The following is a 144179-nucleotide window of genomic DNA, read 5'->3' on the forward strand; positions in this document are numbered from 1 at the left end:
ATTGTCTTTTCACATTTATAATCATTGTCTCTTCATTATTAATCAGTTACTTCCTGTCATGCTCAAATAAAATACATCACCTGTATTGCTGTTTTTAATCAACTTTAACACCCCTGCCATTACTTCCATCCAGCTTTTCTGTTTACAAACTGTATAGTGCAGCATATTTCCGCTTCAGCTTCCCTGCTTGCTCCGACAATCACTAACACAGATATGTATGTGTACATTTGGATGTTTATTAGACTCTGCTGTAGCAAATACCACACACTCAATTGACCCATTAAGTCTCCCTTCTTGATCAATGTCCTGCCTGAGAGTCACATGAATGCCTGATGTTCTTACACAATCACATCCTAGAGTAAATGCAAATAAGATGTATTTGTCCACAATAAACCGTCAGCTGCATGGTGCCAACTCTGACATAAATCTGCATATCCAGGCTCTGTTAATTGGCACCAGCTGCATCACAAATTCTTTCCTGAAATGTGTTTTTGTCTTTTTTTTCTTACATGTTAGCAGGCAGTTTGTGCCTCAGTCCCTCTGAGTCTTTTCTGGTGAGTGACAGCTGGGGGTCCTTGTTCCCACCTTTAGGGGATGTGGAGTTGGCAGGGGTGGCTGCATGTGCTGTCTGATTGGGTGTAGTGGCAGGTGCCTGAGAGATCTGGACAGGGACGGAGGGTGTGTTGAGTTTCTGGGAGCTTGTGGGGGCAGTTGTTGAGGTTTGTTTTGGGGAGGGAACAGCAGAAGACTGAACAGTAGGAGAAGGGGTGGTAGTGACTGAGGAGGAGACAGGAACAGATGAAGGGCTTGTGGAGCCCTGGTTTGAGCATAGAGTAGTTGAGGATGAGGATGCTGATGGGTTTTGTTTTATTTGGCTCAAGCCTGATGTGGGACTTTGAGTAAAGACAACAGAGGTTTGCTTCACAGGATGAACAGAGAAAGTTACTTTAGTTGGAGAGCTGGTGCTAACAGGTGTTGGAGTAGGGACAGAGGTCTGAACTGCGGCAAGAGGTGTGACTTGTTTTGGGACCTGGCTTGAGATGGGGCCTCTGGCTGAAGTGTAGACAGAAGATTGGAGACAAGGTGTTTGACTCTGGGATTTACTTGGGGAGACTCCAGATGTGGTCAGGACAGATGTAGGAATAATTGTCTGGGTGGCAGTTACAGTTGTGATGGTTTGAGTCGGAGTTTGGGAAGGTGTAGAAGGTCGGGTTCGACTTGTCTGAGTGGGAGTTGGAAGAGGTGAAGGGGTTGGGGTCAATGCAGAACTGGAGCCAGACAACAAAGAAGCAGATGAAAGTGTGATGGATGCCTTGGATCTGGGGCTCTGGGGATGGGGTGGGGAAGAGGTAAGGAAAGAGGATGGGGGAGAAGAGGATGTAAGTGATGACTTGGGACAATGAGGCTGAGGTAAAGGAATTGGGGTAGAAACAGAGGATGGGGGTGGTGTGGAGGATGGAGAGGGAGAGGAGGAGCGCGGAGGAGGTGTAAGAATTGGTTTGGGACGAGGAGTTGATAGTGGGCTTGCTCCTGCTGAAGGTGGGGTGGAACAGGGAGGTGGGGAGGAGGAGCGAGATGGCGTTGTTGGAATTGGCTTTGGGCGAGGTGTCTGGGTGAACATAGCCGTAGGAGAGGAAGGAGTTGGGGCTGGTGATGGGGTGGCAGAGGAGAGTGGGGTCTGCTTTGGAGGAGAGGAAGTCGTCATGGAAGCCGTTGGGGGCACATGTGCAGATGTGGGTACAGAGGCAACATGAACTGTAGATTGTGTGTATTGGGCTGTGTGTGCAGAGACAGCCTGTGTTATTGTGGGCTGAATGGGAATGGTGGCTTGTGCATGAGCAGTAAATGGTATACCTGTCACCAGCTGTAATGGAGGATTGGAGGTGAGCATTCCTGCACTGCCTCCCCTAGCTAACTGCCCTGCCAGGAAAGGAGCTGCCAGCAAATTACCACCAGATGCCTTCCGATGGAGTGGAGGATGAGGCTGCACACCAGCCCAGGAACGGTGGGGCAGTGTAGGTTGTGAGGCTGACAGCAGTCTGGCCTCCTGGGTGAGTCTGCCTAATGCTGGCAGACCCTGACAGCTGTTACCGCCATGACGTAACAAAGCCTCTTTTGCACCCTGTGGGCCAGTGTTGCCATCAGATGGGCAACTGGAAGAAGCGGCTGGGTTGGTTGTTGGTACTTTGTGGAGTGATGAAGCTGGCCCTCCCCCCGTTGGGGTTCCAGGTGCTCCAGGAATCACTGAGGGATGGTCAGCTTGAAAGCGTGGAGTGTAATGGAGAGTTCTTCCTTGTATGGAAGTTGGGACAGTTGAAGCTGGAGTGGATGGTGTTTTAGCAATTGGAGGTGATGTCACACCACCTGGGGGGCCAATGGTAGAGGGGGAGACAGGAAATCCTCCTCTTGGTGACAAACCACTCATTCCTCCCATTGCCATCATCCCAATGAGTGAGCTCACAGAGGGGCGGAGAGGCTGTAGAATAGGAGCACGAGGAGGAGAAAGAGGAAAGGAAGAGGATGGAGATGGGGAGATCAGAGGGGAAGGCAGGAAGAAAGCCCCACTGAGAGCGTGCTGCTGCTGCAGCTGCTGGAGTTGCTGTTGTTGCTGCTGCTGCTGATGCATGAGGGCAATGGCTACATTACTGGTGGCAGCTGCAGTCTGCAGGGGAGCGTGGACCAGTGGTGCCCAGATGACAGGGCGTGGCCTTGGGGACACTGTGCCACTCCCACCTATCACTCCACTTCTTCCTGCAGCAGCAGCTGCGATGGCATCCTGCATGGCTGGCATACTATCATGTTTAACAATCTGCTGCACCAACATACTGTCACAGGAGCCCAGACTGCCCGCTGTAAGTCCACCTCCAGCACCTGGACCCCCTCCACCCCGGCCTCCTCCACGACCCATACTGCCCCCCAGAGAACCCCCCTGGGAAGATTTCCGTAGGAGCATCGAATTCTTTCTGCCTGTAAAGGAGAAAAATCACACATCATATGACCACAAAAAAAACAAAAAAACAACAACAATACTTTCTCAAGTTTAGGTGTGATTACAACTTTCAAAGATGATTAGAAATTAATGAAGCTGAAAATCAGCACAAATAAGATGGGAGGACAAACAAAGCAATAAGAAACTTGTGTTACCAATACGGTCCAAACGGTCAACAGCAACAGTTTCAAAGGCACGCCGCATCATTGGATGTTCCTCCAGAACCTCATTAAAACTGTCCACACTGAGAGAGTACAAACGGCAATATGTGTCTGCACGGACGCTGGCTGTCCTCCGTCCACGTGTCAACAAACAGATTTCTGATAACATGAGGAGAGATGATGGCAGTAGCAGAAAAGAAAAAAAAAGAATCGATATGTCAAATTATCACCACATTTTACCCTTATAAAAAACAGCTATGAAGAACTGCTTCCACTGTTTACTTCAGAGATGGGAAAATTAATGTCCAATAACTTTTAACCCCCTCAAACAATTAGATGTCCTCACCCCCAAAGTAAGATCCATCACTCAGCTTGGTTTCCTTGTTGCCACGGGTCAGCACACTAACTCTTCCATGCTGGATAAAATACATTTTGCGTCCAACGGTGCCCTCACGAATGATGAAGTCAGCTGGCTGAAAGACCTCAAAGCGGAGCTTAGTCAGCACAGCAGTGACAAAGTTGGGGTCGGCATTGGCGAAGAGCGGCATGTTAGCCACTAGGCTCCGACAGTTAAAGCTGACTATCTCCTAAATGAGAAGGTACAAAAGGAAAATCGAGAAGGAAATGGAACAAAGCGATTTACCAGAGGCAGGAGAACAGTGGGTGTTTGGGAATATATTACCTCTTTCAGAGGCTCACTAAGTTCTCCCAGGATGTTCTCCTCATCAAACATCTTTCCTTGGAAGCGATGTTCATAATACTCATGGATCTTCTGCCGCATATCTGCAGGAAGCTTATGGAAGGACATATACTGTTCCACCTGCTTGTACTGCAATAACAAAAACACAACAGCAACACAGTTACTTTCAGAAGAAACAACATCTACTACAGTTCCTTTGAGTCACACTTTGAAAATTTACTTTTGTAATTAGTTTATTGAATAATCTGTTTAGTTCACTGATTCCCAACTCTTCACCTCTAAGAACAGCAATTTCTCTTTGAGACACTTTAATATATTTTGTGATTATAGCTTATATTGCTCTTTAATCTGTTTTTACTTACTCCCATTTATCAGAGAAAGTCAATAGTTTACACGGAGAAACAGATATTATTAGTAGGGCTGTGAAGATATGCTTTTGTCCCGATTCGATTTGATTCCGATTTTTTGGGTGCCGATTCGATTTAAAGTGTGATTCTCACAATTCTTTGATATTGCTAATTTTTGTAGATTAAAAGCAAATAATAATGTATAAAACTTTTTTTTTGCCCGTCATTTTTCTTGATTTCAATTAGGAAAAACAACACAGTAGTCAGACCATCATTCTGCTGCTATAATACCCAAGATGACAAGTAAAAAGGTCAATAAAAATAATAAAAATGACCAAAATTTTGTAATGGTTTGTATTTATTTATTTGAAAAAAAAAAAAATCAATTTTTAAACAAAAAATCGATTTTAAAATTGTGAAACAAAAAAATCCAGATTTTCGATTTGATTTTCCCACCCCTAATTATTAGACACGAAATTATCATCTACACTGTGGGGTGTGTTGTTAAAATGCAATTTTCACATCCATAACTGTGCCTCTCTTAATTGAATGTAAGCAGAAATGTGCGCACACATACACACCATGAATGCTATTTTCAAAACAATACTGAGGAGGCATTTAAAGGCACTAGACAATTCCACAAAAATCTGTACACTGAATTATTATACACGTTATCAAGAATATATTGTTATTAGGAGTGATTTTGATTCAACTCTGCAGTGAACAACAAATTTAAAGATTTTTTTCCTCAACATTTCTTTCCTAAAGGTTTTTGCTGCACCTGTAGGTGGCAATGTAAAAAGTGCTTTTGCAGTTATCTGATAAACATCTTGGTTTAGAGTCTAACTTTATTCATCATCTAACCGCTAAATCCATCGGTATGTTTTCTCAGTTGAACTTCGGTTTCAGAAATGTCAGATTTTTATCTCCATTTCTCAAAAAACCTCATTCCAACACCTTGTCAAAACCCCGCTAGGTCAAAGTTCCTATGAAGAAAGAGGAGAAACCATTACAGAAGGCTAAACCCCTGCATGGCATGTATCACTGACAGACTGAAAAGGTAGACGATATCGATAAAGTCTTATCAGTTTATAGAAAAGGTATTTTCTTAAGAAGACGGCACAAAGACAGACAAGAGTAGGAGAGACCAGGGTCTACTGCACCATTCAGGACCCCTGTTGCGAGCTATGCAAAGAAGTCCAACAAACATTACAGTACATAGCAGCAGGGTCAAGTTGCAGGTAGGCATAGCATATACGAAGCACCAGAGCGAGGTGGCTAGAATAGTTTAGTGGAACGTTGATATTGAATTTGAGTTGGAAAAACCAAATTCCAAATAAAAAATGCTTTCAAAGATAGTGAAAAAGGACAAGAACTACATCTGCATAATATATTGGGAGAGATCCTATTTCAAAATTTACTTTTCACATATTGGAAATAAAAAAGCAATTCTTTAATAAAAGTTTATTCATAAATCAAGGCTATTTTCAGAGAGATACAAAAAAAAAAAAAAAAAAAAGTTTAAAAAAGTAGGCTTTTCAGGTGGAATTTATAATATGATTAGGAGTGGATCAGATATGTTTTTTTTTATCCTAATGATAATCTAAGCAGATTTCACCTCCAGGCTGGGAAAACTGCAGTAATAATTTCACAGAATGTGAATGCACAATGTTCAGATTGTTAAAAAGATATTTAGATAAATAAAAAGAAAACCAAAGATTAATTTGTTTTAGCCTATGTAATCTGTCAACAATACAACTCTCCCGATGCCTAGCTTTAAAGGTTTTGAGCGATTGTATTCAAGTTCTTTGAACTTAGTCAAATTGTAAAAGTTGACAGGTTAATAAATGAAAAACAACTTAAATAAGCTTAAATAATGGTTAGTGGCAGAACCAGATGGATCATGTCTTTGTGAGTGTAAATAAACAGTGAGAGATGCATATAGCAACAGATAGATGAGAGTCCTGTTTCACCTTCTCCTGATACTGACGACGTGAGGAGTCCAGTGACTGTATGAGAGCGGTGGCGTGGCCGATGAACATGGCGTAGCAGGTGGCACCTACGATCATACTAAGCATGGTGAGCCAAACATCAGTCATTCCCTCTGGAGCCTGGGCACCATACCCAATACACAACATGTGGCTCATGGCTTTGAACAGCGCATAGGAGTACTGCACGCCCCATGTGTCGTTCTGTGAGTGGGACACAGACAGAAACATGTTCAAAGTGGTAATTACTAAGGCACGTGGTTATTCAATGGGTCTTAATTTAGTCGGGTTACAGGAGATTTCTCCCCTCAGAGCTGAGACATAACACCTCAGGAAAGACAGCTGAGATAAAAACAAATAGCAGCAGAGCAATTTAAAAGTCAAAGCTTACTCTGATTTTTTTAAAAAGCAAAAAAAAGCTGCAGAGCTCACAACTCAGGCAATGAAAATGTACTAAATATACCAAGATCTACATCACCAGCCCCCTATTGTTTAACATCTGAGGCCAATTATCCCAAGATACTAATGGTGCAGTGGATAAGGGGGCTTCCTCTGGGGAAAATCCCAGCATCAGTCTGCTTAGCAACAATCACTCATAGCAACCAGTGAGACATGAGTCAGCTGTTAATGCAAGTGTACCTCTGCATCCATGGAATAAGCTTTCCACTGTTTGCATGCACTCAAATCTCCACCTGATCTCTGTTGAGGTTTTTAATTAAAGCATCCTTTTTATCTTTATAATGACGCCAGTCAGTCTTTTTCCAGACATGTTGCTGCATGAGCCAATTAACTCAGATAAGGAATAAAAATGTCATATCTGATAAACATCCACACTTTACACACAGCCAAAACCAGTGCCTTCATCTGAAATAAATATTCTGCACACTGCTCAAACAGGCCCAGACGGTGCTTTCTGTGGTTCATTCAACTCAGTCTGAATGTCCTGTATTGTTCAGCTAACAATGAAGTATTCTACATTAATACTCTTAGAATAAGATTCTTGAATTAAAACTTACCACCATCAGGTTCTTTGAAACCCAGCAATCATGAGGGAAGTCCTGCAACATGGGGACCAGAAACTGGAGACAGCCATCCCAGTGGCACAGAAGCAGCATCATACCTATCAGGTTAACAATCCTTACCATGGCACTGGCAAGGTCATAGGTCATATGGAAGATCTGAGAGGAAGTATTGCAAAGAAGAGTGAAGAGGAAGGTCTAATAAAAGTGCCAGTGTAACCTTATTTGTTAAAAACATTTGTCTATGTCCGGATATGTAATTTTCGATGAGTCATGCCTCAAACAGTCTTTGTTTGTGCCTCTCACCTCCTCCCATTGGTGGATGTATCGAATGAGCCTGGACAGGCGGAGCAGCCGAAGCAAGCTTAGGATTTTGGTAAAACGGACTATGCGCAGCGCCCTTGCAGTCCTGTAGACCTCCGAGTCCAGACTGTCCACCATCAGGAAGATGTAATCCACTGGGATAGATGACACAAAGTCCACAAGGAACCAACTCTTCAGGTAGTTCTGGCGAATCGCCCTGAGTTGAGGAAGATGAGAGAATAGTGACATGCTTCATTTGGCAGCGTAGCTTTGTGGAAGGGAGTCCAACATTTGCCTGGCATGAGACATCCCTCATCAATATTCATCAGCTACACATCAGAGTGTGAACAAACCTGCATTACGTCACTTTTCTGCATCTCACATGGTTTGAACAGACATCCAACAGATGGCCAGAAGAGCAAATTTAAATTTATGGCAACAGGTTTGCTGTGTTAATATTTTAGACCGCACAGAAACGTAGTACTACGGCATAACAACACACACATAAATGCTCCTACTGACCTGGGATCAAGCAATATCTCTGTGCTGTCTTCCTTGACAATGCCAGTTCGGAAGTTGAGAACCAAGTCAACCATAAAGAGAGTGTCAGAGACCACATTGAAGATGATCCATGAAGCGGTGTTCTCGTCTCGAAAAAACGTGATGCCCACTGGCAGGATGATTAAGTTGCCCATCATCAACAGCAACATCAACAGGTCCCAGTAAAATCTAGAAAAATAATGATGGAAAGTTACTCACCCTTTGTGCTTTTTAAAATATAAACAAACTAAGAGTCAAAAATATGTTCTTTAGATTTGTTTGATTTGAATTTTCTTATGTTATTATCATGTGTTTTTCTTTATTTTTTACTATTTTTCTAGAGTTTCAGAAAATACATTGTGATCATCCTGGCAGGTCAAGCATTAAGCACTACATTTGCATCTTCCAGTAGACTTCCAGGAATGAATTAGTCTCTCCAGGTAATCTTATTAATTGTAATTTTCAATCTCATGTCAGTTGCCGCATGGTGACATTAGCAGGGCTTGTTATTGGGCCGTAGCACCCGTTCTGAAAGAGTGGGGAAGATGACCTGTCATCTTGGTTTCTCTTTGCTGTAATATCTTTGGTGCATCTCATAGACTTGTAGCTGTAGTAGCAAAACTTTAGTCATTAAAAGTTGGAAATGGCATCTGCTCCAGTATCAAATTCTGCACTGCAGCCTGAAAATGTGTGCTTTTAGCTTTTCTGTGCTGAATGAATCCTGAAGAAGTCTTTTGCCATTCAGAATGAAGTTCAATAAAGCTTAAGAGCAAAAATCAGAGCAAGAGCTCTAAAGGATTAAACAGCTAGAGAGATGGAAAAGAAAAGACTGGATTCTATAATCCACCTGAAGAGTGCTATGATTACTTTCATTGTTCGAAACCTACAATTTTTGTTAAACAGGTAGCAACATCGTAAGGATTTAAATGCTCCACATAAACTTCATGTGAGTGTATTTTTCTTGACATGTGTGTCATTGTTATTTTCCCTCAAGATAACCTTCATGCTAACTGTTAAAGCTGGAATATGAGCAGGGAAGTCACGTAGTGGTGGAAATGAATAGATCCACCAGGACTCTTTCATCCTTGGAAAATCCACTGTCATCACAAAACACATCAAAATGCATAATTTCACATAAAACTTAAACAAAGCTTAACTAAACTGGTAAAAAGGTCAAGCAGCGTGTAGCAGAGGGAGGCAAGTCATTAGTAACCTTGGGAATGTCATCAGTTTGTATTTCATGCTGGAAGACATCACTCTGTGAGGCAGCACATTCCCAGCAAAAAGCTGGAAATCGCTCATATCATTTTGATGCTGAAAGTGATAAAAGTATTACGGAGGCGCTGATCCAATCATCTCAAAAGGATTAGTGTTATTTGTTTTTCTCTCTTTTAATCTCCTAATCCATCACTATTACTTGCTTGTCCTCCTCTCTCCTATCTATACATTAACTATATCTTTTTCTCTATGAAACTACACCCAAGTCATATCGTCGATAGCAATGAGCACTAATTTAGTAACACAATCGCATGGTGTGATGCTACCACCAGACTGATGAAGATTAAGCGTGCATGAGTCATCACTCTGCCATGCACACTCTCTGCTCTCAGACTTTGTCACTTATGCTGACGGATGCACCACTTCATAAGCACTGGCATTAAATACAGGGATTATTTACTGCGACACCCAAACAAACAGCAGTTGCTGTAACAGAGATTTATTCCTGACCTCTAGAACAGCCTTGCTGATTCTTATCATAGGGAACAAATCAGTAAATCGCCACATACATCACTTATTTATGTTTGCCAGTTCTTTTAATGTCTGTCGAAAATAACATTGAATTACATATGTTGGGTTTCAGAGTATTGCTCTTTGCTCGGGCAGAGTCTTGAGAATTTTTCCCCCTCGATATAGATTTTCAGCTAATTAGTTTATTGTGTGAATTCATAGAGAAAATTAATGGCAAATTAATGGATAATAATGAAAATTATCAATTGTTTCAGACCCCCTCCAGACCAGTAAAAACAAGGCAGGATTTGAATGAAAAAAATATTTCAACTATAGCTCAAAACTGTTTTTACAGCGTAGATGACTTGCTTCCATTTTCACTCGAGAGGTTTACTCCCATAACCCCCAAAGCTGTTTAGTTTTAACTAACAGTTTAAAGCTTAGACACATTTTCATTTTGTGCAAGACAAAGAAAAAAATCCTAATAAATCTTGCTGTGGTTCCACCCCCATCAGTTATAATAGTAAAATGCATCAGTCGAGGAGGGGTGTAACAAGCCTTAGAGTACAAAATCCCATCTAAGGACTAAGATTTGTAATCCAGGATGTTTTAAAAAGCCTATCTATCTTGATCTGCTGAGAAAAGACGGCGCCTTCAGCTTGCTCTCCATGTGAGTGGCAGTGCTGCTGAGACCATGACCAAATTCTAAAGTCCAAAGCAGACAATGTCAGCGCAAGGGCTGACACTAGCAGAGACCATCTCCATCTAAGATAGCAAGACCATCTCCTCTGGCCTGGTGATTTCTTGGAGCAAGCAAATCCAGTGATGCCACAGTGATTTGGAACCAAACATGGTGAAACTTGAAATCCTCCAAGCAGATTCTGTCAACACTTCACTGTTCCTTGCTACACCCACCAGGCCAGTTAAAAGAAGAGGTAAAAGTATTTTGATCTGGTGGGATGTAAAGTATTTGTATTGTAGGTTATCCTACGGAAGTGAAACTTTCTTCAGGGTGTTCATAAATAGAGACAGGAGAACCAAGGGTTTGCTTACGGGGTTTCCTGCTCATGGATGCCTCATTAACTTTACAAAATGTTTGTCATTTATTTTAAGCCATTTAACTTTTAACAACACACGTTGTATCCTTCAGTTCTGGCACTTTTATGTAAGTGTTTACTGTCTTTTCACTCCCACAGCAAATTATAAAAGGTTTCAGAAATGACTAATTCTGTAGCAAAGAGTTGTTTTGAGAGGTCTAGAGAATTTACAAAGGTTTAAGTGAAAATCTAATCTCACCGGTTTCTGAAATATTTGGATTTGCTGAATAACATAATACATGACTGTGCTTTGATCAGCTTCTCTGAACCTTGATGTTTTCTCTGATATTGGCAGCTGATTCTAGCAGGGAATGAGAGAAATAAAACCAAAAATGTCAGATCAAAAATGAAGAAAAAGAAAAAAAAATCAGTCATTTTTTTAGGAACAGTACCTAAAAAAAAAAACCACATTTCTGTTTTCTCAACTTAAACGTGGATTGTGGATGTGATGCACACAGACAGGTAGATGCGTGTGCGCTCCTGCATGTCGTGTGCACACACGCATAAGAATTGCAAATGCAATCAAAGCTGCTCTCTGTGGCCTCATCAGTATTCCACTTTGAATATGAACAGGTGCTGGAGGATAACTGACCTGCATCTACCTGCTCAGCTGTTGTCAAACTACTAATTTTACTGTAATTGAGGCCAAGTGTCTCCTTAGTGGTCTGTGATAGGCTCCCTGTTTGCAGTTGGCCAGATGTCAGTTCCTTGTGAGTTTACGCTCATCATCCTGCCAGACAAGCAGACAAATGAGCACAACAGCAACTGGCTACTGGATGTTGCTATATGCGTAAACACTGCGTATAAATGTCTTGTTATTTCCCCTCTTCTGCTTCTTGTTTTGTATTCCAATGCGTGCAGCAGCAACATGTCGTTTTGTAATGAGGTGCAGAAAGTGGAAGCTTATCAGCAGACTCAGTAAAGACTCAAAACACACACTCACAGAAACATGCATATTTCTACACATACACTAATACGTCCTTGTCCTCAAGGTTGATGTCAGGAAAATACACATTAAGGGGCTTTTGAGCTCATCTGTCTTCTCACATAAAGCCATCTTCAAGTGTTGCTCCACACTACAGGTGCTTAAATAAAAAGTTAGAGGAGTAAATTATGCATCAAAAATACTTAACTTGCATAATTTAGAGCACCTATCATTTAGGGAAAAGAATCAGTTGTCATCCTGAAACAGCATCATCAGGATTATTAACATCTCTACGTGTCTTCCATAAAGATCAATACATGCAGGAAGATCGGAGATTTAAAGGGTTCATAAATCCATACACACCCATTCATCTGTCCTTCCCTCCTTTCCTGACTGACCTCATTAATCATTTCACCTGTAAGCAGTCCCTCAAGCAGCACTTGAGAGTAATCCTCGCATTGACAGACAATATAAAATGACAGTCTATGAGTGCCTGTGTGTGGCTGATGAGATATAAGTGGGCCAGGAGCCTTGGGGATCAAGTCATCCATTGTTGCTGCAGTCTGTCTGGAGATTATGAATGCTGTCACTCCCTTTGCTGTCCACCTGCACATGTTGAGAGTGTGCAGAACGTATGGTCTCTTGATGATCAAGTGGTCTTGTCTGTTATTACGTAACTTATCAGTGACTGATAAGAAGTGGATGTTTATGAAATTCTTTCAGACTTGCATCCATACAAATAAAATGTGAGGTCAGAGTTCTAAATATAAGTCTCTCTCTAACATGTAACCAAAAATGACGATCTGTAATAGTATAGTTTTACCCATTAGGAACTATGTTCTTGGGTGTGTGTTCTCAGGAGAAATAGGAATCCATGTGCGGCGTTACCAGCAGGGAGTGCTGGGTCCATCCTCTGCTCGCATGAAATCATACATAACATTTAGCTTAATTGACGTGGATGGCATTTTAATCCTCTGGGCTAAATTTGGCCTCCTAATTTGCATCACCTCGCCTCTTTTTCCTTTTAATCATGAAACTGAATTTTCAGGAAAATAAAAAGCTGTAAGTGTCCACATTTGAACTTTTATTGCCATCCTCCCACATTTGATTGTGTCTTTGTTCCTTGTCACTTTTCCACTATTTCAATTACCTCCTCATCTTCTGCCTCTATTTTCTAAAAAAAAAACAAAAAAAAACTTTAATATTCATTCATCAGCTCTTGTTTGCACCAGACACTCTCATCCCACCTTTGCATCACTTCCTTTACACTACTTAGCTCTAAGTAAAAGGCCTGTATATTTAGCATAATCTGTTTTCCTTCTTTCTCCTATCTCTTTTTAAGCATCTATCATTATCTTTCAAGTGCCCTATTTAAAATGAACAGTTTCCAGGTGTTTGAACCATTTTCCTGCCACAAAGTACTACCAGTCTTTCAAGCTACAAGTGGCACTCACTCATTTCACAAACCAACATATGAGTAACAGGTTGCATGCTGTGCAGAGGGTGCATACCTGAAGTCACTGTAAGGGTGTATGATCCAGGCTCCTGCTGACTTCAGTCTTTCCTGTTCCAGAGCCACAGCTTTGTGAGACCCGAACATGCGCAGACTGAACTTGTTGACCCCGGGCTGAAGCATGGCTCCAAACTGTCTCTGGATGAAAGTGCTCTGATTTGAGTTGCTGTAGTCCTCCCCGTCCAGCCCCATGCCAAACCCACCCAAACCAGAAGGACCCACCATCTCAGGAGTCCCCGCTCCAATGGTGTTGCAAGCCGTGGTGGTGGTTGTTTCTGCGCCTGTGGCGACCACCATCACTCCAGTCCCGGTGGAGGAGGAGGTGGAGGCCAGGGTGGCGCGGGCAAAGCCAACAGAGCGCGGAGGAGGGTGGGCTGTGGCAGAGGAGGAAGACGGCGGCGGGAGCGGCAGGGGCACTGGGGTGGTCGGGGTACCAGCCCCACGAAAGGGAAGTCCATCTCTGGTGGATGAACTCATGATGGAGGGGCGGCGGCCGCGACCACCCGAGGAGGTGCTGTCTGCCCCGAAGGAGCTCTTCTCTCCTTCTAGTGAGGCCTGGGACAGCCTGTAGCCCGGGGAGGGCAAGCTGCCCTTACTGCGCCGCTTCGACTCCCCTCCATTACGTCTGGGCAGGCTGTCACCTCCAGAACCCCCCGCGTTTCCAGGGGTACCCACTCCTCCTACCACCCCATCCATCCCAACTCAGGGAAGGATGGGAATATAACCTGTAAGCTGATTCCCGCCCTGTCAGGAATGCAGCTATTTAAAATGGTTTAAATTGTACATAGGTCAGAATGTCACTGTCAGTGTTACTAGCAGTAAGAAGAAGAGGAGGAAAAGTATCCTGTCTCCATTCATTCTCCTGTGGCTGACAGCTCACACCTCTGCCGCCTCTCCGGCAGTGTGGCCATCCTTACCTTAGTGCCCTTGGAAATGGCCCCATGCAGACATAGAACCATCCACCCTGACGCCAGCAGCCTCACTTTTCCCCTCTTCTTAAAGAGTCTCGACTGTCCTTACAGATGTTTTTGCATCATTCCTCCTTCCTCGTCCTTGAAACGTTGCGCTCCGCCGGAGGCCCTCCCTCTCCTCTCCACAGCCGCCCTCAACGCTCCGACGCCGGTCATACTGGCACCAGTTTCCCGGTCTGTTGTAGATAACAGCGCTCGACGCTTATTGGCCGTCGCTGTCCTGCTGTTATGTCCAGACTCCTCACCCAATTTTTTTTTTTTTTTTTTTTTTTTTTTTTTTAACATATAATAAGATATGTTTGGGGTGGTATGTTGGTAGAATATAGAATCATCATCCGAGGATGAATGACAAGGACGTTTGATCCTGTATCAGAATGGGAGCGTTGTCAATGGACATCAGGAAACGCACATTATGGGCACACACGGCGCTCACACTCCGAGGCGCACTGATTCGTTCTGACAGAGGATCCAGAAACGCGCACACAGAAAACGGACCGTCAGGGACAAACGCAGCGGCAGAGAGAACTCAAATTTACCTCAAATTTAGCCCATGCTGTCACGGAGTCCACGCCACGCTTTCGTTTTTCAGTATCCGAGAGGAAAATCTGCGTTTATGATGATGGAAGACGCGCCGAAATACTGTCTTCTCCCCCCTGACTGAAGCGCTCAGACAGACACAGGCTGGAACATCGCTGTTTCACTCAACTAATGCCAGAATCAGCTGTTCATGCAACGTTTTAAACATTTTGTTCTCTCAGCCGCCGCTGTCATTCCCACTTCTGTCGACTTTCAATGACATTGTGTCCAGATTTCAGCCAGTGTCCTTTCCCCCTTTGCGACAGGGAGGGAAGATGAAAGCCTCTACGTGTAGAATTGAGGAAGAAAGAAAACAAAAGCTGCTCCAAGGCAAATCGATGCGCTCAAACGGATGTTAAAAGTCTCATCATGCAGAAAGGAATAAAACAACTTGTTGAGCATTTAAGATCCTTCACGGTCTGTTCAGAGTGGAGGAAGTTGGCGCTGAATCCACTTCTCTTCCAACTCCCCTCAGAGGTCGAGCAGGCTCACACCGCATGCAAATGAAATATTAAATAAATAAATGTGCATATAAAGGTCTGGATCTAATCGGGCTGTTGCCATGGCACCGCATCATCATCATCCGTCCCCCAAGGCCGCAAGCCCGGGCGGCACAACACGCACGCATCTCACAGGTACGGTCGCGCGTCATTCTTTCTCACCAATGTGGAGTGAAGGAGCGCGTGATGCAGTGAGCGATGATGAAACTTCATTTACATTTGGGGAAAAGGGAGGAGAGCCTTGTCAATAAAGATGAGGAGAAAAAGAAAACGATAAAGAGCAATAATGAAATACAGTTCCCAAATAAATAGCGCTTAACTGTAAAATACTGCAAATACTGATACATTACATAAGCTTTCATTTCTGTAATAGTTAATATTCACTTTAGATTCAAATAGTACAAACAGATTGGTATTTAGCAGTGGTATTAAAATGAGGAAGAATAAAAAGAAACCCTCCAGCAGAAAGGCAAGGATATCACATGGGGGGATCATCATATGACATGAGTAAGTCCCACACAGGAGCACATTTAATTACGTTCTGCAAACAATATGCAGAGATGGCATCTGGGTCATCTCACTGAATGAAGGAGGTGCAGCCCAGCCCAATGCAGTCATCATTGCATTTCCCACTGCTGTTCATAGTTGCTAAAAAAAAAAAAAAAAAAAAAAAGTGCAACGTGGAGATAAGCTCAGGACTGTGGATGGGAATGAAGGCCTTATCTCCAAATTCTAAAGAATACCATAATGCAACAAAAACAACCACAGAGACAATATTTACCTTCACTGTCAGATAGGAAAAAAAGAGAGTTGACAGCTCAATTAGTGAAGCGTCAATCCCAATAAGAACAGGAGGAGCGCCAAAGTTAAGGATTCAAGTTTTATTTGGAGGGAGTCATCACATTTAATAAACACAGATTCCAAATTCATGAGATCAGCTCCAGCAGCATGTTTTTAACTCAACTTTTAACTTTAAACTTATAAGTTCAAATGAAGGAGAAGATGGTAAAAACCAAGCTGATGTTGCCGGCTGATTCTCAGGCTCTCATCACATTCATCCACTGTAAGATCTAGAAGAGAAGGGCAGCTTGTCAGTCAGATTCAGCCTGGTAAGGTCAAGCTGTTATGGGACATTCACTGCTCTCATGATGTTGGTGTGACCAGACCCAGGAATCCAGCCTGTCACCACAATCACCATGTCGCCCGACTTGAAAAATCCTCTTGCTTTCCCTGTGATATGTAGAGAAGAGAATGTGAGTAATATGGTTTATTTTTAGGGTAAAGGATGTGAACCATCAGAAGCACAGCACACACACTGACCTATATCCATGCCAAAGTTGACCCTGTTGTCAACATCATCAGCCCAGACTGGAGCAGGCAGAGGGTGGAAAAGTGCAGGAAACACACCTCTTAGCAGCTGGGACTGACGGGCCACCTGAAGAAGGAAACCCATGTTTGTTTCAATACAGGAGAACAACTGATTTATCTTATTTTTCATAGTTGAGCCAAAAATAAACGTTTGTCAGTCAAAACTTTAACTGCAATTACATTTATGTGACACTGGAGCTTCTTTAAAAGTGGTTTTATAAAATAAAATGGGATAAAATGCAATACAGTTGTCCATTGTCACAATTTTGCTTTCTTGCTATAGCATTATAATATATTGTTCAAACACAAAACATTTAATGTTATAATTTGACAAGTTTTTATAAAGATGTGACAATAACATATTCATCTCATATCTTTGAATAAAGAAATGATGTGGGGACAGTAAATCAGAGAGATGACTAATTTATAGGACTTGACAAAGTTCTACTCCTTGGTCTGAGACATGATTAAGTTCTGCTGTAATTACAGATTTTTTTCATTCAGTCTGGTGCATTTCTGACAAGAGAATAAACATTTGCACAGCAGTTAATAGGTTTCTCAAAACAATTAGTACAAACTGCAGAACCCAGTGGACGACTTGCAAAAGTGTGTCACTTGCTAAAAATAGAAAGTTCATTCCTCAATAGCAAGTATTTATGTCAACGAAACTGTCAGAGCCATCAAAAAGAAAAGTCCTGTCGTCATAACAAGATACTCAAATGGCTTATTTATGTTTTCACTGTAAAAGTCTAACCTGTTGGTGTTTTGAATACAAAAAAGTCAAACCTTGGAGACATCTAACATGTGTGTTTTCCACAAAAGGAATGCATAATATAATATAATATTATTGTGAACGTCTCCAAGTGGCAGCAACACTCTATAGAATATAAATGTCATCAGGTTTACCCCTACTAAACTTTGTCATGCAGGTTGTTGCACCTTGGAGTCACCAAAACCAGCCTAATGTTGAATCTTGCATCCTGTCTCTCCTCTGAGCGTACTTTAGCCAGTAAAAGTTGTTTCGATGTTGACTCTTGTTTTATTGTCTTATCCCTTGCTCTGTCACCTTTTTTCTGCCTTTTCCTCATTTCCTTTAATAATGTCCTCTATGTTTCTTTGCTGAATAAGCTTGTGTGCACATTGTGTGTTGCTATCTGGCTGCTGGTGTTACACTGCGCGGTAACATACCAGGCTGGGGAAAAAAAAAGCTCGCTGTGAGGTAGTGATGATTCCAGGAATATGCCAATGAATGTCAGTGTGCCAATAAAACATGAAGCAGACTTTAACTGTTGGAAAGTTATCTAGTAGTCCTTTAAAATATGTCCAAGCTTTAGATGTTTAACATATAGATAACAACGTAATGTGTATGCCATAAATGGGATATAAATATGGAAAAAGTGGTAAGTTTGGAGCTTTTGCTTTTAAATGCAACTGCAGTATTATGCTGTAAGCTGTTAAAACTATGATACTATCTGTCATGAGATCACGCCAGAAACATCTTTGTAACACATTTCTCCTCTTACTTCTGTGCTACCAGAGTTTCAATTCTGGTAGCACATTGAGTAGATTTTGGTAGTTGATAACTTTGATTTAAGTGTATCAAACTGTCTCATGCAATGAAATATTTCAGGGTGCCTTCCCTTAGTTATGCTGGGGGACGTCCCATGATACACTGAGTGCTTTCTTTTAGTCTTTATGCTCAAATCTACCCTATTTAAACATATGACAGTATTGGCATCATTAGCGTATGTCTGCACGTCTTCCTGGCTAAAGGTTGCTGTGTCTGTTGGTCTCTCTTTCCTGTCCTCTCCATACCAACCACTCAAAGCAGATGGCTGCCTTCCCTTAGCCGGGTTCTGCCAGAGACTTTTCCTTCCTGTTAAATGGTAGTTTTTTTCCTTTCCACTGTCACCTTGTGCATGCTCAGAACAGAGGATTGGACAGAAGTCAAGATTTGATGCAATCAGTTGGTTTTCCTTCACTGGGCTTTTCATTTGATGTCTAGAAAGTGCCCTGGGACAAGGTTGTTGTGAAGTGGTGTGATACAAATAAAGTTTAATTGAATTAAAGATTTCCCTCTCTTGCTGTTTGATTTTAGGGTCTTGTAGATGCCTGATTCCTTAACAGACTGGAGGTCACTACCAGTTCCACAGTGAGGTGAATACATCCTTTGCTGACACTTTACTCAAAAAGTTCATGTAACAAACTCCTTTAACTTTAAAGGAAATTTACAAATGAATGTATGTGATGGAAAACTTTCCCTCAGCTTCGTCTGACTGATAGGACAAAGAGTGAATCTGCTGTTAGGAGTGAGCATCAGTCTTAAAGGGTTACAGCTAACAAACAAATAAATATTATATCAAGACAAGATATTTGTGGCCCTCGTAGAAATTTCCATGAGCTTTTCTTTGAAACTGAAATGTGGTTAAAAAATATCTGCAGAAAAAAGACAAAACCTCTTGAGCTTTCTCTAATTTTACCAACAATAACAGAATATTGTATTAAGTATTGCTTAAGAATTGCTAATCAGATGTTAATGATGCTTATGCTAAACATCTGGAGAGGGATCATTTGCTAGGATTATTTGAGTTAAGGCTTGTGTTCAGGCAACTGATATTATTTTGGTGTTGCTTTGTTCATTCTGTAACCCTCAGTCTCCAAAGACATCATGAATAATTCATGAGGCTTCGCACAGAGATAATGAGGAACCTTTGACCTGATACAATGTAAGAGTTGGGAGACAGAAGTGAAACATCCAGATGTGCTTCTTTGAATGTGAGTCTGACCTCTGACCTTAATGTGGACTTACATTGACAGACCTACTTTGAATTAACGTTTCATTTTTTAAAAGTTTTCTATGCTCAGAACTTTCTTCATGAATATGACACAGAAAAGTCTTAAAAGTAAGGTCCCTGTACAGAGATTCTTCATTGAAGTAGTTTTCTTGCATCCATTATGATAAATGTTTCGATGCAGAAATACACTGAAGTGTGAAGGGTTTCTGACTTTTTCGCTGTCAGTCATCATAACGTGTCTAAAACGAGTTTATAGGTTTGCAATACATTTTACCTCAGAGGAAATTCCCCTCAGAACTTCACAAGACATAAAATCCTCTTACTCAGTTCTGATCAGCATTGTAAGTACTTACAACTGACAGCACAACACAAAGTTCATTTTTAAAGCAAGACAAACGCTTCATTCACCACAAATAGCTATGCTCTCTAGGATAGTGGAGCAGGTTGTACCTGAGGGCTTCTGGTAACTCCAATGATTGGACAGCGTGGACGGTATCTGGACAGGAGATGTGCGGACCTGGGGAGGAGGATGGATGAAGAGGGGATGTAAATTATCACTGATGAAAACCATTTCCATTGATGGATGACAAAATGAGGGGAAAGCTGTTCATTTAAACTGTACTCTACCTGTAAAAGTACAGAAATAGCAACTGAAGCTATTGCTATTCATTCTTGATTAAGAAAACATCTTTTAACATATAATTCATTCCTTTGAAATGGTGTTTTTATGTTTCTTTTGTTTATAACAAGTAGCAATTTGAGACTTTGCTTAAAATGTAGAGGTCGTTATAATTAAAAATGATTATTATTATTAAAATCAAATTCACAATTCTGATCAGGGAAGAACATTTACTGGCATTATTTAAGTATACAACCACAATTCTGCTGAATGGAGCACAAGATGTGTAGATCAGATTCACAGTACTCCTGCCAGGTGTCCTATCTACCTTCTGGCCCCTCTGGCTGTTGCACACGTGGCCCCCTCCTTGACAATATCAGTGTTTCTAGGACTTGTGGTAGTGATGGCAGGGGTGAGAGGGGAGTTAACAGAAGATGATGTCCTAGTGATTGCTTTTACATGCCTCACTCTCATCTCTACCTTTGATATAACCCCACAATAACCCCCCCCCCAGTAACAGCAGACACCTGCTTCACAGGAGCATCTTCATTTGACACGTTCTTCACTCACTGGGAAAAGATCTAAATTAAAGTAAATTTATGTCTGGGGTGTCCAGCTCCTGTCCTCGAGGGCCACAGTCCTGATCCACATTAAATACATCCAACAGCGTATGGAAGTCTTCATCATGACTCATACATTTGAGTCAGGTGTCTTTGAGCAGGGAAACACTGGAAACTTGCAGGTCAGCAGCCGTCGAGGAACAACTTTGGACACCCCTGGTTTACGTGGATAACTCTGAGTGTTTACATTTTCTATGTTTGTGTGCATGGGAGCCTGGCAGTCTTTTTAGTGCTGGGTGGGGATTTTATCTTACTGCAAGACTTAAACAAAAACAATACAAAAACAGAATAAAGTAGTAGAGCAACACAAAGCTTTACCCCAGAGAATATACAAGCAGGTACAGCATATCATGCAATATCCAGTATGATTGCAATAAACACTAACGTCTGGGGGAGCAGCCTTATAAAGAGGCTGCACTGTGTTTGCAAAGAAGAAAAAGAGAATCAGTTTACTGAGGACTTGCACATGTTTACACATATACAACTACATATGCAACGGATATTTGCTTCTTATCATTTTCAGTATTTATAAAATGTTTACCTTCATGATGCGTTCCCCAAACTAAGCAGCTGTTAAATGGCAACGTAACACTGACATGAACGCCAAAGAGAGGATTATGGAAAATTTGTCTGTCTACCTGACATGCAACAAGATGTGATGGTTTTAACTGGTTTCTGAAACCTTTTGGTTATTGCCATCATTGGGTTTCAGAAATTTGTAGCTTTTTTTCTGCGGGATGTGTTTTGTTCTCCATCATGCAGCAGCCATCTTAGTATGACGAACCTGAAAACCTCCAAAACACTTGTCGTGTTGAAGAATCTCTGACCCTGTTTCTTAACTTTTGAAGTCACCAACATCTCTTTTCTGCCATCTTTCCTGCCTCTTACACATCAGTTTTAAGAGCTAGCCCACACAGTGCTGAAGAACCCCAACAAGTACAAGAAGATAAGTGTTCTTTTCCACACATGTTAAACGTTGTGGATGGTTGGAGTAGTCTACTTTTAATATGTGACAGCAATAAGACAGCAAATAAGTGTCAAATTGGAGATTTGTCACTTTGTTGTCCAACACGCATGCTCTGGTCTGGGTCCTGGGTTGGTATAAGAACCTGCCGCTGGTGGTGAGGACTATGATGGCCCCAGCACAGCATTTGAAGGATGATTCAACAGCTCCAATGGCAGTGACTTCTGTGGGGTCAGAGGACAGAGGAGTGAGGCGACGCAGCTCCTCAAACAGCTGCTGGTGGAAAATGGCTGCCTCAGCCTCCCTGCAAATCTGACAGAAAGCAACAGAGACAGAAAGCGAGTGTGAGCAGCACACAGAGGAACGGAGGGTTATCAGAGGGCACTAAGTCAGACGGAACAAAATGGAGGGATTCTGTGCACCGAAACACACACCGAGTGCATCATTGCAACTGCCTCCAAAGGAAACAATCCCTTGGCGGTTTCTCCAGATAACATGACGCAGTCGGCTCCATCCAGCACTGCATTGGCCACGTCACTGCTCTCTGCTCTGGTCGGCCGAGGGTGGGACACCATGCTCTCCAGCATCTGAAAACATACAAACCCATGTTAAGAATAACACAAAATATTCCACTAGAAATATCAGCCAAAAATTAAACCCTTCTGTCTCTTTATGTGTCCAAAGTGCCAAAAGGGAGGCAAGACATACAGAATCTAGACAGAAGATGGATGAACAGTACTGAAAGATAAATGGGAGATCATTAAGAGTAAGGCAGGTGATTATCTGCTTCCTAGATCATTACTGGTGTGCAGGACACAAAGTAATATGAGTCAATAAGGAGGGCAGACTGCTGAAAACTGAGATATGTGGCTGTGTTGCCTCAGAGTCTATAGTTAGGAAGCTTCAGATAATGCTGATTAGTGTTTGTGTGTGGGTGTTGTTTGTGAACAAATGCTGTCACTGGCAGTCAGGAGCGGTAGCATAAACAAGATACAGCGCTGTGACTTAACATGGCTGTAGGACTGCGTGTGCATGTTTCTGTGTTTCTGTGTGTGATGGTGTGAAAGGGTGACCCTGTGTGAGTACAATATGCAGAAGTGTAAGGTTAATGCAAGCCTGATAGCTCTTAATGTAAGCTATGGTGAACCCAGTTGATTGCGTGAAACTACAGTTCAGAGTTCACATTTGCATTTTTCATCACTTTTGTGTCTCTTTATGTGACTGCACTCGTGTGTAGGTGTGTTTGTGTGTGTGTGCTCTGACCTGTGTGGCACAGATGACTGGCTTCCCAGCAGAGTTGCAGCGCCCAATCATCATCTTCTGAGCAATGAAGACTTTCTCAGCAGGAATCTCAATCCCCAGGTCACCCCTGGCAACCATCACTCCATCACTCTCAGCTAGGATCTCCTCAAAACTGCCACACAGATTGGAGTGAGGAGGGGAAAGGTTGAGCATTTGAAGGTAAAAAGGAAAGAGTAGAAGAAAGGCTCAAATACAAGAATAAGGACAAAAATCAGCGTTATTTGTTTTTTGTGCGTCATCCAAAAGTAGGTCTGTACAAACTGCATCTGTAGGTTGAAAAATATTCAAAATAACATTGAATCATCGTCTAAATCATAAATTAGGGATGCCATCCAGGGCGCAGAACGCTGATTCAGATTTAAGAAAGCATGCAGCCGTATAATATGTAGCCGTATGTAAACAGGACTTGTCACGGCAAATGTTCACATTTACAGCATTATCATTATTTCAAACTTAATCTTTATGATCAAAGCTGAAGAAAAATCTTCTAAATTAAAACAGCAGTTAAATGCTGTCAGCAGCCAGCGAGCAGGAAAAACACGAGATAGGTAATGAAGGTATGACATTGGTGATATAAACTCTGTCACATATTTCGATGGCAGTAATAACTTACACAGTCAACCACAGAGATTGCTTATCAGACATATGTCAAATCCAGAGCTGACAAATGTCATAGCTTCACTCACAGCCGGCTATCTGCAGGAGGTGCAGACCACCATCAGTGGTAGATTTATAGCTCTTGTCAAAGCCTCATTATGAGCCCTGCTGCCTGCAGCTTCCTTATGACTTAGAATGACACCGCCTAAATGCTTTTAATTGAGAGGTATTTTCCTCTACTTACTTCTGAACTCCTTGCCGGCTTTCCACCTTGCTGATCACTTTGATGTCTCGTCCGTGTGGACCCAAAGCGCGACGCACATCTTTCACATCCTGGGCCGAGCGGATGAAGCTGGCGAATACCATATCTACACCATGAGCCACCCCGAACCTAAGATCCAACTCATCCTGCTCGCTGACAGCCTGCAGGCCGATGAGGTCCCGGCCAGGGAGGTTAACGCCTTTACGGCTGCAGAGCATCCCGCCCGCTTCCACCATCGCATCCACCCAGTCAGAGCCTGCAGACACCAGATAAGAAAAACGACAGGGAGATGGATTCTGTTGAAAAACTCCAATGGCCTTTACAACTAGATTATTATAAGGCAAAAGAGATTCTTGACAAAGTATAACGGCAACAAAACAAAGCAAGTAGCTTAAGCACCACAAAAATAATAGAAACCATGAATATAAAGATCATTTTAGTTAGAGTGTCCTGTGGAACACAGAATTAAAGGCATGGTATCGTTAAATCACAAGCATTTGATGTAAAATGACTAAATTATTTCTATCTGTAAAATTTTATGTGTAAAAAATTAAAGTAAAGGAGGGCGGTTTAATATTTTGTGTCCCTAAAATGATTTGAAGGCGTTGAAGGTTAAATAAATAGTGGAGATCAAGCTAATGCCTGAAGGGCCAAGAACATGTCACATAGAGCTGCTTGTGAGACTGCTAGGATGATAAGTAACAACCCTGCAGGCTGGACCTTCAGGAAGGTTTAGCACAGTGTGGATCAGCGGTGCACAGTTGTACTGTGCTGCAACACCTAAACAAACATCCCCTTGATGAAAGAGAACATAACTGAGCCTCTAAGGTTTGTAAATCAGTATCAACCTAATGCAGTTTGCAAGTAAGTCCTAACATCTCCATCTGCTGAACATGGAGGTGGATTGATTGTGTTTGGGGCAAATGATGCAGCCATTAGCTCAGGTGCATCTTACGAATGAAAACTATACACCTTCTGTTTTATTACTACAAACACCAGAGCTCATTCCTTATAAAGCAAACTCCATCACAGATTTGTTTTTATTAAAATATCTACTTCCCTGAATCTGTGAAATAACCATAACTTTTAACCACTTTCTAAACTCATCATTACACACATTTACAATGCCTGCAAGCCTCCTGTTGGCTGCATACATCCTGTGTCATAGTTACAACAGAGACTACACTGTTATAACAAAAGATATCAGTGAATAATTAAAGCTTAATTCACTGAAATGATGTACTTGTGCCAAAAATGTTTTAACCACCAGTGATAATATGATTTCAGAAAAAAACTTTCATGAAAAATAGCATAATCTCTCAAATGAAGAAAATGATTAATGAAATTGATATTTTTAATTTAAGGTTATGAATTTTATTAAATTCATAACCTGTTTAAAAAAATGGGTGAAAAGAGTTCTTAAACAGGAACTAACATAAACCCAGAACTAGTCTGAAAACCGTATGCTTACTGGAGGTGTATTGTATATATATCTAGACAGATCCATCCCCACATCCATTCGTTTTTATACTTTTCCTTCCAATTCAGGGCAGTCAAAACCATAAAGACTGAAAAAGAATGACATACAAATTGTGGTTTGTTAAGAGCAACATGATCAATCTTACCTATTTCTAATACTTTGAGTGCAATTAGGCCATCATCAATGTAGATCCTTGCTCCCTTCTCAAGAACCTTTGGCAGGTTGGGATAGTCTACCCAGATATTTTCTCCATCTGTCTTATCTTTGTCACTCTTGGCTGTAATGACTCGCACACGGTTGCCCTTTACCAGTTCCACCTCTTCTTCAACTTTCTATGTAAAAACACAGAAATAATAATCAGAAACTGTCAGGGAGTGGGGGGAGAAACACAGTGGAAACACATTTTCAGAGACAAGCAGCACTTTTCTGTTGACACAGTTGTACTTATAAACCCCATGGATGACATGAGCATGTTTATGCCATCATCAAGCACTAAAAAATATGAAATTATCCAAACAGAGAAGAGAGTTGGTGGCATAGTTTTATCTTCCAGTGAAACTATTGAGCTGATTTTAAGAGCAGACACACGAGGGAACGTTCAGTTTGTCATGCAGAGCAATTTGTAAGCTAATCAAAGCATGAAGAGGGTGCCAACAGCTCGGAGGTATTTACTCAACAAAACAGACGGCAGGCAGCAGCATCACAGTGAATGAGACAATAAAATGATAATGAAAAATCAAAGCCGCACGCGCCCACAGCTGTTGTTTTTCCTGGAGAAGCAACAACCTGTTACAAATCACGCAGCACACAAGGAGTCAACATAATTTCTACACCTCCTACACCTGACTGCATGTGTCTGCTTGATTAGACTGTTTGATAGATAATGAATAAATAATTCACCCCTTTCACTAAGCCGGTGCGGATCTCCGGACCCTTCGTATCCAAAGCAATGGCCACTGGTCGATAATACAAGGGGTCAGAGGTTATAGTCTCCACTGCTTCTCTGATGTTTTTGATGGTTTCACTGTGGTACTGTGTTAAAGGAACAAACATAGTCAGTAGGTATTTAAGTGGAAAACCGAAGCGTGTTGGTTTGTGAGAGAGAGAGACACACATACAGTATGTTGTACATACCTCATGAGAGCCATGAGAGAAATTAAGACGAGCAATATTCATCCCAGCCTTGACCATCTCCTGGAGTTTGGGAACAGATCGAGATGCAGGACCTGAAAGAGAAAAATAGGAACAAAGAGAAAACCCTTTTTTAAATATAATTTGAGAATCATGTGAAGGAAGCATGTTGTTACAGATTAAATGAAAGAATCTATAGATTAATTACATATTGAATGTTCATCAATGTTTTCTCTAGTCGCAACCTCAATATGTTTAGATTTTTGATGTTTGATAAACCAAACATTTACACAAGAAAAAGCCCCCAAAAAAACTCAATATAAGTCTGTTTGGCTGCTGTGCAAAATATGTAATGATTATCACATTATTTAACCCCAATTTATGATTGGAAATAGCACAAAAACCACATATAAGTTTGGGAAAAATTGTATGAATTATTAGCTAATTCTAAATATGTTACCAGCATCGTGTTTCTGAAAGTTAGGACAGGAGAATGTTTACCACTGGGTTGCATCACCTCCTCTTAACAACAATCAGGAAGGGTTAGGAAACTGAGAAGGCCAGCTGCTTGATTTTAAAGAAAGGATATTTTCCTGTTCAGACACCATGGTGATGCAGTGGCCCCCTCACAGTAAGAACTGCGCCTGGTTCTGACCTCAGCTTTGTGTGTAAAGTTTCCATGTTTCTCTTGTCCCCATGTGGGTTGTATGTGGATGTTGTGCTCCTTCCACAGTTCGAAGACATGTATTTTGGACATTTCAGCTGGACGTAACTAGGCTTCAAGTTCTCTGCCAGAGGGAAATTAAAAGGAATTGATGCTTGATCTCAAGGTCTGTGCACAGAACATTTAATAATCATCCCAAATAAAAGAGTGTGCACTGGGTCCTTTTGCAGCTCAGCTTAACTCAACTTAACTTTATTTATAAAGCACTTTAATACAACGCCAACTGCAACAAAGTGCTGAACATAGAAGCAAAACATTTAGATAAAGTGCAGAGTGAAATCTGAATAATAGCAGTAAAATAATTTTAAAAAAAAGAAGCTGATTGTTAACATCCTAAATATTTGGAAACACACAGTGTGTGAATACCTACATTAATGTCCATATAGAAAACAGCGCAGCAGACAAATAAGATGAAGAGTAGAACAAAAGAGATGCTTGTTTTGCAGAGACTCTTTACAGGGCAATCCACATAATCCACACCTCTGCAATATACTGTAGTATAATTAGGAAATCCACACACTGGAAACAATGGCACTTCACACACAAAGCTGAGGTTGGAACCAGGAGCGGGAACCCAGAAGGTAGTAATTGTAGGACTGTGTCCACATCTGCAGAGTCCTAATGGGCTTATGGACGCAGTTCACCACTTTCTTATTGTCAAGGACAATGGCTGTAATGACAGTAGATGATTTGTCCAAAAAAAGAGGATGTTGAACCAAAATGTTGTATTTTTTTTTAAGGATTCAAATGCATAATCCTTAAAATGCCGAGAAATTACTTCGATGTTCAAACAGTAGTTTTAAGAGACACGTTTCAACTAAGCATGTTAACTCTGCTGTAAACTTGTCAGGAAAGTGATAAAGTCTTGAAATCTTTCATGTGATGCCTTAAAAAGCTCACAAATCATAAACAGGAGTTTGCTACATGGTGCCTGGCAAGCCTGCGAAACAACATGATCAACTACTGACTGATTAGGGATATTTCTAAAAGACTAGACCACTAGTATCAGCTGATATTACACTTCATAACCTGAACTATGCCCTGCGATGGACTGGCGAGCAGTCCAGGGTGTACCCTGCCTTTCGCCCAAAAACTGCTAGAATAGGCTCCAGCTTCCCCACGACCCTTCATCGGATTAAGTGGTTAGGATAATGAATGAATGAATGAATGAATGAACTTGAACTACTTCAACATGATCTTTTGGGGAGAAAAAGCATTCTCAAATCCTACTTTAAAAGATAAATTGGTTTTTGAAAATGTGGCTATCTTAGCCTTGCTTGATGATTTTAGCTGTTAAGCAGTTTGGTCTTCTGTAGCCTGTAAGATTATGGATGTTGCTTTTTTATTGTGTGTTAAGGATAAAAAAGCTATATAATGAAAGGAATTTTTAGTCCTTATTTGTCAAACCCCAGCACAGTTTTCCACTTCAGGTTGTTATATTTCTAAACCTTGATGATTTGGGATTTCTTTATTTCTTTTCTTTTATAATATTATATGAAGTCTCAGAATCAAGTCGTTTTCATTTTTCCTGTTCGGAGGGGTTTTTCTTAAAATGTTGACATTTTTGACCCACAATTATTTACATATCCTTTCATATCTTCATATCTATTTTTTTCCCCTCTTTTTTGAACTATTTCTCCACGTGTCAGTTATTTGATTTAAAAAAAAAAAATCTATTAAATTCTCTTATTAAAGAGATTAAATAATCAGTTGCAGCCTGGTTTTAAAACAAAGGATATTTGTATGTTTGTCTACCTGTTATCTTGATCACAAGCCACTCCACGGAGCTCCAGATGACTGAGATGCTTAATTTTCTGTATTTCCTTCTAATTAGTTTTTCTTACTCTGAGCAATCGTAACAGCAAGAACTCACTTTTACTGCTGACAGTAAAACCCTGGCAACACAGGACCTGGCTGTCTTACAGGAAGCTCATGATGACATGTCACAGTTGCCAGAAAACAAACTTGAAACTGAGACTCGCTGTCTGCTGTTGGTTGCAACACTCACCAATGGTGCAGATTATGCTGGTGTTTCTAGCTGTGATTGGCTCCTGGTCGATGTCCAGTAGACAGAGATGCTCCAGGAAGGTGTCAGCCATGCTGGCATCCAGCTGCTGGCGCTGAATAAAAGAGTCTGGCATTGTCATCACCTCCGAGTAGCGCCTGATGCGAGCTGCAGTGACAGAAATGCTGTCAGTAGGGTGAAGTTGTTAGTGAAACTTTACTGGCGAGCCTGCCTGCAAAAGCGCACAAAGCTTTTAAACAGATATATGATAAATGCAGGAGTCACACAAAATTACATGACATTCACTGTTTTGTGAATTATTAAGGTATATGAATTCCAAAGATCCCTGCTCTGCAGATATTCTCTATCTTTTCGAAGACATTTAAAAACACACGAAGGCTAATAATATGGAGCGAATTTAATGGTTTTTAAGCTGACATATGAAAAAAATGGAAAGAGAACATGTCCACAAGGCAACTGTGTAATTTAAGGCAGGCTATTTATTAAGCCATTGAAAAAAAAGATTAGATGTCTTTTAGTATCAAGCTTTTTTTTTTTTTTTACTCCATGTATACTGGAGCAGGAAGTAGGGCAAAAAATTAGACATGTTGCTTTTTCTGTTGCTTTCCACATATGGTGGTTGCATTTCTGCTGTTGTCAGCTTAGGAGCTGAAAGTCTTTCTCCATAATAAAGAACAGGATGAAAGCAAATCTTCTAGAAGGAATAAAAAAAAGGAACACAGGAGAGAGCAGAATAGGAAAACTAACACCCCAAAAGTGTTATAAAAAATACAGTAAGCAAAGCACATGTACATTGAAAGCTATGAAACCATTAGACCATGAAGACTGTGATGACTCAACAGTTAAGGCTCTCCGTTACTGATAGTAAGGTCAGAGTTTAAGTCTCTGAAGACTCCATGATGAGGCCTTGAGCAAAGTCTTTACACTGATCCAACATAACATTATGACTACTGACAGTGAGACATACAGCTCATCGGTTATAATGCAAGATTCTGTGGGGAAAACCTTAATCTTGGCATCCATGTGGATGTAACTCTCACACTTTCTACCTACCGCAACATATTTGCAGACCAGTCACACTCCAAATGGTTATCACACTACCTCAAAGTGGTAACCCCCCAGAGGGACAGCAGTGGACCCTGCCAAAACTATTTAATGCTCACAGAACATAAAAGAATATGATGGGTTCACCACCAGATAACAATCTGATGGGATCTGCCTGGTATATATTAATTACATAATGTGAACGCTTTAGTTTCAGGCATCAGTGATTGTAGCTCTTACATAACATTAAGAACTATAGTTATGGCTGTTAATGGTCTTACAATGAAAAAAAACCTGCAACCAACAGCTGTAAAAAAAAACTCAACATGGGAGGCCATGTTGCAACATGTTTGCCAAACAGCCAATAGGAAAGCAGTATGGCATGACACACAAATAAATCTAACACATTTTAAGAAAATGGAGAACATTCTTAAATGACAATAACTAGAGGTAAATTGCCCAAACTGAAATGTTGGGGATTCCACTGAAGCAATGTTGGCTGAGATGTGTGAGCAGATGTGTATGGTGTGTCCTGCAGCTGTCATCATGACTCCATCATGGAGATCATAGCACTGAAAAAGCTGTGGAGAACATTCATAAATTATACATACCTGCTTTTATTGGAGCCATGCTGCAAAGTGTGGCTTGTGATGAATTTATTACTAAAATCTCACTTATAAACAATTGTCCCCTTAACATTCTCTTCTGGGACACCATATAATGTTGTGACCTCATCTTCCTAACAAATGTGAATATGTGGAAAAATCATTGGCTTTTTCGGTAATGCATATGACAGATAAAGGCTTCTTCTTTGTTCCGGTAAAACTGTCATTAAGCATCCAGCAGATACAGAACAACATTAGCATTCATGTACTGTTATGCCTCTGGTCCCCTGACAAGAACAAGTCCAAAATGTGTTTCTCTGTTAGCTCTATTTTTCCTTTCTACCAACCTAAAGACAAAATATCTGGCAGTCGGATGATTAGAGCTTCTTCTGAGAAAACAGCTTCCGGCTGTTGCTGGAAATGAGTCTATGAAAGTTGTGTGAGTGAACCAAAACATCCTAGTTGTAGGCCTTAGCAACAAAATATTGAGCAGTGAAAGGTTGAACTGCTTCATAGATCAGAGGAAACTTGCAGAAGCTGGGGCAAAAAGCTATTGTTCTCTGCACACTATTGACTTTCTTGATTAGCTTTAAAAGAAATCTGCTCTTTGCTCACTGCAAAGTCAAGCAAATTCAATCCAAATAAAGAACTTATATCATCCAACTTTTTATCATAGACCGTATATGAAAGATGGATGGAGCCTCCGGTGGTTAAAAGTGAACTCATGCGGAAGTGCATAAAACTGCAATTCCCCCTTCATCCACTAGGGGCTGGCTGCAAAACAGAGCAAATCCCCATGTTAAAAAGGCCAACTTCATGGCAGAAATAAGCATGTTTACAGTCTGGTTCAAAAATCCATTTTTGGTTTATAGGTCAGGTTTACCTTAATGACAACTGTGGGGGGGAGTGAACTTTTTTCTAACTCGCCTGTTTAAAAGTAATTTAATCTCAAAGTTCGGCATATTTAGGGGCGTGTCCTTTTGATTGACAGGTACCCAAACTCACGCTTCAAGTTCAGAAGAACGTAGAACAACCGCGGTTTTTAGCTGGTTAACAATGTGAGTTAGCTTTAGCCCGCTTACCTCCGTTACCTGGTTAGCTCCTGTTATCTCCAGGTTAGCTCAGTTAGCTCTTAGCTACAGAAAGCTCTGAGTTCGCTCAATGTCAATCATCTACCATGACAGCCCCCCTTACAGCTCCACCTCTTTGCCCATATTTGTATTTTCCGGGCAGGACGACACGAATGACGCTGCCAACATGGCGATGGTAGGAACCGCCCACCGAGCTTCAGTTCAGCTCTTCAGAAACCTATGGGTGACGTCACGGAGGCTACGTCCATCTCTTTATATACAGTCGAAGCTTTTTATTAAGCGGATTGGTACTACACCAGCAATGGTTTTCCTATAACAGTGACTCAACCACCACTAGTCAGTATGAACCAGGAAATGGAGACCACATCTTTCATGCAGAGCAACGTGGAGCTTGGCAGCGGGGTTTGATTCTGAACAATGGAATCCATTTTGAAGGATGTCGCAGGCAGTCAGCCTGCAAATTCTGTCACCACAGGGGGAACAAGGAAAAGGTGGTGAGGATGAGTGGACAGTCTGACGGACAAGGCCAGTGCCAGGAGCAAAAACAGTGAGCAAAAGGGTGAGGATGAAGAGCGGTGTCATCCAAGAGATGTCAGATGAAAAGTGTTTGCTTTGCTTTTTTAAATGATCACCTAACAAAGTTGTGTAGTGTAACCGTTTTTAGTTTTGGGACTCCTCTGGGGTGAACAGACGTGGGGTCATATACAGCAATAGGACAGAGCCTGACAGACAGCCCAATGTCAGCGGTGACTGGAGGTTTTGCAGAATCATTTCTGTATCTGTCAGGTTTTTCCTCTTTCAATTTGTGTCTTTTCCCCCCTCTCTGTGTGCCTCCTTGTGACCCAGTTCTGCTGCACTGCTGCACACATCATTGCAGGTCCCACTGAGATCCTCCTTTGACACATCCCTCTGTGTGTACACATGGAAACATGCACACACTAGCAAACACACACCGATACCTGTTCCTGAAAGACTGACTATAAATAAATCAGGCTTTAGGTCAAAGACACTAAAGTTGCAAAATATCAGTGCATGCAGAGAAGTCATGACTGATGGTCAGAGAGGAGAATCTGCCGATGGGTGTGGCCACAATATATAAAGTTTGTAATTAATTACATTCTCAAACGAATGCAAGTTATAGTATCTGTTTGTGCACAACAAAATAGTGAACTTGAAGTAGTGGGACAGATTTTCTCTGCCTTTCTACTCGGCAATGAAACCCCCTGGCATTCCTGCAATCTCGCAGGAACATCCAAAGCATCCTATCTCTGACCCACTGGAAAACCAAACTGTTAAAAAGCATCTGACAAAAACACAGTGGGACTGCTGAGGAATATAATACATTACAATGACTTCAGTTAAACTATTTGGAAATAATCACTTTTAAGTCTCTGTATGAAAAATAACCATAAAAGCATTTAGAACTTCCATTAATCATGTAAACATTCACTAAATGGTCATTTCTAATTCAAGTAAAGTTGCTTGGCGAGGTGCAAAACTAAGCTGCATTAACAGCACAAAAGAAAGTGGTCCTCTTACCCATGTTGAGTGTTCCTTCCATTAAACAGGTCAGTTCGTCTCACTATTGTCTGCTAACTGTAACTGGATTTCTTTTTCTGTCTTTGTGCTTTTCCAGTGCTGTCAACTGGTCTGTTACTAAGTCACATGCCACCTGAACACTTTTCAATCCTTTGTAGCTTCTGACCCCTCTGCTGCCCCCCCATCTCTCCTCCTACTTTCATTACTTGGAAATGGGTGTCATGACCTTACTGGACCAACCTAATGGTAAAAATAGAAAAACCTTTTTTGTCAATGGAACTGTGTTGAAACAATCAGGTACTTCTGAAAAAGGCTAGGGTTACATAAAGCTAACTTTGAAAGTGTTTCATTGCCAACTTGCTAAGTAGGTAGGTAGGTGGGTAGGTACATTATTTTCAGTCAAAACCACAGTTTTCCAAACTGTCCAAACACAAACACTTTTCCTATATGTTGGAGTCAATAAAACATGAGCGTAAAGACAGGAAGTGGCTCCTTTGAGGAATTGTTGAACGTCCTATGGTATTACAAACATGACACTTTGTAACCAGCTGTCTTCATAAATGAACACAAATTGCTAGGTTTTGCTTAGTTCACTGTTGAAAAATGTCTTATCTGTTGATGTATTATAAAATACCATCAGACCTGTTAACAGGCCAAAAGCAAATGTATGATGGTCAAATTACTTAAAAGAGTAGTTAGTTGCTGACTATGGGTTGCATAACATAGGGACATGATTAAAAATACAGTAATCACAGTAATCCAAACTGAATACTTTTAAATAGCTTGAAAATCCCATATCGAACATTTTGCACATTATAATAAAGAATAAACACAGCCCCAACATTTGAGTTTTAAATATAGTAGCCTGCTTTTAAAAGAAACAGTTGTATCATCAATATGTTATAAAAGTAAGCAAACATAGCGAGGTATTCCCTTTTGGTAGAATCACGTCAATTTCTTCAATGCACCGACTGAGACAGTGGCTTTGTGACAGTAGATCATGTAGCCTTATATCAAATGTAATTATTAGTTTATTAACATTTTGTAAAATATATCTAGACTTTTTTCAATGTATTATGTCGTCAATAACTTTTATTTTCAAATGGAAGAGAACATACAAATAAAAATGCATAAACTGCCATTATAAAACAAAAATATAATTTATTTAAAGAAATGCTTGCTTGTGTTGTTTACACAAGAATTTCAAGAAATAAAGACCTGATTTTAAACACGTAGTAAATGGTGTCAAGGTTGCGATAAGATTTCTATAAGATTCTTAAAGAAATTATTTGCTATGTAAAAATCTAATTGCACCTTTTCAAATATAGCTTATAATAACTTTTTTTTTTATTTAGGTAGGCCCACATACATGTGTCTGATAAAATGTGGCTCATTACTACGACACTGATAAGTAATAACTAACTATGTATAAGTCATTACTTAAACATGGTCAGCAACACTTGATCTTTTTTTAAGCCCAAAACGCGTCTTTTGCGCACCAGTGGCTCATAATATCAGTGACTGTTTCATTAGGCTAGAAAAAAATAATTTACTTATCATTAATATTTCGGCCAGTTTTTTTTTTTTTTTTAATTAACTCGCAGCAACCTGCTGCTTCTTGAAAGGAAAACTCCATAAGACGTACAAAAATGTGTGTGATGATGTCTGACGTAAAATGTGTGTGCGCGAGACAAACCAGGCGGCATATGGAGGTGATGACTAGTTTGAGCGAGGTTTTGGAAGCAGCTTGGAGCTGCACTTTGCAGAGCTGTTTCCATGCAGAGTCACGCACAAACTGTGACTGACACAAGGCGTAAATCTTTAGCTAAGGGTGCAAACAGACCTTTGGTCCGGAGCTGAGAGCTGAGACTCAAACCAGCTCCCTGCTCAGTGAAGCACACACCTGGCATGAGACAGCAACGCCACACGGCAATTAGCGAACAGATTAAAGGTCATATTTACACACAGAGACCAAAGTGCACTATTATTATATCTCATTTAAATTTACACTATAAATAGAAAATAAGTCGCTTTTTTGTGAAATTACAATAGGACTTTCTCCCGTTTAATTATTTAATCAAGTTCTTTTCCCCCTGTTTTTAGGGGTAGAAACAAAACTATTAAATCTTAAAGCAAAAAAAAAAAAAAAAGCAAAAAAAAAAAGGAAAATGTAAAACGTAAACGTAGAGTGATCGATACATGGAGGAGCGATAGGACGGAACGCATGCACTAAGTAAACACTGTTCTTACACAACAGCAGGATACAACAAGAAGCAAAGACATATTGGATTATAGGATTATAAAGAAGGCACTGTAAAGTTTAGGTAGCAAAGCTGAGAGCTTTAGGAAAGGAAACATCACCAACCTGTTGATCACGGAGCAGGTCAAGACTGAAAGTTGAGCACTGAGCAGGAACAAGTGCGATTCAAGTAAAGTAAGATGTTTGTGTGCGTTTTAGCGCCATCTAATGGACAGAAGCGGTAATGCTGCTTTTGCAAGCTCGGTTACGATGAAGACAACAGACAAAGGGAAAATAGCCATTTATTTTACTCCATTATAACTGAATGCAAAGTATAAGGTGCATAAAATGCTCATTGTTCTAACTAGGCGTGGAAAAATTAAACTGAGCTTAAATTGTGTGAGTCAACACCTCAGCAGTAACAGCTCTATTCTCTTTGTTGTGTCAGAGCTTTGTGAAGGTGATCTTTGGTTGAGTCTCAGGCTGGAGGATGAGGGTAAGGGTGGTTTTGAGATCCTCTGAAGAAGGTACACTGAGATGGAAACTCAGTAGAATCTAAACACAGAGAAAGGAGGGGTGGGAGGTGGAGGAAGGGGTGGGGGGGGGGGGGGGGTGAGAAAAGAAAAGGAGAGCACCTTTTAGAAGCATAAAAGTCACGTTCTCTTTTGTAACTTAGTTGAATATTTGTTTCATGCTGCCTCATTTCTTTACTCCTCTAATTCAAAGCAAAATGTTATTTTCTTCTGCTTCTATTTAAGTTTTTCTCCTATACCCCACCTCGAAGAAAAGAAAATTGCACATTGATTTGCCTTTAGTGTTAAATACATACAACATTGATCAACAATAAGCTTGAACTCTCATGTCATTTACAATTATTTGTGCACTGATTATCCTACAGGGCACAAGCTCAGGGTCCGCAAGGTGTCAGCCCTCGTTGGCGTAATTTCAGAATCATCCACAACATAGACACAATAATAATACAAAGAAAAAAAACTAAATGAAGAGACACAAAAAGACCACAGACACAGAAAACAATTTCTTAAAAAAGAAGTACATGAACTCCCATTAGCCTAAGGGACACTGGAGAAATCCCAGGAAATACAAAATTTACCCAGAGACACTGAATAACTGCAAATAAATGGAAAATGTAGAAAAAAAAAAGCACAAAATTTCCCAATGTGATAAAAGTTTTTAAACACAAACAGATAATGGGTTGATAGAGATGGAAATTGACATTATGAGACACTAAACAATAATGATTGAAAGAAACACAAAAACAGGGACAGAAAGCCTCCTAAATTTGAGATGTCATCTAAAGAGCAAGACTAAACTAAGGTATAAAAAACCATAAAGGATTGCAGGATTGGACCACTGAGTGGCACAACGTTACATAAAACATCTGTAAGTTATGTATTTGAATGCACACAACAACCAACTTGTGGTTGGTTTGTGTAATTTTCAGGGTTGGTGCTATGCTCTCAGGTGGGGTCAACAGAAGGACTTTATCACATGTAAGCAGTGGCCTATTTTTCTCAGCTATATTTCCATAGGTCATGGTGCTGCCAAGCTTTGTTGAAACTTGTTAAAACCAGCTTCATCAGCTCTGCTAGACAACAAACACCCACAGGGCTTTTGGTGCTTCAGAATCTGAGTGCTGCTTAGCAGACACAAGTTAAGCTTGCAAAAGCTTCTGTCTTTTCAGTCTCAGTCGGAGATCATCAGGTCTTTTTTTCATCTCGTTTCATAAGCCTTCTTTCTAATCTCTCAGTCATCCTTCCTCTTTTTTTCTTACTTTCTTCCTTTTTCATGTCTGCTGTCACTCACATGCATGAGCAAAAGTTGCATCTCGTTCTCAGCAATCCTCCTCCCAACACACTGCCTTGCCCCAAACCCGAATGCCAGCGAGCGAAACCCTGCTCCTTCTCCTCTCGGGCTGTCCTCTCTGCTCCACCGGCTGGGTTCAAAGCGCAGTGGATCCTCAAACACCTGGGCACTCCTTCCCATTGGGTAAAGACAGGCCTGGACCATAGTCTAAGGGGAGTATTGATGGACAAAATATGTAAAAGTCAGGTGTTGCTGTCATGTACCAGAACACATACAAAAAGACATCCACAGTGTGGACACTCACCCCTGCAGGTATGTGGTAATTCTGAAGAACAATATCTCTGACTGGATACCGCTGCACCGTAATTCCCACTGGGTATAATCTGACAGAAACAAATACACACTTAGAGCCTTGTTTTATAGATGCTGACTTTTCACTCAATTCCCAACTCAAACTCAAGATGAACAAATTCCTTAGGAAATCTCTCAAGAAGCTGTTCTAAAGCTCAGAGTGCAGATCTTTTTCATGGGGTAAAACAAAACATTATTACTCCATCCCTGCAGGATATCTCCATTTTGAAGTCAAATGTGCTGTTTTTGCTTTAGGTTACATACCAAAACTTACTTTTTTTTTAACTGTAAATCATATGAAAGCATGATTTTGCTGAGTAGTACAGTTTGGGTAGGTTAGGACTAAGTCTGCAAGTCCATAATAGTCTACTTAATGTGGCAAATGGTTAACTCATCAAATGCTTATAAAGGCTAACTATGTGACAGCAGTTGTGGAAATATGTTTAGCTACAATTCTGTTAACTGAGGTGCGAAACTGAAGATTTAGAATCATTGTTACATCCAGATAACCTCATGCTTCCAGTGTTATGAGATTTTCCAAGTTTCAACCACAAAACTTTCCTCTATGTGCTTTTTAGTTGATCTTTTTTTTTTCTCTTGTCACTTAAACTTTATTATTTGAGTATTAAAATTTGTGCCAAACATGGTATGGTATTTTTCCTCCACATTTTCCACAGAGGAATAATTACAAATTTGCCAAAGCTGTTTCTGGGAAAGTGTTTGTATCAATGCATCATTGGGGATGTATATTAAGTCTTGAAAACTTAATATAGTCCAAAACCATACGACTCACTGTAAACCTAAACAACTAGAACCTGCAAGACGGCAGACCTCAAGGACTGGAATTTGGCACCCCTGAATTGAACACACAATACTGAGCTTTCAGCTGATTATTTCTTATCCAACAGCACACAAATCTATTTTTCTCAAGATTTAAAACTAGAGGGAAAAAAATTGTGATCGTTTGGTAAAGCGACCATTTCTAAAGTCAAGAAGTTGCCTCTAGTTTTTATGCTTAAAATCAAGACTACAAAGATGACAGGGTTTTGAAATGTAATGTGATTACAAAAAGCATATATACACACTTTTCTCATAGAGAGACATTAGTTTCACTTTATAGAGATACAAGAACTAAATTTGTTTGTAGGTGGATGCAAATACAAGGTACACAAGTAGGACTGAAAGACCTCCCACAGGTAAAGTGTTAAAAATATCCATACCTGAGAACCTCTTTGATTGTGCCTTTTAGCAGCGGTGCTCCCTGTAAGGCCTTCTGAGGGTCACCACCTGCCTGTGCACACGATGTCCTCACCTGCTGCCGAACCCTGTTCTGCACCTCAGGGTTGCGTCCCAGCTCAAACAGAGCAAACTGAAGGGGTACAGCTGTCTGCAGAGAGAACACGATGAGAGGCAACACAGACTAGGCAAGGGAGATAATCCCTCATACACACACACACTCACTCACACACACACACACACACACACACACACACACACACACACACACACACACACACACACACACACACACCGTGTCAACTCCTCCAGCCATCAACTCAGTGATGTTGGCTTTTATAAGGTCCAGAGACAGCTTCCCTTTTTCCATGAGTTGGCCCAGAACTCCTGTGTATTTGCCTCCAGCTGGCCCAGCCACAGGCCTTTGACCCTGGGAGGATGATAGGCGTTGGGATGACTTCTGGATTCTCGCTTCAGCTAGAAGAAGCACAAAGTAGGATTACTTAGACAAGAAAAATGTTCAACTTCCCAAAAGAGACTTAGATTAACCAGGTCTCCAATCAACAATTTGTCCCACCATGACTAAAGATGTGGTCCCATGCGGTGGCATGCTGGGTCCACAGGGGTGCGCCGATGCGGAGTAACAGGCGAGGTGGAAGGTAGAGAAGAGGAGGGGTGGTTGTTAACATTCGCTCTACAGCCCAGATGAACTTCTGAGACTCCAGAGAGGGCGACGAGGAGAAGAGGCCAATACGCTCACCATACAGCACATGACAACTGGCTGCAGAGGGGGAGGAAGGGACCGAGAGTGGGAGGTTTGAATGGGTGAGGGTGTTTTATCTGAGACAACAAACTAAAGCAAATAAACCCTTCAGAGAATAATGGGATCAGTTTTGACTGCATCTGAGTGGATTATGAGGCATTTTCACTCTTATTTTCAAATTGTAAATTCAAGATTTCAATACCTCTGGTTGACATATAGGAAATTAATTTATCAATATCATCCAAACATTTTCATCCAGGGCAGTAGGGTAATATGTTTTTAATCCATCTCTACACAGAGATCCATTTTTGTTTTCTGTGTGCGTATGATTTTCCCAGAGAACAGCAACCTCCTCCCTCACATATTCATCGACTGGCAGACGTGCTTGAGTTACATTAACCACTCATCAGCCAGTAAGATGGAGTTTCATGTGGTCCAATTCCTACTCTGGATTAGCACCCGGATTCGTGTGCTGTGGTCCATTAAGATCAGAGCATTCTGGCTCAAAGCCATCAGCTTCACGCTCACGTACACACAGAGCTGCATAGTGTGCTGAGTCACGCAAGGATTCACACTTGTGAATGTGGAATGATGCAGATCGACACATGAAAGGAGCAGACCTACGAAAGAAATGCTGCAGCTTCGATCTTTTCTAATTTTAGAGAAGCATGATCGCTTTGACCTCATACATATTAAATATGTTAAAGGCAGACATACCTCAAGCTAGAATGAAGTTTGGTTCTTTTATAAAGTAGGTAGATTTTACTTGAAGATGTACGAAGATGAGATATACAAGTGAGGGGATGCTCATGCAGATCATAAAACTCTTCTGACGTCAGAAGTTGCCTCAGCCTACGTTAGCCTACGTCATTATTTAGGACTTAAATTATTGATTTAAGTGACTTAAACCCTAATGAAATGGGTGATAAATGGGGCGATGGGGTCAGGTCAAACTATCCCCACCCTCAGTTTTCAGTGGAAGTAAAATCTTTGTGCTTCAGCACATAAAAAGCATAATAAACATAGTGATGAGGATGACCTCCAACCTTCCAGTGCAAAGCGGAAAAGGTCAGGACTGGGATCGATGGTGAGACCATGCCTGCCCTCCTCTCCCCTTCCCTCCTTCTCCACTCTGGCCTGCAGCATTCGACAGAAGTCCTTCGCCACCTCATCAAGGAGGGGGAGAAAGCGCTTTACAGCCTCACTCATCATCACCTCTTTGTTGAGCTGCAAACGGTCAGCTCTCCACTCTTCACCATTCCTGCAGAGCAAAGATTAGCAGTGTAGCATTAAAATACACCCTTTTCTCTTGGTTCTTTGTGACATGAACTATTATAGTGGATTACAACCGACAGTCATGTGAGAAACAAAGTAAACCACCTTTCTTTTATGCTCAAGGAATCATCTAGTTTTTAAGATGTCCTATAAATATGACCAGAGATGAACAACTACACATTACATGTTTAACAATATCATTTATTCAACAAAAACTAAGCCAGTATGTTGAAGTGGTGTATGGAAAGTTACAGCACCCTTGTAGCTTCCAGAGAAATAAAAAAGGTATGTCCATCAGGCTCTGCTCATCAAAGGCACTTGATTATCTGATTAGTAAATTTGATCCCATTTTAAAATGCAGAAGTTTGATCAGTTAGCTGGTCTAGAGCGTTCAGGGGACAGACATGAGGAATTATGTCAGAAAAGAGGATTTTTCTGTTTATTCATCTAAGAATGGGCCTGAGACCTTTTTCTTTTTTTTTTTTAACAATTAAACTCTAATATTAAAAAATGGAAAACTACATTTCATAATTGGAAATCATTAAAGATAGTTGCCAGTTTTCCCAGGAGTGAACATCCCAGCGTGTTTAAAGGTCAGACCGTGTGCTGTGCTCAGAGAGACTGCAAATATCCCTCTCAGAAAAGAAAGGCTTGTTTGTGGCTGGCAGAAAAGAATATGAAGGTTTGCAAAAGCTGCAAATGAGCAAGCAACAACACGTCTGAAATAATGTTCCTCAGACAAATGTAAAAGAAGTGGAGGAGCTTGGTCATAGTACTTACTGGTCATAATACTTACTGCCACATTTGGAGAAAACAAAACACAGCGTTTCAGCACAAACTCTTCGGACTCATAAGCCAGAGAAAATGACAGTAACTGAATCAAACATCAACTCCTCAAACTCTAAATGTGAGGCTCCCTCCTCCTAACAGATAAAAATCAGCTAAAACCTGGTCATGCAACAGGATAATGAATCCAACCACAGCAGCAAATCTACAACAAAATGACTCAGGAGAAAAGAGTCGAGGGGTTGAGGTGAGCCAGCTGTAATCTACATATCAGCTAATACCCACAAGTCTCAATAACCTGAAGGAACAGAGGAAAGAATGGACCCAAATCTTTTTCCAAAATGTGACAAATAACATCCTACAGAAAACAAGTACTTGAAATCATTCAGAAAATCACATCATGCATACAAACTTGAGTAATCTGAGAAAGCACCATGGTGTGCTCACATATTTCTGCTTTTTTCACCTCAAACGTCTAATATTGTTTTATTAAAAAGAGCCAGCGTGCTCATCGTTTTTAGGTCAACTAGCAAAAATCCCATGGAATCAGAGTTTGCATTTACATTGAAAAATCCTGTGAAGTTTTTTTTATTTGACCTTTATGAGCTGAATTGTAGGATTGTTTAGTTTTTCATGCCTTAATATTGATCAATTTTGAATGCTTGCTGTGAGTTTCACAGTTCAGTGAAGCAACAATAAGTTGTTAGTTATATTCCCATTTTGGCATCTTTTCTGCAATAAAAAGAAAAACAAAGGTAAAAGTTTCTAGTAAACATGTTATAATAGGAGAGGTCTGCAGCAGCCTGCACTTCCCCTAAAAACGGACTTATTTTTCTACAAATAAAAAAGCATGACTTTAGATAAGCTTGTTTCCAACACTCATGAGATTACCTTAAATTTTTCTTGTCCCTAAAATTTAACAGATACATTTTTACAAGCTTTCTCTATAGAACTGCTCACTAAATGTAAATCTACTAGTTACTGAAACACAAAGGTGGCACTGACTTGAGGAAGACTCCCTTGCTGTGTTTGCGGATCTCTCGATGTGTTGCCCACGGCTGCAGGGTCATCCGTCGAGGATGTAGCCCCTCCGACTTAAAAAGTTCACTGATGTCAGATGGCAGCAAGATGTTCACGCTGCTTAGAGTTCCCACTGTTTCCCTTTACACACAGAAAGGCTGGTGTGAGAACAAATGTACTTCTACATAAAGGTATTGTAAACAGTATTTACTGCACACCCGTCTCTACCTGTAGATGGGACCGAGGGCGTTGAAGGTCCTCTCCATGTGCTTGTGGAGGGTCTGGAAACGATTTTCTCTCCAGAACTTGACCAGATTGATCCAACCATTTCTCCCCGTGTGAGGGATCTCCTCAAAACTGCGCACATGTCCATCCACACCCCTCTTTCTAACCTCCTTCACTCTTTTACCTCCCTCTAATTTGCCATCCACCACAGTCCCCGCTGCAGTTGTCATGCAAAGACCCCTATGGGACGTGACTGCAAAATATCTGGACCCAGAAGGGCCCTGTGCTCTGACACACACAGCCACTCCTGTGGACATGCTCCTCATGGTCCAAACGAGATGTGTGGGTCAGTTTCATCCAGCTCAGCACCTTAAGCTGTTGATTGTACGGGACTCCTCCAACTCCAGCCTCATGTAGAGCCTTGGCTGTGTGTTATCAGTCTGATGAACTGATAGGAGGGGATTATTTATAAATCTGAGTGTCGGAGTTCAAGAGAAAGACAACAGAGCCAGAATGTCGAGCTGATCCATCAAACTTACATGAGTTAGAGGTGAAACAGAGCGAGTCCAACTGAACAAAATAACATTTTTATTACAAGTTTCACACAGAGCTGATGAACACTGTAAACAAATGATTTATGGTTTCTGCTTCATGTACAAAATCTTTCAACCGACCAGCTGAAGACTATTTACACACAACATGTGGCTTGTGATAAACGGTCAGTGTGAGAAGCTTGACGCATCCACATTACTGGCACATGTTTGGACAGCCAGGTTTGGCTCAGTTACACCCAAAAGATGTGATATAAATAAGTCAATGAATATTTCTTAGAGGAATAGCAAGATAGTGTTGACACAATAATACAAGATTAGCATGATTTACTTCTTCATCACTGGTGTTAATGTTAAAACATGACAGGTGGTCCTGAGGTTCCTTACTTGTGTTTAGATCACAGTTGGATCTATAGAAAAACAGTTACTTCAATCAAATGACATTATGCATGATGCCTTTGTTGTTATTTAGCAATAGTAGATTACACAATCATATAGAAGCTTATTTTCAGTGTTGGAAAAAAAAGGTCAAATTCAAGATAAAGTATGATTCAAACAAAAATTATATGACATGTTTTATTTTTCATGTGGTGATATTTTAGCCCGAGATACTGAGAAACTTAACCTTGCTATTAATGCCTAATGCAAAGTCCCCGGTACTTGCCATTCATCAGCAACGTAAGATAAATAGTATAAAAGACATTTTTACAACTACACTCTCTATTGAAGTTACCAAGTTGCAGGAAGCTCAAAATTAATGTTGCATCATAAGCCGATTCAGTACTATTTAAATGGTTTTAACACAAGATATTAACTTAAACTATGATTTTTTTTATCTATTAAACAACATTTAAAGAAAATATGATGAATAAAAAGTCTTAGAATCAACTGATAGGCTTGGAAAAGTATTTCTTTCATACCTCTTTACCAGATTCTGCAGTGCACTATGTGTTGATTGAGTTTTGAGTGGCCATCTCATTGTGCTACAGCTGTGCTTTGATATTCCAAGATGAAGAGTAAAACATAGAGGTGATAGTTTTGTATTTACAACCCTGAATCTTACATGCAAACTTTAAGTATATTGAGATCTCTGCTAAAGACTCCTGCTTTCAACTTGATGGCCAAACTCATCACTTTTTTAGATTTGCCTTGCCATTCGCTCTACTTCATCTCTGCTTTTCCTTCCTGGCATGTTGTTTTAGCTGCAAATTTAAAAGCACTTGACCTTGAAGTAAAACAAAAGGAATGTTGAAAATGTGCATTGTGATAAACCAGCTGTATGATTAGACTGATCTGTTAAGTGATTAGTTAAGTGATTCTGATTAGTTAAGCAGCAATCGTGCTGATTTACCAATTCCACATTGTACTGATCACATGACTCGACAAGAGTCTCTATTTGCTGGTGTAGGAGTGGGTGTCCTGTTGATTTTTGTCCCAGTGAGTGTTGCCGTGCTGAAACTGAGGCCTCGAAAGGCGTTCAGCAGGTTGAAGCCGTCGTCCTTGGTTTTGGTTTCAGGATGAATCATCTTCGACAGCTCGTGGGGGAGTGACACTTTGCCTCCAACAGACCTCAGGTGGTTTGTGTCCTCAGGACACTGAATCATAATAAACAAAGCGAAGGGCAAAGGGATACAAAAATTAAAATGTCAAAACTAAGTCTGCATTTGTGTTTACATCGTCAACAGCAGAGACAACATGTAGAAATTAGTAGAAATGAAGGTTTACTAACTAGAGGAATCTGAAAGTGTGCAGGGAAAATCTGCTAGTTTTGACACTATATTACCGCTTTGTAAGAATATCATCAGAAAAGCATTTTTAAACATTTTCAATTAAAATCAGTAATGGATTATGAGTTATACACACAAACACACACACACATATATCTATAATAACAATTTTGTAAAGTTGGGTAAGAGAAAATATTCAAAACAGCAAAAACAGAAATATGTAATTCAAAAATGGCCACTTTTACAGCGTGTTTTGTGTAGATTTTTGTGTAACGTAGGATCATGCAATACAATGATGTCTCTAAAACCACTGAAACTGCAGTGGCAGTGTGAGTTATTATGATCTGTTGTGACAAACCTCTGACAGCTGATATTTTCTCCTGAAGTGAGATCTCATAGCTGCTCTCTCTGCATTCTTCTGAGTGTTCATCGCTTCCCGCAGCTTTCTGTAAACACAGCACACAAGCAGACAGAATTGTGTTACAACAACCGTCCACATCGCAGCACAGAAGAGGTGTTAATAAAATAACTGAATAGCAGTGTTGAAATCCTTCCTCATGACTTCTGTTGAGGTTGTACTTTCAGCACTTTGAAAAGGACTGAACTCTATCTCTTTTGCTGATTTGACTGGCTTTAGATGGATATGGTTGCCAGTCAGGCTTTTTACCTGCTGTTTGCGTTCAGAAACTTAACTGAACTCTGAAAAACTGCTCCCTGTACACAGTCAGCCTAAAAATTCTCAAAACTGTATAAACTGATCACCGAGTGAATAACATGACATATTTATCTTATTTTCAAATATTAATTAGAGTTTTCTAATTTTGTATTAGATTTCATGTAAACTTTATATAATTTTTTATGCATTTATGAACATTTTATACATGTGGTGTGCTTTAAATGTGTTGCTCTGTTGGCCAGAATGAAGATGGAAGTATTCATTCATGTGAAACTACAATATCTCTCAACACCTTTTCCTTATTTTACAAAAAAAATTAAACATAATAATAATAATAGGTAAATAGTTGTTTTATAGAAGTTTCACTTTGCTCATTAAACTGTTATTCATTATGAAAAATAATATTCAACACATTTTATTAATGATATTTTTTCTATGCATACAAAAAAAAACAACACATTTCTACTTCTACATCTTTGTCTCTACACGATGCACAGAATCTACTTGCCTCTTCTTTTCCAGGTCTGCCTGATACGAGCGAATGCCCGTTTGGTCTTTAGGATGTGCCGCTCTGAGGGGAGGGGTCTTCCCCAACATGTTCCTTCTAACATGGCTTCCCCCACTTCTGCTCCTCTTCCTCCTGTGTTTGGCACACAACTTCCTCTCCTTCACCCCTGACACACAGCTTGTTAGTTTCCTAATGGGTGTCTTCAGGGACTTTTTCGCTCTCACCACAGCCTCCATGATGATCTACAGCTCTCAGGATGAGAGGGAAGGACCACACCCCTATTTTCTCAACAGCTGACAGGTGAAAATATGTTTGCTTTCTCCTTCACACATGTTGTGTAACTCTGGCTCACGTCTCACAGCAATAATTCAGGTTGAGACCTGTCAAGGACAAGGACGACAGTCAGACAAGGCTTAGACACACAGACTTAGCCTCACATACCACCTACATACTGAAATGAAGTGCTTATTTCCTGAAGATGTTGAGCAGGCTACAAAAAACAAAGCTGGAGCCCACACAATGTTACACTATACATACTGCTTATGTTTAAAGCTATTTGTTCATTCACACACACACACACACACACACACACACACACACACACACACACACACACACAGACAGCAATAATTTATCTCTTTTCTTCTAGTCCACAGATTTCTTACCCATGCGATCACAGTTGGAGAACCTTTAACAGCATGAAATCCTGATAAAGCACCCAGCCAGATGGCCTTCACCACAACCACCTGCAGACAATCCCCAACGATTTAAACCAAACAGGAGAAAACAAGAAAAAGGAAAAAAGCATAAGAAGACTCCTGGGGATATATCATGTGTGTGTCCTGGTTCTCACAGGAGAAAATGACAGTTTGTTCAGCTTTTAGCTTCTGCTTCACTCATTCCTTCATCAGGACTACACACTTCACCACCCCCAACTCTTCTACAGAGATTAGCGGACTTAATGAAAAGAATCTCGTTAGCTGTGACAGGGAATGCACCCAATGACTCACGTGTCTGTGATGAAGATTTAGAGGCAGTAGCTGATGTCATGTTAGGTGATGCATCACAGGTCTGACATTAGAACCAATTGGGCTTCCATTAATGTTGCATTTCCTTGATTTCCTGCTGCAAATGTGAGGTTATCAGGTAACAGTAACAAGTATTGGTATGGAAGTCAAACATTCAATTATTTTCTGTACCACTTAGTCCAGAAAGTCAGAGAAATGAAATATAATTTTTATCTGTTTGACTTTGCAAAGCAGTAGACCTTGAGTTCACTGCTTTGCTACAAGAGTATTTATGAATAGACAGACGAGGAAAGATGTTATGGAAAGCAATGTTGGAGGGATTAAAGAGTTCTCAACTGTGCTGCAAGGACGTTTTGAAAAAAAAGGGAGGTGACGACTTTCTTGAATTTTTGCAGTAAAATTGTTTCAAAATGCTAAGATGTTGTTCTGCACAAGACCAAGTGCCAAACATGTTCTAAAAAAGCTCTTTGTAACTTGAATGCTTGGACCGTGTTAGTTTCAAATTCAGCTTTAAAATGCGGAGCAATGTAGTATTCAAAAGAATTTTTCCTGATGGGCAAGGTGGCTCAACTGAGTAAACAGGCACCCCATGTTGCAGATTATTGTATTGTATTGGCTACTAATATTATATATATTAGTATATATAATATATATATATATATATATATATATATATATATATATATATATTATCGCTCTCTCTATTGATTTGTTGGTTTTTTTTTTCTTTTTATTTGTATTGCAAGAAAATTAGAGAACCACGATGATTACTTTTGCAAACCAGTCCAGTCTGTTCCACGTTATTCTAAGCTCATGAGGAGTGATGTATTATATAAGGACAGTAATATAACAGATGAAAGATGTACAGTTCTTTCCATTCCACTTCACAGATAATTTTCTTAAAATATGTTTTAGACTGGTGGCCATGACAATACAAGTCTATATCATAGTTCAGTGCTCATTGGACAGCCAGATAGAGTTCTTTGATTAATCTGGTGGTAAAACATCTGCATTTGTTGTATTAAAAAAAATAATAAAATATGCGTTTTGGTAACAAAAATTTGGATAATAAGTAAACCTCTCTTATTTAAACATCCACAGATCTTGGACCTTCATCAAAACAGATATGGAGGGTGGAGACTGTGACTACGGGACATGTAAGCGTGGTGATCTAAGCTGCCTATGAAACAGAAAGGGGACTCTCCTTGGAGAGCTTTCAAATTATTCAAGGTTTTGCATCAGATTTCATAGTGAACTGAGAGCCAAAGCAGGCAAGGAGGAACTGGAGTGAAATGTATCTTTCAAAGAGGAACTGAATGCACTTTATACCCATGTTCAAACAGTTCTCTGGTACAGGAAATTTCCGAACTAGTTCTGTTCCTACCCGAAATTCCATTGCTCAGGCGACGCTTTGTTCCAAGCAGCTCCTTTTTCCTCTAAGTCTGGGAGTTTATGTAGAGAAGCCTCTTCCACCTGGCTGGCTGCAGCTCCTACTGCTTCCTGTTGGGCTGAAGATGGGCAGGGCGAGCAAACCCCACACAGACAAGGTCAGTGTTGAAGACCAACAGAGGGAGGAACCTAATAGTTTATGACATCATACAAATGGAGATTTTAAAACAAGCTGTTTAGATGCTTAATTTAAAGGTCCGCTAAACTAATTAGGCCTTTTTTTGTCTGTTCGTGACTTAAAATGACACACATGACAATTCTAAGCATGACAACATCAGACTCTGTGTCCTCTATAAAGACATGTCTCTGACAACAGAACTGAGTTTTGATATGACTTTCCAGATTTGTGGACTAGTTGTAGTTGTTGACAAATACATTATCATGCTCATATTTTTTTAAAAATGGTTCTTTGCATTAAATCTAAGTGGGATCAGGAAGTGTTTGTATACTCCAAATGAAAACAGGAAAATTGCAGTAAGGAGCAAAGATATGCAGGAAATCTCCAAATCAATATGTGAGTAATACCATGTAAATGTTAAATAGTTTTCCCAGATGACTGAAAAGGATTTTGCATAACTTTTATAAAGCAAAGACAAAAAAGACCTGTCTGCAACCCCTAAGTCAGGTTCTGTGAAGGTGGGGTTGTTTCAGTGATCTTGGTGAAGCATATTTGCCCCTATTTTAATGCAGAAAAATTGTGATTTTAGTGCAGAGATGACCAAGTCTGGTCTTCGAGAGCCATTGTCCTGCAGATTTTAAAGGTTTCCTTAAAATAAATTAAATGTATCTCCCCAACAGCTTGTTGGCAAGTTCTGCTAAAGCCTGTAAATGGCCTGAGTCAGTTGTGTTGAAGCAGGGCAATAAACCAAAACTTGTAAACAAGTTTAAAGATTTAGAATTTCAAACAGCCTTCTTTATCCCTTACTAGGATAAATAAAGATGTTTGATTCTCTGAATCTTAAATGCTGAATACACTGGCCTTTAAAGACTGTGAGACACATTCGGCCTTCAAGACAAAACCTTTTCCAGGGAAGTTCACGCATTTTTAATGACACAATCCAAAACACAAGCAGTGCACATCACAAAAGGAAGACGAGGGTGTGGGCTCTGGATCGGCCTACTTGCGGTTCTGATTGAAATGTGTTGCAAATCCAAAAATAAAAAAAGATTTTCACCAAAATAAAATGAATAAAAAAAACTAAACATAACTCATTCTGAGTTTGTACTCTGTGCAGTAAAAACAAAAGAAAGATTTTTAAACTTAAATTTTAATGTATTTATTCAGTCCTTGGGATGGACTGGCGACCTGTTCAGGGTGTACCCTGCCTCTCACCCAATGATTGCTATGATCCAACTTCCCTGCAACCTTTAACTGCACTAAGCCATCACGAAAATGAATGAAAGCATTTATACGTTCTTTAATATTGGTCATAACTGTTCTCATACACTCCTGCTTTCAATGGCACATTGCATTTTGTGCTCTTCAGTAATGCTCCAGTTGGCTCCCACAGCAGTTGCACTCGCCTCAACCAGTCACTTTCAGTCTCTGATGCTGACTCTGCTGCCCTGCTATCACAGATGTTCTTTCTTGGAGCTGTTAATGCTTTGACAAGCTCTTCATTATAGACATTATCTGATCACGTTACTATAACAGATCTTGGATCAGGTCAGAAATCCACTCTGCAAGTATTTACAACAGAACACTGTAGGAAGCTGAGGGGATCTTGCATCAGCAGCACTTTTCCTCCAGCAGAAGCTTTTACTGTCACTTTCACATCCAGCTTGCAAAATATAAAATAAAATACACTCCCATTAAATATGACTGTTCAGATTTTTCTTCACTATAACCAACACATGAACCAATATCGTCTTTTTGCAAGTGTGGGTGGACATGTGCAGCTGGTTTTTTCTGGTCTCTCACTTCATGCTTCTTCATGCACAAGAACATGTGAGTGTTTCTGTGTGTTTGAGGATGGGTGGTCTGTCACATGATGGATACCAATCCACCTGAGAATCCTTTAAGTGGCTCTGAGCCACTGGGCTTGCATGGAAGCTCGGGCTCATTTATACACGCACAGACACACACTTACAGTTTCACCGCTTCAAAGGATATTAAACTTACACTGACCTAACCATGACAACAACTTGCCTAAATCTAAATCTTAAACCAAATAATATTACCGTTTAATTACAGGCTTCATGGAGATTTGCTGTTTGTCCTCAGAAGGGAGATGAATCCTGACTGACACCCTCACAAACACAATTCATGCAAGAACACACTGTTGCAACCACGAATCAGCAAACTTCAGCAGTCAGACAGTGTTGAGGCCAAAGCCCAATGTGGATTTCATGAGAAAAAGTCAGACTAACTCATGTTAAAGAGAATTACAACATGCAAACACGTGATAAAAACACGTGGGAACAGCACACATGCATATAAGCAAGCCTAAAGACATGTAAAGTGACTCAAAATCAGCAGGAACACTGACAAGTAAATCTAATTTATGAAAAATATTACACTAATTTCACATGAATTGCTTCTTTAGATTGTGGATTTATGAAAACTTAATCCTATAAACTAATTCTATATATAAATATCACCTATATACCCATGGATCATTTTGACTTCAATTGATAAACATTTGATAGAATTACTTTTGTTGAAATCAAATGAGCATCCACAGTTTTGTGTTGTGCTGTACCATCACAAATATACTTAATCTGAAGACATCTGTGTACAAGAGGACAAATCAGAACAGATACCAAGGATTTTTAGACCTTCAGGACTTCCCTGTATTAATACTTTCATGACTGACCTCTCTATAGTCCAGGTTTTTAACAAACTAATAACATCTGGCTGTTACAAACCACACCAAGTGTTTATTTAAGTTGCCCATGACAAAATAGAATGAAGGTATCAGAGCAATATTACTCAAACAAGAGTGTCAAAATTATTCAAAGCAAGAACCACATCTAGAACTGTGACAGTTCTACACCCCTACAGGGCTCACAAACAAAAAGATACAAAGTTCTAATCTGTAGAAAGCCACATAAACACTTTCCAGGCTGACAACCAAGGCAAAGTAAGGCAAACTGAGCAATCAACACTCAGCTGCCCTGATTGTCTGCCAGCCTGCTCCTTAAATAGGGCTGACGAGCTGGGTCCAGCTGGGAAGGATGAAGACTCAGCCACTCCTAGATAGGGGGATGAAACAGCCACCCAATCACAGCGGTGCAGCCAGTTGCAGGATGGATTCATGGCAGCCAACCAATGGTCAAGTGGGGATCATGCAGTCAGATTAGCATATAATGGTATAGGGACGTAACACTGGCTCAACATAAAATGTAAAACAAGAAAAAATAATTGTTGAGAAGCTAGAGTCTCATATCAGCCAAGAAAGGGACAACTTTCCTCTCCCAAAGCTCCAACAACTGTTCTCCCTCGCTCCTGGTTGCTAAAAGAAGAGGAAGTGCCACTCAGAGGTAAACACGGTTCTATCTGTGAGACAGGTCTGACAGGCTGCCAGGAATTTTGAAGATAAGCTTGCATGAAGCGAGGTGTCGCACTTTCTTTTTTTTTTTTTTTTTTTTTTTTTTTTTTTTTTTTTTTTTTTTTTTTTTTTTTTTTTTTTTGTCTTGTCCAGCATTTAAGCAAGCAGACTGATGTTCTGGATGCTGTGTTCTGCTGAGCAAATTTATTTTGCCAAGGGGAACTTTTGTAGATGTAATGATCCCCTTGTATTTCTTGATTCTTATTTTATTTTTCAATTTGTTTTGGATAATAGCTTGTATTACAGAGTTTATGCTACTGGACCCGACCGGAAAGGACAGGAAAGGGGCAGAAAGAGAACAGAAAAGAGAACATAAAAAAAAACAAAAAAAAAAAAAAAACAAAAGAAAGAGATCAATGCATACATGTATATGCACATACATACCCACCTACATATATATGCATATACACTCGCACATACATTATATATATACATATATACATACATACATACATATACACATACATACACATGCATACACACACATGTACACATACATGCATACATAAAGATAGATATACATACATACATATACACATACATACACACACATATATATATATATATATATATATATATATATATACATATATACACATATACATACTCACATACATACACATACACTCACACATATGCATACATATATACATATCCATACACATACATACATACACATACACATACACATAAGTACACACACATACCCACCCACACATAAATATATACACCCACACAAGCCAACTCTAGATTCGTGGAGAACAAAACCGTTGACAATCATGAAGACCAGAAACTAGCAAGTTAAGTCAAAAAGACAGAAAGAGAGGTACCTGCTGTTAGTGAATAAACTTGCTGGATGACTCAGTGACTGTGACACATGCAGAACATTCATGCAGAACATTCAGAGTGGAACGTGTTTAGAGAAGAGTGATCATGCCAATGTGACCCCGCCCGCCTACAGCTAGAGGAAGGCCAGGAGAACCCAGAGACCCGGGTAACCGACAGTCACCCCCAGGTACAGATCCCAACCCCCCCACTCCAGAGCCAGCCATGCATCTGCCCAGGAGGTGGCGAAGGAGGTGCCCAACCAGAGTCCCCCGCAGTCAGGGGGAACAGGCCCCAGCAGGCCCAGGCCGGCAAGGGCCGATCCCGCCGGGCACCGGCCACCTAGGGCAGACAGAGCGCAGGCCCCAGGGCCCCAAGAGCCCGTGAGCAGCCCCCCGCCCCCGCAGGCAGAGGGCACAGCCCACACCGACGGAGGACCAGGATCCCCAGACCGCCACCCAGCGGCAGCCAGGTCGCACCCCAGCGCACCAGCTGCGCCCCCGGGTACAGGACACCACCCCCCCACCACCAAACCACACACACATATACATGCATACCCCGCCCCCCCCCCCAACACGCACTCCCCTCACACATATACATGCATACCCCCCCCCCCCCCCCCAAACACGCACTCCCCTCTCAACCCCCATCCACACAACCCTCTGCAATCCATGCACATCATCCATAACATATACAACCCCACCCCACCTCTACTCACTCACCCATACCAAGTCACACGAACCCCAATCGCCCCCGCCCCCACACACGCTCACCCCCCCCCCCCCACACACACACACGCTCACACCCCGCCACCCCATCCCTCTACTTCTACCCAACCACACATGCCCCACCAAACACCCCTCCACCACCCATAGCCCCCCTCCAAACTTCACCCTCACTCACACATCCCATTCCGCATATACACCCCCCCCTACACACACACACACACACACACACATACCCTCACTCCTCCAACACAGGCACACCCCAATACAACCCACGCGCCAACATACCCCTCCACACACACATCTACTCATCCTCACACATCCCTATCCCCTACCCACCTATATCCCTAACCCTAATCCCCCCCCCAGCCATCCCACCATCCATCTGTAACCCCATACACCCACTCCCACACATCCTCACCTTACCCCTCCATCATGTCCCATGTGAGATACCTCAGAGGGGGCAGAGGACAGGATGGCCCCGATCAGGGCCCCCATAATTACCGCCCACCACTCCCAGCGCCCCCCCCACCACCCCACAGATGCAGCCGACCCAGCACCCCCCCAGGGCCGGCGACAACCCTCCTACAGCCAGGCCAGCCCAGACTTAGGCCTAATGGACGGCACTCTTCCCCCACCCGTACCCCCCCCCAGTAAAGCCCCGAGAGCAGGGGCATGAGAAGACCCTATCGTCCCTGCCTCCCCCCCGCTTATGACTGATTGTGAAGTATGTATTAGTTGCAATTAAAACTGAGGGAATTGCCACGCGGTGCTGGGAGAGGGACCACCTAAGCAGCCCCGCCCACCATACACCGCATGCTCTTCCCCCTAATCATGTGAGTCGTCAGTGTTTTGGTGTTTGGTGTCTAAGTGTAATTAAAACTGGGAGGTGAGCCGAGGCTGGGTGCAGCGATCAAGACCACCTTGATGGCCTTTCTCACCACCCAGCGCCACGTGCACACCTCCCAATACCCTGCCTGTGTGTGATGGGGAGCGGGGAGGAAGAGGGGTTGAGGGATTTAAGTCTGGAGGAAAGTGAGCTTTCCTCCAGAAGGTGAGCCGCCCGCAGCACTGGGCATGCCCCCTACTCCCAGGGCCCCCCAAGGACCAGGACAAGCCGGGGACAGCCATCCCCGTAACCAGAGCCTTCGGCGACTCTAACCAGAGAGTCATCACCGACCCAAGAGGGGACCAACTCACCACATGCAGAAGGGGGGCACGAGGACAAAGAGGAGGCGGGGCGGCAGAAGGGGAATCCCAGACCTATTGTCCACCGCCCCCTCACTCACAGAGGACACCCCCACCTGGGGACATGAAGTCCCCACCTTGTCCACACATCGGCACCTCACACTGTCTCAGCACAAACCTACAGCCACACACACACACACACACTTCCGGACACATTCAGGTCCACCCAGCCACCCGTTCAGCCCACCCTTAAAACCATCCTCCTGACCCCCACGTCACATCCAAATCTCCCCCACTCCCATCCATCATATCTACACTTATCCACCAACCTACCACACACATGCACCACCCACTCCCCCATACATACACCCCTGCCCCCCCCCACACACACACAGACAGCACGCCCCCCCTCCCCCCTCCTCCCCCCCCATACACACACCCGTATACATGCACCACCGCCACTCCCCACATACACGCATCACCCCACTCCCCTACACACACGGCACTACCCCCCCCACAGACACCACGACACCCCCCCCACACACGCATCATCACACTTCCCCACCCACACACATCCACATACCTATGTACCGCCACCAGTCCTCAACGCACACCCCCTACACACATCCCTCCATACACACTCACATCCCATCCACACTATCAAACACCCCCCACTCAACAAGTCCCAGGGTCGCAACCAGGCACCAGAGCACGTACCCGCCCGCCGCCGCAGCGGCAGGTCCAGGTCAGCCCAGCCCCCCCCCCGGCACAAGCCGACCCCCCACCCCCAAGAGACAGGGGACAACCCCGGGCACCGGAGGTGTCGCACTTTCAATATCTGATCACTTTGTTATGTTCTTTCATGACTAAAATGTTGGTTTTGGACATTTGCAAACAAATGAAAGCTGTTTTCATTATTGGAATACTGACTTTAAATTCAAATCCATTTATTCGCCCTGAATTTTAAAGAGGGGTCGTCCAATTTTTCCCTAAGTAGTTTCTCAGGGATAAGATTTTAATTTGGGTACTTTTTTTCTACTTTATTTATTCACCTGGAAGAAAAAAAGGTTATGGAATTTAATATGTTCTGTCTTCCTAAAAAATAATATGATAGAAAAAAAAATCAGTTATTATTTTGGTTCCTGCTCACAACAAAAATTGTTTCTGGAAAGTCAAAGAATAAAAGATAATACACGCATACACACACACACACACACACACACACACACACACCACAGCACCATCAACAGAAACACACAAACTTCAATATAAGGTGTCTTTTAGTTAGATACACGTTAGGAACACTGTTCAGCACACACCACTGTTCAGCTTTGTGATTGTTGTCTCTGATGAGCTGCATTCAGTCAAAAAGCTGCAAGTCAGAAGTATTTACATGTGTAACGCACTGGATCGGACTCAAAGATAAACTGTGGCCACAATCAAAACATGACAATTGAAAAACTTTTTTTTTTCTGTTTTTTTATTAATAAACAACCAAAAGAAAAATAGTAGATACAAAATGTATTTAAAAGAACTAAACAAATGATCTTCATTATAAGGTCACTACAGCACACATATATCTCAGAGATACTCTTGAAACTTTAGTATTTCTAAAATATAACCTCTAAATTTTAGAGATAAATCTGCTTTACTACTTTTTGAACATGTTTACAGTCAGGACCACCATCTATCTACTGGGAGGTGTGATGTTTTAACAGATCCAAACTTGTGTTTTTTTTAACATTTGAAGTTAATTTCCTTCTCCTTTTGTATTAAGACAAGATCTGCTCTCCGTGACAGTTTTGCTGATTTCCATAATTTTTTTTCTAGCACAAGATTACCAGACTAAAACAAACCTGAGAAGTAACTGGCAGTCCGTAACTTAAAGTTACTTAACTTCCGTAGCTTAACCAAACAGGGATTTTAAGACTGTTTATAGAAAGTCACTTGATTTTTGTATTTTCATACTAAGACGATGAGCAAATAATAGCTGGGACAATAAAAATAAATTTTAAAAAATGTGTTAAAACACGATGAGACATTTTTTAAGTTCTTTTGGATAAAATGTTTGCTCAACATTTAAATGTAAAACGCTTCGTCACTTCTAACTTACAGTCAGCTCTCTGCAGACATTCAGACTTTTTCAAGTTATAACCAGAGACAAATGATCACCGTCAGACTTCCAAACCTGTTCTTTTCCTCTGCTGCTATTTGTAGTCTTTCACTGTTTGATTAATCTAATCCACCACTGGCTTGTTTACATTTCAAGATTCCTCAGTTTGTCCTCAACCTCTTCATTTCTGCATATCAAACAAATCAACCATCCTTTAAATTTGTCGCTCCTTATTTGAATATAGAATAGGTGTGATTTGTTTTTACGGTGCTAAAACATGAATACACTTTGTTATGGTCCATATAAGCTTAAGTAGATATTTGGGGTCATCTGCTCAGGTCGCAGCTCTTCCCCCACAATTGAGTCCTTCCAAGCTGGTGAAGAGGCAGGAAGAAGGGGTGGCGCAAAGCAGAGGAAAGAGTGATGCGTTTTGAGGGCTCGTACTCCAACATCCGCTCCAACAGATCAAAAAACAGGTGGTGCTCCATCCCATGTGCTAACAAGTACTTCTGGAAAACCAAAGAGCCAAAGAGAAGGTGCTATTGAAAAGGCAAATATCACCGATGATTAAATGTTTGCACCTCCTTTAGCTCACCCTCAGTGGTTTACATTTGGATTTAACAAAGCGCCCAGCCTTGGAGGACTCATTCCAGGCTACACGGCCATGACAAAAATATTTCTGCTTTCTGAAGAGGGAAAAAAAAAGAGGTATTGTCAGAATTGTGTTGTCAGTATGTGTTATGTAACAGGGGAAAAGAAAGTGATACCTGCTCCTTTGTATCATTCTTGGAGGAATTGGTCCCTGTATTTTCTCCATCATGGCAAGATGCTCCTTATTCTCATGAGTCTGTAGGTAAAAAGAAGAAGTGAAGATCATGAATAAATGATCAAGCCAACCCTGCATTTAACATGCGGTGCATGCAACCTGGAACAGAGTGAAGCCTTCGTAGTATTCAAACAGGATGCAGCCGATACTCCACACATCACAGGGCTGACTCCAGCCCAACTCTGTAAGAGAGGAAAAACAACTGTAAGCATCCAAACAACACTGACAGCTCCCCGCTTCCTCTCCAGATTAAAGCGAGATCTTTTACCCAGTATGACTTCTGGGGCTCGGTAGTGACGTGTAGAGATGACGACAGAGTGGTGTTCATGGTCAAATGTGGCACTGCCAAAGTCAACCAGTCTCACTGTGGTGTTATTTATTCTCTTTTCATTGCACTTCTACACAGAACAGAAAAGAAATGATTACACTTAAAAGATGTGTCATTTATCATGTTGGTATTTCTATGATGAGTCCAAGGGAATCGCTTTGGAACTACAGTGAAATCAGACATCTGGCCAACAGTTTTGACCGAACCTGTTCAGTCCCATCCTCTGGGGGGTTCGTTTTGTGAATTTATGAGGAAATACTGCAGAAACACTGCAAAACCTTTTACGTTCACCTGCTCCATGTAGTGTGCTTTCAGTTGGAAGTACTTTCCTAGCAGGAAAATTAAGCTAAAAGTCACTATGAAGGGGGCCACGAGAAGAAGACATTTTTACCATTCAAAAGAACAAGCTAAAAAACCTGTAAAATGGTGTTGGAACCAGGCGCTGCATTGCATCAGAATGTGGAACATGCTGACAAAGTGTAATATCAAAATAAACAACTCTTCTGATGCAGAAATAGATGAGTATTAATATCTTAAATACCAGACTTGTTGAAACCACTAGGATTTTTTTTCACGGCCTCAGTCTGAGCTGCTTTTAGTTGCATGTCAACAGTCAGAAATAGTTTCTGATTCTGCAAACTGGGAGGACTTTGACTGCTGTCTGCTGCAGGAATGACTGATTTTTGAATAACTTCCAATGTTGCGTTTTACCAAACAATCTTTTGTATTAATTTTGTGACTTTAAATCAATGTAATAATCTTAGCTCTTAGAAATATCGGAGCTTGGATGGATTATCTCCTATTAAGACAAGTCAAGATACTACATATTGTCCCACTGGGGTCAACAAACATAGCGTGCAGTCTTGTTGGAAAAGAAAAAATACCGTATAAAAGAGAACATGTGTGGGTGTCTTACAGTTCTGCAAAGACAAATTTACATAAAAATGGGTAACAGCAAAGCGTTCGTTGTGGTTGTTCTCTGGTGGTTAATCCTGCTTATTCTACATCTTGGTATTCGGTCGGCCTGAAGCTCTCATGCCCTCAGTTGTTTCTGACCTTCTCAGCGTTGTATATCAGGGAGTAGTCGGAGTTGACAAAGAGGATATTCTCAGGCTTCAGGTCGGTGTGAGTCAGCTTGTTGTCATGGAGAACTGCAGAGGAGATTAAGTGATGGAAAGAGGAGAGAAAGTGAACAGAAATGTATCAGGAGTCAAAGCCCTCCTCTGGCAATCCTGTTCTTTATTGATTCATCTCACTGTGTATCTGTATAATGGGTGTGTCGAACAGATGAGCATAAATTAAATATCACCAGATAATATAGTGGAATATATACATATGAGAATCACTGAAGAAGCTAGCCTAGATTTATTGTGTGGTGGCTTTAATCTTATGCATAATTCTATAAATCTGTGCAATTAAAAGTTAATTTATTAACATTTCAACTGAATGGCATCACACTCCAAAGTACAATAAACATTTCCACAATATGTTTAAGTAAATCTGTAGAATGGTGGGAATGCTAGCAGCCACATTAACTTACTGTCTCTGTAATCATATGTGGTGACAGTGTAGTGAACTACAGATGCTGCATACTTTTTAAATAATCATAAATGCTGCAATGGCATGAATGCTTTCTAACATAAATTTCAACGTCTATGTTGCAGATGTTATGCGCTAGTTTATGTAGCTGTCTGCAAACATCCAGAGCAACATGACCAACATGTATGGCACACGCACACATTTAAATTTTTATATTTGAAGGCGATGACATGTTTTAAGTTTAGGTTAAGGCTACAGTTACACATTTGGGTGTGTCTACCACATCACGGGGCCTATTTATTATCCTTGCTGAAATGCACAGATATCAGTAAGTACCACACATATATCACAGCTCTCCAGAAGACAACCTCCTGGAAAATTGCTGTCAACCAATGTTTTCCAGTCACAAATGAGGTCAGAATACATGACACAGCAGCCACAACTTCAGAGTCCACAGCTGTCCACAGAGAACTCGGTACAGAGCTTCATGTGAACCCTGATAGACTTGTGAAGTGGTGGATGCGCAACGTGCAACTGGAAAACTACAAAGTTTTGATCGCCTTGGTGATTTGCTTTTGTAGTCTAATATAAAATTATTTAAAACATATAAAGTTTTTACATATTTCAAAACTACATCTAATTCCTTGTAGACTAAAAATGCTGCAGGTTCATCCTGTAATCACACAGGAAGCTACTTAAGCACCCAATTAAACATTTTCTCAGATCTCTCATTTTCAGCAGAGCTGTTGTGGTGAGCGTTTCGTGCTCAGCAGATTGGTATATCCTGACTTCTGTATGTTTTTAAAAAAGGTCATTTAGTGCTTAACATAAAGCAATATTTTCCGTTTGTATGTCACAGAGACTGTATTCTATAAAACATGTTGGTATAACAAGATATATTACTTCATCGCCAGGGTTGGTATTTTAAATAAGCCATAAAAGATAAATGTATTACTCAACAGAATGATCTATTTTTCTTTCATAATGTATGATCAAGTCTGCTGGTCCAAATGCAGAAAACTCTGGTTCATTTCATCTGCGAAAAATGACTAATTGACTAGACTCCAAGCATGTGTAGCGTTTGGTCATTAATTCACTGAATGACAAAAACTGTGAATACTCACGCTGGTGCTACATTGAAAGTATTTTGAATTTCTGGAAATCTCAGATGTAAATGAAAATTTCATGGCAGTCCCCGTAGTAGTTTTAATTCAGTTGATGGACAGATCAACGTAACATCTGCTTAGGAATGAAGTCATCAAATGCTTGTAAGCTAATGTGATTGAGGGAAAGGTCATTCAGGACTTATGCACCAAGTTTAATTTAAACATGTTGCCATAGCAACTCCACAGCAGCCTAATGGACACCACAACAGACTGAGATGTAACTGCTGTAAAAAGTTCAGAGCGATTTATGTTAATTTGGCTCATTATTTCTCCTGTGATGTATGATCTCCAGGTAAAAGTCGTCCACTAAATGTCTTGCTGGCTTTTTCATGAGTGGGGCAGCTGTGAAACATCCGTTTAATGCCATCATTGGCACGGATGTGGTGGTTCAAAAAGCAGAATAAAAGCAGTGCTGCACTTACAGCTGACAGCGTGGCAGATCTGGCTTGCCATGTGTCGGATCTGGTTAATTGGATAAGGCAGGAAGTTGTTTGATTTCAAGAAGTCAAAGGTGCTGAGAGACAGCAGCTCAAAAGAGATGCACACATGGCCGTAGTAGTTAAACCAGTCAAGCATCTGCACACAGTTACTGAAGGGGATAGAAAGAAAAAGTTGGAACATGAAATACATGGAACGATCATAATCATCTTTTAAACACTAATCAAGGTCACAAAGGACTCACTGTTTGATGTGTGGATCTTTCTCACTGATCTTCTCCAACACATTGACTTCCAGTTTGGCTGCTTCCCTGTATTTCTCCTGGTTTTTAATGATCTTCAGAGCAACTCGTCTTCCACCTCTGCATGTTCAAACAATATAATGAATAATAAACATCAGATGTGCATACACACACATGGCTAAACGTTTGGATGAAACCTTATTACCTGCTGTGGTCTAAACACTGTACCACTTTCCCAAAGGTTCCCTCCCCTAAAGTGTCAACTATTTCATCTGTAAGAAGGGTTGAGATCAAATTAAACTGGATTTAAAAAAAAAAAAAAAAAAAAAAAAGCAGTTACTTGTTTTCTAAGTGTGCCAACACCTACATCTGTCCTCCAAGATGTCCCCACTTTTGTAGATCAGGTGACCGTTTTCAGTGTCCCGCTTTCTGTTGCCTGCAGCCTCACCGCTGCTCCGCTGTGAAGAAAGTCAGACACATTGAAAACAGATGAGGGGAAGACCAAATCAGCCTGTCTTTCACTTTTGTCACCAACCAAAAAAAAAAAAAAGAAAAGAAGACAGGTCTGACTGGACCTGAAAAAGAAGAAATCACTATCTGGACATAAACAGGTGTATTCAAACCTACCATTTGGGGAAAAATAGATAAATTTTATGGAAATGTTGTTTTTTAGAAACAGAACTATCAGCAAATGTAATATTCTTATTTGGAAAGTTCATGGCTGACTTTGGAGGATAGAAATTATTGTTTCTTATTAGATATGCAGCTGTTTTTCAGTCTCTGACACTAGTTTGTGGACATATTTCTTACCTCATCAGTACACACTGAAAATGAAGTTTAATTTAAAATTTTAAAGCTGGGGTAGAGTAAAAATAAATGTCTCTGAGCAACATCTGAGCTAGCAACATTTGAAAGTGGCACCCTGTATTGGCTCCTCCCCCTCTGGTTTTCCTCCTATTTTAGTTAAATTTTCAGAAGTTTTTGGAATTGTGAAAAAGAAGAACTGATTTAATTTTGGTGGTGATCCGAATCACTGTTTGGATCCAGGATTTATTTTAAAGGCCTGGGCGGAGGTTCATGCTCTCCAGAGGTTTGCACTCTTCCAGTTTGCAGCTTTTTCCACCAACGATTTTCTCTTTCTCTGCGGTTTAGCGGGAGGAGGCAAATAAACTGAGCCGGATCAGGGAAATCCTTCCTGCATTTTCTTAGCCTTTTTTCTTTGCCTTCCAAGTTTCTTCTTAACTACTTTGTATTTTCAACCTAACACTCTATTTAAATGCAGGGTGTGGCTATCAGCTATACGCTGCTGGAGGGCGAGGAGGGGAGCCGGGAGAAGAAGCTTACAAAATATAAGAAATTAACAACTTGAATTCGGTCTGAACGTTTTGATTGGTCAGAGTTTTTACAGATTTACAGTAAACTGAGGGGTCTAACTATATTTTTTTTGTTCAAAATGCAAAATGTACAGACTACTATCAGGACAAGGAACAACTTCACCCAGAGTAAAAATTAAACTGTCTCTGAGCAAGATTACCTAACCCCAGTTTTAACTGGATTTAAATCAGAATTTCAATTTAGCAACTATAAGAATGTTTTTACTTTCCACTGCTGGCTTCTATCCTGTGCAATGTTCATGATAGGTAACTGGATCAAAGGCTGTATTCCATGTAGTCTGCTGGTTCTGCTTAGTAAGGATTATTTTTTTATTATTAATATTATTATTGTTGATATTAATAACACATTTTTTAAAATGTGAATTAGTTTTTAATCTGTCAAAGTAAACTGGCCTGAGTCGATTGTGTCAGTAAAGAGCCAACTAAACTGAAGGGATTTAAATGAAATTAAATGAAATGAAATGAAATTAAACTTTCTTCTATTTTATTATTCCTTGATCAGTTTACATGGATGCTGAGGATTTTTTTAAAATCACTCTTAGAAATCTTTTCAGTTTAATGGCAGTTCTTAGACAGCTAGCTACCGTACTTTTTCAGTATATTTCAGTATGACTTCCTGATGAATTAATGGGGTTCTTGGTGACTTCTTTAAATAAATACTTTGTCTTGGAGCAACCTTTGTCAGCGCAGCTGGTCCTGAATGAACTGACGATGGGATGAAAAAAAAATAACTAATAACTAATAATTTGCATCTCAGTGTTTTTTTTTTTTGTTTTTGTTTTTTTTTAATTTAAGATCATTAGTGTTTTTAAGTCCTTAAAGTCAGAAATGAACAGAGCAGACGACACCTGCCACTGCAGAGAGGTGGTTGTAATAATATGTAACTAACCTGGAACCTCTTGCTCTAATTTTAGAAATGTGAAGATGTGATATTTAAATTATCTGGGTTTTTTTTTTGTTTTTTTTTATCTTACTTGATTTTAAATCTAATGTATTATTTGTTTGAGTATACCACCCGTGTCTGCTCCAAGTGTTTTTATTTGCAAATACATTTTTAAAAAGCCACATGTTTCCATGTGTTTTTACAAGACTAGACATGCTTCTATAAGTACACAAGCAACTTCATGTTGAGTAATGTTAAACTGCAAAACTGTCCAGTAGAGCATCATTGATCTTTTGGGATTTGAGCTTGTTCTAAATGAGGTCAATAGAGACATCTGGCCTCTTTGGAGAGGTGAGGCTCTATTTTCATCCACATTCTGAGACTGTTATTAATATCAGAAGCTCAGCATGGGGGTAAGTGAGGAGACACTTGGAGCTGGACAGACGCCACTAAATACACACAAAACTGTCACTGACCTATATAAACGTACGCAATCTGCAAAGGATGTTTGTTCAAAAGCAAAAGAGTTTGCAGAGAAACAACAAGAGTTCAGCATGTCAACATACTGTCACTGATATCAGGTCAGGAGTAAATCATGAAGATGCAGAAGAGACAAAAAGAGGTGGATGCAAAGTCAAGGTAAATACACACATAATACTCACAGACAGGCAAAGACTGAGACAGTCCAGAAAATCCTTAAACAGAGCTAACAGTTCTTTCTTCCCCATCACACAGACGTGACGATCTGCTCACAGAAAGGTCAAGTTTGAGTGGAAGAGTAGTGGATGGAGGGATGTTGGTTTAAGGTGAAGCAGAAAAGCAGCTGAAGCAGCAGCAGAGACAACAGAGTATGAGGAACTGTGGAGAGAAAAAAACTACTGAGGACAGAGCAATGAATATCAAAGTGACACAGAAAAATAAAAAACAGAAGTCAGTGAGCTGTGATGAAGTAAAAATATAGCCCAAAGTGCTGTCAGCAGAAACCTGAAGGGAAGCAGACACACATCTGCACAGACTTGCCACAAAAATCTGACAAAGATGAAACAAAACTCGGAGAGAATAAAGCAAAAATCGCAAAGCCACAAACACGAACGAGACAGCAGTGCTACAGATAAACACAGAAAGTGGCGAACAGAAATGAGATGACGGACACAGAGACTGCGAGCTGAGACAGATGCTAATAATAAACTTTGGTCACAACCCCCATGAGAAAATCCTCAGAGGAGAATCAAGATGTGTGAGGAGGCGAGGACAGATCCAATTTCACTCAACTTACTTACTCTCCTCCTTGCACCTCCTTAACCACTCCAATATGTTTTGCCACACCTGTCCTGCTCTACATGCTGCGGATAGCTTTCAGCACACTGTGTGTGGCTTCTGGACAGGAACAACTCACACACCCCTTTGTAACGATTTCTTTTTATTTAACAAAATGTTAAAACAGATTTAAAAAGGTTTCAAACAATAAAAAAGACAATTAAAACAGAGTACTAATGTGAAATCTCATGAGGTCATTAGAGCATATTTTTCACACCAGCAACATGGAACAATGATGTAAGGCTACATGAAGGTCTCAGATAAAATGCTTTATAAAATTTCTGACATGCCAAGAATACATTAATTAAAACGCACTATGATAAACTCACTTCCAAAAACATGCAATGTCTGTGTTTAAAAGCATTTTACTTAAACTTCATATAAATTCATTCAGAAAGTGAACATAGGAAACGTATGAAACAGTGGAAACAGTGGAGCTTAAGCTGGTTATGTAGCCATTTCCTCCTGTTGGAATTTGGATCCTGGAAATATCAAAATGTCCCCGTAAGGCTGGTCCTGATCCACACGCACATTCCTAGCTGTTAAATTCACTAAACACAAACAAACACACATGTCCAGGTTAGATCTTATATATTCTATACAAGTAATAGTGGAACTAGGAAAGTAAAAGTCCTGTCCAGCCGCTGTTCCAACCAGTCACTAAACCAGCTGAATGTAAGTAGTACATGAGTCTTTAGGGAAAACACCTGTTCTAAATGCACAGGTAGATCCAAAATCATGGCAGGACTTTTACTTTATAGCACCTGAATTATACACCACCATATTTAATCCTGCAGGTCAGAAATTACAGCTCAGACGTACAAATACACATAAAAAATACAAGTACAAAAAAAATAAAGCAAAAAATACATATATTGTCTCACATTTGATGCGCTACTTCAGAACCAATCAGAGTTGTCTAATACCTAACCAATCACAGAGAGAGGGGGGGGGGGGTGGCGCTTTCCTGTGTGAGCAAACAAACTTCAGGCCTTCTGGAAAAGCGCACCTGAAACCTGTCTGACCAAGACAGCTGAAGGGGAGTCGGTGTGTGGAGAAACTAAGGGTTTTCTCTGGGATCTGTACAATCACTGGATTCCACACAGGATTCTTAAACGTGTCCTTAATTTATTGCCCTCAGTCAGTAAAATTTCCTCTCCATGCCTTCTACTGGTGAAAACCAGCACAATTCCACTAACCTGAACTAAGTTCACGTAAGTCAACTCAAGAACACACATCTGAACAACAATATGAAAAATGAACCCTTGAGGCAAAGTTAACAATAGAAACTAATTCAATTCAATTCTGGAACCCTAGAAATGAATCTAATGACATGAAGATTGTGCTGGATTAAACTGCACTGGTTCCCATAATAAGTATACAGTTCTCGGTTTACACCAGCATGTTTGGACATTTAGAAAATTTCCCTGAGATCATTTAGGATAAATTAATAGAACATCTGCTGTCATGACAGATAAAAGCTTGACGTTGTGGCCACTTACCGCCTCAAATGTGCGCTAACTTTTGACATAAGAATGCCATGCTGTCCATAAGCCCCTCTATAAACAGCATAGTGAGCAGTATGGCTCATTTCTAAAATCAAATCGAAAATCGAATATTGGGATCTTTTTCTTCACAGTTTTAAAATAGATATTTTTGTATAAAAAAATTAGATTTTTTTTTCAAATAAATACAAATATTCCATTATAAATTTTTTTTTAGCATTTTTATTGCTTTTATTAATCTTTTTACTTGCATTCTTGGGCATTATACCAGCAGAATGATGGTCTGGCTACTGTGTTATTTTTTTCCTCATTGAAATTTTAAAAAAAAAAAATGACGAGCAAAAAAAGTTTTGGTTTTAGTCTACAAAAATCAGCAATACTGAAGAATCATGAGAATCGCAATTTAAATTGAATCGGCACCTAAAAAACTGGAATTGAATCAAATCGGGATGAAAGCATATCGTCACAGCGCATACCATCATTATTAAACATTACACAGCTTTGGTATTTCACACACTTCTCAAACTTCTCCCGACCTTCGCGTGGAAGTGGAATACTAAAAAATGGAGTAAGCAAGTGAGATGGGACAAATTTTTCTCATTTTTGGGTTTTATACACAGGCAATGGAGATGCAAGACTGTTACAAAACCTTTAGAAAACGAATTGACATAATATGGGACCTGAAGTATTCCGTGCTCCTGTGGCATAAAAGCTCTGTTTCTTTGAGTGAAGCCTGTCAAAAGCACCTTAAGAAATAACTGTGCAAAAGTACATATTTGTGAGAGGATGCAGGAATTTATTCTGAATGGTTTAGGTGCTGAAAAGCAAGACTCCGACCATCTCTGTCTGTCAAACTTACTCATAAGTGATGAGGGGTGACACAAACAACTGTCACTAAGCTTTTGATCCAATGCATCCTTGTGGAGATGAGAAAATCTTGCAGACCGATAATAAGGTTCACAGGACTTTATCTTAAAATGTTCAGACAAAAGCCGCTTCTAAAGACAAAAGGCAAGAAGTGTTTCCCCTCATTAACAACATGTCTTGAGTTAAACATGACGGTGGCAGCATCATCCTGTGGGAGCTGGGAGACAAGTCGGAATACAATAAAGTAGAAAAATACAGAGAGATTCTGAGTTAACTCCTTTTTTTAATTCTTAAGATCTAGATCTCAGTCCGGGACAGAAGGTTACATGCACACATGATGCCAGCAACGCACCAACCAGAAAATACCGTCCCAGTTATACACACTCCAACTGTATGAAATGGCTCATGAAATCATTTGGTATTTCTGAAGTCTCGACTCAACGTTCTTGTGGAGGGAAAGTCTGTTGTCATTATCATCATCAGTGACTTCATCTTGTTTGTAGAGTTTCCTCTGGTGTTGGTGATGTCACATAAACGTGTTTTTAGCATGATTGATAGGAGAGTGAAACTTACCCAGCAGCCTCTGAAAGGCGCTGCTGACAGTTCTGCGGTCGACCTCAGTCGGCAAGAGAGAATGAAAAAGTACAGACTCCAGTTGTCCCTCCGGAGATTCTGGCAACAACCTGAACACATAAACGGTCGTGTTTCAGCATCAAAACCTCAGTAAAAACCCAGTTCTCTCTTTCTATGCTGGATGGAGAAGAACACCTGGGAGACTCTGCCTCTTCTCTCTCAATCGGCTCGTCCACAACCTCTGGGATGTCATGTAGCGTTGACACAGACCTGGAGACAGTGGACCTGCCAACACACACATGCACATGCATGTAAGTGTCAGCGCACCAACATTATCATACATTTGTCTTTCATGCTCACCTCTCTCGCTCAGATGTAAGTACAGGTGAGATTTCTAGAGACATTTCCCTCTGGTCCGAAGCCTCCAGTGGGATTATACCCTGATCTAAACACACACACACACACACACACACACACGCTAAAGAACTTTGCATTCCCCTATTCTTAATCCTTAAAACGAGGAAAACATATCCAATGTTTTCCTCTGATCTTACCGAACATCAGTCATTTAACATTTTACCTGACAAATGAAGCATCTCTGTCTCCAACATTTCCCTCTGGATCTGTGTTCACACACAAACGTACAAAGCAAAGTGTGTAACCTTGTCAAATTTCTCCATCTTGAACAAAAGTAAGACAGTGTTAGAAATAAACCTCTTTGGGGCTCAGTTCAAGTGTCTGCTCCTCTCTGTCTGCCACCTCCACCATCTCAGACTCACTGGACTCGGGCCCCGCTTCCCCGACCAGAAGGTCTGAGCCTGAAGCCGGCGTGATGGTGGCAGCCTGTCTCCATAGAAACTGAATGTCCTTAGGCAAGACTGCAGGGGAAAAAAACAGCTTTGTGGTTCATTTTTGAAAAGGTTATCGGAGTCGTGTCCTTCAACTGAGCTGCAGCCGAACATGAGATGTAATGTGGAAGATTTTACACTTTACATCAGTAATTATTACAGCAATTCTGTAAAGGCGGCTCTGAAACTGGGTTTTACTTCCCAGGAAATCCGCTGTGCACACAAAGAAAACAGAAGAGCAAGCGTAGACGTGTTTTGTTTTCTGGGTGGGGTTGGTGAGGATGCGCTGTGGTGTTTTCTAACACGTGTCACTAACAACTGCAGGGGTTGTTGAGGAGCTCCGAAGCAGGAAGGATCCTTTGGGTGGAGGGCGGCGGGAGAAGCGGGCGTCTGGTCTCGATCAGGGGGTTGTTGATCTGCTGCTGCTGCTCCTCCTGGGAGAGCTGCGTCTCTGGGTCAAAGAAGACCAGATGCCTCTTCCTCCTCTTCCTCTTCACCTCCACCTCCGGAGAGACATCCTGGTGGTGTGAGAAATTAGTTTAAATGTGGGGAGCATTTTGCAGCTTTGTAAACTGTAGCTAAGCATTTGTTCAGTCTTTAAGGATCCGTGAGAGTATGTAATAATTTTCTCACAGTATTTTATGTGCATGATGTTTTTAGGCTACGGGAAAACTGAATTTATAATATATGCAGGATTATTATGCACGTACTATTTTGAACAACATATAAAGTTGATTCAGTCATTTTAGGTGATGTGTGTGTGTGTGCACATTCCTCTACCGGAATACTAATAAAGTGCTTTAACTCATATGAGGCTGCCGCTTTAATTAAAACAAACTTTTTGGACCCTTTTAGGATATAAATACAGTAAAAACCTGCTGTGGCTTTCTGATAGGTACCAGTACTTTCCTCTTCCTCTAAAAATCTCCCCATCATCTGATAATTACTAGTGTATAAACTGTTCCTTGTTGCATCAAATATTGTGCATTATAATAGTCGTCACAAAAGATTGCACCTGTAACTCCAGACTTCTCAGGCGTCTTTCACGTTCTCTCTGTGCAGAAGGTGGCGAGGGTATGCGGGGCAAAGAGACGGGGGTGAGGTCGGCTCTGGGAGTCGTTTGTGCAGGCAGTGCTGGCTCTTGCTGAGGCAACAGCCTGACATCTTCACTGGAGACACTAGTTGGCTGCAATCTGACACAAGCAGAGCCACAGTCAGCTGATCAGAGTGAACGGGTTGGTGTGGGTGTCTGTGTGCATGAGGTGGGATAAGTTACTCAGTGGTGAATCCTGTAGGCTCCTTTGTCCACTCTCTCTCCTCGGATGCCAACTCTTCTCTTGGTAACTCTACACTTCCTGTTTGAGAATCTTATTAATAATAATAATAATAATAATAATAATAATAATAATAATAATAATAAACATTTAATTGTTCACCACATGTTTTGGAAATGAAATCTTCCACATTTGCCACATACCTTCTGGAAAGTGATCAGTTTGGGCCAAGAGGAAATCAATAACATCTGGATGACCATCAATAAGGTCTTCACCCTCAAACTAACAGTGAATAAAAAAAAAAAAGATAGACAAGGAGGGCAAACATGTGTAAGGTTTCACATTAATGTGCATGTTTCCCCGTTTGCTTCCTGCAGCCGTTGTACCTCTGCAGAGGGGATGGCACCAGGCTCCGTCTCTCTGAGAGTGATGGTGTCTGGAGATGCAGTTATGCCTGAGGAAAACAGAACAGATGACATAATTAAAATGCTGCTGTTCAGTGGCTGCAACAGGAGATGATAATCAAGCAAAGTTTTCTCGTCTGCTGAGCGGAAACCAGCTGCAAACTACTTTCTGACACCTTGTCACAAACCTGCACTAATTAGGAGGAAGCTGAATTTTCATTCTGCTTCGTTCCCCTGAATGAAAAAACTGACTGTCGACAAAACTGCAGCCTCAATGTCTTTGTGTGGAATTAGGATTTCCATCATCATGTGAGAAATAAAATAGATTCCTAACATTTGTATCCTTGCTGTCTTTGGGGCACCTCCAATTCCAAATGAAGACTTACTGAGGTGGCTTAACATATTTTGAAGTGTTGTGGCATCAGACCAAGATGTTTAAAGCCTAATTACCCTCCTGCAGTTTGCTCATCCATCTGTGAAATAAGCTGACCATGTTTCATTTATAAATATGAATTTATTTATACATAATGTAAATCACAGATGCATAAACCATTTATGAGGCACTGATGTGGAGCTTTTACACCCAGTTTGATTTCTGTATGTTGGATCAGACTTACCAGTAACTTGACAAACATAAACGAAATGTTTATTCCTAAGTCAGACTGTGGATATGTTGCCTTAAAACTGGAAGCTGTTCTGTCTTTTTTAGATTATTATTAGCAAAGCTGAATGTGTCATTTCTGCTCTTCAGACTTCAGATTGGTTGTAAACTGTCTGTTTGCTCTGTAAAGTCTTCTTTTTATGATAAACTTGGATAAAGATGTGTTTATCTCCTGGAGAGGATTTTTTTTAACTGGATTTCATGCAATGGGAAGGGTTTTATTTGCCATGGAAATGATCTTGTCACTATCAATCAATATTATCTTTTTTATGGAGTTTATATACATTTTTCATAACAGCTGTTGATTTGGCTGAGATATGATCTGTAATGTCTGATAACATTTGTTTTGGTTTTGGAAACCTAGAATGGCTTGTTTCATTTCTTAAGTTTTATGTTGAATTTATGTTCTTGATCTTGTATCTAATGTTTTCCTGTGAAATGACCTGATAAGGCCCAAGAAAAAAATAACTGTGTAATGAAAATGACCATTTTCCAAAACAGCAGCTGAAGCAGCTGGGCTGGGAAGTTCAGGAAGTTCAGGAGAGGATTCCCTGAAATAGTCCCGACTCATCTGTGGAAAAAAAAAAGGGGGAAAAACAGCTTTAGTAAACTAACTTTCAATCAATCAAAAACCCTAGCAACAAGTAAACCAGCATATCTTCAGCAAAAAGCTCTGATGGAATGATTTGGAAGCAGGAGATATTTCACATAAAATGCAGCAGCGCTCCAACCACAGAGCGTAAAACAGAATGCATTGATTTCCAAAACCTTTTTAACCCTTATTCAACTGAATACCCTACAAGATATTTTGTGTTAAAACTGAGGAATTATTATTTATTTGTTTTTTTCTTTTGCAGATATTCACTCATTTTGAATTTGATGCCTGCAACATGTTGCAGAAAAACTGGGACAGGGGCATGACTACCACAGTGTTACATCACCTCTCCCTTTAACAACACCCAGTAAATGTTTGGGAACTGAGGACACTAATTATTGAAGCTTTGCAGATTTATTTGAAGTTTAGGCTTCAAGAACATCTGCATGCTTGAGGTGAGATATAAAAACAGAAGTTGTGGCTCAAGACTTTTGCACTTGGCACTAACACACCCCTATACAATCATAGATGCTGGCTTCTGAATTTTTCACTCAACAATCTGGATATACATTTTCTTCTTTGGCTCAGAGTACACCACTTCTATGATTGCCAAAAACAATTTTAGAAAAAAATAGTGGACTCGTCCGACCACAGCACACTTTTCCACTTTGTGTCAGTCCATCTCAGATGAGTTCAGGCCCTTAGACTTCGCATGGAGTTTCAACTTGAACTTGTAAAAGCAGTGATGAGCTGTGGTAAGCTACACTGAACTGGCGACCTGTCTGGAGTGTTCCCTGCATCCTGGTGGTTGAACCTGTGGTGGGCTCCAACTTCCCTGCGACCCTTAATCGGACTAGGCGGTTCGGAAAATGAATGAAAATGAAACAACGATGTCGTTTTTATTAATGCAGAGTCACCTAAAGGATCAAAATCATGGAAACTTAATTTGTTTTTCGGCCTTGCTGTAAACGCAGATTTCTCCACATTCTCCGTCTCTTTTGATGACATTATGGACTGTAGATGATGATATCCCTGAACTCCTTTCAACTGTTCGTTGAGAAACATTGTTCTTAAACTGTTTGACTATTTGCTCATGCAGTTGTTCACAGAGTGGTGAACCTCGTCCCATCATTTTTTCTGTGAACAACTGAGCCTTTCACGAATGCTCCTCATATATTCAATCATGACACTTGACTGATTCCAGTTTACTTCTTCCCAGTGTAGCGCTCTATTTTCCCTTCATTGGCACTGTCTCAGCGTTTTTGGAACATGTTGCAGACATCAGATTCAGAAAAATAAAAAATTTATTAGTATGAACAAATGACATATCTGGCCTTTGTAGTGTATTCAGTTTAATTCATTTTTAAAGAGATTTGGAAATCACTGTATTCTGTTTTTATTTATGTTTTACACAACATCCCAATTTCATTGGAGTTGTATTTTTCCTATTTTACCAGTTAACCTAACATGCATTGCTTTGGTCTTTGTGAAGAAACCAGAGTACCCAGAGACGCGGGGAGAACATGCAAACTCCACACAGAAATGACCCTGTTTTAACTCCTGAGACTCAAATCAGTGACCTTCTAGCTTTGAGGCAGTGGCACTAATCACCACACCGCCATGTACCCCCCGATTTAACACTACCTGTTAATTCACTGTTCTTCCTGGTTACCTCTATCAGTAAACTGGGACTGGGCATGAAATCCTGCAGATGCATCACTCCAAATAAAGGATCAGGGGCTCCCTCAGTTTCCTGCTGCAATGATAGGGCATCTGGCAGGGACAGAGCTTGTCTGCGAGAAAAAATGAGGCTCAGACGCAGGACACAGGGGTGATTGTGTTTTATACATGTAAGCTAATGTTCTCACTTGCTGTAGTCATCCATATCAATTTTCAGAAAGCTTCTCTGCTTCAAAAGCTGTCCCACAACAGACTGAAGTTCATCTGGAGGTGACACATGCTTAACATCAAAGCCAACACTGTGATCTCTCCTTCTGTCTCCTTGTTGATGTTTTCTTACCCAGGAGAATAGCACACTGACGGTGGTAGACCATGATGACGCCATACTGGAGCTGGGAGGAGAGGTAGAGGGAGAACCGAGGGCGTGGAAGACCTGGTTGAGGTGCAGGGACCCGCTCCAGCACGTAGTTCATGATGTCATCACTGGATGGGAGTCAGCTTTAGTAAAAAATAATGTGCACTCTAAGAAAACCGTCAAACTAACTACTTACCATGTGTTTTTAATGTTGACTTTCAGAAAATCCCGGCGAGGAACTTTAATGCCTTTTGTAGCCACCAGCCTGAAATGTGCAGAGATGCTTCAGATTTTCTTTTTCTTTCTTTCTTTTTTTATTTTCCGTCTGTCATTTTTGGTGAAAATAGCTCAGTTGAAGGCAAACTGGAGAATTCATGACAAGTCAAACTGCAAAAGTGATTCACAAACTATGTTCAATATCCATCTAAGACATCTAACTCTTGTTACATTTTACTTGTTTCATTTTTCTGTTTCTTGGTTTGGTAACAATTTATGGTTAGGGGTAAAGAAGTCCTTTTTAATATAATGAAGTTATATTGTGTTTTTACCATGAACTAATGATAATCTCATGGATATGTGTACCAACTAGTTAAGGACCATTATTTTATTCCATCCATTTTCTAAACCGCTTAATCCAATGCAGGGTCACGGGGAAGCTGGAGCCTATCCCAGCTGGCTTTGGGCGACAGGCAGGGTACACCCTAGACAGCTCGCCAGTCCATCGCAGCATTATTTTATTGTTACCTCATAAATTAATTCAATATCCCCAAATTAGCTTCTTTAAAAATTAAAATGTTACTTTTTAGACTACTAAAAAAAAAATCCATCCTAAATGGTGACTTATGGGACATACAGAATGTAGCCTGCTGTATTTATAAATATGTCTCTTTTATATGTGTAAGCCTTCATCCTAGTCCTTTTTCTAATCAGGTCATTGAAAAACATAAAGCTTTGTTTCTGCCTTTAATTTTTACTTTTTGTAAATAGCTTCATATTTTATATTACAGAGCAGCAGCTAATCAGAGGTATGTATGTTTGTTTTTCATTGTGAGCAGCAGCAGTTCCTGATAAATAAGGGACATGTCCATTTATTCCTGTATATTTGTAGCAGTGGTGGGCACCAGGATTCTGCAGAAGATGCAGACCAGTCAGAGGACAGGAACTGGAGGAAGGACTAACTGGGAGCAGGTGCAACTGCAGGATTCCACTTTGCTTAAAAATCCTGTGTGTGCTTTCTCCTGACCTTTAATCCTCAACTTAGAGACTTCAGAGGTTTTCATCGTTGTTTTATCATTTCTTTAGTATTTTAAACTTCAGGGTACTTAGGGTTGAAGAACTCCGGGGTATTTGTGTTTTAATATTTTAGTTTTGGATCTGCCATATTTGTTTGGCCATTTTTATGTGGTTGGCTTTTAGACACAACACTGGATGCCATTTGTATTAGTTTATTGTTCCATATTTTAGCTTTATCGATTATTAGATTGCTGGGAGTTCACTTTAGAGGGTGAAGTGGGATGTGGTTGTATAGCCTCTATAGTTATTAGTGTGGTGTTTTCATTTGGATTGAGTTGATTTCAATTTCTCTTAGTTAGATCTCCAGCCCTCTGGCGGTGAATGGTTGGTTTCCCAGTCACAGCACGAGAAACAGAAGACAGGAGGTTAAAACTTTAAAATAAGACAAAAATACAGATAAAATATGGAACAATAAACTAAAACAAATGGCAGCCAGTGATGTGCCTAAAAGGCACATAAAAATGGTCAAATATGGCAGACCTACAGTTAAAATATTAAAATACAAATACTTCATGGTTCTTCACGCCTACAGTAGCCACCCTAACAATTAAAATACTAATGAAATGATAAAACAATTATCAAAAACCTCTCTTACCAGAGGCACGAAGGTGCAAAGTCAGGGGGAAACGACACAGGTTGAATCCTGCAGTCGCACCTGCTCCCAGTTCCTTCCTCCAGTTCCCGTCCTCTGACTGGTCTGTAGCTTCTGCAGAATCCTGGTGCACCACTGCTTCATATTGTTTCTATTTGTTATTATAAATAATATAAACATTTTATAGTAGCCAACACAAGAACATCGCCCACCCCGATGAGTTCAAAGAAAGCTGGAAATCAGTGATTTTAATAACAATAAATGTAACCTTTTTAGTTGTAAAAAGCTAACAAAAAAAAAAAAAAAAAAAGGTTTGATCCTAATAGACGATCTGGCCCCTCTCACACGCAGTTCCCTCCCGTTTGTTTTCTTCTTTTGGCCTTTTATCTATAAAGTTATTGCTTTGACTGCTGCGTTTTAGATCCGTGCCGCAAATGCACCTGCAGCCTCCCTCAATTTTAATCTACACCCCCCCCCCCCCCCCCCCAACATACATATATATATATATATATATATATATATATATATATATATATATATACGTACATACACGAGTAAAAAAAAAAGGTTTAAATCTTGTACTACTCTTACGTAACGACACATCGGGTCTTCTTTTTTAAACAATTTGCTAGGTTACATCGCTTTTTTCTATCAATTAAACAGAATATAACCGAGTCTCAACAGCCTATTTAAAATATTTACATGTTTTTTTTTGCGAATTTGTGGCACTATTCGCCATTTTTCACGCAGTTCTGTAAAACAAATTTTGCTAAAATCTGCTGAGTCAAAGAAAAACTATTATGAGCAACTGATGCAATTTTCAGTTAGACTGTTAGAAACCCTCAGATGTCAGATTTTTACTCACCAGATTGTGGAGAAGCATCCTGAATGGCGCTTTAACACAGCAGGGTAGTAAAACATTTTGAATTTCAGAAAACCAAATAAAAATCTATTGACGAAGCTGATTCGGCCGAAACTTCTGGTCCCAATCTGTTTAAACCCAGTGTGAAAGTTGGTTAATGTTTATTTTATTCGAAGGAAGCTGATTGGTGAATTGACTCCACTTGCTTTAAGGATAAAAGAGGTAGACTTTGATCCATATGATGAAAGGATTTTCATTCCTAACTTTAAAACTCTTACAGTATAACTAATAATAAATTATAAGTGTATAACAAAGGAAGTGGATGCCAAATGAAAATATTCAAATGTAAATAACTGGTTTTATTGACATTTTCTGGTGCAGATGCAGATTCAGGAGTTGTTATTCAAGCAGTTTTTATTTAGCTGTAAAGAAAACGTCGTGGACACAAGAGACAATTTGGGAAACATGGAATTGTAAAAGCAACACAAGACAGATGTAATAAAAATTAATAGTTGTTTTTTTTTTATAAAAGAAAAAAAAAAAGACTAATCTACAGGGCTGAGGGTCTTTTTTTTTTGTTTGTTTGTTTCCAACAGTTTTAGCACAAGTCTTTATGGATCACAGTAGCCTTCCTCTGCACTCTGTGGATCCACAGCAGCAGAGCAGCTCTTTACCCTCCACGCTGCCTACTTCATAGTTGTAGTCCCAGGTCAGCTCCGTGCCAGCCCGGATCCGCCTGCACAACAACAAAGACAAGTGTAAGGACAAAAGCATCATCAAAATGCTACCATGGAGAAAACGTCACCATCACTGATGGAAGAGGGCTTGGTACAGTTTCAAGTAGACTTCTTGTGTCTGGTTTGCGTGACAAATTATGAGTGCATTAATGAGAAGCAAATAACAAAACACTTCCGATTTAATTGTACGACATCTTTGATTACTTTAAGCAACCATAAATTTTAATAACAAGAATACTGTTACAGACTATTCTTGTGCTACAAAACTGAATGATGAGTCCGAATGTGAAACAACCACAACATCCCGAGACTTCCAGACAGCAGCGAGGCTGATCCTGCTGAGTTAACAGACTGAAGTCTATCTTTGGATCATTGCTGCAAATCACTCCCATTTCTCTGCCGTCAAAATCCATTTCTACCATTTATGCAGCATTACTGCTCAACACTTCACATAAACAACACATCCTGGAAGTTAATAAAAAACAATAATTGATGGCAAAATGTAGAATAAAAAAAGAAAAATGTTAAAAATTTTAGGTAAGTCATTAAGTGTGACTAAGCTTTCAAATAAAAACATAAAAAATAATTTCATGAGAAAGATAAGTTGGATTAATCTACTTTTACATCTCTAAACCACTTTTAAAAAGAACAACACACTCCTGAACAAAATAGCTCTAATGAAAACCTTTAAACTTTCACCTTGTTGACCAACTAGCTCCTCTGCTGAATCATGCTGGTTTTGAGACAAGAAATAAACGAGACCATCATGTCTGCAGCATTGTGATGTTGCAGAAGCATGTATCCTGACTGGTTAAAGCCATTACTGTCAATCACACAAATTTAGTCCTAACTGTCAAACACAAAAAGAAAACATACTGACAATTGGCTGTGTGTGTTTAAGGATCTTAACTCCTGAACTGATGACAAATCTGATGGAAAACAAACTTACTTGCTGGCAAAGAACGCCACCCAGGGGAACCGTAAGTCGTGTGTGTCCACAAACACATTCTGGACAAAAAGGTTAGGGCTGCAGCTGTGCTGTAACAGAGAAGTAATGGAAGACAGTGTAAGAGAGCAGGCCAGTAGCTTCAAGGCAATAAATAGTTACTCTGCACATTTCAACATCTTACATTGAGGTACCGCCCAAGATTTCCTTCCAACTTGGCGTCAATGATGTAACAGGATTCTTCACCATCAAAGAAGAGGCGGGTGTTTTTAGGAGCGTTTTCTCCAGCTCCGCCACTCTGCCCCTGGTGTCCAGGTTTCCCTCCCTGACTCCCTGACCCTCCCATGCCTCCAGATGCACCAGTTTTTACCATCATGCTGTGGCTGTTTTTTAGGGCGATGCCCCGAGTGGATTTCACTGCCACCTGCTTTTTGGTCACACCTGAGCCAGAGACGGGAGGAGAAAAAAAAGAAAAGAACATAATGTGGAAACGATCAGAAGCCACACGGAGTAGAATCAGATTTTATCCTCGGCTCTGTTTACCTGGTGTGACTTTCTCTCTCTCCTTGTTGTCTTCAGATCCTGAGCTGATGGTCTGAACATCATCACTGTCAGAGAGAGTCATCACATCCTGTTTCTCCTGCTTCTTCACTGGTTCAGACTTTATTTGACTGCAAAACATATAGAGAAAAAAAATAAATCAGTATCTAAGTGGTATTATTGATTACTGGTAAACATATCTGAACAAATATGTTTAAAATAAATATAACTCCAAAACACTTTTTGGCATTTCTGACCTCTTGCTGTCTCCAGTTTCCTGTCATGGAAAACAGTAAAGAAAGGGTTATCAATCAGTTATGCAATAAAATAAAAAAAACTAATCATCTAGAACACAAGCAACCTTTACTTTGATGATATTAAAAAAATAAATTAAAAAAACATATCCATGATGGAAGATTGAGAATATATCTGCTCTTTCACCTTTTGCTCACAGACAACCGTTTTTTATTTTTGTTTTTACTGGTGCTGACCCTGTGACTTTACAAGTAGTCAAACTGGTCCCTACACTCCTTCTGTTGTTTATTTGCACACTGCAGGTTCTGAACATGTTGCATTAATTTCTAAGGAGGTTAAAAAAAATAACACCAAAAAGAAACACAAAATATACGAAGCAGCCACAATAAAAAAAAAAAAGTATATGTAATTGCAAAAAAGTATATTCTCAGCTTAAGAAGAAATATATATTAATTATCATCTAATTAACTTTAAAAAAAAAAAAAAAAAAAAAAAAAAAAATTTTTTACTATTGAACTTAAATCCCTTGAATGCACTTATTAAATTTACATACCTTCTTCAGACCCTGGCTTGTTAGCCACAAAGCCACTTTACTCTTCCCCGTCTCCTCTGGCATGGATGGTGGCTTCTCATCATCTTGTTCTCTGGTGGAGACACTCAGTCCATCTTTACTGTCCTGACTCCCTGCAACAGGAAGGTGGATGGTTAAGTTTAAAGAAACAACACACAAACTGTCCACTTAGGAAGCAACACTGATTGACAATCAATTTCACATGCTGTTATGCAAATGAAATAGACAACAGGTGGAAATTATAGGCAATTTCAAGACACACCCAATAAAGGAGTGGTTCTGCAGGTGGTGACCACAGACCACTTCTCAGTTCTGATGCTTTCTGGCTGATGTTTTGGTCACTTTTAAATGCTGGCGGTGCTTTCACTCTAGTGGTAGCATGAGACGGAGTCTACAACCCACACAAGTGGCTCAGGTAGTGCAGCTCATCCAGGATGGCACATCAATGTGAGCTGTGGCAAAAAGGTTTGCTGTGTCTGTCAGTGTAGTGTCCAGAGCTTGGAGGTGCTACCAGGAGACAAGCCAGGAGGAGGAGGAGGAGGAAGAGGAGGAGGAGCACTGCCAGAGCCCTGCTAAATGAGCTCCAGCAGGCCACACATGTACATGTGTCCCCATGTGTTCCCCAGACCTGAATCCAATTGAGCACATCTGGAACATCATGTCTCGCTCCATCCACCAACACCAAGTTGCACCACAGACTGTCCAGGAGTTGGCAGATGCTTTAGTCCAGGTCTGGGAGGAGATCCCTCAGGAAAACATGCGCCACCTCATCAGGAGCATGCCCAGACGTTGTAGGGAGGTCATACAGGCATGTGGAGGCCACACACACTACTGAGCCTCATTTTGACTTGTTTAAAGGACATTACATCAAAGTTGGATCAGCTTGTAGTGCGTTTTTCCACTTTAAAATTGAGTATGACTCCAAATCCAAACCTTCATGGGTTGATACATTTGATTTTCATTAATAATTTTTGTGTGTTTTTGTTGTCAGCACATTCAACTATTTCAACCATTTACCTCGCTGTCTCAGAAAGACATGTGTGACTCCCCATGTGCATACTTGTCCAAAGTTTATATATAACATTACAAACCCAATGCTAAATGTTTTAGCCTTCAGCTTGGCATCATTTTGAATGTTTTGGGTTTTAATCTTCTCGCTCTCTGTTGTTGGGATTTAGAGATACGAAGCTAAAGCATGACAAAAGTAATGGTGCAAATGTAAATAAATGCGTCTCGGCAAGGTCATCTCTTGAGTTCAACTGTTTAGTGAAAAAAAGAAAAATGGAAATAAAGTCTGAATTAAAATGAAAACAGAAAGAAAAAGCTTGAAGTGTGATGTATACGATCTGACCACTACAAAAACAAGAGTTTGTTGCAACAATTAACTATAATCATTTCAGCTGAACAACACAACTAGTTTACCTTCTTTGTTGCCTTTGAGTTGCCCACGTGTGGTGTAACTCCTCCACACAGAGCTGGAGCTGTAGTAGTTGTCTTTCACAAACGTGTCGTCAGAACTGTCACTTTCATCTTCGCTCTTTGAGTCTTTCTCATCGTCATCATTGCTGTCGTCAGATGTGCTTGAGCTTTGGGCTGCGAGACCAAAACACCCCATGAAAAACCATGCAGAGAATGAAAACATTACCGTGAGCATCGTGACAAGAGAAAGCAGTGAAACTTCTCATGTCTGATAAGTATAAAAGTGCAGATTGCAGTTTCCTTGGCAGATAGTGATTGCTGTGCATCATATTTTTTTGTTTGTTGAGAGTTTTTTTTAAGGATTTAAAAGATATTGGCTGATTACCTCAGACAGACTGTCATATTTACTGATTAGTGAAGGGGGAAAAACAGTTTTAACTTTAAAAAAAAAAAAAAAAATCAATCAGCCAGTTCTAATAATCAGCCTACTGACGGTGACTGCCTCAATCTCACACCTTCAGATTTACTTTTTCTTTTTTAACTCACCCTTCTTTAGCTGTCGACCCCCAGAACTGCCTGCTACTAAAGCAGATGGCTGGATTTTTATCCTGGACACGTCCACGCCGCTTCCCTCGCTGTCTGAACAGTGAGCCTCACTTTCATAGCCCTCCTTGAAGTTTTCCACACTTTCTATGTGGTCCAGATTGGCAAAATACTCATCACCCATCTCTAGACCTTCTTTATCAGCAAAGTCATCTGTCAAGATTTTACCTGTTGAAGTGGCAAGAAAAAAAAAAAAAATTTAAAAGGAGAAAGTCTTTAATGAAGGAGGTCTGCCTGAGCCACTTTCCATCATTCATAAATTCTTAGAAGTCCATTCCCACCAGCATAAATGCAGACAAATGAGCCCTTGGCCACATCATCCAGACACCGGATGCCCCAGCCTTTGTTCTGCGTCTTAAAGAGCTGAAGACGGACCTGCAGGCCGTGCTGCACCAGCCGGTTAGTGCACAGCTGAGCAGAGCATTTGCACCTTTTATTACACTCGTAAATCCTGAAAGAGAATGAGAAAAAGAGAGGAATGAAGAGATAATCGCCTCTTAAATACAGGAGTACCAAGCCTTCTGCTCAACAGTAATTATCTTTCTGCAGATTCCACAAGTGTGTGTGTGTGTGTGTGTGTGTGTGTGTGTGTGTGTGTGTGTGTGTGTGTGTGTGTGTGTGTGCGCGCGCGCGCGCACAATGTCTCACCCTGTAGGGAGGCACTCCTCCAATCGCTTATACGCATATCCTGCATTTTGGTTGACCTGTGCCCCTGGTGTACAAGCTGTAGCCTGTAGTGTCAGCTGGTGGCAAGAGCATTTAGACCTGGAAATTAGACATAAGGATAATGACGGCTCATGACAAAAAGTCAGAATACTGGATATGAGACATGAAAAATGGAGCTTCACAAAGAAAGAGCTTCACAAACTTGTCTCGACAGCCGTCGGTACAATCACAGCCAACCAGGAAGTCTGCACTAGTGTTGATAAATACTCCATCTTCAGGAATACGCTCTTTACCTTAAAAAGAACACAACATGATTCACCAGTTGATTACATAATCAATCAAGCTTACGCAAAGGAAATCTTTTTCCCCAAAAGGATCATTTTAACATCTGAACATTTAAAAAGCTTAGTTTCCACATCTGTAAACCTGATCACTGCAGAATGATGCATGGAAGGTCTTTCTCATCTCCTAAATAAAGCAGTATAGCAATCTATAGGTATGTATTGTTAGAGGCTTCCGTATCTTCAGGCTTTATTTCCTTTAGAGCAGCTTTCATGTAACATGATGAGAATTATAAGCCATAAAAAATTGAAGATGTAAGTCATAACCATGTTGATATGTATTCCATTTCTCTAATATATTAATGTATAAATATATGCCAATATTGCCGTCTCTAACTTATTTCTCCTTTTTTTCCGCAGGTCTTCCTGAATAAGTGCAGTTGTACATGTTGATCTGTCTTTCCTGTCCTCACCACCCCAACCAGTTGAGGCAGATGGCTGTCCATCCTGAGCCGGGTTCTGCCGGAGGTTTTTTTTCCTGTTAAAGGGGAGTTTTTTCCTTCCCACTGTCGGTGCGTGCATGCTCAGGATGGGGGATTGGATCGAAGTCATGACTCGATGCAATCAGTTGGTTTCTATTATAGGCTATGTATGAATTGGCTTGAATTGATGTGTATGTTGACTCGTGTATGTAAAGTGCCCTGTGACAACATTGTTGTGAAGTGGTGCTACACAAATAAAGTTAAATTGAAGTTGAATTGATATGTTTTAAATTCTCTGTTATTATTCAATATGTCAACCTTCACATTTAAATGTAATTCAAATCTTAACCATTGCTTTTAACTCTGAAACCTAGCCATTTAAAAGCAAGACAGTAAACAAGTAGAGAAGGAAACACGTGCTATGGGGGAAGCAGAAAGCTGGTAGGACTGTGGCAGCAAGCAGGATGAGGCTTCCACGCAGTACGACTCATCCGCATGCCTTTTCATTCCAGGACCGATGCACCTTTGTTTAACATTGTTGTCATATATGTAAGGACAGATGTGTAAATGGATGCTTGTTCATCAGCTGATGTTCCTACATCCAGGCAGCAGTAATGGAAATGGAAGAGCCCCATGTTGATGAATGCTTGTACACATAAAGCCTGCATCATGAAACTCAACACTCCCACCAACCAAACTGCTGATTCCACCACACCAGCTTGATGTGCGTAAGCACACACTGATTCAGGGCTAAGGCTCTCCTGTTTGATGTTGAGGAGCAGCGGTGGAATTCATTTGTTTATCATTCCCGCAGATTCGTTTGTTTTTTATGCAGTGGAGAATTGATAATGGTCTGAAGTCTTTTACACATTTCTGTTTGTCTCCTCTGTGGTTTCAAATACATGTTATTAAGAAAGCATCAGATTGAGACCTACAAGTGCCTTTTCAATTCTTAAACCAATTATTTTTTCTACCACTATGAGAGATGACCATTGCTGCCAGGAGATTACTGTCGAGATTAAACAAGTTGCAGGATAAACATTGACTGGAGTCTATCAGCTTTACACAAAGATTTTACATATTACAATGGCTATAAATAGTTTCCAAGACCTAAATAGGCTGCATAAAATGTTCTCCCTGAAATCTTCAGAAAAATCATCTAATCTCATCTTGTTATCTAAATAAATAATAATTTAATCAGTCTAATTAATTTGAACAAAATCAAAGTAATGTCAGTTTTGTAACAATTCCAGTGTAGGTCTTACTGTATGCTACTTTCGGTGGCGGGGTGGTATCAATCTCATTGACACAGGAGAGTGGGATGTCCTCTTTTCCACCAGTGATGTCAGGAATGTAATAAAAAGGCCTTTGTGGCTGGAAGGGCCGATCAACAAGCACATAGGGGTCTAGACAGAACATCTCTAAAAATATAAAGTCACAGCGGGTCTGGAAGAGGTAGTGTTGGATCTCTCCCATGTTACGCAGGCAAAGTCCACATGGAGCCTTGTAGATCACATGGAAAGACATCTGAAAGGTGGAGATGTAAAAGGGAGAAGTTATACAAGAAAACCGATCAGTGTTCCCAGTACGGATTCTTGCTGGTGCTTACCTTGCGATTGACTTTGCGCCGTCCTGTCATACGTCTAAAATCATACAGTAATGGTGTGAGGAGGGGGTTCTTTCCTCTGTGCGTGTCTGGTTTTTCTGGTCGGACACGATTCAGACACGCAGGCTGACATGTGTGTGCCAGGTAGAAGATGCGGTCTGTTGGGGCTCTGTATGAAGGCTGTTGAGGGATGGCAACCATCGCGTGTTGCACGGGAGAAGGGACAGGAACTACCTGCCTCTGATACGATTGTGTGAAAGTGGGTATAGGAGTATTTGGAGTATTCAACATTTTTCCACTGTTGAAAAAAAAAAAAAGAAAAAAAAAAAAGAAATTATATTATTACCTTAACTGTGACAAATTAGGGAAGCTTAAAAAAAAGATACTAAGAAAACACATCATCAAAATATGCTGGCATCAATGTTGGAAGGAGTGTTTTTTTTTTAAAAGTAGGAATTCTATAAATTCCTGTCAACAATGTAATCATTTCCATTTTTTTATTGCGTCATATTCTGTTTGTTATGCACTTCAACACGGCTCCACTCAAGTGTTTTCAGTATTGAGATTATGTACATTTTAAAAATGTGCTGCTGTGTAAAGCATTTTCCAATATGTAACTATGGACAAAGACAAAAAAAATGTCCCTGTTAATTTGTAAACAAGTCAACAAATGTGTCTCTGGAATGATCCTGCATCTACTTTTTGTGCACACTTTATTTACAAGGTTGTAATAAAAGGTTACCTCACCTTGACAGGTTGCTGGAACTGTTGGCCTGCATCATTTTAGAGGCATGTGTGCCTCCCACTCCAGGGATAAATGGAGAAGTACTTTTCTTTGCCATCTGATGTTTATTCCTTCAATAAAGCAAAGAAAAATATGTTTAAATATATAAGTAAAAAAACACCCCAAACTCCTGATGCAGCAATAGAAGATATGCGAGCTTCTTCATACAGACTGTAACCAGTCCAACAGAAAATGCACATTTACATCACTACTGATCCTAGATCATTGGGACTGATTCACTGTGTTGGGGGAATAAAGATTCCAAGGTCAATTTTCTGATTTAAACCTCTTTAGTAACCTCTCCATTTAGTTCATTTATTTTTTACACGGTGACGTATCTTCAGATTGTTGACATGAGGGAGTAAGATGATGCTAAATCCAAATAACTATTTCTAGCCATTGAGAAGGAGAGACAAGCATATCATGTCTTTTCTTTGCTAGGAAAATAAAAATGACCCTGCAGGAAACTTGTCCACATTTCACATCACTATACCTGTGTATAACCCACACTACACCTGCGCCACGGCTTGAGATGGAGCATGATCATGGAAAGTGAAGTGCTTTCCATTATCCGGATCAAAATACCAAATGATAAAATATTTTCTGGAAAAAATGGTGCTCATTTCCTTCCGCTGCATCTCTGAAAATGATTAAATCAGGACATGTCCCAATCACCTCCCAAAAGCTGTTCTCATTAATAAACAGCAAAGATTTTTAGAGGAAAGGATGAACATGTTTGGGCATGTAGGTGCCTCGTTACACCAGTGAATAGAATCCACTAAAAACCATATTATTCTCCTTATTTGGGAAAATTCTGACAGTTTTAAAGCCTCACATTCATGATGGCAGCAGGATGACTCATTTAATATTTCAAATAACTTTGTTGTCTTTCCATGTGCAAGTTGCACTCATCTGTGACAATATTGAGGAATTGTTACAATTAATCAATCCTATTGTTTAATACTGATATTATTGTGAAACAATGTAATGACAGTATCCCCAACAACTGTTACATACTCCACAGGAAGCAATCTTTTTTCTTGCTCTTGAGGCCATGAGTACAAAATGACATGACTTTGTTATTGAGGACATCTTGCAGCTTGTTGTCGACACAACTTTCTTCTCGCAGGGCTAGGAGAAGTATTGTGTGATTGGCCAGACATTTTAAGGTGGGCGTGGTTAATATGGAGAAGAACGACACAGAAAGTTTCACTTCTTGCTGATACGCAGTTCAACAGAAGAGCTGATTGATGCGGTGAGAAAATATAAAAAATGTGTACAGCTCACAGCATTTAAACACACGGATACAGACTTGGGTTCAAAACCCTGCCTTGTCGAGGACACAGTTTCCTATTAAACATGAAATTACTGGTTCAATTGCACATTAAAACACAGACGTCCCTCTGCAGCAACCCCCACCCCCCCACCCAGTAGCAGACAAAGATTCTCGTGGATTATGAACTGACTGGGCCAAAGATAACTTTATTCCAGTCCTTCCAACCTTAAGAGGAAGACTTAAGTTCTTACTTCTTGTGAAATATGTAACAAGCTTCAGTGGGAATATCAGAGGAGGCTTCTTCTTGTGTTTATATCAGTATATATGCACAATGAGGTAGGGAAAATCTTGACTGTATGTCCTGACTGAATGATGTAGATGCCTACATTTGGTCCAGAACATTTCAGGGCTCTAGTGTATTATTGAAAGCAGTTTAAGACAGTGCAAACTGACATATGCAGGGTGTTGTTATTTAGTTAACATGCAGTTCCATATGGAAATAAAGTAGGGACAAAAATATTTCTCTTTTCATTTCTCCCTCAATCCAAATTATGAATCCCAACTGAGCCTTTGAAATGCAGTGCTTCTATTCTGGCACCATTTTATGAAGCCTTTAATTGTGACTGTGTCATGTTTATTGAGTATACTTACTCAACACGTGGAGGCTGTGGAAGTTGTGGAGGTTGTGGGGTTGGTGGAGGGGTTTGCTGGGGTTGCTGAGGTTGTGGGCGCTGTTGAAGCGGCTGCATTGTTGGAGGCTGACTGGGAGAGGCAGGTGGTGCTTTGACAGGAGACCCTCCAACATGTTCAACTCCAGTGTACTGAACTACAGGGCCTTTACTTCTTAATGCCCCTGGAAATTAAAAGTTAATTAAGAAGTCAATAATTAATTTCATCAAACAAGAACCTTTAAGTTGGTTTCACTAAAAAGGCTGTTCAAAGTGTACTAGTAATTATCTATTAATTGTATGTTAAAAAAAAAAAAAGAGAAAAAAAAAGACACACATTAATAATTTCTGAGTTAATACGATTAAACCGCAGTGTGTAGGGGTGTGCTGTGTTACCCATGTTAGGTCTTGTCCTCTGTTGGCCGGCCAGCTTCTTCTCCTGTGTGTTTGCTGTCGTCATTTTCAGATTGAACATGGGCTCCAACCTAGTGGATCCTCTGTAGATCCACTCACTCCTCTTATCATCCTGTTCAACACCAAGCAACACAAGAAATTCAGCTTGTCAGAATTATTTTGTTTGTCATTAAAGGCAATTAATTCCTCTTTCAGCTACCACCTCCACAAGACAAACTGATGAATGGCAGATGACATCGGGGCACAGTTAGAAAGACTTAATAAGTCACCATGGTGCACAGTTTAGATGGATGAATCTACTGATGGTCAAAACAAAGCAATGTTGCTTTGTTTTTTGCCATATATTGTTAAGGAAGATGTGCATGAGGATTCTTTATGTGCGCTGTTTCTGCCAATCAACACCACTGCGCTGGACTTTTTCATGCACTGTTTTATTCACAGAGAAATGCAGGCGAGTCAAAAAATGTCACATGATCATAACAGCATTTTGCAAGATGTAGTTAAAATCAATAACTACGTCAAAGTATAACCCCTAACTCACGTCTGATTGAGCAGCTCTGCGAGACATGGTCACAGAACACAGACGTCTTTTCTTGTACACAGAAGTGAGATAGCTTTCTAAAAGCAGATCACTGGCTGGAGTTTTTGAGTTACAAGAAACACTCCAGAGATTTCTTGCAAATATACAGTCAACACTGGCAAATCATATCAGTAAAACAGAATTGGTCACAAAATTTGCTTACTGGTGTGACATATTTAATCTGCTGAACTAGCTCAATCTCTCTTCAGGGGAAAATCACCACTGTTTTCAAGTTGGCGGATAAGGCTTTAACATGGAGACTTTTCACGTGTTTTGCTCATTGGCAGTGAAAATGGAAGGGAGAGAGTCCAGGTCCTTATTCGTCCAACTGGTGAATGATCACCTATATTTACTTTAAAAGGCATTTGATCATCAACCACAAAAGACCCACCGTTTGGTAAAAGGTTGTGACTGAAACACATTTCTGAACAAACCAGGGGAATCAGCTTTAACCCTGCTCAAACAAGATCAGCTGGTTGATAATGCAAATGATGGTAGCCTTAAAAGTATACGTAAGATGACTTCAAACCTCCCGATATTCTGGATTTAAGCCAACGCTAAACATCCTGATTTAGTCAAAAAAGCATGAAAAGCTCTTCTTCCTTTTCCAGCAGCAGCTTTTTCTGCAACCACAACAAGATCACACACTCTCTCCCATCGCCCCCAGATGGGACGTCTAGCTGCAGGAAAACAAGCTCCCACTGCCTCTGTGTTCTGGTGAGTTGATATGAGTGTGATCATGTCATGAAATTAAAATGATTGTTTTTTTGTTTTTTTTTTTTGTTTTTTTAACTCTCTCAGGAAAAATGTTTACATAAGTTTTAATGGGCTTTGAACATGAATGTATTATCCACAGGTACTGAGTAAAAGCTACTATATACATGTGGCTTTGTGTGCCGTTACAGGTATCACTGTCTATCACAACAGGACAGGAAAAAGCTCAATACTCATGACTGGATCTTAAGTTCTTATGAAGACATACCAAAAACAGAATCTTCACCAAGCTGCCATCCACCTCCTCCACTTTGCTCTTCCACCAAGTTCCCTCCCACTCTGTTTTGATTATCTGGCCAACCTTGAGGAGCACCATCGGCCTGCTGGGATAGGCAGAGATGTACTCCTCGATGAAGTCTCGGCAAGATGCATCTTCTATATCTTCCCAAGTACGCTTTACTACAAGAACAGAAATAATTTTGTTCATTACCAGTTTTTCACAAATCTGGAATCATTTTCTATTTTTGTATACATCATTAAATAAAACACACAAAAATCCACCTACATGGTCTGCAAACTGGGTAGAGTTCAGGCAGTATCACATACGAAGCATAACCATCATCAAAGAAGATCAGAAACCTGAATCACACAAATAAACATTAATGAACTTACACAAGCCATCAGCATCTCATCAACCCTTCAGATTTATGTTTACTCACCTCATGCGGTTCTTATTGTTGGGCATCTCTGCAACAATCCCCGCATAAAGCCAAACCAGGTTGCCATCTTTGTACTTGGCGACGACGCGAGCTCCAACAAACAGGCTCTCCAGTGTGGGGTTATAGTCAAAAGCCACATGATTTCCAGACAGCAGACTTTTGCCTTTATCAAACTTCACTTTATACTTGTATACACTATTTCCTGAATATAAATAGAGAGAATGCAGCTTTAAAGATGCGATTTATTTAGGAAAACATACAAACAATCCAGCAAGTAAAAAACATTTAACAAGCCTGAAACATCATGTTTAATAAGATGACCTTAATTGTGACTGAAAAGAAACAATGATGAAGAGAACAACATACCAACAGGGTTGATAGCAACAAGGGTGCCTCTGTGCCACGTCTTGGTGCGTTTCTTTCCTAAAATGTTCATCCCAACTTTGAGCTCATCTTCTTTCATGTTAGGGTTTGGCTGCGTCATGGCTTGAGATGGAGCTTGGGAAACAAACACTGCTGGTCCTGAACTTTGAATGCCTGCAGAGTAAAAATAATAAAATAAATAAAATAAAATAGTATCAATTATAATTTCACACAGGTGTAAAACAAAGGCCTCAGTGTGTATGCTCACCTGACTGAGCTGAAGGTTGTGCTGAAGATCGAACCAATGGAGCACCCTGTGTAGGCTTCGTAACAATTTGGACCAACTTCTGAACCTGCTGGGAGGTTTTCTGTAGAACTGTAGACGCTTCTTTGAACTAGTGGTGCAAATGAAGATCAATAGGTAATGCATGACAAACACCCAAACCCAGCTATGTGTGTGTGTGTCACTGTGCTTGAGAGAAAACTAGCATAAGCTGCAAAGGATATTTCTTTTGATTTTGATTAAAACATCCACAAACTTAAACCAAGCAGGTGAAATACTGAATGTCTTAAATACTCCAAAATTTGTAAATGTAGTCCTAATACAAGTAAATTCACAGTCTTTGATCACAAGGTTTAAGTTTTGAAGTCTTGAAGCTTTTCGGGCCTGCTGCCAACATCTGTCCACTGTAATCCGATCATAGGTGGACAACATAAAACACAGTGTGTGAAGAATCTCAGGACAAATGGAGGCATCAGGTCAAGTTTCAGTCATAGCTTAGTGTCAGTGAAAATATACTGAATGGAAACACACTGCATCATTCATGGTTGACATTGTATGGAAGAGTCCTTATAAATATTAGAAAATGACACAAAGTGCATTTATCACTGAATGCACTCATCTGAAGTGCAGACCAGGTCATCTCAAACATTTTTGGGTGAAAACAAAAGTAAGAATAAATATTTTGTTGCCCTCACCGTTGGGTCTTTGGCAGGAGTTAAAGTCTTCTTTGGAGGAACCACTGATGGGGCAGAATAGAAGAGAAAGAAAACAATAACAAACTCAGTGTTTCCAGTTCATTGAAACAGGGAATGGTAAACCCTCCGTTAATGAAATACGGGGACTTACAACAGCCAACAGCGATGACGTCATCATCATCGTCATCATCTATCTCAATGACTTCAGAGGACAGAGCACCTCCACCGCCGCCCTCATCTTCTGAACTGCTCTCACGGTAAACAAGACCATTCCTTTGATAAGCTGCCTTCACCAGCTTCTCACACTCCAATACAGACCTACAGATGAAGAACGAGAACTGAAATGAGCCTCTGTGAACACACACACACACATATTAGTGAAGAAAACAAACTAATTCTCACTGGTTGGCATCGCTGAGAAGCATTTCAGTCTTCGCTTCCTCCTCCTCTTTCTGCTCTACCCATTCCTTAAGCTCTGTCAACTGAGCCTTTTTTTTCTGTACAATCTCACTCTTTTCCACAGCTTCTTCAATCCACTTCTTCAGCTCATCCAGGGAGACACCAAACTCTTCCTCCAGACCTGGATCCCAGCTGTCCACCTCCATACTAAGGTTGGAAAGAATACACAGGGATGCTTTGTCACATGACATGACTTTACAAAACTAAAATACTTATACTGTGTTTAAATGTTTTCTTTAAGTACTAATCTTACTATTTAGTTAAATTGCTGAACAGAGAGATATTCGATGCCACTAAGGTGCAAAACAAATAAAAGCATAAACAGAAAAAGAAAACACAACTGAACATTAGCAAAATTCATGATTCATAAAAAGTCATAACTTTTTTGTTATTTGCAAATTGTTGAGGCTGCATCACCGTTGTGTTTATCAAATGTTATGTTTGTTTAAACATAGTATTTTTTGTATTCTTGTATGTTGCAACTGTGTTGTGTGCATCTATTGAGTCCCCTTCTATTTTTCACATATGAACTACAGTCCTAAAATCTGTTGCACACAAAATAAGCGGTACTACAGTTGTTGTATACATGTAGTACAGATAAAATAAATCTTTGTAGTGTCAGAGGGTTAACACGCGTGAATAAAAACAGCTTTCTTCATTATTAACTCAACTGTACCGGATTTACTTTGTTTACGACCCACGCAAACAAAGATGATGCGCTCCTCAAAAGAAGAAACATGATTACAAATAGTTTTAGATAAATAACTCATATCCTGCTGGTATTTAACTGTTAAACTTTTTTTTTTTTTTTAAAAACTGTAAATATGCATCAGAAGTGAATTAAGCATTAGCCATCAATATGTTAGCTCAAAAAGGGAGATTGAGAAACTCTTATTCCAGTTAAAGAGATTGATATTACATTTACTGTCAGAATAAGTGCTCAAGTAAACTACCCTCAATTAATATGCACGTTATTTAATTTAGACAAGGCAGCGAGGTGGAAACAACCCGAAGCTGGATGCAAGTGATGGTAAGCTAGCTTATTAGCATAGCATAAGTGAGAAAAATGTATCACATGCAGAATAACTAATGCATATAGCTGGAAGGCAGGTGCTCTAGTATCGTCAGGAAGTGCTTTCAAAGAAACACTCTATTTCATATTGAATACTTACCGCTCACTGTTTTCCATCCTGTCGGGCCAAATGGTGAAACTAGCTTCTTGCTAATGCTACTAGCTAGCTAGCAGCTACAATGGGGACTGCATGCTTAGTATCCACGGTTATCCGAAGTGGGCGGTGTTTGGTCCATGATGGACAAAGCTCCGCCCATCAGAAGGGTCAGATAGTCTTTTCCTTTTCTTTGTTTTCTTTTTTTTCCCTTTTTTTTCCCCCCAATAACTTAATCATTTGTTTTCCCCCCCCCTGGAATTAAATTAGTAAGTTATTTACACAGCCCTATTTTACAATGGTTCAAAGGGTATATAAACCATAGTTTACAAATAGAAGAATATATCAGCAAGAATTTTTCTTTCACACTAAAATATATATAATTTATTTATTATTACAATGCTAACTTTTTATCATTTTTAAAATAAAACAGTCTCTGGCATTAAACCTAAAATCAAAAACCATTTTGTAAATTTAAAAAAAAAAAAGTCCTGAGAAAATATACTTAATATTCAAATGAGGTTCCGGATATTTTAAATATTACTATTTTAGAAAGTAATAAAACCTCCAACAGCCTCAAAAATCATGTGAAAGAGCAACAAGTCAGTTAACAGCAGATTTAATATGTAAAACCTCCTGAAACGCAGTGTAGCAGAACTTGAGGGAAAAAGTGATCATCTGGTTTTCATTAAGAATTAATGATATTAAAAATATCTGCTCTCTATTAATGCAGAGGGAAGGGGATGGTTTTGATGTTCTTTTAGTTTGACAAACAAATGGCAGAGTCAAAACTCAGTTGGTTTTGTTTCATGTTGTGCTTTCTGAAATACTGTTTAGTAATTAAATGTATTTTCTACAATGTAGATTACTGAAATGTTTGTCTCAAATGTTTTTACTGAAGAGTTTGGAAAGGATTTGTCTTTCTCTCAAACATTCTGATCTAAAACATTTGTACTCTGTTATATTGCTGCTTTCTAAAATGCCTTTTTTTTCTACATCGTGTTTCTCTTGAGTTAAAGTACAAACTTCACTACTAAACATTATTCATTCTCCACATTACACACTTACATCTCCGGACGATGCAACTTTTGCACAGAATTTGAGGGAAATAAAAACTGCACAAAAATCAAAATAAAGTCTGAGTCTTCCTGAACACATCAGCATGGAAATATGTCATGTATCATATTTCACATGAGAAGTTTCAAGTTGTCTCTGGTGTCCATCATTCCTCTGTTTGCTCCTCTTGGTATGTGGAAGCAGAAACAGCACTGTAAGGGTCCAGCACCAGCTGAGCGCAGCGGATGATGGTTATCAACAAAAAGAAGCAGAGAAGGAAAAAGAAGAAGAGGGCAAATCCAAGATCCACATCCACATCTAGCTTGGTCACGGGGAGACTTGAAGGATCCATGCTGGGGGTAAAAAATAAATGAATAATCCACAAAGATGTCTATGAGCATGAAGCTCATCTGTAGTTTTCAACAGAATTGACTCTTTTCTCCCAACTTTGACACATACTCTCCTCCCAAAGAATAAGATCGACCCAAGGAGACATAGAGCCTCATTTGGCACCTGCGTCCTTTATCAATAGTTAAAAGGGAGTTTGGTAACGACCAGGCCGTTCCTGAGATTAGAACACCCCGACATCTCTTCAGGAGACAAGACCTTTACAGAAGATGACACTTCCCAGAGTCACAGGATCTCTCTTTGGTACATAGACAGTGAATGACATGACTGAATGTGTTTTTTAAAGCCTTGTATGTTCTGTGTATGAAAAGACAATATGTATGGCCTGTACAAAAAAAAAAAAAAAAAAAAAAAAAAAAAAAAGAAGCTCAAGGAACCTGCAAAAAAAAAAAAAAAAAACAAAGGTTGGAAAACTTTATGACCCATAAGCATTGATTACTATAAGAGTAGAAACAAAAAAGTTTGTTCAGAAAGACGATATGACACCTTATTTGTAATCCATTTGAGAGGGTATGGAAACTGATCCTGACTTTTAAGAAAGGGTTTTAAAAAATCCAGATTGTTTGTATTCAAATGTTACTTACAAAAAAGTTAAAGGTACTTTTATAACATAGAAAAACTAATCTCAAAACTTAATAGTTACATCAGGAATTAGGACAGTTCAGTACAACCTAGAGGCGGGCCAGGGGACCTGTTGTACACCAATTTGTTTTGACCCCCAGTTTGCAATAAAGAAAACTGACTTTGTAAGATACCAAAATATCAGAATCTTCACCAATTCATGCAAATGGGAATGACAACAGATCCAGACCAATCAAAGCTGGGTTTTGTTTCTTCAGTAAGAGCAACAACTCTACCATGAAACTCAATACATGAATGTTACTGCAACAGTCATGAATTTTGCATGAATGTGATTAGCTGAGTGCACAGCTAACACAACTGTCAGTAACAGCAGCTATAAATGATTTTGTGATTAAGGATTAAATTACAGCAATACTGCAGTATCCTGCCATGTTAGTGTGTGCAAGTCCAGTTACAGTCCAACACCATTCATTGTTGACAATATAACAATTTAATACAAAAAACAAACATCTTTCTCTTGTTTAAATTTCATAAACATATACAGTATATTTATATTTATATATGTGTGTTTCTAAGAGTGAAAAACATGGATACTGAGCAATCAGAGGGTTTTTTTTTGTTTGTTTTTAAACAAAGACAACACAATCACCAACATACCATCCTCAGAAAGATAAAGACTGGATATTTATCTACATGGGTTACACACAGTTACATAATCTGTCATCACAAATCTGTGAATCTTCCACATATTGAAAAAGTTAGAAGCTCTACCTTTCATCTCACAATGTTTCCTATAAGGTCTGCTCAAATGTCACTAACCAGAGGACAAAAAACCAACAAAAAAAACCAACAAAACACTGAATATATTTCTGCATATTTTCACTTGTAGGTCCACTTATTTTTCAAATCCGTTTGTTCCATTTTAATCCTGAATACCCTGATCAAACCATAAAATACTAATTAAACAAGAGATTTTGATAGATGTAAAGGTCAACTGATAAAATACTTTAAAATAATAGATTACTACATCGTTCAATTTTTAAAACAGTCAAAAATGGCTTTAAAAGTACATAATTCCTGCTCATTAATTATTGCTGATTTAATATTTCTTTTACAAAAGCATTAGAAAAGTCTGCACCTAAAGCATAAAGAGGCAGAGGTTAAATTAAAGTCAACAGAAACCTTATATCACTTAGTTGATACTGTATGCATCCAGTTTACATACGTACATACAGGCATGTATTTATATGTAGGAAAACGAGATTTGTATGCATTACCAACGGGCATATTAAGAAACAGTATGTAGTCATTGTAATGATGCATATGTTGCTAATGTACATTTAAAAAAAAAAAAAAAAAAAAAAGTGGGGAAAAATGTAAAAATTACAAAACAAATTTGAATTGATAGGTGAACCCACCCATTTACATGTTTATATTTTATGGATTTTTAAAAAAATATTATATATTATATATATATATATATACACACACACACACACACACACACACACACACACAGAGTTCTACACAGTGTAGAAGTGCTCAGTGAAAGTGGATCAGTCATGCAGAAACATGCTGTGGATGTAAAACTGAGTGAGGTTGGAGTGCAACAGCGGGAAATTTGAAACTCACTAAAAACGTACGTCCCTGCTTTTTCCTGAGAGTTTAAAATCACTCGAGTGATAAATCTACATGCTAAAGGGTCAAACAACTTAATCAATGCCTGAGAAAAAACACTGACATGTAACAGAAGGCCTTGGTGTGCGTTTACGTCCTGTGTATCTTTTAAGTGTCAAGTCTGTTCAAGTTGTGCGCATTAAAACATTTATTTGGGCAGTGCTAGCTACAGCATTTTCTTACAAAGGCTGGTAATATTGAAGATTGAGAAAATGATATTTAAGTCAGTAGCAAATCCTTGATTTCACTCCCCTTTACGTTTGGAATAAAATATCCCTTCATCTTTTGCTGGCTTGCTAAGCAACTTGAGCCACACCAAGCAAGGGAATAATGTTACTCTCAGGAGCAGAGGGTCTGAATAGAAGAAAAATGTGAGCAGGAGGAGGCAAGGAAACGAAGGAGAAGAGCAGCAGACAAGTATTGAGCACATCACTCATTATAAGGCGGGTACATGGGAATCTCAAAGTCCTCATTGCTGAAGTTAGCAGGCTGATCCAACATAGACAACACATCCTAAATCAAGAGAAAAGAGACAGGTCATGAGTTTTACATAGTAGGAAACTAAATGTGCTTAAAACATGGTGAGATTTCACTCACAGGAAACATGTCTTGCTGGTTGCCCTGGGTATGAGGATGCTGCTCTACATTATTCTGGGCATGCTGCTGACCTTGCCACTGAGGCCACACTGCTTCTGCTGCTCGAGAGGGGAACTGGGCCCCAGACTGAGAGGCATCTGAGACAGAGCACAAGGGGACTGAGACCATCTCTCAGCATGACAAACAGACAGACATATAAGCACACAACCTACCATAACCGTTGTTGCTCATGCTGGCACGGGCATTCATTTGTGGGTAACTTGTTCCATTAGTCGGGGTGGGAGCAGCACCAGTAGGCATTTGGCTAAAAGTGTTTGACGAGCCACCTCCAAATCCTCCCATGGGAGGAAACTGCGGCGACATGGTTTTTGCTGTCTGCGGAGCCACCTGCTGTTAAAAACAGTAAAAGTACCTTGATTTATTAACTCATATATATAGCTGGATTGGTAAAAAGGCATAAACATTATTGGATAAAGAATTTATTTCTTTTTTTATTGAATGAACACCACAATTAAAAAATTTAACAAAATCAGCCAACATAAGATCTTTCCAGTTTACCTGATTACTAAACTGTGGTCTGGCTCCCGCCCATCCTCCAGCTGGTCCTCCATGACCATGAAGAGGGCTGCTTGTGCTTGATGGGGTAACTGACTGTGGGACTCCGTTCTGGCGAGACATCTGAGCCAGCATCTGACCCGCTGAGTGTGATGGCTGTGCCATCTGTGGATTCATGCTGACCTGTCTGCTGAGAAGATTTGTATAAATTAGAGCTCTGCAATTTGACCAATTCATATGCGGGTTAAAAAAAATAAATACAAAATTGAAAGGCCACCTTTTTACTTTGATAACAACGTGCATTCATAAAGTTTGTCCAGGCCAATTTATATGTGAAAATGTCAGTGTGAGTTAAATAAATGCTTAATTGTCATCTTAAAACATCAACAAGCCATTAAGAGGAGGAGGGAAAAAAGCAGGTTATAATAATGTAATAAGGAAATCAGTAACTTGGATTTTTATGTTTTGTTCTCTACTACTACCACCACTACTACTACCACTAATAATAATTTTAAAAAATGCAGTCGTAATTTCTTTGCTTTATTTTGAATCCTTTTTACATCCAGTTGAAGCTACAAATGGAGAGATTTTACTTTTCTCTCTTTGATGCTTCCTCTGTAAGAAGCAATGCAACGAGTCACATAAGCTGCTTTCTGCATCATCTCTGATCCTTTTTAGATCATGAAACAAATTAGTCATGTGTCTTATATTGGCATTCATCAACCAACAAAGTTTGCACATTGTATTAATCTGACCCATCTGCTCCGTTTCTTTGCTCAGTCTGCTGGTAAGGTTTTGGATTTTTACCCTCCCTCACCCTTTTGCGATTTCTTGACTGCTGGCAACCAGCGTAGTGGCAATTACTGCCAACTAATAGACGGGAGTGTGCCGAGGGAGGCACAGCAGATGGATCGACTGAAAAATTCTTATGAGCAAGATAAATGTAAGTTTAACTTTGAGACTGTATCTTCATTGAACCCTTGCAGGAACTTAATTGAAATGAACATGGAAATCACTTCCATTGAATTTGTGCTTAAAATTAAGCAACGTATTGGGTCTGTAGGACAGTTACCACAGCAAACTAAAGATACTAAATACTTTATTTTCTGACAAGACCATAATCTAAGCTCAGCAGTATCTGCAACCAGATAACTTGCTGCATTCTTAAGCAGCACAAATAAATCACCATCGAATCAAATTTGAGCAATGAACGAATGCAGTTTCTTGTTCCGTACCCAACAGAGCTCCACAGAACTGCATGGCTTGTGCTCCTTTGACTACTGCAGTCTTCTCAGGAATTATGTCTAGGACTCCCTTCTCACATATGAAGTACTCAGTCCAAACCATTCTAATTTTTGGCTCCACAATGTTGCATAACACCACCTCAACCACCGACACATTTTAACTCACACCTCCTTTGCACCTTTATCTGGTATTGTACCTTGCTCTTTTGACAGACATTAATGCTTATGTTAAAGTGGAACTATTATGTGCGTTTCAGGCTAATTTATTTTTATTTCTGAGCCCAGAAGGGCTGGGATTGATCGAGTTATTGTCACGAATCGCGTTATTTACTTCAGACCGACCCTCTCCGTAGGCTGTCAGATCAGCCTGTGGGCAAAACGAGTGGATTGAAACTCTTCCGCATTAAGCCCCACCTCCCGCCACTTCGCTACATTGGGAGCGGGCACCGCATCTGCTTTCGCCGTCATTGTAACATCTCATAAACAGAAGGATTATGCTAATATAAACTAAAAAAAAAAAAAAAAAAAAAAAAATACAATGTCAACACATAGCATACAGCCCTACATGTTGGAACCTGAATCAAGACCCTTAAAATGAAGTGGAAAACAGCAACCCACAGCAACGAATGCAGCAGGATGTCTCTCTTTGGTAAACTCACCAGCCATCGTTGGAAATAACTTTATCCAACATTTTCCACCCGCCTGATGTATTTGTACATGCCCTTGTTAACCAGTAGAAGGTAACCAATCACCGAACCTTATCCCCCGGGACGTCACAAGGATTTCCAAGTAGAAAAAACTCTAAAACGATGCGTTTTTCGTCGCCATGGAAACCAAATGTAGGGAGTGCTGGAACTCAAACTCAAACATGCGTTTAGGTGATAAAAAACAGTGCCGTTCACGTGTCTGATGAGGATTCAACACTGTAACACTGTAGAAAGCTCAGAAAACTCCAAATACCATAATAGGACCCCTTTAAGCTTTCTTGCTGTATTCACACTTCTTTACTTCAAAAAGTATCAACCTTACTTGAAAGATAAATGAACAAATGTAGAACGAGGGGGGCTGTGAACTTGAGAGTGTTGTAAGATTTTTGAGCAGCTTGGATTGCACGCCAACACAAATTTGGATCTGTTCTGCTATGAGAAGCTGTTTAGCTACAAGTGTAAGTTTATTAATTCTTTGAGTACAGAGCTGATAATACTAGTTATCAGATAGGTAGCAATAATTATGTCAAGAGAGCTTAAGAACCCAATAAGGTTAGATCTCTGGAGAACAAGAGACATCAGCCCCATAAACTTACTGTTGACGACAGATGGAAATATTTTGAAAGATCTCAAATGCTTTGTTATGTCTGTTTCGTAAGGTCAAGAAACACAAAACAACCTTATAATGACAAAGTCAACAACATGAAGCCTCTTACTTGCCTTGAGGTTTAAAGTGTTGCTTACATGTAAACAGATGCACATATGTGACAACAGAAAATACTGCCTACCTGTATGCATCACTGGATCGACCAGCAGAGAAGTTGTTGGCATAGATCTGAATGGGTGGTGTAGAGGTGGAGGGTATGCACTTGGACTGATCTGGCCCTTGGAACAGGGAGGGATAGAGTTCTGGCTTCTCTATGCTTTTGTTGTGGTCTAGACCTGCTGTTGTTACCGACTGCACTGGCATCTGCACACAATCAAAAGTAATAACCCTGAGATCATGATCAAACATAAAAATGAAACATATGCAAGTGACCGCTGGTTGAATTAAACAGCAAATATTGACACTCCTGACTTTTTACTGGAAGGACAGATTAATTATTTATCATAACCTTTGTTTATTTAACAGCAATTGTCATGAAACTGGACATAAAAAGGGCCTACTTTCATTTTGCTCAACATTCCTTCAACTCTAAAATCTAAAAAAGTATTAAGTTGCTAAATAGAAATGTTGCAAGTGACCCAAATTTAAACTGCAAGCAGTCTGAAGGAAGCTCCGATAATGGAACTCTCTCAGGGTTTGGATTTGTTTTCCTGGTGAGCAAACAATCGACATCCTGCCACTGTTTCCATTACCCTCATCAGCCAGTAGAGCACCAAAGAGGAACCGATGTAATCTATGTTTCAATCAAGTTGTACATGTATGCAAACACATGCACCATCTAACCTGTGAGAGGGGAATTGTTCCTGCCTCATACAGTCCATCGCTTGTCCCACCTCCTTCCAGGTCAGCCTGCTGCTGCTGCTGCTGCAACTGCCTGCAAAAGCAAACAAAACAGACATTTGATTTGAAGGCTGCCCAAAATAGACCAATTTCCATTTTAATTCCCTCCACTGTTGAGAGAAAACCCCCCAACACTCTTGACAAAACAGCACTCCACCCACCACCTGTCACCATAGCAACATAAGTGAGTACAAGAGAAGAGGATTTAAGTCTGTTAAACATAAATCTGCTAACATGCTACACAATCTATGTTAAAAGCTGATGTCTTTTAACTATATTTAGTAGACACCTTAATAAAATGAACAAAAGGTCATGCTTCCCTTTTAAAACGTCTATCGAGCACAACAGAGATGAAGAAAGGTAGGAGTCACCCAGAGTGGGTAATAAGAAACAAACATCAGAAGGACGGTAGTTTGCTAGAAACAGCAGTAGTCTCCCATGAAGAAGCAGCCCCTGTTCTCCCATGCAGGGGGGAGGATAGTCGCTTCAGGCCTAATCTCACCTGGAGGCTATTTGCCCTGGGCTGAGTACAACAGGATGGCCATTTGGGCTGCTCTGACCCAGAGAGGGGGGCATCGAAGCCCCTGGGGAGGAGATGGGAGTGAGGGGGTCCTGGGTCGAGTTTCTACTGCCCCACAATCATTGACAGGTGCAGAGGAGAAGTATTGGAAAAGAGTGATAAGTGTGTGGTTTAACAAAATGGGTTGTGGTTGGGGTTTAAGAGGAACTGGGGACTGAAGATAATTAGTATGCATCCAGATAGAGGAATGTGTCACAACGGTCACATTTATTACTTAAATAGTTTCATTATGTGTTGTATTAACTGTGTAAGCATGCAGGAATCATAACTCACTTGACATTAACATTGGTGCAGATGATATACTCAATCTCTTCTGAAAACGGATTCTGGAAAGTGAAAGAGCTTGTTCTCATCCAGATCCAGTCTCTCGATTTGGAGCGGAATCGAAACATCACAGACAGAACCTGGCCCTTCAGCTTCACCACCTTCAGACACCAAATGATAAAAAACGAGTTTTAATTTCCAAGAAGGAGCATGTTAACATGAACACAAACATAGAAAAATGAAGTGACTGGGAAGTATCATGTTACAAGTAACTGGACAACAGTGTTTAGGCTGATAACTGATGACACAAGCACACTGTGGTTGGACAGATAACAACTTCCCTTACAACACACATTGCTTTGACTTTTCAGGTTAGTTTGAGTTTTATTCCAACTTAGAATTACTTCATTTTATTTACCAATCTGTGACGAAGAGTCATATTTTTTCACTACATAACGATCGCAGACTCTGATCAAACCATTGTCTATAACAAACATTTGAACTCAAACATTTAAGCACACATACAACCAAAAACAAGTTTCAAAAGGACATTTCTTAATTTACCAAGGCTAAATCAGTTTATTTTAATCGTTCAAGACAATGTAGCTTTTAGTTACTTTAAACAAATGAGTTTTTTTTGTGACGTTGGGTGACATTGCATCCCATCTAAACTTGATATAGTGAGCTGTGGTTTCATAAAACAACTATGTCTACAGCTGAAACGCTCCTGAAGTATAATTTATTCTTGAAGTTATTCACCTGCTGGAAGCTGTCTCTCAGTAAGCCTTGGTCCTCAGGGTGGGCAAGGTCAAAAATATTCTTTCCCAATAATTCCTAAAGCAGAACAGGAGAATAATACAACTTTCATGATCCTACTGGAAACTAATCCATGGCATAAAGAACACTGTGAGATTTTGTCCAGTTTTGATCAGTAGTGTTTACCTGAGGCTGATAGCCAACGGCAGCCATGCAGCGGTGGTCTAAAAATGTGAACATGCCCTGGCAGTTATGGCGTGAGATAAACTCTACAGGAACGCTGATACTGTTGATGTCTGTGTCACCTGGACAACAAGTTACCTGGAGAAAAAGGATGAAATACAAAGAAAAACTTTTAAATAAAATGCGCTGTAGAAGACAAGAAAAACAAATATTCTTTAATAACCCAATAGTTCTTAAAAACCACAATGTGCATCAGTACGATCATTTCTCCTTTCTACTTGTTCAGTTTATTGCAGTTATGTCGATAAATTTGTTCTAAAACAAAAACATTTGTACATGAGCTATGAATAGTATCACTGATATCCAAACATATGGTAAAATGGCAAATATCAAGTATAATCAACTTCACTGAAGACTGTACTATGATTGCTTTTTCAACATAACTTTTTCCGAGCCGACCAGAGAAAGTGTCGGCTCGGAACCAAAGTTTTCATTTCCATATAAAAAATGGTTTCCAGCCCAATTTATTCCAGAAAAACAACAAACAACTAACTAGTTCAGGCATTAAGTTACATCACAGCTGCCATCCATCCATAATACCTGTAATCTTCCAATGGCAACAAGACAGTAGCGACTTCCCTGATTGTTGTCCGTTTCATCATCTGTTAACGATACACCTAGAATACAAAGAGAGGTAATTACCACAAACTTTAACATGCTGTGGTTTGAAAATTGGTCCCCAGCATATAATGAAGCAAAACACAAGCAGTTCTGTGAGCAAATTCTCAGAATTTCTGGTTTTACCTGCAGGAGGCCAGGACTTGATGTATCCAGTACAATGGACCACAACATACTGTGGCTCCCCTTCTTTGGCAGCACCCAAACCATTCCTGACATATTTGAAGAAAGAAATAGCCAAAAACAATTAAAATTCCTAAATCTGAATCTATGTGCATCTTATTTTAAGCATTCTTCTGTCTTAATTTACACAGACATTTAATAAAGTAAGAAGAAATGTTTTCATCACCTGTTTCTATTCCTAAGAAAACTGAGTCTATTCATCGATATTGGTTCGACCGGACATGTGCCACACCTGGGGAAAAACCATCACATGAACTACATGTACATCCCGGTGTAGATTTCAGTATAAAAAGACTAACTGGTACAAGCCTCACCTCATTCTGCAAATGAATGATCGACGGGCTCCCATAGTCATTCTAGCTGATGACTGCTGACTTTCCTTCTTCACTGTTCCAGTCTTTAAATCCAACATCCTCCCTTTAAAAAGGGAAACAAGACACTGAACTTCAGTGCACAACTTTTTTTTCCCCACCTTTATTTGCATTTCTCTTCCTACTCAGAGAATACTTAACACACTGCATGTTTGATACCTGTGTTATTGTTCTCTGCAGTGGACAGCTGCTCCCTGAGTTTTTCTGTGTCATCTGGATGGAGCTGGTCATAAAGAGAGGAGCCAAGCCATTCGGACTGCGGCTGGTTGAGGACGGGCGTCAAGGAGTCAGAGACATAAACAATGCGGCCAGTCTCACATGACACCACAAACAGGAAGCCATCAGCTGCTTCCAGGATGAGGTGCTTTAGTTCCTATGGACAAAGAAGTTAAAAAATTAAAAACAAAGATGATGACTCAATTATAAATCAAAATATAATTATTTCAATTTGACAACAATGTCCTTTTGAGTCAAAATATCCAATTCTCTATGCATATTGGTATCTTATCGACCCCACTGACCCATGGAGAGTATACACAGAAATGTGCTGCCTTGATGTTGGTGTCAACACTCACCTGTTTTTACCTACTTGCAAAAAGTTTTAGCAAGCACGGTAAATCAATAGGAAGCTAACTAATAAGCATTCAAGAGGCAATGTCTTTTTAGAAAAAGACAAACAAAACATGTTCATAAATGACAAAATCCGATGACACCAACCAGCTAACATCTGACAACTGTATGCAAATAGCCACCCCTTTAGAAACTAGCAGGTTTTAAAAAGGTGTGAATCCCTTTTTCTGTTTTTACTGACCTCAAGAGCATGAACTACACTGTTACTGTGAGAACTGTATGACTTGGTTAACTTGTCATAAGCAGTACTGCCCTGTCAGCAATTGCAGAGTATCCTAAAAGCCCCACGGTTGGCTTCGAGCATAACTGTTTTTAGTCTTGTTTGGTAAAGACGTTACATATAACCCTTCCTTGATTTCAGTATTTCCCGTGTTAGTCATACCTGATCAGTGAGAAAAGAAGGTTTGTATGATCCATCTGCATTGGTATTTCCACTTCCTCTAAGAGACTTCATATGGGACACAGCCATTCGCAGGATGGTTAACTTGTCTGGTTTTCGTGCTAGCGCACTGCACGAGGGCACCATATCTGACAATTCTGTGATGTAGGCAGTCATCTTGTTCCGCCTTCGCCTTTCAATCTCACTGTGATTCTCCCTGGAGTGAGGAACGAGGGTGGCAGAGGTGGAGAGAAAAGAAGTGGTTGAGATGAAGAAACACACACACACACACACAAGCAGGTGGACAACGTGGAATAGAGTTTAAAGTTAATGCTGCAATGTAGGTTTGCAAATCAAGAAGAGGAGCAAGGAATAAAAAACGGTGAGAAAAGAAATGGATGTATAAAAATGTCTGATACATAGAAATGAGTGTGACAAAGCAGGAAAGTCTGGTCTTAATTCCAGAATGTGTGATAAAAGAGAGCTGGCGCAGAAGGAGAGAGACCCTTCAGTTGTCCTGGGAGGGGGGAGACAAAATAGACAAAGAGGACAGTTGCTCAAAGAGAAGGGGATTACCAGAGTGAAAGAAGTCCTTACTTACACATGGCAGTGGAGTTAGTGTCACATAACACAGAGCCGAGTTTACAGATAATCAGCTGCCTTTCTGACAGGCACCAAAAAAAGACAAAGCAGTAAAGTGTATTTGGAAGTTTTGTGCTGTCAAAACGACAGTATGCTGGGTTCCCGGCAGAACAGAATAGTTTTCGCTCTTTGCATTCAATATCCATATGAATACAAGCAGGAGAAGGAGCCTTCCTCAATGGTACATGCCATACCTGGCTAGTTTTTCCTTATCTGCAAAACTCTGGTCTTCTTCCAAAAACCTGGAAATGAAACCAGCCTACTAAAACACAGGCTCAAAAGTTACTAGAAAAATAAGAAGGGAGTGTGTGTGTGTATTATATGTAAGCATACGGAAAACGTAAAAACAAAAAATTAAAAAAGCCAAAAGAGGGTAAGCGGTGCTGCTGCGTTAACATATCACATCCTATAAGCTGCCTCCACACACACCCATTTCCACCAACTTATCTTCCTACCTGGCAAAGCGCTCTTTGTCATTGCTGGAGGCTCCGTTTTCATCATCACCTCTGACAAAGAACAAAGAAAACACTGTTATCTCAGCAATCCAGACTATTCAAACATGAATATTGTTTATCATGCTTTATTAAGCAGTTTTCAAACATGTGCTCCAGCCTATGAACGTTTTAAGACATTACACTGAGGAACAGCATGAAAGAACATAAATGTAAACATCTGTCAGACTCCACTTTGTGCTGGATCTACCCTGCCCATGTCTTGGTATTAAGTCCATACAGCATCTGGACAAACTGAATGAAGCTGGAAATTGTAAAATGAAATCATGATATGAATGAAAGTGTCACTGCATTCAACAGCTGATACAAGGTGCTTCTATGAATTTCCCCTCATCAGTTAACATTACTGACTTGTTTGCTTTACTTGGAGAGTTGTGCATAAAACACTGCAAATTTCTGCATCATGTCCAGCTTAGTCTACACCCAACCCATGTCTAACACGAGAGCAGGGGTAGGCAACTCCGGTCCTCGAGTGCCACAGTCCTGCAAATGTTAGGAGTTTCTCTGCTGCACACACCTGTCCCACATCAGACCTAATCAGCAGACTTGTGCAGAGCTTGACATCAACATCTGCACAAGTCTGCTGATTTGAATCAGGTGTGCTGCAGCAGGGAAACTCCTAACATTTGCAGGACTGTGGCACTCGAGGACCGGAGTTGCCTACCCCTGCACTAGAGCATACCCCTGTAAAGACAGCACCTCTCAATGGCTCCCTGTAGCCTAGTAAGAGTGCCCAAACCAGATTCTTCAAATACTGTCCAGAGTTCATGTCTGAAAACAACTTGAGGGGGTAAAATGGAGAAAAAAAGGGGAAGCTATTTATACCTGAATAACTTGCTTCCTTCATCGTCATCAAAATCTGGCCTGTAATGTAAGGAGTAAAGTAAGATTATCTGATAATCATCATAAGTAAACCAGTTGCTAAATGTATACACAATATTGTCATTGTCAGGATAAAGAAAAAGAGAAAACTTACGCAGCTCTTCGTTTGTTGGGCCCTTTGGGTACAACTGCACCACTACTTGTTTGGGTCCCACTCGCCCCCATTCCCAGATTTAGGTCTGTTAACTCTATTAATAACAGAGCAGAGGAAAGGCTAATGCAGCTGGGGTGACAGGTGATTTCCTTTTAGCGCACAGAAACAAAAAACAAAAAAAACTTCAGCTCAATCTGGAGCCTCTGCTGTATTACATTACAGGAAATAGCCGTGGAGTTTTATTACACGATTCTCGCGTGAGATTTTACGTAAAATGCACAAAAACAAACAAACGCTGGCATTCGTGACTGACTTCAACAGATAGACAAGATGATCACGATACATGGCAAGCCTTACAGCAACAGTACTTAAAATGTAACATCTGGACCGATTTAAGCGATCTCAGCTACCAGTCCACTTTTAAAAGTTTGTTTCTCATCTTTGCTCTGGTGATCAAACAAAAATCTCCCCAGGTGACCTTTATGACCATACACTAGACACTTATTTGGCAGTTAATAGCTTGCTAGCATGCTACCGCTTATGCAATAACCAGGTACACTCGGTGAAGCGTTAGCTTTGTTGCTAAGCTAACTTAGCTGATGCTGTCACGCTATCTTGAGGGAAAGAATCCACATAAAAGGCTCAAGAAAACGCCAATAATCGATCGACGCCTACATATTCCTCTTACTAAATCGTAGTTTTGGCTTTTACTTAACCTTACCTGGATTTGAAGATGACATGTCCGTTTGAAATAACATAAACAAAAAATAATAATAAATAAAATAACTTCTGCAACGAAAAAAAAAACCTCAAACACTCCGCCCCTCCCCCTGACTAGCCAGCTTTAAGCTAACTTGTCCGGATCTCCTAAAGCCCTCTCAATTACGGGTGTAAAAGCCCAAAAGCATCGTTAGGATTGTTCCAGTGCTAGCAGCTGACTTCAGACACAACCTAAACTAAATATTTATGTCAGTCACTGCCCGTTGAGCTGTTTTCTGTCCGTTTAAAGCCCCTGTCTAAGTAAGATGGCGTTACGAGCTAAAAGCTCGAGCTGTATTCCTTCCTCCTTTTCCCATTGGACAGCAGGCAGAAAGATACCAGTGACGTTTCCCTTCGTGCGTCTGTAGTTTCGCTTGTCCACAGTTTTAGAGTACTTTGTTTCTAACAAACTTCGACTGTAGGGCTCAGTTTGTTGCTCTTTTACGACTTTCTTCTTTTCTAAATCTCTGGAGAACACTAATATATTGATTTTTTTCCCCCATAACCAGTGTTTTTTTTTTTTTATTGTTAGTATTATTAAAATACAGCACCCACATACAAATGATCGTCAATCTAAGTGATTAGATAAAATGTAAATAACCTTGGTTGTCAAAAATAAAAAGTCAGTGTTAGTAAAACGTTCCTTACCTATCTTCATGCAAAAAGAAAATATAACACACCAATGTAGTTATTCATGATCATGTAATCACAAATGTATCCATAAGGAAATCCATCCACAAGGAAAATTTGTTTTTACTGTTTAAAAAAAAAGTCTAAATCTAAGTTTCTTGTGTGATAAGCAAAAACAATTTATTGACATTACTTACTTGATTACATGTTGAGGATTTTCTTGTCTGTTGTGCCCACTAAAGTTCACTTGAATAATTTAAATAGGATTCAATTCTGGCCTTCCATAAACCCTCATAACTTCTTGAGTGATTGGCTCAAGAAATAATACTGGCAGATGGATTAGCAAACCTGCTGAGGACCCTTATTCTATAAACTCATCCAGCTCTGGTTTAACTTCCTTTGATCACACATATTACCTCACTTTGATAATCTCTGATTAAGCGTTCATAACTGCATTAGTGATTGCAAATTGCACTTTGAGCAACTCTGACCCAACCATGGCCCTTATCTATAAAATCCAAGAAAGACTCATAAACAGCCATTACCTTGTTTCTAGATGGCTTTGGGAAGCTTCTGGTATGATAACGCCACATCTTTACAAAGCAAAGCTAATTTCAGACCCTGTTTTTTAAAAAGGGAGAAAAAAAAATCAACTGTGGCTGAACTGGAATTGATTATAATTTCAGACTGTTTCTTCTTTAACCATAGTGCCAATTTAGGTATATATTTGGATAAAAAATGTGATGTAAACAGTAAATACTGCACTCAGTTAACTACAATTAGATATAAAGTATATTTCAATGTAAAAAAAAATACAAAATATCACCTTAAAACAATACTTTTGTGTGTTTCGATCATTTTTCCTCAACAAAAAAAAAAAAAAAAAAAAAAAGGAGTTGTAATTATAATACGAACTCTAAGATTTACAAACACTAATTTTTTTGCTACAGTGCTGTTATAAAACAAAAACGTTTTATCTATGTGTTGTGTGCAGAGGTGTATAAAGTAGAAGTAAAAGTAGAGTAAAAGTCCTGCCATGTTTTTGGATCTACCTGCGCATATGGAAGAAGTGTTTTCACTAACATGCTCATCTGGCTCGCTGTGGAGCTGAGATAATTACATTCAGCCGGTTTAGTGACTGGTTGAAACAGCTGTCAAACAGGACTTTTACTTTATGGCACCTGGATTATACACCTCTGGTTGTGTGTGGTGTCTTTGCAGACACTATATAGACACAAATAACTTTTTTTGTGATTCATGATCCTTTATCATTAATAATAATATTTAAGCATCATTAAAACAAAATAAAAGAAAAAATACAAAATAAAAATATAACACTGTTATTAGGACACAGCTATTTCCTCTGTATCACTGGGAAAGAAAGGTTGCTTGTTGGTCGGGGTTAGTAAAAGAGAATGTGGTAGTGGAATGAGAGTGAGTGTGTAAAGGTTGATCTCAAAGAGAAGCAAGTGTTGATTGAAACTGTGAGGATACAGCATGTTTGTATCTTCGAGATGTAGATCTGAACTGTGAGATGGCAGCAGGAAGGAAAAGGAGAGGACATGAAGATGGAGAGTTCCACATATGCTACAGATAAGGCACTTGACGTACAAATACATAAAAGTGTGACAATACGACAGGAACTGGTATCATTTTACGAATACATCAAAACTAAAACAAGAAATTTAATCCTAAAAACATTTTAAAAAAAAAATCATACCTGTAAACCGATTTCATAAATTGAATCAAACTTAAAATCATTAATTTAGAACACTTAAATTCATAACCGGGTTAATCAACATAACCTCAGCTATAAGGCAGCAAACTGAAGAAATCCAGCCCACCAACTTCAAATTTACTCTATTTCCACAGAACATCCTGACTTCACAATGATGACACTTAGTCATCTCTTCCCAGTGGGTGGCATCATCTTCACGAGACTGGAGCTTGAAAGACATTCATCTCCAGAAGGTATGATGTCTCAGTCACAGGCCTCTACTGAACACTCATTTCTATCCACTGCGCTCGGCTTTAACAGAAAAAAAAGCACCCTTTCCAGGTGAGATGACTTGAAAAGAAATGAGCTTAGCTGGAGTAAGACTGACCAGAAATAAAACTTCTTGCACAACTGAAACCATGATACCACATAAATGGCATAAGCCGCACAACTGCTAAATATTACTTCATATGTTTGTGTAAAGACTGCGCAACAGCTGAGCGGTTGTGTCGCAGAAAAAGAGGGAAATAAATGCCCCATTGTCTCACTTTCATAAAACAAATTTCTCTTTGTTTTGTTCTGTCAGATAAAGAAAGAAAAAAAAAACCAGAATAAAGCAGCAAAATTTTAAAGCATAGCTTTAAAATGGCATTTAGCAGCTGTCAGCTGGCTCTAAGGCACACAGTTAAAGCATGAAAGCTGAAGTGAAAGCAACATCACCTCCCTCCTGTTTCTCCTCCACACTTTGCTCCTCTCCATTTTCTTCCCCATTTCACTGAAATTTTTGGGAGTAACACCAAACAAAGGCAATGATGCGTTGTATCTGACGACAAAGCAGAAAGCCATGTCATGCAGTGTAGTGTCTATCACCTGTTAGACCTCGGTGCCCTCTAAAAGTGCAACTGAATATGTGGGTTTGTGTTTAAGTAACAGTGTAATTTTTTTTTTTTTTATAAGATACCCGCTGTTTTTAGTTTTAGAGAAAACTCTCCCTCCCACCCACATCCCTTCTTCTTTCTCTCTTTTCATCCCTCCCTTGCAACCCTCACTCTGAGGGATATGAGTCCTTCTCACTTTCTTCTACATTTGCTTTCATTCTGTCTTGCTGTGGTTGTTGTGGACTGTGTGGCCGTTTTGCACGGGTCCGTTTCTCTTCACATGCTTTTTATCTTCCGCCTCCTCTTCCTCCTCTTCCGACTCGTCCGTTTCGTCTTTGTCACTTCTGTCATCGTCAACTTTTTCCTGGAAAAGCAGAAAGAAACTTGTTCAGAAACACGTCATATGTTAAGGAAGCTTTCCCCTCCAACTGCAATGATACTCTGTTTTTAAAGTAGCTATAATAGCATTTTTATTTTTTTATTTTTACATCAAATATGTTGATAAAAACTTGAGGTCACAACTGCTTTTTTGGATCACTGTGAAGTTTTTCTCATTTCACTGTCACCCTTGTTAAACCGTTCAGTAACAGCAGGAAGTCAACAGCTGGCTTGTGAACACAGCGGGGCATTTAACAGCGCACAAACATAAGAGAGAGACTTTTCGCTTTAGGACATGATAATGACCTCAAATGATGATGTTCTAAGAATGTCTTTCCAAAAACTTTGGGAACTAAAGCAGTGATATGCTCGCTAAATCCCACAAGAGCAAACATGCAGATACATTTACTTCTTTAAATGTTAACTTTAAAATTCTTCCACAGCTTTCATCTTTATTTATTCTTCAAAGCCTGGTAGAGCCGAGTACTCAGCATGTAGACAAAAAAACTTCTGAAGTCAAACAACTGTCAGCATTGAAACATGGACTTAATCTACTTTAAAAATGACTAATCCATTCCCAATGTAGCTGGTTCTATGTGATACACAGACAGAAAACAAATCTGTGCTACATCACGGAGTTGCACATTGATGCTTCGATCCAGTCACTTTTTTTCTCGGTGTGTCCCACAATGCAAAATCTACATGAGTTACAACAACAGTGGAAATGGCAGCAACATTCCTAGGCAGTGTTGGATCACAAACAAATACATAAATAAACAAACAAACAAGGTTTTGACTTAAAAAGTGAAAGAAATACGAGAGACAAGCTCCAGTCACAGTTACATTTACTCTCAAGTCTTTTTCCACACCAAAAGACAGAAAACAAGAGATGCTGTTGTGATGCACAAATTCCTCACTTTTGCTCACTTATGCCAATGGCCCATAAGAAATATGCTAATCTCAATGTGACATCGTCTGTACAGAGCAAATACTGACGTTGATTTGACTTTTTAACTTCCATCACAACTATCTTTGAGGTGAATGAAGTCTTTGGATGAGGAATTTGTGACAAACAAAAAGGCAAAGCACAACAAATACACAAGAGTCCCGAAGGAAGAGCAAAAGATTTAGTTAAACCACAACCACTAAGAAAATCACAGAAAACCCCAGTTTTCTGTTTTTTTTGCAGGTATAATGGGGGTGTATATGTCAGGGGCAAACGGCAAGTGAGACAAAGGAGAATACAGATTTTCTTTGGATGATTCATTGAATTCAACTGCATATTCTTGAGAGAATCCATGAACTCTGGGACAGAATAATCTCTTTCTTTGACTGGACAATATTAAGGCAGGTTAAGAAGAAATAAAGAAAAACTTTCATGCTTACATTGTTGGTGAGGAAGCGAATTGCAATGCGAATGATGAGAATGGCCCAGAAGATATGTAGACACTGCAGAATCATCAGCAGTCCGTTGAAAAAGTAATAGCCAAAGAATGGTTTATAGATAGTCACCGGGTAAACCCATGTACAGTAAATAATCCTGAAAACAAGAGAGGATAAAACAGGAGGTAAAGTGACACATTCACAGCAATAACATTCAGTAGCACCAATGCTTAAGATGAGTGTATCTGTACCAGAAGGGGAAGATGATGAGGCGCGTGATGATGAAGAATGCAGCAAATACAATGAAAATGTAGTTACAGGCATTTCGCCAGCCAGCATAGTTGAACATCTTTGCAGACTGTAAGAGAGGAAAAACATATTGGTAGACAATTTCATTTTAATACGTTACAGACCAATGAAAATGTCTGATAAACCTCTGTCAAAAAGTACTCTTTCCTCCACGGGGTGGCAGTGTTTGGCAGTGTGTGATCAGTGTACTGCCGTTAGGGGTCACAGTACACTGATAAATAAGCTGGAACAAACTTTTTCTGGTTGTATGGACGGATGCCACTAGCATACACGGTGTGAATATACATGTCGTGGATATTACAGTCTTATATTTGCTGGATATAACGTCAATCTGGACCAAGGAAAAGTGGCTGTGAAGGCTCGTGTCACTTGACTGAAGGCACATTAATTTGCTCGGCTCTAGCAGGAGACCTTTAGGAGATTTACCTCGAGGAAGTAATCTGAGGAGTCATGCACCAGCATTATGAGAGTTCCAGCACGGATGTAGTTAACGCACCAGGAGAAGCTGATGAGGAGGATAGCTGCTACATGGTGAACTATCTGCTCCTTAAAGTCCTAAAGAGAATGAGATAGAAGGGGGGAGAAAGCAAGTTGGATGCGCTGTGAAAAGGAAACCAAACACTGTGTGTTGCATGTTTTAAGTTGGTTTGTGTGCATGGTGCTAAATCCTGCTTAACAAGTATCTAGGCTAAACTTTTTTTGGGTAGAGGAACACAGAGTGCCTCTTTTGAAAGATTTTTCCCACTGTGCTCAGCTGACCAAGCTGAGCAAAGTCCAACAAACACAGATACACACTCACAGGAAAATACATGGATAACAGCAGTCTAATGTCCACCCACAGACCACGGATGTCAAAACTGATCAGATAATGAAAAAAAAAGTGTTCTTCATGAGTAAAATAAATCATAATAACCATGTAAAAAGGAGAAGAAGAACTTTTAAAAATATATTTTCCTTTATCATTCTGCCGGTAAATCATTTCCCTGCTAACCATCCAGCTGAGTGGGATGAGATGAGATCGGCTCACTTACTTTGCGTTTGACATCTGAAGCCACACTGAAGAGCAAGGAGCCATAGAAGCCCAGCTCAATCATGTAGTACCAATACTGAGATGGCAGGAGAGTCTAAAGGAGAAGAGACAGACCTTTCATTTCAAAATCCATACACTCATTTGCCCACATCCCTTTTAAGAACCAGAGCTATAGCTTACAATTGACATTATTGATTAACCTTCCAAATATTCTCTGAAGGATTCAATTACACTTTGACCTTTAAGACGACTGAATAAGTAATAGTTAAAACATTTAAACTCCCCTAACAACATGCAAATATAAGCGTGTTATTTATAGGACTTTTGAACTTCTGCCATTTAAATTTAATTGAAAAAAACAGGCTCTATTTGAGGAAAAAGTACAGAGTGCAAGGTTATTTTCTCACTTTACACAGCAGGAAGTGACATGTCAAACTGCATACTGATAACATGCAAAATGACTTAGCATGTAATGACTGTCTTTTTATAAGGCAAGACTGCCTATAAACTAGACTGACTGCAGGCCTTATGGTTCTGAGTGAAATACCACAAAAAGATAATAACCAAACAGCAAGCTGAAGCAGGGGAAACTTCAGAGCCGTCTGCAGCCTGTTTTATGTGGGAACTAAATGTAATAAACTGTGAAACATGAAGTTATTATACTCCATCCCAGAGACGCACCAGCACTGGGAAGCCTTGCCACATCTCCTTCAGGTCATACAGCCAAGGTTTCTGGAAGAGGAAACAGGTGTATTCATATCAGCTGACTCAGCACTGGGAGGAGCCAACGCATCCTCTCTGACAGAGCAAAAGACAAGTTTATCGAAGCAAACTACCACGGAAACCGCCAAGTTACAACGGCAAGGCAGGTGAGAGATGAGGATGTGTTTATCAAGAGTCAGGAGGAGAAGGGGGGGGGGGGGGGGGGGTTAACTCGGCAGTACTCACATCGATGAGGGCGGCCAGGCCAGCAATGAAAGCAAGAAGGTAAAAGGTGAATCTCCAACTGCAAGAGAACACACACACATACAACAACACTTTCTCCTCAGTCAATGGGAAAAGGGTGATAGATACATTTGTACCTGCGGATGACTAAGTGTGTCATACACTCGTTAAAAAAAAACAGTTGTTTGAGTTGGAGAGAAACAGCAGGCTACACTGTCTGGTGAATTATGCTGAGAAGGTCAAATGAGGACACAAACAAGCAGCCAAACACGTGCTGACGGACAAAGAACGCTAACAGACAGTATCCTCCCTGTTATTATCCTGTCTCAGAGCTCACCACAGATGCTCACACAGGTGAAGTGAGATCATGTCACAGAAAACGCTGCTGCAGTAATACAGAATGGTGGAAACAGAGGAAGAGGAGACAGTGAAAGTGTGAGAGATACAGTAGTGAGGGAAGTAAGGAAGAGAGAGAGAGAGAGAGAGAGAGACAGAAAGTCTGTTGTCTGCATACAGACAAAAGATTGATTCAGAAGAAAAAATGCCATTATGTTGCAAGCAGCAAAGTGAAAGACACACCATAACCAAGGAGTCACAAAACAGCAGTCACATGCACGCCTGCATACAAGCACACGCTGCACTAACAGCGGTCTGATGCATCAGTTCAACAAACTAAATGACATCTCTCAAGTTTTAATGTATTTTTCTCTTGAACTTGCACATTAGAAGCTTAATAATCTCTTTATGGCTTTGGACAGTGTCAACATTAATATAATAGCTGTAAATGGGTCTGTGGCCGGAATTGACCCATGGACATAACTGGTGTGTGGCATGCTCTCAAACCATCAAGATGCCAAGGAAAAATGGAATGTGATAGAAAAATGAAGACATTTGTGCATACATTTCAGGATGCATCCGCCTGCACATCAGTTCTCGTGATGCTAACAGTATCATGCTGCCTGCTGCTTCTGCCTCTGGCACCATCTGTTGTACGTAGACATATTTACATTCTTGGCTGATGCAAACCAGTCTCTGTAGCTTTCTTCTATCAGCTGATCACACAATAGGCTTCATGCAGCTTCTTTCACTCTCGCCTAAAAATAACCCAAGAGTGATGAGAGAGCCCCTGACACAGCCAAAGCGCTGTGCTAATGACTATGTGAAAGGTTGAATTTGTTTGTGTGTGTGAAGAGCATGTGCAAAAGGCACGGTAGTGACAGACAATTGCACGTTAAAAATAGAGAGCTACTTTTGCAGCAAGAAATGTGCTCATATAGCCAGAGGAACTCAGGGGTCAGCAGCTCTCTTGACTTGCTCTATAGCTCCACGGCATCTAGGCTAAAAAAGAGTGTGCATGTGCATACCTGGCCTCTCGAAACTTTTTGAGCAAACTTGGTCTGTCCTGGTTCCTTCGTCTTCTGAACCATCGCTGCACTTGTCTTTCTGAGAGACCAGTCTGCTTGCAAAGACTTGCTACTGAAGACTGAGACCAGCAAAAAAAAAAAAAAAAGGTAAGATTTTAGTATTTACTGTCAACATGCATAGCACAGCACTGTCATTTTATTAAAGTGTGAGGAAATTGACCTGGGAGGGAGTTTTGGTAATGTTACAGTAGTAGGACTCCAGTTTGGGGTTGTGAGGGGCCTTGAGCCGCATTGTCTCTTTCACGCCAAGTAGTGATGCCAGAGGTGTTGCCACTGTCCTGTAACCAAGATTAAGATTAAAAGGTGAGGAAATTCAGAATCAAATAAAGATAATAACTAAAAAAAAAAGGTAAAAATGGATGCTAAGAGAGCCATTATGTGTATTTGAATTCTAATATGTTAAAATATTAGATGTTAAATTGAAAATCTGTTCTATAAAATGTTGTAAATACAGCAGAAGCGCTAGTAAAAAGTTTCAGAATCCTAATCAGATTTAATATCCTTGAACCAGTGTCAAGGCACAACAAAGTTACACAAAACACATACATATAACATGTTGTCTTTAACTTTACAGATAAACAAAAATCCATTCAGGATAAGAAGAAAACCATCATCCATCATTTCCTGGAAATGACATTCATGCCTGTGTCTTCAGTTATGTCTAAATAAGCAGCAGTTTCAAGAGCGCATGCTTCTCCTTAAAGAGGAGCTTTACTGCTCAGCAAAAACGGTCCACTTGCTGCACATCCCTCCGTCACAGACATCTAGTGAATTTAGTGGAACATTAGTCTGTGTTTATGTTGCTAAAAAGAAACGGAAGATAATTGCAGTAGAGGATTCAATCATGGAGCACTATTTTCCCAAATTATCACCTTAAACCGACTATAAATGACATAAATAGACTTAAAAACATCATTATAAAAACACAGCCAGATATTAAAGGTTGGGACTGAAGCTCAAAATGCCAAAAGAAAAGTCTGATATAACTTCATATTGCATAGTGAAGTGACAGCAGCTGTCTGCTGCAGTAGCTAACATCTGTTTATATATGTAAATATGTAATAAAGCTGTTGTTTGCGCTGTTTATCTTATCATGCTTCTGTTCTCAAACTTACAAACTGAAGTTGGGAGGGAAATAAAGGACAGGATGGCTTAGCATTAGCAATAAACGGATGACTAACTTCCAAAGGAGGAGCTACTGGAAACAGCAACACCGTCATGAATGACAATACAAATTCATCAAAAAGCAGAACGTAACAGTAAATATGAAGTTATAGAGAAGGAAGAAGATAACAGAAAGACAAACTAAAAAAAAAAAAAGTGGAGGGGGGCATAAAAGATAAATGTGTGACGACAGAAAATTTATTTGAACAAGACATAATGCAGCAAAACTGAGTGAAAAATGCTCTGACCTTTCAAAAATCCAGCGAATAACAAGGAATACCAGGGCGATGGGAAGAGCCACCCATAAATCCCGGGCTTTTGCGTATACTCGTCCATCTCGATCCTCCAGGTCAGCCCAGCCAAGACCCTCTGGAAACCACAGCCGCTCCTGCCAGAACCATTCACCCAGCTCCGACAACATCCTGAAACACCGTACGCAGCAGGACTCAGCACCACTTTTATAGGTTTATTGGGCTGTAAAGATAGTCTCGATACTAAGACACACGTATGACATACTACACACAAACAGGGACATGGTTACTGTCAAATTTGACTAGACAAGCAGACAGCATGCTGCCTTTACAGGAATCCGTTATGCAGGCCTGGCTATATATAGTGTTTGGAGCCACGTAACTACAGGGACATGATGTTGGGATCATGGGAAGGCTTTCTGTACATTTTCCCTAATGCATATAACAGAGGAGAGCAAGCATGCAGGGGGCTCAGAAGGCCCACGTGAGGATGGAAAAATCAGGCCGACATCAGAGAAAAACTTTTCCTTCATGCTTTCAACATCAGCTCATAGCTGACAGCAGCTGCAAGTGCTGCTTTTTACTCAGACGGTACAGAGAAGAATGTTTCCGCTGCTAAGTTCAGGGAGTAGTTGAAAGAGAGAAAGAGAGAGAGAGAGAGGGAGGGAGTAAAGGGGCTGACCATGAGGGAGAAGGCGTATCTGAGGCATATGAGTCATAAGTCATCCATAAAGTGCACAGCAGCGTGGGCACCCCTACATGCTCCATCTCCGGAGTCCCCCCGCTCAGATCTGTAGCAACAACCCTCCCAACTGCTGCAGCTGCAAATGCCAAAAACTCTGTAACCGCTTGACTTCCACTCCCATCCCTACCCTGCTGCTCCCAGCTTGTAATCAAGAAGTATTCCCTCGTTGGCCCAGAAACACAGAAACATTTGTACAGCTCTCCATCTCATCTTGTAACTATCTTCACAAAAATACGCTCTAAAAGGCTTTCATAATCATATTGATAAAGCTTTAAGAGAGCAGTGTAGGAAAGCAGTTTTTAAAAGGAACTCTAAGGATCTACGAGTTGCAGTATGAGCAGTCACAAAAAAACAATATAAAGTATGTCGCAAAAGTACAAGAAATAAAAACCAAATAAACAAGGAATCAATGTTTAAAGCAGCTCATTCCTTTAAAGGTGCTGCACTCATGCTAAGTTAGACGTATGAATACATTTAGCCTGAAACAAAACTGTAATCTGTCCTGACCAGTAGAGTGGCCAGTGCGTATTTATTTACTTGATAATTGCTGACTAAAAAGGTTCGAACAGAATCAGTTTTTTTCTGTTTGTTAGTTTCATTTTGTATCTAAAGTCGGCACTTTCTTTGTTTTTTTTTTCTTCGCTGTAACAGGAAGGATTATGTGGGCCTGCAGAGATGGAAATAAAAAAAAGCCAACCAAACATCTGGTGCTTGTCAGATTTACTGACAAATTTTTGCTATGATGGAAGAAGTGCCTTGAACTCTTCAATTTATGTCCTACTGCTTATTGGGATCAGCACTTCATGTGTGTCTCCACCCCCAGTGTAGATGTAGAAATCCGCTGTAGCAGCTAGTTGTAGCTGCCGCTCACACTGCTCAACAGAAGGAGTCATGGTTGAGTGCGTCGGTTATTTTCCACATCATGTCACGTTAGTCATCGTGGCCTGTTTCCTGTTGCAACAGCTCGGCTGGCTGAGCACTGGGCAATCCCTTCTCTTTTTCTAAAACCCCTTTAACAAAGGTGGTGGTGGGAGATGGGAAGGATGACATTCTTTATCCAGCCGTTTTGCCGGCTCTTCCATCTCAGTAGCACCACGTCTCATTTCTATTGGAGCGGAGTCTGAGATCCTCTAACCTCTGCTTGTTTGTCAACATGTCTGCCTCCATAATGAGGCTGTGTAACCTAACTAAAAAACAGATAAAGTAAATGACTTTCTGAGCCCCAGTACATGAGGTTCAAAGGGCAGACTGAGCTGTTTGCTGTGGAAAAATGATTTCATATAATGGCTAACAGTCAACAAGTGTACGAGTTCTAATTAGATGCACGATGATGTATAAACACACCCGTAAGTAAACACAATATTGAAAAGTCCACAAAAATTCAAACTGGTTCTTTACACTTAGCTTTGGTGCAGCAGTGTGTTGTGTTGATTCATTTTGGATCCAAGAGGATTATTTTTAGGGCTACTTGTTGAGGTCATCCAGTGAATTCAGCATTTTAAAGCACTATTCCCCACAGCTCTGCTAACAGCACAGGGTATTGGCTAACCAGATCATATGACCAGACTCTGACCATTTCAAAGGTCCAATAAAACCAAAGGCCTCTAGCAGGGGAGGGACAAAGGAAGTTCTCCCTGTCTCATTCTCTTTTTCGCTCTTCCTCAACATGAATATACATTACAAGCATGTGGTGATTGTAAACAGTGATGTCACACCGAGCTGGCAGAAAATGGCCCCAGCTGTTTCTGATTTTTTTTCCTTTCAGCTCTGCTCAAGTCCTGTGCTTATGGTCCAGCCTTTCAGAAAATGGATGAAACAGAGGCCTGAGAGGAAAATCCTAAACAGATCAGACAGCAACTTGGTACTGAGTCCCAGAATATTTGGAGAATGTAAACATATTGCCACCATAGAGATGAGCTATTTCCTACTTACTCGTTGGGAATGAATAGCATTGTGTTGTGTTTTACAGTCACCCAGTGCTTCATTCATTGAGACAAAAGGAGACGGCCAGGGGAAAACACTGTAAGTCATAAGACTCCAGCCATGTGCTCTGACCATGAGTCAGTAGTAACATGCATTCTGTGTTTGTAAAACTACCCAATTACTCACATCTATCCATATCCGACATGTTCACCGGCAGGTGAATCACACACCACACCCTTTAAAAATGACCAGATGACTGGTCAAACTGTGTATACTGGAAACTGCTAGATGTAGCAAATCAAAGCTAAAATCTCTGATAATCAAGAGACGCCATCGCGCATTGACTGAATACAAAATTCACAGAAAGCTGCATGACAGAGCACTCTGATAAGTCAAACACAAATTAAATCACAGTCAGACATTAGTCCTCTTTATTCTGACACTATTAAAGGACAGTAATGAATGAACTAAATGTTGTTTGCTTTAGAGCTGTAATTCAAACAATAATGCAAAGTCAGACTGCTGCGTCTGGTAACGGCTTGTAGCTGGCCTGATAATTATATTTGGGCAATATAACTTAAACTTGTCCCTCTTGGTGCAGCACAAACAGGTGCCACAAAGGGCTGTTAATCAATTTTTTTTAAATATTTATTTCTCAAATTTTTTAACTACATTGTACTTTTATTTGTTTTATAAGACTTTCCCACTTGACCTGTTAATAAAACTGAAGGCATTTTCCATAGCTGATATGTCGGGGGAGTTGCGAAGCAGCTGCCATAAAGCATTATAAACCTGTAATAGATAATGCAAACTGCCCATTTAAATGAGTTTTTATCAGATTAGTTATCTCCATTCTGCATTTACAATAATGGGTCACTATTTTTAACAGAGCTAATCACTTCCAAAGCGTGTACTTTAAAATATTAAATCAAATGCAGCTATTTTGATCGCCCCTAAAGTTGACATACACTTGTTCAGGCTTCTAAAATTTTAATATTTAATGATTTCTCAATTATTTACAGCAACAAAATACATCTGAGTCGAAGCTTACTTATTTGAATATCCACGTTCATTTCCATATGTAATGACATGTTCAAGATTTTTGTCTGTTCTTTTATAAAACAAATAAAGAGACAAATTGACACTGACATCGGTTGTCAGCTCTAAATACATGATGATGATGGATGTCAACCTTCTGTACGGGCATCGCTACCTTTGTTGTTGTCCAAAAACTGCTGCCAGCTTCCAGATTACAGCAAAAAAAGCATGAAATCCCGACAGGATATACTATGGGATGAAGTGACAGCTCAGGAGACTGGCATGCTTTCTGCACATGGTTCGTTAGCTGTAACTCAGGTCATGCCTTGGGCATTTAAAACCACAGGGGTTTGGTTATGAAACATACATCTTTCACATTTTAGACATTCTTTGGGGAAGCAACTGGCAGAATAAACACTGTTACTTGCTTTTTCTTTATTATTATTTTATTACTATTACTAGTATTATTATTTTTATTTGTAAAAAATCAGAGGCAACTTTGATTAAAATGATCAAGCGATCTCTATGTATAATACTGGAAGACAGAGTGAATTCATCCCAAGGCAGAGAGAAGGTTCAGGTGCTTTATCACCAATCTACTGTTCTGTAGGTAAGGATCACAAGAAAGGCAACTTTAGTACCTTTGACACTGATCTCTGATACTGATGAATTATTGATGGGAAGAGTCAATCAGCAAATCAGTGTGAAAAGGCCTATTCAGGTGATGCAAAGATGTTATTGTTATGCTGATAATCCCCTCACTCCATGCAGGCCTGTTCTACTCTTTGAATGAGTACTGTGGCTGGTCGCAATGACTTTATCCATTCTAAGAGAAATTTCAAAGTCAAAACACTGATTACTCACCCAGATGACCTGAAGAGACTTAACAGTAAAGAGACGCAATCACTGACAAATTATCTCTGAAGTTTTCTGAAGTTACTGTTGGGTAATATGTGGAACCAGTTGTGTTTAACCTGGATGCAAAACTCATGTCAGAGCGAGTATTTCTCTTCCTTATTAATCATTTACAATTTGATTATCACTTAAGAGCAAAGCAAACAATAATCTAAACAGGCTGACCACTAAGCCTGCATGCTGAAGTCTCCCTAAGTAAGATCCTGAACCATCAATTGCCCCCAGTGTGTTCAGTGTTAATGCATGTTCTAAAAAAAAAAAAAAAAAAGAACTGTCAGATCTAATATGAAGCACCAGATGTGAGTGAATTGGTTTATACCGTTTGACTACTGGATACTATTTTACAGGGGCTACATAATGAATCAATGAAAATCAGAAAAGGGAGAAATGGTTTTCTCCCTGGGGTTTAAACTGCATAACACCACGAGTCAAACCATTCAAAGTGAAAAATAACAAAGGCAAATATGAAATAATTTATCATTATAAGTTGCTAAGATACAAAGCTGTATAATAACAAATATTTGCCTATTTTACGTCACAAATTTGCATAGGGTTGAGTAAGAATGAGCATTCTTAGCCAATTGAAATGAGTTGCCAACAAAGTAGCATCACAAATAAATAAATGTAAATAAATCATAAAAGAGCTTCCAGTTTATGGTAGCAATACAGCAATGTTTTTCAGCTACCTTATTTCAAGTTGACTGCCTCTTAATTACCAGTGAACCCCCTTTGGTTGACTCCTGGTTCAGATTAGCTTTAATGTAGCTCAGTCAGGGGGAAGTTGGGCAGTGCTCAGTGAAAACAGCAATGGCCTACAAAAGCAGCCTTAAACTAAAATAGCTGTACTCAAACAGAAAAAAAAAAATCTTCTTTTTCTTACTTTTAAACATGAGTATTGTTGTACATCTGTGACTCTTGTTTGCTAGCTCAGGTGATAATGTGGCATTACTTGCGGCTAGTTGCCAAACTTCCCAGCAAAGACCGAACATTCAGTCACGCGCAAGCTTGCCATCGCATCCTCAGGTTAAACAATGAGGACGAGAAGTTATCGATCACTCATATATTTATTCATCACATCGTATTTTTTCCCGCTAAAAAAAGCCAAAGCGGCCTGTTATATTTAATAAACAGATTCCATGAATGCGTAATGACGTCTGAGCGGAGAGGATGCAAGGCGTGCATCTGCCGCAAACACTCAAAGCGCACCGAAACCAGCAACGTTAACTTACTAACATGAAAGTGTAACGGTACTTACTTTGGTGTTTTTTCCCCTCGTAAATGAGCGAACTAAGTGATATTTGGAGCGACAACAACTAAAAGGGAGCTTCTGCCTTTCTCCAGCAGCGAGGTCCTTTAAACCTAACGGTCCCGTTGTGTGTCCACGCCGCTGGTCGAGCTCAAAGGGGCGAAGCTAGTCCAGATCCGGACTGGTTTTTACATGTTTCCATGAAGTGCAAAGTGGGTCATCCTTTAGGGAAAACAAGATGAATTTGAGGAAAACTAGAAAATGAGCTGCAGACGAGATGCTATGTGAGATACCGCAATGACCCCGGCGGTTTTTTTCCCCTCCTAAAAAACCATTCAGCGTCTCCTGCTTCTCGTCGTGTCCGAGAAAATTTCACCTCATTTCTTCAGCGGATTCAGCGGGGTGTGTGTGGGCGTCAGGCCGCACAGAGGCGCAGGTCGGGCCGGCTAGAGAGGGGACAGAGAGAGGCAGACAGAGAGAAGGAGGAGTGAGGGGATAACGGAGAGGGAGGGACGCAGATGACGTTCGAGCACACGAGAAAGCATTTGGCTGACACACACACTCACATTTCCGCGTTTGGATTTAGTTTGGAGGAAATTGTGCTCCAAATCGTTTCTGCAGTAGGAGATGCGCCTCGTGTTTTCTTCCACCACCCAAGATTAGCTTCAGTTCACCTTTGACCTCACCGTTTGCTTGTAGGCTACAGCATAGTTATGTGTTGACTTTGAATTTTCCCCACTAAACCTTTATTTAGGTATTTGATTCAGTGTAAAATCATGCAGTAGCGCTTCTATGTGCCACTGAATCTAAAAACATTAGATCACTTATCAAACTGCACTGTCAATGTTAACCATTGCACATTAATGTGATTTCTTTTTCAGCTGCCCTTCCAACAGCCAAAGTTTTGTGACCTTTGGACTGTGAACAAACCATGACTGGAGTTACAGGGTGACACACAGCCTTCAATGATTTGATGTCCCTGTAACTGACCTGTACAAGACTTTGTACCATGTAGTAATAGTTTAAACATGTGGGGCAGGTTCATTAGGATGAGGTCAGTAAGTCTTTTGCACATGTAAACTGAATAGTGCTGGGAAGCTCTTTAGACTTTGCTTTGTGTTACAATTAAAAGTGCACTTATATCCTTTCTTGGTTGCAACATTAAACACTGAATTTGAACAAGAAGATGTAAGTGGCCATTTTTACCAAGCATCTGGAAGCAAAAGAGTCACCAACAACAGAGATTATTTAAAACTTCAATACTATGTTTTATAAAGAATAAATTCCAATAAAAATACCCCACACTGGTACGGTCTGTCTGGCAAACTCTTTATCTGATGTTATATTAAACCAGTATTGTAGAAGTCAAAATATGTGTGTGTGTGTTTTTTGTTTGTTTCTCACAAAACTACAGCCAGAGCCTAAACAGTTTGACATCCTTAAACTGCTCTGAAGCAGAGCAATTAAAAATCTTCAATTATATTCTTGTCTTTTGTACATTTAATGTATGCTGCTATTTTGAAACAGCCTTGTAGTGATCCAGTTATATAATATCGTTTCAGCTTGACATTTGCATTGTAGCTGTTAAATTATTTGATAATTTAAATTGGGATCAAGTCAAGAAGGAAAAAAACATTAAAAAACAAACAAACAAACAAAAAAAACAATGGACTGTTTGTCCCAAAGCTTTACTACAACTGTGGTTTTACAAAGGCTTAAAAAAATTAACTGATAAACAGTAGCTGGCTCCCATAATCTTGTATAGGTGAAGATATGGGTAGTGCTCTCTCTAGGGCTCCAACTGCGCCCCCTTCTGGTCAAAAGATGGACGTGCGTTCGGCATCCAGTTGACTCACATTCAGTTTTTTTAGTTAAATGTTCAGTGAATTCTCTCATTCCAACACACACACACACACACACACACACACACACACACACACACACACACACACACACTTAAAGAATCACATCACTGCATTCAGTATGATACCTTTTATTTTAACTTAAAAAGAGAGTGGATCAAAAAACAGGATTCAATAAATTAGAAATAAATATAATTGCTGTAATAATTAATAGATACATTATAATTACTTGATTGCAAGAGTCTGACAGAAACAGGCCCTCAAAGTTTTTCTCTAGAAAATTCTAAAATCAAAATATTGCATCCCACTCAAACCCCTTCTCCCAATAAACAAAAAATAGTTAAATTAGTAAATAAATAAAAAATAGTCAAATATTAAAACCTCCCCAATATAAGTGCAATCCCCCCCTCCCCTGTGTTTCACCTAAAATCTAAGTAAAAATTTAAAATAGGTTTGTGATTTCCCATTTTACAATTTGGAATGTAATATCCTTTTATGATGATGATGTCACTAGTGGTAATAATAATAACAATAATAATAATAATAATAATAATAATAATAACAATAATAATAATAATAATGATGATAATAATAATAATAGTTATGTCGCTGTGTTCTGTTCAGTGTTTTATCTAAAGTAGTTTTCTTTTTGAATGTTTTCCTGTTTTTTAAACGCTGCTCTTTGTAAACTAAACTATTTACAGGTCATTAGGATCTTCTCCAAAGTCTCTCTAATCTACTCATTTAGTAGTCTTTTTGTATTTTCTTTCTTTTTTTTTATTATGAAACATCGGTCCCTCTATAATTGTCATGTAATAGACATGGTATAGACATGTTGAAGTCTATAAAAGTGATATATCAGCAGTTTTCATCAGTAGCCTCCCTACAAACGTAGCCTCAGTTGTATTAACTGTATTCAACACCCTGTTCCACACTGACTGGACAAACCAAGCTCTTGTCTCTATGGATAAGTTATTTGTGTAAATTGTGTGTATATGTGTGTGCGTGTCAGCAGGCATGTGTTTTGTGCACTTTATGTACATATCAGCTTTGTACCATTTAAGGTTAGGTATTGAGAGTGCATGTATCTTTGTGTGCGTCAGTGTGTGTGTGTCAGCACTCCGCAGACGCTCATAGGTAGCAGACAGTCTGAAAGCACAATGAACCCTGGGATTCCACCTCAGCTGGACTCTGAGAGATCACCTGTGAAGGGAGGGAGAGTTGGGGGGTAGAGGTAATGAGACATGAACAAGGAGAGGGGGACAGAGAAGAAGACATCACCCATTATAAGATTTAGAAATAAAGTAGAGCTCTGTGTGGATGTCTGATTTTCAAATTTTGCCAAACATGCCCCTCCCATAAAAAAGACTTTTTTGGGCATGACTGGAACTACTGTCACTTTTCCTGCATCAGACTGTACCTTTAACTGCTTCTAGCTTTCCTTTGTTTCAGCTCAGTCATCATTCCCAGTTGTAAGGTTCTTTTAACAGCAGTATATCATGGTGCTTGAACACATACACACACAGTGTCTGGATCATGCAACTCAATACAGTGAAAATTATTTCTAAGTGTTAGTGTTGCAGTTGAAGTGTGTGTTAGAACGTAAGCGTATGTGTGTTCGTTAAGCTTTGGGCAGACGCGAGTATGTGTGTCTTGTCTATGAGCGTGTGCTGCACTCATGTGCCTCAAATCATGGCAAGCAAACACTACTACCAACATGCAGAACTTTCTGGCATTTGCAGTATAGAAATTCTGGGTGACAGTTTAACGTAGATAATGTAATAACAGCAGGTCTAGGGAGATTTAAATAGTCAGTTTGTAAGTCTAAACTGTTGTATTATACTGCCTTGGCATCCAAAATGATTTGTTATGTAAAAGTTTGTCTGGAAATAGAAGCAGAATGCTTTATTTATAACATGAGCTGCCTTTTGACAGTGCCTCCACACACTGACCTGACAGCAGTTTTACATTTTTCTTCGCTCTAGAAAAGATGAGGGATTGTGGAGGAGTTACTTTCCCTCATACCAAAGGCATCTTATGTTCCCTCTGTTGTTTTTCTCCCAGAATTCCTATAGTTGAAGGCTGTTCTCCAATAAGCAAGAGGCATTTGTTTTTCCACCATGACAACCTCATACACTTTACCTCAAAAAACGAGCTAGAAAAGAGGAGGTTGAAATGAGATAAACAGATAAAACCTTTGAAAGTGAGAGAACAGGAAGTAAAAGGAAGCTTGGAAGAGGGACATGGAAGAGGTGGAGAGAGAGAGAGAGAGAGATAGAGAAGGAGCAAACACCACATAAGTAGTGATAGAAAATGTAAAGAAGACCAAGAGAGAAAAATGAAGGAGCGAAAAAATCTAAAATGCTACATAACAGTGTGAATAAATTACAGTCCATGTTAATGAACTCAGGCTATCAGAGTACAGCTCAACAAAATGCATGCTCGCCAATAAATACAGTGCTTTGCCTGTAAGACTTGATAACCTCACTTTGCTCTTCTGGCTTGTATACCCCATGCTTTAGATCAGCTTGTGACCATATTTTCAGTCCTGCATACCGTGCTTATAACCATATCATGTCCTTCTGTCCATCATAACCTGCCAATCATGCATAACATCTACTTTAAACTAAACTATAGTTTTTCCATCTTAAGTGTTTCATGATTTTTTTTTGCATTATTGTTCTACATTTCTTCACCACTCCACAGAACAAACCTATGATACCTTTCTGTACAGACACCAATACAACAAGAAGTTATTCAGCCCTGCATTACACACTTAGCGTGTAACACAGACACATACGCACACATAGAAGCCCACGCTCACTATTTTACCTAAACCATTTGTTCAAATAATAATGACACCAAACAGAACACTACAGAAACTGATCAAAAACAAAGCCGCAAAACATAACCAGCGTTGCTACAGAATTTATCAAATTACTATGTGGTGATTAAGTGTATCAAATATCCAATCGAATCGGTTTATTCAGAGTGCAGTCCTGGCTATAGATAGTTATTGATCAGTATGTGCACAGGTCAATACAAAATAAAGTCACAATGCACCAAACACAGTCTGTGATCACTACAGCAACAGGACATGCAGGTCAACGCATGGCTGGTTGCTCGAGGTGACAGAACAAAAATTGCCAAGGGCAACCAACACAGGCAATCAATCGCCACAGCAACCCAAACACAGGCCAACCAATCAACTTACAACAATGCGAGAGGAAGGGGGGATCAAGGCTTTATCGGTCACTAGGCAACCATTGCCATAGCGATGGGGTCCTCGTGAATTATGTTTGGACGGAAGAATCTTGGGTGAGGTAAGTTGTCGTTTCAGGAAAAGATCAAAACAGCAGGAAAGAAAATAAGATTGTGAAAGAAAATAAAAAATAAAAACAATATTTTAGTATTTTCACTTTTCCTGAGATGATTAAGTTGTTTTCATGAGCCAGGTTGTTTCTGTTAACTTCTTACCATCAGTTAGCATTGCACTTTCAAATGTTAAGTTACTTTGACCATGTTTGCTTCCCCAATACACTAAAGCTCGATCTTTTCATGTTGGGGCACTAATTTCCTCCTCACCACGGCCTCACCTCTAAATATTTATTCTTTCTCTTCCCAGTGGTCACTTAGTATGGCCGGTTGGCATCTTTGGGCCTTTTGAGCTGCACTTTAAGTCTTTTCATGCCAATCTGGAAGCCATTCATGGCCTGGATGGCGGCCTGAGCACTGGCTGGGTTGTCAAAACTCACAAATCCTGAAAGAGACATATAACAGATATATCATCATTATTTTTTTAAATTCTCTTCTCACTTAAAATGCAGACGATACAATATTCTGTCCTCCACATTAAAGGCTCTGTCTATCCATTTGTCCTTGCTTTAAAACCACAACTGTAACCCTTCTCTCCCTCTTTCTTCCCGTCTGTGTGTCTCACCAAAACATTTGCTCTGGTTGGTGGCACGGTCCACAAACACTTTAGCTGATATGACATTGCCAAAGGGTAGGAACATCTGCAACATCTCAGAGTCACTGAACTCCTGAGGCAGGTGGTAGATGAAGATGTTGCACCCCTCTGGACCTGACACATATACACACATACATGTATCAGTTGGATAGTGATAAATAATCTTATGCTGTAAGAACTTGGTTATAAACAACTTTAAATAAGATCATTGGAGAGAGGGGTGTGGCCCCTGTCAGGAAGAAAGTCACATCACCTTCTCTTTGCTGCTGTTGCTGGGGCTGCTGGTGTTGCTGGGCAACCAGTGTTGGCTGCTGAGGAAACGGCTGGCCAACCAATCCGTAGGCAGCAGGGTACGCGGCTATTGGAAGAAGCAGAAAGTAACAATATCTGATTGGGTAAAAACAACAGGTGGCAGCATAAGTGTGTCCAATAGAGTCACTTCCTTTGAAGTGAAATGTCTCCTGTTGAAGGTGAAAACTATTAAGTGGAACAACAAAGCGGAGCAAGCCACTAAACAAAGACACTGTTGATCTCAGTCTGGTGTGTGCACATTACATCATCCCCTTAGTCCATGGTTATGAGCCACGTATACAGATGGTGCCTCAGTGAAATCTGATAAATCATAAAGTTAATTACCCTTGGAAATTTTTCATCCTTGAAAGTCACAGCAGACATACTGTTTCCCTTACTCACATCGAACATCTCCATTTAACATTCTGACCGATCTGTCTGCTGCTTTGCACAGATAGGTGTATTACCAAAAACTCAAGAAACATCAGTCTATAATATACATTTTAACACACCCACCCACACACACACACATATATATCTATATATCTATATCTATATCTATCTATCTATATATATATATATATATATATATATATATATATATATATATATATATATATATATATATATATATATATATATATATATATATATATATATATATATCTATATATATATATATATATATATATATATATACATATATATATATACACACTAAATACATATATATTTATATATTTATATATGTATTTATATATATATATATATTTATATATAGATATAGATAGATATATAGATATATATGTGTGTGTGTGTGTGTGGGTGTGTTAAAATGTATATTATAGACTGACATATATATATATATATATATATATATATATATATATATATATATATATATATATATATATATATATATATATATATTCCTGAAATGACCACAGGATTCAGATCAAAATGTCAGCTGGTCAGTTATTTTGTTTTAACACCAACCTGTGTAGTGTTGCATGCCTGCATAGGCTTGCTGAAGTGGATCCAAAGCTGCCGCTGGACTCTGGGCTGGAAAAAATGAATCAAAATGAGTCAGAATGGAAATTACAGTAATATGATAATAATTTCTGCTCAATTTGTCTATGTGTGTATGCCTGTATACTGTTGCATACCTTGATATGGGTGAACACCATTGGTGTATAGTGTTTCAGTTTGTTGCCCATTAGTTGGAGCTGGCACATTACTGTAACCATTCACTCCTATTGGCGGAGGGAGGGCTGGCACAGGTGTTGCTGCAATAGCTGGTGGGGTGTTTGTTCCTACAAACATAGAATACACAAAAAAGAAAAGAAAAACAAAAATGAGTCTTTTTTTCATAATTCTTTTTTAAAATGTTAAATTATGCAATATTTATTTAATAAAAAACAACTAATGCAAAATCCTTTAAATATGAACAACTGGGAACTCTAAACTAGCAGGTAACAAAGCTGACCTTTGCTTGGATGATATCATGCATTAAAATGGGTAAGAATCACAATATATACACTTTTGCCAAGTTTTTATGTAAGGCTGATGACCAGAACTATAGTATATTCTAATCTGCACAATAAATTCCATCTACAACAATTCCAGTGTGTTTTTGAGGAGGATATGTGTGTAAACATACCCGAGGACGGTGTGATGGGTGTAATGGGTGTGGCAATGATTCCATTGGCATTGAGTGCTGCCATCTGCTGCATCTGTACAGCAGCAACTGTTGCCACAGGAGACAAGTACGCGGACTGGGCAACCAGGGCCTGCTGTTGGACAAGCTGTAGACGAGGAAGGAAACAGAGGGAGGAAAAGGATGGAGAAAAAGAAAAGGGAGGGGGTTGAATTGATATGGGAAAAAGAGAATGAAAGAGAGAAGAGGAAGAAAAATGGGAGGAAGGGCCAGGGAGAGGGAGTGATGGAGGAACAGATGAATAGAGATCTAATTACAAGGCCATTATGTCCTGAGTCAGTGGGTTAATGGTTGTGTGTTGCGGGAAAGCTAATGCCAGATGACGTATGTTCTGTTGTCTTGGTAATAATATTAGCCCCAATTAGACCACTGATAGCCTCTTCAAACTTATTACATCCTTTCATAAGCACAGCACTCCCCCTTACAAACTCGGTGTGTAAGTGTGAGAGTTGTACAGTGAGCATTTGTGTTTGTGCTTGCCTGTGCATTGACCGCCTGTGTGTAGGCATTGTAGGCAGGAAAGTTGAGGGTCATAGGGCTGAAGATGCCAAGCTGGGAGGCCACTTGCTGCATCCTCCTCAGCCCTCGTTCCTTCTCTGTGTCAGCAAACTTCACCACCAGACTTGATGACGCTCCCTGTGATCAGAAAGGAGATGGAAGGAAGTTGTTTTTTGTTTTTTTAGTTTTTTAAATTAGTCCTTTATTCCAGCACATAGATTTTGTTTATGTAATTATGTGTTTTACATATTTGTAACTATTCATACAACTCACAGGCATTGTACGACTCCCATGCAAGCTGTTGATGGCAGCTTGAGCTTCAGCATGTCCTTGAAATTTAACAAAAGCACATCCTGCAACAAAGCAGGGTGATTAAAATAGAATGTATGACTAAATAAAATAAAGAAGTTTGTGCTTGAGCATATACACTTTGCAATTTACCTTTGCTTGTGCCATCTGGACCTCTCAAAACAGTGCACTCATCTATGCTGCCAAAGGGCTCAAACAGCCTTCTGACATCCTCATCACTCTGTTGTTTTCCCAGCATGCCCACAAACAACTTTCTGTCCTCTAAGAGACCAAACATGTGTGTAAGAAGGGAAAAAGACAGACATGAAATCAACCACTTCTCAAGTTAGAGGTTGAAAAATATCTTTCCATGGATGCTTCAGTTTTTGTCCACCAGGGAGCAGTGTTGACTACAGACTGGTTATGAGAGGGAGAATTAGTGTGATCTGAGTGTTTGTGTACAAATAGGGGTATTTAGTAAAAGTAGGTCCAAGAATCAGCTAAGCACTTCATTGAGTATTTTCCATCTCTGTTTGATCCAATTTGACATTTTGTATCTGTCACAGGCAATTTTAACTTTTAACTCTTTAAATCAGTGGATATTTCTGCTCCGTGAGGATCTTTTGCACAGCACTCACAATAGCACACACACTAAAAAAATGTTAAGGGAAATAACTTTAATTGTGATAGTTAATGTTAAAGTAAGGGCGAGGGAAACACTTATGTAAATGTCCCAACAAAGGTAGAAAACACCTGTGTATATGTGTGTTTTGTTTGGGAAGGTTTGTGGCTTACCCCCTCGGCCCTCGCTGTCAGCTGGTTTCACTTGGATTGGCCGATTCATCTGACAGACAAAGACAGTCAACATTATCTAGTCTCTTTCATATAGCTTGCCATCATACTGAATTCAGTTATGCTAAATTAATTTATGACAGCTTCCATTTTCTAAGAAAAGGTACATTCATAAGCAGCAAGTTCTGATTCAATTTCAACTGCAGGCTTTTGATGAGGCAATGGAGAGAAGTGTCAAGGAATAGAAGAAACTATAATATGGTTGTAGGGTTAAAGCTGGCAGCCTTCAGTTGGTAATTTACTTTTTTTCTATCAAGAAACATTAAAAGAGTTAAAATTAGAAACGGTAAGGGTATGTCAGTGTGTTTATTAGTCACTAATGAATCAAGGTTAACAGGTTGACACGAGTGTTTGGAGACGCTAAGGCTGCTTTCTTTTGTGTCAAAACACACAACCTAACTACTTCTGATTTCTCTCTCACATGTGTAGATAAACACACACATGCATGCACATACACACAGGAGAGTGCTGGGGGGATTGAGAAGTGACAAGATTAAGAGTGCGGGCCAGCTAATCTGGATTACACAAGAACTACGGATTAGATGAGGGACAAGAGTAGACTGAGACAGAGAAGGAGGGTGGGGGGTAATTTAGTGAGGTGAAATGACAAGAGTATAAAGTGAACAGGCACAGTCAGCTAAAAATAAAAGGGTGAAGAAAGAGAGGCAGAGGCCTGGGGGACCCCAACTGAATTCGGCCGTCTGAAAGGGCAGGTGGAAGGCCAAGAGGAACCCGGGGACTTAATGGAAACACTGGAAAAAGAAGTATTACATGAAGAGCAAGACAGAAAGGAGACTGAGAGTGGAGGGATGAAAGCAGAGCTGCCCCTGAGAGATGACTCAAAACGAAGAAAAAAAGATAAGAGGGGGAGGAGGGAGGGTGGGGCGTGACTCAGTCGTGACTTGCTCTGTTTAAAAAATGTCACGACCGCAGAGATCCAACAACAAGAGCATTGATGCATCTTCGCAGACAAACATTCTGAAAGTTCCTTCCATTCATATACTCTGCAGGTTTGTCTCAAACAAACTTGAAAGCACACACAGGCGGTAAAACCTACTCCACACAGTGCTTAGTCATAGCACTGAGGCAAAGAAACAGTGTTAATGCTAAGGGGGTGGGGTAGGAGGGACGGAGGGCTGCAGGATGATGGTGGTGAAAATAGGGAAGAAGTGCAAGGAAGAAAGAAGAAAAGGCATGGATGTAGAGCAGGGAAGCCACATCAGTGTAAAAAAACAAAGAAAAACTGTTGTTGAGAACATTCATATGTTTTTAATTACATTTGGAAGATGATGCAAAAATAGTATCATTAGAGTTTATGATAAAATTTGTAAATTTTAATAATAAATGCCTAACTGCCAGTTAAAGTGTGATTATAACTGGATGATACTTGACATCTAAAAAGTGTTTTTGGGAGATGAGGACGGGACATAGGAAAAAGAAGACAGGAGATGACGAAGAAAAAGAGAATAAAGAGGGATGGGTAAGGATGAGAAGAAAGAATGGATAAAGGTCCCAGCGGGGTGTTAAGGCAATGTAATGAAGCTGGTAATTGAGGAGAGGGCAGAGCAGAGCGAGACTGATCCATACATTTGATTAATCAGCTCTAGCTGTCACCACAAAGCTATTGATCTAAGGCAAGGCCATTACATACACTAAAACACCAACATGGGTGATACAACCTCATCTGCACACACTCTCCTATAAAACAGTGCTCACACATCATTTAGAAGAGGAAGGAATGATAAATGCTTTTTAACCCCGCCACGTTTTCAGCACAAGCTGTCAGCATAAACATACTGTAAACTTAAATAAAATACTCCCTCCTGTATACATCCATCCATCCATCCATCCATCCATCCATCCATCATATCCAAGTCCTCATGTTATTGCTGTCCATGATGCCACCCATCCATCTTGTGCTATCAGCTCATTGATCAGTCCCGTCTTGTACATTGATTTTGGATTCTGTTGTAGAGCAGGCTGATTGTAGCAAGATTTGTGTCAACTAACCTTTTCTCTACCCTTGCATCCATCCATCACCTCTCCCATTTCTTCCTTCATTAGGCCTAATCGAGCTCATCCTTGTGCACGTAAAACAGACTCAACAGAAAGCCCTAAGGCTTTTTTTGAATGGCAGCTTATCAGACTGAGCATGTGTGTGCATGTAATGTGTTCTGACATTTCAATCTGAACCGCATAATACGAATTTCATGAATTAATGTATTAGGAAAGATGAGAGGGAGAATCAGAAGAGATGGGTAGAAGCTGCAGGTGAAAGTTGCACTCTGCTTTTTTAGAGACAACACAAAAGCATCGGAAATTTGCCATGGCAACCAGTTCGTTGTCATGGCAATCATATGACGGCACACTGACTAGGTAAACAAGGATGCTGGTTGCCAATGGTGACTGCTATGCTCTTTGGATAAACAAAGATTTAGTGCTAGAGAATGGTTTGCTGGCTTTCCACTACCCTTTAAAACATCACTCTGAAGACATTTTTTTTATGAGTCTTAAAAATAATGAAATGAGCAATGAGAATGAGAAAATAAGAAATCAAACAAAAAAACTGATCAGTGCATGAAATTTATGAAAAAAGAAGTGATGTGTACATGGCACAGAAATAGGTGGGAATAAGTGTGAAGGAGAGTGTGAGGAAACTGAATCCATATAAGAATTATTATAATTCCCTTGAGCCTGAGAGAAATTGCATAGTAAAGTATCCCTGGTAGTCATTCAGATTGCACTTCCTTTTTTGTCTCTCTCCTTTATTCCAACAAACATGAACAGCTTCACACTCCTTTCAAGTTTAATTATCCTCTAATTACTCACGTTCCAATTAAGACTTAATTAACAGTAACCATCTGCAAATATGTGCATATGAGGAGCCGGTTTTACACTGGAGCGTAGTTTGACACATCGTGCTGCATACTAAGAAGGCTTTGCTGAGTTCTACATCTCTGAGGAAAGTGAAGTCACATGTGAGTCAATGCATGAAGGCATACATGTGATATATGATGGGAGTTTAATTTCGCATGAGCACCCACACTCAGTGGAGGCACGTCCAATCATGCACGCACGAGCAAATCCTGTATGTAAATACAAGTCCATTTGCATGCTGTAGTGACAAGACAAATATACGGTACGTCACTCATCTGTGCACACACATATACATACACACTGACACTGAGTTACACAAAACACTTTTCCCCTCTCCGACAGCAGCCGCCCTTTTGCTCAGACTGAAACAAACACATACTACACACATACAGTTAATCTTACTCCCTGCAGTAATGCAGAGAGGATTGTACCAGGATTAGAGGATATTAAATCCTTGGATTATCCAATCAAATCGTATTTTACCCCCCTCCCCCACTTACACAAAATCAGTGGAACGAACCATTGCACCATGCTGTGAGGGACAGTGGTAGAGAGTGTGTGTGTGTGTGTGTGTGTGTGTGTAAATGTGTGTGGAATATGAATTAATACATTGATGTACCAACATTGTATTTTTTTTTCCTACAAAACATTGAAGGGCAATTTGACACAAAAATCAAATGTTCATTTAAAAGTAAAAAAAAAAAAAACAACAAAAAAAACCAGCATGACAATATACAACCGTGTTGATGTACATGTGTATGAACGGAAATAAAAATTTCCACTCTTTCTTGATATGACTTTTCTCTACACACCCATGCATGCACATGATCTACACACACCCTCCCACCCTTTTCAATCTCCCTCTGGAACAGTCCACCCTCACCATTTCAGATGTCCATTTTCCAGAGCTCAAGAAAGGAAAACTATTTTTATCCCTTCTCCACAATTTAGTATTATTCCTGCCTCTTTCTCCGTCCTTGATTCCCCTCTTTTTCACTCTCAGCTCTATAATCTCTCCATACAGCCTGATGATGCAGACATCACAGTTTTTTTTTCCTTTTATGTAAACCACGTTCTGGTCTCTCTTTCGCTGTTGGTGTGTATATTCCATTCACATGCATCACTTCATCGCTGTGCCAAAAATTCATGTTGATTTGACAAAACCACAAGTAAGCCGGGTAGCTGTGGTGTTTTATTAATATGTGGGCCTTTCAATTCAGTTCAATTCAGCTTTATTTGTATAGCGCCACTTCACAACAATGTTGTCACAGGGCACTTTACATACACATCATTCATACATAGCCTATAATAGAAACCAATTGATTGCATCGAATCCGTTGTTCTTTCAAGAACATTGTTTAAAAAAACTACAACAGCAACAAAAATCTCTCATTCATCATTCTTTTATTTTTTAATTTTCTATACTGCTTATTCAAATAGCATATTCCCAGCAATTAGCAGGCAAGAGGCAGTGTACACCCTGGACAGGTCGATAATCAATCACAAAAAAACAACTCTTTTATTTTCTTAAGTAGCTATACTCTTTTTGCAGTTTTGATTTCGACTTCTCAGGCTTTATGCTAGAGATAAGTAAAAATGAAGTAACAATTATTGAAAAATATTTCTATATTACGAATATAATCTTCTGATGATGATGTGGTCTCAATTAACATACATGAATAAAAACATGTGTTTTTATAAAATCAATGACACACAGCAGAGACAAGTAGTGATTGTATTACAACCATCAACTAATCACTTTATTTTACTAACCCACATTAGAAAATAGGAATTTAAATTAATACAGCCGAAGTGATGTCAATAATTCATTTAGCATAATATTATTGTTTTGATATTTTGACAAAAGGTAAAAATTTTCATCATCGTCAATATTGTATAGTACTAAAATGAAAAAAGGTGTGAAATAAAAAAAAAACCAACAACAAAAAAAAACAATTTGAATCTAGTCGAGGGCACATGCTTTAAGTTTATTACTTCTACACTTCTATATTAATGAAACAATTAAACATGCTACACAAAACTGTTTATGCCATGAGGATCAGATAATTGCGATATTGGTAAGTTATTAATAAAAAAATCATTACAACCAAAATTACAGATAATATAGACAATTCAGATGATGTAACTCAAATCACATGGTTTTTAGATAAATTTGTCCTGCGTGTAATTTCTGACAGAAAGCCCACAAAAGATGGGCATTTATGAACAGTTTTTCAGGATGTTAACATTTCAGTATTGTAGATCTCCTTGTAAATGTTCTTTGCTGGCTCCCTGATGAAATTGACTTAGCACCTTTAATTCACGGATGAATGAAGATATTTAAATGTGAGAAACACAGAGTGACTGGTAAGGTAGAGCAGCTTAGCAGCACACCTCCACCCCTCTGTGCTATTATCTTTTCACCACCACGTTAGGCTTTGCATCCCTCTGGTTGCCAAGCAACCTAGCATTTTGCTCAGCTCCGTTGCCTGGTAACGGAGGCCTGCAACCATAATGCAAGCTCCTGAGCAGCCCATCCCCCTGCTCTCATCCTTCCTTTCCCTGTCTCTCTCATTCCATTCTTCACACCTGAGAAGTCTGCCCTCCATCTCCTCCACTCAATATGTTATCTGGCAGTTAACCCTTCATCAGCCCCTCTGGAGGAGCATGGATTAGTAACATATTCTCTTTTCTTTCTTCCTTTTTCTCTTTATCCGTATTCACAGTAAGACATCAAATCATGCATAAAGCAGAACTAACCACACTGTTGATCCCTAGAATATTATTCCATTTTTATCAAACCCCAAAGAGAACATTTTGCATGTAGCAGTGGAGCACTCACTGAAATTTGATCCTTTGGATTTAGTCCAACATAATCCAACAGCACTATAGCGGATAACCATTAGACCTATGCACTTGGACCTTCTTTCTATTTTAGGGAGTGTAAGTCCTTTGAGAAATGAGCTGGTGAATTAAAAAGGATGCTTAAAGCCATACAAATTCATGATTGCAGAAATCTTATATTCAGTGAGATTACTTTCAGTAGAGAGCCTGTAACACATTTGTGAGTGCTCATGTATTTACAGTGTTGGGCAGTATTCCAGGAAAATTTAAGTACAAATGTGCAGATGGATTGTTTACAGTATTTATATGACTGCATAAATGAACAGATAAAATCCTGACACTGACTTACATATTACATTAAAATAAATGTATGATTTCCTTTTTATTATTTGGTCATACATTTCTTTCTTTAATTTCATGCAGATCAACTTAAAATTCAGAAAAAGAATTTTATATAAAGCTGTAATCTTTCAGTGGATGGCATTTTGCTGTTCGGTTCCAATGCAGCAAAAAAATCAGCCAAAACACTTAATCCAGTTAAGCAGTGCTGATCTTTGTTTTGTTTTGAAACTTTCGCTGCTATTTTTTTTTCAGCATGTACTTTCTTTCAATCTGATTTGTTGTAATACATTTTTAACAGATAAGGAAAAGTAACGTGAAATAGAAAAAAAGAACACTTCTTAAGATTATCTAATAAAATATCAACCCCAGGAAGACACATTGAAACTCATTCTTGCAGTTCATGGTCACATTTATATAAGACTTAAAGGTAGCATTTAAAATTGATCAATTAGATAACAAACTTCACTTCACTGACAAAACTTCACTTTAAAACTTCAAATATCATCACCTATAATGAAGTACAGACAATCTTATAATCAGGAACTAAATTATTTTCTAAAAACTGCTCAAACCAATCAACTTTCCTTCCACAATATAATCATGCCCATAGTTAGAGATGTTGCCCTCGTCTGATAGTCATAGGTAGTTGAGCAAATTATTATAAGATGCATTCTGCGTCAGTGTATTATGAGTATATAAAACTTAATCTTTGCAGGTTGGACGTCAGCTTGAAGTGCGGTTATAAAGGAGACCTCAGAGTGGAGGTCACACCCCAGGTGCATCTGAAGTCTGGTTATCCCCTTGCCTGCCTAATCACATACACACACATATATGCAAAGGCACACCACCGGCCCCCTCTGACAGATGTCTCTGTTTAAATTGACAGAAGTACGCCCCGACTCCCTCCCACTCCTCCACCACCCACAGAAAAGCCTTTCTTCCTCACACCACCCGTCTGCCCCTTCCTCCATGCTCATTATGGAAAACTTTTGTCTTGTTTCCTCCTTCTCTCAAACCAGACCTTCTCTACTCCTCCCCTGTCTCACCCTACCCCCACCTTGCCTGTACACCCCTATTCATGCCAAACCTCTTTATAGCCCTCCTCCACATCTCCTAACCCCACTTTTCATTCACACATATTCACACATTCATTCAGCCCCCTCATACAGGCCTGTTCTATACATCCGTTTCTGCAGACACATACATATTACATGCGGCAACGCGTCTGGACTGAGGGCTGAAGGTTGCAATTTGGTAATTACATGTTCATTTTTTTTTTTTTTTTTTTTTTAAACATGTAATTACATGTTCAAAATTAAAACCTGACAAGTCACATCAGTTTACACCACGGAAATGAAAAAGTGAATGAGGTAAGTAGTCTGAAAAAAGGTTGATTTTTGCTGTTTGACATGGCACTTTTCATCAGAGACACATCTAAGTTATCAAAGTTGCACCCAAGTACAAACACTTGGATCTAGTTATCAATTAAGTTCATTGAGTTTTTTTAAGTGCTTTTTTGGCACTTTTTTTTTTAAAGTTAAAGACATTCTCACTGTGCTTTCGACAGAATGTGTTTGTGTGAGAGAGTTTAATGTGTGTCTTCAGCAAACATGAGGATTTTAATTAATTCCGAATCATCAAAAGTGTGGATCCAATAGTATAAACTATGCTGTGTGTGATTTGGTACCACTCAAAGTTTGAGTCGTGCAATTTAATAACAAAGCATGCATCAAATGAAATAATAAAGACTGATCGTTGAAACTACACACCTTTTTTTTCAGCAATTGAGGAAAACAGACCCAGGGAAAGCTGGCTGCATTCATAAAACAGATGGTGTGTGAGATGGACTCAGCTCAATTTTAGGTTACTTTAGAGCTCATCATCTGAGAGATACTGGTTTGGCAGTGAACAATCACACAACCCGGTATCATGTATTCACACAAATACATTGGTCAAAGTGGCCAATACATTAATGTTATATATGTGTGTGTGTGTGTGTGTGTGTGTGTGTGAGGATGCGTGTGTGCACGTGAGAGTGAAAGAAAAGAGGAGAGAGAGGCCTTAAAGAGGCAGGCACTCTCCAGGGTCAGGCTTTTATGAAGCTATGATTAGATTCTGTCTCTATTTTGTGGTGAGGTATAAGGCAGGCACTTTTTCTCTCTGCATGTTGCATGCATAAATATACCAACATGCACAGGCACACACACACCACCACACATGTATGTAGAGCAAAGACTTTGGCTTTAAAAAAAACAAACAAGACCCCCCCCCCCCCCCCCCCCCCCCCCCCCCCTGTCTTTGCTGTACACAACCCTCCACAAACACCCTTTGCTTCCTATACACACTTTATCACTCCTCCTGGCTTTTCCTCTTTCTGTCTTTTTCATGCTCACACGCACACACACACACACACCCATACTCAAATCTACACCTGTCCCTCTACTCCCTTCCCGTCTCACACACATTGAGGATAAAAATAGAGAAAGAGCACAAGGGAGGGGGAGAGCGATACACATCACAAACCCCATCAGGAGGGGAGAGATAGAGGCAGAGAAGGAAGAGACGGAGAGAACATAAAGACAGGGAGAGAGGGAACTGGGTCTGTTCTAAATCGAAATTGCAGCAGTAAGCAGTGAAGGGGAATAGTAAACACTGCTGCTGACCACATAAATATGCGAAATTAGCCTACAAAGTCGCCCTAGTGGATAATTGCTCATCATAGCTTTGCCCCATAGGGAGGCTGTCTGCCAGGCTTCTTAGATTCCACATGGAAACACATAGAGCACACACAACATAGACACATGCTAATTGAAACTGATAAACATCAACTACACGTATTGGATGATGGACATATGCAGAGATACTGCCTATCTGCCCAGTCTCAAGACACCACTGACACGCTAAAACCCCAAGCAATTAAGTGAACAATCGCATTGATGTGATATTAGAAGCATTTATTTCTATTAGTTTGTCTGTCTTTAAAGTGATGTTTAAGTAGTACAAAGAGGTGTCAACAGAATCAGCCGCGACTGCTGCTTTGGTCACTTCCATCAGTGTCCATACAAGTTCAAATTGCATCTATATAAAGTATAGCCTTTTTAGCCCAGACATAAATAAATGCATGTCCTCTCTTGGGTCCAGGCTGAATAAAATGCATAACAGCTGTAGTCACATTTGCAGCTGTAATCCTCAGAATACAGTATTTCAATTTATTGTACTCATAGCACTGTCAAAGTATGCGCATTTAATCAATATCACAACTACAGACTGATTATTTTTTTAATAAGTGTATTGATCCATTGTTGTATCACTTATTGTTAACTACGTGTCCTGTGGCATTTCTTCTGCCTTTTTAATAATTCATAGTCATACAGTGTGTCACAGGGAGTACGATGTGTGTGTGAGCGTGTGTGTATGTCTCCTTAGTTTTGGCTCTAATCAAAAATAGGGAGCAAAGTGCTGCCTGGAGAGCAATGAAGCATGACAACACACACCTGGTAAGCTGCTTATCACACTTTAATTTCACCTACACTGAGATGCCAGTGTGACTAAACAGATGTTTGTGTGTGTGTGTGTTTGTGAGTGAACTCATGTGTACAAGCATGTACATGTATATGCATGTGTACAAACAGTTGTGTTTGAAGCAGCGCAAAGATGAAGGGGAGCGATAAACACAAAGAGAAGAGGGTGCAGATTAAATGGAGAGAGAGAGATATCAACAGCAAAGAACAAAAGAAAAGATGAGGGGAAAGATAAGGAAGGAAACACAGCAGCAGTAAGGCAGGGAGAGAAAGAGAGCTAGGGAGAGAGCACAGGGATTTGTAAGGTTAAAAATCTAACCAAGATGGCAAGGAACTGTGGCTTGATGAAAAATGTGACAAAGGAAGAATTATGACATTTTTTAAAACAGTTATGTCTTGCATTAGAGTAAATATGAATGTGTGTATGTAAATTTTGACAGGTG

At 39.9% G+C, this 144179-nt stretch overlaps 10 protein-coding genes across 14 annotated transcripts in view; all 10 read right to left on the bottom strand.

Moving 5' to 3' along the window:
* Nucleotides 1–505: 505 nt before the first annotated feature.
* LOC306756114 (uncharacterized protein) lies at nucleotides 506–14006 on the bottom strand (the record flags this gene model as incomplete). Its single annotated transcript, XM_079240776.1, has 9 exons — nucleotides 506–2967; nucleotides 3145–3309; nucleotides 3497–3737; nucleotides 3833–3979; nucleotides 6171–6389; nucleotides 7202–7363; nucleotides 7511–7724; nucleotides 8030–8236; nucleotides 13309–14006. The coding sequence occupies 9 exons, from the start codon at nucleotides 14004–14006 to the stop codon at nucleotides 506–508; spliced, it is 4515 nt and encodes a 1504-aa protein (XP_079096902.1).
* A 2474-nt stretch (nucleotides 14007–16480) lies between these two features.
* On the bottom strand, nucleotides 16481–33546 carry pklr (pyruvate kinase L/R; the record flags this gene model as incomplete). The annotated part of the gene is made up of 12 exons (XM_079239985.1): nucleotides 16481–16587; nucleotides 16678–16792; nucleotides 19971–20037; nucleotides 21869–22035; nucleotides 22158–22310; nucleotides 22987–23137; nucleotides 23867–24140; nucleotides 25510–25696; nucleotides 26265–26396; nucleotides 26499–26590; nucleotides 29228–29392; nucleotides 33525–33546. 12 exons carry the CDS (start codon nucleotides 33544–33546, stop codon nucleotides 16481–16483), a joined length of 1632 nt encoding a protein of 543 aa, XP_079096111.1.
* A 2661-nt stretch (nucleotides 33547–36207) lies between these two features.
* cyp11c1 (cytochrome P450, family 11, subfamily C, polypeptide 1) lies at nucleotides 36208–43569 on the bottom strand (the record flags this gene model as incomplete). Its single annotated transcript, XM_079240212.1, has 9 exons — nucleotides 36208–36318; nucleotides 37588–37794; nucleotides 37892–37970; nucleotides 39159–39325; nucleotides 39470–39651; nucleotides 39752–39955; nucleotides 40984–41198; nucleotides 43004–43159; nucleotides 43247–43569. The coding sequence occupies 9 exons, from the start codon at nucleotides 43567–43569 to the stop codon at nucleotides 36208–36210; spliced, it is 1644 nt and encodes a 547-aa protein (XP_079096338.1).
* Nucleotides 43570–45164: 1595 nt separating this feature from the next.
* On the bottom strand, nucleotides 45165–46941 carry LOC306756347 (complexin-3-like; the record flags this gene model as incomplete). Its single annotated transcript, XM_079241074.1, has 3 exons — nucleotides 45165–45389; nucleotides 45880–45963; nucleotides 46702–46941. 3 exons carry the CDS (start codon nucleotides 46939–46941, stop codon nucleotides 45165–45167), a joined length of 549 nt encoding a protein of 182 aa, XP_079097200.1.
* Nucleotides 46942–56946: 10005 nt separating this feature from the next.
* Nucleotides 56947–65536, bottom strand: clk2b (CDC-like kinase 2b). Its single transcript, XM_079240297.1, has 11 exons — nucleotides 65062–65536; nucleotides 62490–62580; nucleotides 62328–62394; nucleotides 62126–62242; nucleotides 61866–62032; nucleotides 59795–59889; nucleotides 58679–58808; nucleotides 58510–58592; nucleotides 58352–58431; nucleotides 58180–58270; nucleotides 56947–58093 (listed from the first exon to the last, which is right to left on the bottom strand). The coding sequence occupies exons 1-11, from the start codon at nucleotides 65125–65127 to the stop codon at nucleotides 57911–57913; spliced, it is 1170 nt and encodes a 389-aa protein (XP_079096423.1). The 5' UTR covers nucleotides 65128–65536; the 3' UTR covers nucleotides 56947–57910.
* On the bottom strand, nucleotides 65373–77284 carry LOC306756348 (meiotic recombination protein REC8 homolog; the record flags this gene model as incomplete). Its single annotated transcript, XM_079241075.1, has 17 exons — nucleotides 65373–65383; nucleotides 68662–68771; nucleotides 68857–68946; nucleotides 69022–69106; nucleotides 69242–69284; nucleotides 69376–69539; nucleotides 69708–69722; nucleotides 69826–70027; nucleotides 70525–70727; nucleotides 70987–71065; nucleotides 71170–71237; nucleotides 72335–72419; nucleotides 74116–74236; nucleotides 74312–74387; nucleotides 74464–74606; nucleotides 74675–74743; nucleotides 77229–77284. 17 exons carry the CDS (start codon nucleotides 77282–77284, stop codon nucleotides 65373–65375), a joined length of 1620 nt encoding a protein of 539 aa, XP_079097201.1.
* A 321-nt stretch (nucleotides 77285–77605) lies between these two features.
* setdb1b (SET domain bifurcated histone lysine methyltransferase 1b) lies at nucleotides 77606–92432 on the bottom strand (the record flags this gene model as incomplete). Its single annotated transcript, XM_079240049.1, has 24 exons — nucleotides 77606–77961; nucleotides 78912–79000; nucleotides 79093–79349; nucleotides 79452–79579; nucleotides 79706–79725; nucleotides 80257–80387; nucleotides 81697–81867; nucleotides 82240–82464; nucleotides 82578–82747; nucleotides 82945–83061; nucleotides 83165–83255; nucleotides 84991–85252; nucleotides 85335–85629; nucleotides 86079–86186; nucleotides 88043–88244; nucleotides 88456–88585; nucleotides 90036–90226; nucleotides 90333–90406; nucleotides 90487–90688; nucleotides 90853–91023; nucleotides 91118–91244; nucleotides 91828–91871; nucleotides 91979–92145; nucleotides 92230–92432. 24 exons carry the CDS (start codon nucleotides 92430–92432, stop codon nucleotides 77844–77846), a joined length of 3693 nt encoding a protein of 1230 aa, XP_079096175.1. The 3' UTR covers nucleotides 77606–77843.
* A 3543-nt stretch (nucleotides 92433–95975) lies between these two features.
* On the bottom strand, nucleotides 95976–108969 carry arnt (aryl hydrocarbon receptor nuclear translocator). Of its 4 annotated transcripts, none has more exons than XM_079241297.1 (19): nucleotides 108661–108969; nucleotides 107940–108033; nucleotides 107789–107827; nucleotides 106907–106957; nucleotides 105813–106026; nucleotides 104960–105173; nucleotides 104744–104846; nucleotides 104596–104661; nucleotides 104373–104458; nucleotides 104169–104245; nucleotides 103572–103706; nucleotides 103389–103463; nucleotides 102639–102790; nucleotides 101729–101819; nucleotides 101067–101248; nucleotides 98331–98514; nucleotides 97985–98159; nucleotides 97773–97909; nucleotides 95976–97688 (listed from the first exon to the last, which is right to left on the bottom strand). In XM_079241297.1, the coding sequence occupies exons 1-19, from the start codon at nucleotides 108695–108697 to the stop codon at nucleotides 97605–97607; spliced, it is 2196 nt and encodes a 731-aa protein (XP_079097423.1). In that variant the 5' UTR covers nucleotides 108698–108969; the 3' UTR covers nucleotides 95976–97604. The 4 variants fall into 4 exon arrangements, with proteins under 4 accessions (XP_079097423.1, XP_079097421.1, XP_079097422.1 ...); XM_079241295.1 differs by having other exon boundaries at nucleotides 97985–98162; XM_079241296.1 differs by having other exon boundaries at nucleotides 98331–98517.
* Nucleotides 108970–112068: 3099 nt separating this feature from the next.
* On the bottom strand, nucleotides 112069–125088 carry cers2b (ceramide synthase 2b). Its single transcript, XM_079240507.1, has 11 exons — nucleotides 124684–125088; nucleotides 118805–118978; nucleotides 117553–117670; nucleotides 117333–117451; nucleotides 115972–116029; nucleotides 115705–115755; nucleotides 115025–115117; nucleotides 114420–114548; nucleotides 113936–114042; nucleotides 113688–113841; nucleotides 112069–112287 (listed from the first exon to the last, which is right to left on the bottom strand). The coding sequence occupies exons 2-11, from the start codon at nucleotides 118975–118977 to the stop codon at nucleotides 112138–112140; spliced, it is 1152 nt and encodes a 383-aa protein (XP_079096633.1). The 5' UTR covers nucleotide 118978; nucleotides 124684–125088; the 3' UTR covers nucleotides 112069–112137.
* A 5080-nt stretch (nucleotides 125089–130168) lies between these two features.
* Nucleotides 130169–144179, bottom strand: part of LOC306756580 (CUGBP Elav-like family member 3) — a gene marked incomplete at both ends in the record, with an annotated part of 19714 nt that continues 5703 nt past the window's right edge. The window contains 10 exons of one of the 2 annotated variants that reach the window (XM_079241365.1): nucleotides 130169–130296; nucleotides 130477–130620; nucleotides 130760–130864; nucleotides 131794–131859; nucleotides 131964–132110; nucleotides 132458–132602; nucleotides 133007–133150; nucleotides 133286–133365; nucleotides 133454–133582; nucleotides 134096–134144. In XM_079241365.1, the coding sequence (XP_079097491.1) occupies nucleotides 130169–130296; nucleotides 130477–130620; nucleotides 130760–130864; nucleotides 131794–131859; nucleotides 131964–132110; nucleotides 132458–132602; nucleotides 133007–133150; nucleotides 133286–133365; nucleotides 133454–133582; nucleotides 134096–134144 (1137 nt within the window). The remainder of the gene's footprint in view (nucleotides 130297–130476; nucleotides 130621–130759; nucleotides 130865–131793; nucleotides 131860–131963; nucleotides 132111–132457; nucleotides 132603–133006; nucleotides 133151–133285; nucleotides 133366–133453; nucleotides 133583–134095; nucleotides 134145–144179) is intronic. The other variant, XM_079241366.1, reaches the window with a different exon arrangement.

Source organism: Telmatherina bonti, assembly GCF_933228915.1.
Source record: "Telmatherina bonti genome assembly, chromosome: 5".
Taxonomy (NCBI): domain Eukaryota; kingdom Metazoa; phylum Chordata; class Actinopteri; order Atheriniformes; family Telmatherinidae; genus Telmatherina; species Telmatherina bonti.

Excerpts from the sequence above, each read along its gene's own strand:
- clk2b (XM_079240297.1), bottom strand. The coding sequence starts at position 65,127 with ATGGGGAAGAAAGAACTGTTAGCTCTGTTTAAGGATTTTCTGGACTGT. Across the intron at positions 62,395-62,489 it reads GGACATCTTGGAGGACAGAT|ATGAAATAGTTGACACTTTA; the intron begins GTAGGTGTTGGC and ends CCCTTCTTACAG. Across the intron at positions 58,094-58,179 it reads CCAAATGTAAACCACTGAGG|AAGTACTTGTTAGCACATGG; the intron begins GTGAGCTAAAGG and ends TTGGTTTTCCAG.
- cers2b (XM_079240507.1), bottom strand. The coding sequence starts at position 118,977 with ATGTTGTCGGAGCTGGGTGAATGGTTCTGGCAGGAGCGGCTGTGGTTT. Across the intron at positions 114,043-114,419 it reads CCTCAGATTACTTCCTCGAG|TCTGCAAAGATGTTCAACTA; the intron begins GTAAATCTCCTA and ends CCTCTCTTACAG. Across the intron at positions 113,842-113,935 it reads CTCATCATCTTCCCCTTCTG|GATTATTTACTGTACATGGG; the intron begins GTACAGATACAC and ends TCTTGTTTTCAG.
- arnt (XM_079241294.1), bottom strand. The coding sequence starts at position 108,697 with ATGTTATTTCAAACGGACATGTCATCTTCAAATCCAG. Across the intron at positions 98,518-101,066 it reads CGATCCAGTGATGCATACAG|CAGACAGGTCAGCATGAATC; the intron begins GTAGGCAGTATT and ends AAATCTTCTCAG. Across the intron at positions 97,689-97,772 it reads ACCAGCAAGACATGTTTCCT|GATGTGTTGTCTATGTTGGA; the intron begins GTGAGTGAAATC and ends CTCTTGATTTAG.